At 44.4% G+C, this 144,179-nt stretch overlaps 2 protein-coding genes across 3 annotated transcripts; one reads left to right on the top strand and one right to left on the bottom strand.

Annotated features, from left to right (window-relative positions):
• Positions 1-482: 482 nt before the first annotated feature.
• On the top strand, positions 483-84,876 carry BEST1 (bestrophin 1). 2 transcript variants are annotated; one of them, XM_030201187.1, is made up of 10 exons: positions 483-634; positions 36,143-36,237; positions 46,965-47,198; positions 50,697-50,851; positions 51,702-51,779; positions 52,412-52,564; positions 62,663-62,743; positions 83,100-83,251; positions 83,461-83,668; positions 83,780-84,876. In XM_030201187.1, the coding sequence occupies exons 1-10, from the start codon at positions 483-485 to the stop codon at positions 84,638-84,640; spliced, it is 2,169 nt and encodes a 722-aa protein (XP_030057047.1). In that variant the 3' UTR covers positions 84,641-84,876. The 2 variants fall into 2 exon arrangements, with proteins under 2 accessions (XP_030057047.1, XP_030057046.1); XM_030201186.1 differs by having other exon boundaries at positions 83,461-84,876.
• A 5,540-nt stretch (positions 84,877-90,416) lies between these two features.
• On the bottom strand, positions 90,417-97,269 carry FTH1 (ferritin heavy chain 1). The gene is made up of 4 exons (XM_030201188.1): positions 96,929-97,269; positions 94,235-94,381; positions 91,874-91,999; positions 90,417-90,711 (listed from the first exon to the last, which is right to left on the bottom strand). The coding sequence occupies exons 1-4, from the start codon at positions 97,028-97,030 to the stop codon at positions 90,553-90,555; spliced, it is 534 nt and encodes a 177-aa protein (XP_030057048.1). The 5' UTR covers positions 97,031-97,269; the 3' UTR covers positions 90,417-90,552.
• Between the last annotated feature and the right edge of the window lie 46,910 nt (positions 97,270-144,179).

The following is a 144,179-nucleotide window of genomic DNA, read 5'->3' on the forward strand; positions in this document are numbered from 1 at the left end:
TAACCCCATCAGTAACCAGCACCAAAATTTAAGGAAGATCTATTTTATCCATAATAGAAATTTTGCAAAAATTATTACTACGGAAGAGATTTTTTAGAAGAAAGTTACTTAATTGTAGTAAAGCAGAACTGGATGACTTATTCAACTGGATGAATTCTCTAAACAATAATTTCTATTTTACTATTTATAGTAACCATGAATTTTTTGGACTTCTGTATTGTTAAGTGGAAGTGCTGTCTAATAACCTGCTTCTATAGGAAACCTTCTGAATGAAAAAACTATCTTCAGTTTCACAGTTGCTATTCTTACAGCTTAAAAATGGAGTTGCCTTTGGGTCAGTTATGTGGAACAGACAGATTTGTACTTTGGATGGTGACTTATTTTTCTCATATATTGAAGACAATCTGATCTTTGAAAATCCTAATTTCCTCATTGTACATTTTGAGTGAAAAATGTGGCTTCTCTTTTTTTCAGGTTCTGTGATGACTGTGACATACACCAGCCGGGTGGCTAACGTCCGACTGGGGACCTTCTCCCAGCTGTTGCTGAGATGGAAGGGGAGTATCTATAAACTCCTCTACCTTGAGTTCCTCATCTTTATCATCTTATACTTCAGCATTAGTCTCATCTACAGGTACTCTGAACTTCTTCTTTCTCTGTCGTATGATGACAAATCTCCCTCTCCTCTCTTTCTTTCCATCCTTCTGTGTCTTTCCAGGAAGCTCTCTGATCCTTAATGCACTTATCCTTTCTTTCCATTTGATTTCTTTTTCACTGACTATAAAAGGACACAGAAACAGGTATGACAATCTAACAGAAAGGCAGACAGTCACTAATCCCCCCTAATCTCTCTTTCTGTCTGTGTGCTCCATTTCAGATACACAACATGTTATGAGAATCAAGCTAATATCCAGGCAGGCTATACACATCCTTCCAGTAAGTCTGTTAAGTTGTATGATTGTGGGAAGCAGATTCTCTGAGTCACTGTAAATTCTGTAGGTTTTCACGTGGCTTATGACTTTTAGCTGCCCTCAGGCACTGCCTGTCCTATCATTTCTTCTCTTAGATGTTTTTTTTATATGTTTCATTAGATTTATGTTTTATTTGGAATGGGAGACTTGGATTTGGCTGCCACCTTTTTTTAGTAGTAGCTCAAGGCAAGTTTCATTCAGGTACAGTAGGTATTTTCCTGTCCCAGAAGGCATTGCACTATTAGAGGCCCTTTTACTAAGCCGCAGTAGGCTCTACGCGCATGCAGCATGTGCCAGAATGAGGCTACCCCAGGTCAGCGCACACCCCTGGTGGTAATTTCAGATTTGGTGTGCATCTGGATGCTTTTTTTTATTTATTTCCTCCCACACGCGCCATTTCTGGCGGTAATTGGCAGTTGGCTTGTGCTGACTGGTCACCGCGTGTGTAGCATGTGATCCCTTACCACTAGATCAATGGGTGGCATTAAGGGCTCAGACCAGCTTTGGGCGTATGCCAGTTTCAGTTTTACCGCATCCCTTTTCCCGTCCCATTATTTTAAAAAAGTCCTTTTTTGCAGACGTGGTAAAAACTGGCCCAGCACACACCCAAAACACGTGCCTACACTGCTGCAGGCTTTTTACCGTGGCTTAGTAAAAGGACCCTTAGTTTGAACCTGAGGCAATGGAAAGGTAAGTGACTTGCCCAAGATCACAAGGAGCAGGAGTGAGATTTGAACCTGACTTCTCCAGTTCTCAGCCATTGCTCTAACGATTAGGCTACTCTTCCATTCTTGGTCTAGCATTATTTATAAAAGTTTAATTAACCACTATTCCACAAATACCCTATAGACTACAGCATACAACAGAAGAATGTTCAAAAATACAGTATAATGAAACATAGAAACATAGAAAATGACTTCAAATAAAGATCATAGGTTCTATTCAGTCCACACCAGGGGCATAGCCAGACCTTGCGGTGGGAGGTGGCCAGAGCCTGAGGTGTGGGGGGGAGGCACATTTTGGTCTGCCGCTGCCTCACCACTCTGTCTCTCCCCACCCACTGCCACAGCAAATACCTTGGCTGGCGGGGGTCCCCAACCCATGCCAGCTGAAGCCTTGTCCAGCGCCGGTCTCCGGCTCCACTGCATTGCCTGCCTTACTCTCACTTTCCCTCACCTCCTGCACCCTCCTTGTAGTGACCTTGAGCATGCAAAACCAGGGGCCCAGAGGAAATTTGGGGACCCAGGCCCCTGTGGCCCCACATAGCTAAGCCACTGGTCCACACCAAATACTAAGATCTACAATCCCTTCCTCTCCTTTATAGGTCCTCTGTGCTTGTCCCTTGCCTTCCTGAATTCAGATAGAGTATGAGCAGGAGTCCTCACGTACAGTCCTGCCAGTGAGGAATGCTGTTTCACTATCATTTTTTCCATAGTGACGGATAGGCAAGCTCTGCAGGATTCCAGGGAACCTGCCTATTCCTAGAAATTGAAAACACAATATTGAAGCACCACCCCCCCCCCCCCCCCTACTGGCAACAATGTACTTGGAGGACTCCTGCTCAGCTTAGTGGGAACAGTGTCCACCACCCTTTCCATAAATAAATATTTCTTTAGATTGCTCCTGAGTCTACCTCCCTTCACCCTCAAGCTATGACCCCTTGTTCTAGAACTTTATTTTTAATTCAAAGAGGCCCACTTCTTGTGCATTTATACCATGGAGATATCTGAATGTCTCTATTGTCAATGATCCAAGATGGCAGTGACATGCTAGCCTCTGCAATGTGCTGTTTTGCTTCTTTTCTTTTTCTTTAATGGGGAAACTTTTGCATTGAGTGTCACATGTATGATTATCTCCCAGTTGGTGAAATGTCATATGTGTGTGCCCAATGCAAAGAGCTCCTAGCTCTCAGGGAACATGTCCATTCTCTTGAGGTTAGAGTAGCAGACTTGGTGGAGCTGAGGGAGACAGAGAGGTACATTGAGGAGCCCTACAGGGATGTTGTAGAAAAGTCCCACCTCCAGTCTGGTAGCCATTGTGCTACCTTGGAGGAGGGAGGTCTCCTAGAAGGAGAGCATCACCCTGGTGAAGTAGAAAGTACTCCTGTGGCTAGGACCTGCCCACCAGGGGATGTACTATCCTCTTGCACCGAGGATATGTCTCCAAGTGCTGCCCGGGAGGGAAAGGTTAGGACAGCTGTTGTAGTTGGTGATTCGATCATTAGGCATATAGATAGCTGGGTGGCTGGTGGACATGAGAATCGTCTGGTGACTTGCCTGCCTGGTGCGAAGGTGGCGGACCTCACGCATCACCTAGATAGGATTTTAGATAGTGCTGGGGAGGAGTCGGCTGTCTTGGTACATGTGGGTACCAATGACATAGGAAAATGTGGAAGAGAGGTTCTGGAAGCCAAATTTAGGATCTTAGGTAGGAAGCTCAAATCCAGATCCTCTAGGGTAGCATTTTCTGAAATGCTACCTATTCCACGCGCAGGGCACAAGAGACAGGCAGAGCTCCAGAGTCTCAATGCATGGATGAGACGATGGTGCAGGGAGGAGGGTTTTAGATTTGTTAGGAACTGGGCAACGCTCTGGGGAAGGGGGAGCCTATTCCGAAAGGATGGGCTCCACCTTAACCAGGGTGGGACCAGGCTGCTGTCCTCACTTGGATTCCAGGGCTCTGTCCTTTCCTGGTTCTCTTCCTACCTCTCCCTCCGCACCTTTAGTGTTAGAGTGAACACTCTGGTGGATCCTCTTCTACTTCTATCCCTCTGCCTGTCGGCGTACCTCAGGGTTCTGTTCTTGGTCCCCTCCTCTTTTCTATCTACACTTCTTCCCTTGGTTCATTAATCTCATCCCATGGCTTTTCCTACCATCTCTATGCTGATGACTCCCAAATCTACCTTTCTACTCCTGATATCTCACCTTGCATTCAAACCAAAGTTTCAGCGTGCTTGTCTGACATTGCTGTCTGGATGTCTCAACGCCACCTGAAATTAAATATGACCAAAACCGAGCTTCTCATTTTCCCCCCCAAATCCACCTCCCCGCTCCCCCCGTTTTCTATTTCTGTTGATGGCTCTCTCATTCTCCCTGTCTCCTCAGCTCAAAACCTTGGGGTCATCTTTGACTCTTCTCTCTCCTTTTCTGCTCATATCCAGCAGATTGCCAAGACCTGTCGTTTCTTTCTTTACAACATCCGTAAAATCTGCCCCTTTCTTTCCGAGCACTCTACCAAAACCCTCATCCACACCCTTGTCACCTCTCGTTTAGACTACTGCAATCTGCTTCTTGCTGGCCTCCCACTTAGTCACCTCTCCCCTCTCCAGTCGGTTCAAAACTCTGCTGCCCGTCTCATCTTCCGCCAGGGTCGCTTTACTCATACTACCCCTCTCCTCAAGACCCTTCACTGGCTCCCTATCCGTTTTCACATCCTGTTCAAACTTCTTCTACTAACCTATAAATGTACTCACTCTGCTGCTCCCCAGTATCTCTCCACACTCGTCCTTCCCTACACCCCTTCCCGTGCACTCCGCTCCATGGATAAATCCTTCTTATCTGTTCCCTTCTCCACTACTGCCAACTCCAGACCGCGCCTTCTGTCTCGCTGCACCCTATGCCTGGAATAAACTTCCTGAGCCCCTACGTCTTGCCCCATCCTTGGCCACCTTTAAATCTAGACTGAAAGCCCACCTCTTTAACATTGCTTTTGACTTGTAACCACTTGTAACCACTCGCCTCCACCTACCCTCCTCTCTTCCTTCCCGTTCACACTAATTGATTTGATTTGCTTACTTTATTTATTTTTTGTCTATTAGATTGTAAGCTCTTTGAGCAGGGACTGTCTTTCTTCTATGTTTGTGCAGCGCTGCGTATGCCTTGTAGCGCTATAGAAATCCTAAATAGTAGTAGTAGTAGTAGTGGCATTTAAAAAGGAGATAGAGCAGCTTTTAAACTAGAAATGGGGGGAAGGCTGACAGTCACTCAAAAGCGCATGGTTCGGGCTAAGGTATCTTTCAAAGATATCACCAAAACAGGGAAGATAGGGTATTCTGATAGTGAGGTTGCAAAAGAGACCGTAGTAGATCAGGTGTCCCTAAATAAAAATAAAAATCAGACAAAAGATTGCAAATTAGTACTGTCAAGTACTAAGCATGTCTTTATGCGAATGCCAGGAGCCTAAGAAATAAGATGGGAGAGTTAGAATATATTGCACTTAATGAAAAATTAGATATAATAGGCATTTCTGAGACCTGGTGGAAGGAGGCTAACCAGTGGGACACTGTCATACCGGGGTACAAATTATATCGTAGTGATAGGGTGGATCGAATTGGTGGAGGGGTAGCATTGTATATTAACGAGAGCCTTGAATCAAATAGATTGAAAATTCTGCAGGAAACAAAGCACTTCTTGGAATCACTGTGGATTGAAATTCCATGTGTAAAGGTCCTTGTGACTCTGGGCAAGTCACTTAACCCTCCATTGCCCCATGTAAGCCGCATTGAGCCTGCCATGAGTAGGAAAGCGCGGGGTACAAATGTAAAAAAAAAAAAAGGATAATGATAGGAGTGTACTACTGTCCGCCTAGCCAGGATGAACAGACGGATGCAGAAATGTTAAAGGAAATTAGGGATGCAAACAAACTGGGCAACACAATAATAATGGGTGATTTCAATTACCCTGATATCGACTGGGTAAATGTAACATCGGGACATGCTAGGGAGGTAAAATTCCTTGATGAAATCAAGGACAGCTTTATGGAGCAGCTGGTACAGGAACCGACGAGAGAAGGAAAAATTCTAGACCTAGTCCTTAGTGGAGCACATGATCTGGTGCAGGAGGTAATGGTGCTGGGGCCGCTTGATAACAGTGATCATAATATGATCGGATTTGATATTAGCTTTGAAGTAAGTATACATAAGAAATCAAATACATTAGCGTTTAACTTTAAAAAAGGAGACTATGATAAAATGAGAAGAACGGTGAAAAAAAACTTAGAGGAATGACTGCAAGGGTCAAAAATTTACATCAGGCGTGGATGCTGTTCAAAAACACCATCCTGGAAGTCCAGCCCAAATATATTCCGCGTATTAAAAAAGGAGGACAGAAGACCAAACGACAGCCGGAGTGGTTAAATAGTGAGGTGAAGGAAGCTATTAGAGCTAAAAGAAAATCCTTCAGAAAATGGAAGAAGGAACCGACTGAAAATAATAAGAAACGGCATAAGGAATGTCAAGTCAAATGCAAAACGCTGATAAGGAAAGCTAAGAAGGACTTCGAAAAAAAGATTGCATTGGAGACAAAAACACATAGTAAAAACATTTTTAGGTATATTAAAAGCAGGAAGCCGGCAAAAGAATCAGTTGGACCGCTAGATGACCGAGGAGTAAAAGGGGCGATCAGGGAAGACAAAGCCGTAGCGGAGAGATTAAATGAATTCTTTGCTTCGGTCTTCACCAAGGACGATTTGGGTGGGATACCGGTGCCAGAAATGGTATTTGAAGCTGACGAGTCGGAGGATGTAATGGGGCAGTTCTACAAACTGAAGAGTAGCAAATCTCCTGGACCAGATGGTATTCATCCCAGAGTACTGATAGAACTGAAAAATGAGCTTGCGGAGCTATTGTTAGAAATATATAATTTATTCTTAAAATCGAGCGTGGTACCAGAAGATTGGAGGGTGGCCAATGTAACGCCGATTTTCAAAAAAGGTTCCAGAGGAGATCTGGGAAATTATAGACCGGTGAGTCTGATGTCGGTGCCGGGCAAAATGGTAGAGACTATTATTAAGAACAAAATTACAGAGCATATTCAAAAGCATGGATTAATGAGACAAAGAGGGGCATAATCGAATGCGAACGCCCATCTCCATGGGCATCTATGTCTGCGAACGGGTACGTGAAGGGGAGGGACAGACTGTATTTTCGAAAAAAAATGGGTGCCCTTTTTTATTTTTTGATAATACGGTTTGTGCCCGGCACATGCATCGGATTTGTGCGGATTTGAGCTGGGCGTTTTTTTTTTCAGCGATAATGGAAACCGAAGGCGCCCAGCTCAAAAGCAAACAAATCCAAGGCATTGGGTCATGGGAGGGGCCAGGATTCGGAGTGCACTGGTCCCCCTCACATGCCAGGACACCAACCGGGCAACCTAGGGGGCACTTGTAACAATTAGAAAAAAAAATTAAATACCTCCCAAGTCCATAGCTCCCATCCCTTGGGTGCTGAGCCCCTCAAATCCCCCCCCCCCAAAACCCACTGCCCACACCTTTACACCATTACCATAGCACTTATGGCTGAAGGGGGGCACCTACATGTGGGTACAGTGGGTTATGGGGACAGTTTGGAGGGCTCCCATTTACCACCACAAGTGTAACAGGTAGAGGGGGTGGGCCTGGGTCCACCTGGGTGAAATCCACTGCACCCACTAACAACTGCTCCAGGGACCTGCATACTGCTGTGATGGAGCTGGGTATGGCATTTGAGGCTGGCATACAGGCTAGAAAAAAAAGTTGATAAAGTTATTTTTTATGGTGGGAGGGGGTTAGTGACCACTGGGGGAGTCAGGGGTGGTCATCCCCGAGTCCCTTCGGTGGTCATGTGGTCATTTAGGGCACTTTTTTGGGACTTGTTCATGAAAAAAAAGGGTCCAATAAAAATGACCCAAATTCGCGCTAAAAACACCTTTCTTTTTTCCATTATCGGCCGAAGGCACCCATCTCTCCTCGGCCGATAAACACGCCCCAGTCCCGCCTTCACCACGCCTCCGACACGCCCCTGTCAACTTTGCCCATTTCCGCAACAGATTGCAGTTGAAGACGCCCAAAATCAGCTTTCGATTATACCGATTTGGGCGCCTTTGCGAGATTGACGCCTATCTCCCGATTTGGGTCGAAATCTGGGCACCCATCACTTTCGAAAATAAGGCAGAAAGTCAACATGGATATAGTGAAGGGAAATCTTGCCTCACCAATCTACTGCATTTCTTTGAAAGGGTGAACAAACATGTGGATTAAGGGGAACCGGTTGATATTGTGTATCTGGATTTTCAGAAGGCGTTTGACAAAGTACCTCATGAAAGACTCCAGAGGAAATTAGAGAGTCATGGGATAGGAGGTAGTGTTCTATCGTGGATTAAAAACTGGTTAAAAGAGGGTTAAATGGTCAGTATCCTCAATGGAGAAGAGTAGTTAGTGAGGTTCCCCAGGGCTCTGTGCTGGGACTGCTGCTTTTTAACATATTTATAAATGACCTAGAGATGGGAGTAACTAGTGAGGTAATTAAATTTGCTGATGACACAAAGGTATTCAAAGTCATTAAATCGCGGTAGGATTGTGAAAAATTACAAGCGGACCTTACGAGACTGGGAGACTGGGCGTCTAAATGGCAGATGATGTTCAATATGAGCAAGTGCAAAGTGATGCATGTGGGAAAGAGGAACCCGAATTATAGCTATGTCATGCAAGGTTCCACGTTAGGAGTCACGGACCAAGAAAGGGATCTAGGTATCGTTGTTGATGATACGTTGAAACCTTCTGCTCAGTGTGCTGCTGCGGCTAAGAAAGCAAATAGAATGTTAGGTATTATTAGGAAAGGAATGGAAAACAAAAATGAGGATGTTGTAATGCCTTTGTATTACTCCATGGTGCGACCGCACCTCGAATATTATGTTCAATTCTGGTCGCCGCATCTCAAAAAAGATATAGTGGACTTAGAAAAGGTACAGAGAAGGGCGACGAAAATGATAAAGGGGATGGGACGAATTCCCTATGAGGAAAGGCTAAAGCGGCTAGGGCTCTTCAGCTTGGAGAAAAGGCGGCTGAGGGGAGATATGATAGAGGTCTATAAAATAATGAGTGGAGTTGAACGGGTAGATGTAAAGCGTCTGTTCACGCTTTCCAAAAATACTAGGACTAGGGGGCATGCGATGAAGCTACAATGTAGTAAATTTAAAACAAGTTGGAGAAAATTTTTCTTCACTTAACGTGTAATTGAACTCTGGAATTCATTGCCAGAGAATGTGGTAAAGGTAAAGCTTAGCGGAGTTTAAAAAAGGTTTGGACGGCTTACTAAAGGAAAAGTCCATAGACCGTTATTAAATGGACTTGTGGAAAATCCACTATTTCTGGGATAAGCAGTATAAAATGTTTTGTACATTTTGGGGATCTTGCCTGGTATTTGTGACCTGGATTGGCCACTGTTGGAAACAGGATGCTGGGCTCGATGGACCTTTGGTCTTTCCCAGTATGTATAGATGATGGGCTACCTCCTCCTGGCCTTTTGTGTCTCTAGTGGTTGGCCCTATGGATGCCACTGTGGCGCATGATGGAGTCTGTTTGTTCAATCTGCGGAAACCCCAGCTCAGATGTTGTCTACGGAAGGAACGCAAGACTCATCTTTTGAAGAGGTCACTCATAGTCTAGATCAGAGAATGATTCTCCTCAAACCTCAGACGTGAAGTTCCCTAGTGCTAGTAGCCTTGCACTGCTCCGAGAAGATGCTGCTGCAGTACATGAAAGGAGAGGAACTTCCAGCCACGGTTCTCTCTCAGCTGAGCAGGAGTCGGAGGGGATGCTTAGAGGGAACAGTGCTTCCAGCCTAAACCCGGTGGTGAGTGGAGGGACTTAGAGGAAGTTCCAGCCATGTTGAGCATCTCTGGCAAGGTGGAACAGGAGCAGCAAAATGGAAGGCTGCCAGGTCAACTAGCAGATAAAGCAGAACCCTCAAGTGTACAGTCTCCTGAGGCTACTTCAGGTCTGCCTGCACCTAGCTTTCTTCTGGCTCATCTACCAGTTATTAATTTAGATACAATATGGGAAGCCATCTCTGAATTAACTGAGATGTTATTCCCACATGTTAATGCCAGGTCTCAGAAATTTAAAGCATTGGAAGATACTGTAAATCAATTCTTTCAAGAATCAATTAAAGATCTTCAGGAGACATTAAAAATATTTACGTACTGAGGTTAAAGACTGAGTCTTTGTAAAATTCTGTTAGAAGTTTAAATTTAAGTTTACTTAATTTTCCACATTCACCTATGTGAGCAAAGGATATGTTTTTAAAAAATATATGTCTGGTGTTTTGAAAGTATCCCCAGCTAATTATCCACCCATAATGAAGGTGTATTATTTGCCAGTAAGGTCACAACCACAAGCACAAGGAACTTTAGATGTAGAAATGGACAGTATGGATGTTGCAAAATTGCTGGAAACTTGAGATTCAGAGCAGTGTGTGCCTGCAACACATATGGTGACTTTAATTTGTTTTCTCATTGAGAATGGCTACATAAATGGTTCTTTAAAAATCATGGGCAATTAATTTATGAATCTGAAAATATCAATGCTTCCTGATGTGACGAGAGAGACTCAGCAGTTCTTGTTCTTACATCCGGGGGTGTTACAGTGGGAGCAGAATTTTTTTTAATTTCCTTGTAAATGTATTATAAAATCCAGTCTGTAAAACATATTTGGCAATGAAGAGAATGACTGGTGTCTATAATTAACTTTTATTTCAGGTATACTGCACTATTTCCCATCCCCCAAAACTCTCTTTTTCCTATCTGCCACATGAAGGAATTTCTGACTGGTCACATGCTCTGATGGGGTCTCATGTTGCTAAGGCAATTCAGATACCTGCAGGAGCATTTTCGAAAGAGAAGGGCGCCCATCTTTCGACACAAATCGGGAGATGGGCGTCCTTCTTTCAGGGTCGCCCAAATCGGCATAATCGAAAGCCGATTTTGGGCGTCCTCAACTGCTTTCCGTCATGGGGATGACTAAAGTTCACAGGGGCATGTCGGAGGCGTAGCGAAGGCGTGACTGGGGCATGGTTAACAGATGGGCATCCTCGGCCGATAATGGAAATAAAGAAGGGCATCCCTGACAAGCATTTGGTCGACTTTACTTGGTCCATTTTTTTTCACGACCAAGCCTCAAAAAGGTGCCCAAACTGACCAGATGACCACTGGAGGGAATTGGGGATGACCTCCCCTTATGCCCCCAGTGGTCACCAACCCCCTCCCACCCTAAAAAATAATTTAAAAAATGTTTTGCCAGCCTCTATGCCAGCCTCAAATGTCATACCCAGCTCCATGACAGCAGTATGCAGGTCCCTGGAGTAGTTTTAGAGGGTGCAGTGCACTTCAGGTAGGCGGACCCAAGCCCATCCCCCCTACCTGTTACATGTGCTGGTAAATGTGAGTCCTTCAAAACTCACTGTACCCACCTCTAGATGCCCCCATTCACCCCTTAGGGCTATGGTAATGGTGTACAGTTGTGGGGAGTGGGTTTGGGGGGGATTTGGGGGGGCTCAGCACCGAAGGTAAGGGAGCTATGCACCTGGGAGCAATTTGTGAAGTCCACTGCAGTGCCCCCTAGGGTGCCCGGTTGGTGTCCTGGCATGTGAGGGGGACCAGTGCACTACGAATGCTGGATCCTCCCACGACCAAATGCCTTGGATTTGGTTGTTTTTGAGATGGATGTCATCGGTTTCCATTATCGCTGAAAACCGGGGACAACCATCTCTAAGAACGACCTAAATGTTGAGATTTGGGCGTCCCCGACCGTATTATCGAAATGAAAGATGGACACCCATCTTGTTTCGATAATAGCGGTTTCCCCACCCCTTCGCCGGGGCATCCTTACAGATGGTCATCCCCGTTCGATTATGCCCCTCCTGGTATATCCTGTTCCAAAAGTTATAAGGTATGGCAAGGACCAATTGCAAGCTTCCAGCACATATGAAAGTTCCAATTACAAGTCTACAGCCCATATGCAGCAGCTATGATTGGTCCAGGGTAGAGATGAGGTGGATGCTCACAACAGTCTATAAAACCCTGCTGCAGACAAAGGAACTCTTAAAAACCAGGCATGCTTGGAAAGAGAGTGTTTCAGATCCATCCAATGGCCTATGGTTTTTCCCAAGGGGGTTTTACTTCCCCCCCCCCCCCCCCCCCCCCTTGATAGAGAGGTGTGGTAGCCGTGTTAGTCCACTTTTAAAGGTAATTAATAGAAATAAAACAAAATAAAACATAGAAAAGAAAATAAGATGATACTTTTTTTTATTGGACATAACTTAACACATTTCTTGATTAGCTTTCGAAGGTTGCTCTTCTTCGTCAGATCGGAAATAAGCAAATGTTGGTAGAAACTAATTCTCTATAGCTATGAACCGTTCTTTCATTCATTCTTTCTGTCTCTGCTTTCTCTCTGTTCTGTGACCTTTGTATGAGGAACAAACTTTTCTTCCTTCTTTATCTAATTAGTCTAATTACTTATAATGACTAGAGGTCAAGTGAAGCAGGAGCTTGCTGTTGGGCATAGACACACGATATAGTCTCGGCATAAAACACAGCTAAGTACCAGTTTCTTAACTCTTTATTAAAGGAAATAAGATTCAAACACAGTTAACAATATTGAGGTTTTTCTGACTAATGAGGATACTCGCTAGCGTACATACTGTATGATTGAAATTAAGGTATACGCTAAGCAAGCCGGTCACCTGTCCTAATGAGATTAGAATCAGCTGGTACCGAGTGTCTGAAGACTTTTCCTCAAAAGCAATAATAATTTTCCGGCAGAGAATTTTACTTGCCTAAGGTGGACTTTAAAATACCTTAGGAAACTGGAAAACTGGGCATCCAAATGGCAGATGAAATTTAATGTGGAAAAATGCAAAGGTCCACCTTAGGAGTCAGCAGTCAAGAAAAAGATCTAGGTGTCACTATAGACAATATACTGAAATCTTCTGCCCAGTGTGCAGCGGTGGCCAAAAAAGCAAGCAGGATGGTAGGAATTATTTGGAAAGGGATGTAAAATAAGACCAAGGCTATTATAATGCCTTTGTATAGTTTCATGATGCGACCTCACCTTGAGTATTGCGTTCAGTTCTGGTCACCATTTCTCAAAATAGACATAGCAGAATTAGAAAAGGTTCAAAGAAGAGTGACCAAAATGATAAAGAGGATGGAACTCCTCCCATATGATGAAAGACTAAAGAGGGTAAGGCTCTTCAGCTTGGAAAAGATACGAATGAGGGAGATATAATTGAGGTCTATAAAATCCTAGAATGGGTAGAAGTGAATTTATTTTTTTACTCTTTCAAAAAAAGTACAAAGACCATGGGACACTCAATGAAGTTACTTGGAAATAGTTTTAAAACAGAGGATGTGGTAACAGCGGCTCGCGTATCTGGGTTTTAAAAAGGGTTGGACAAGTTCCTGGAGGAAAGGTCTGTGATTGAGATGGACATGGGGGAAGCCACTGCTTGCCCCAGGATTGGTAGCATGAATTGTTATTACTATTTGAGATTCTACATGGAATGTTGCTACTAATTGGGTTTCTGCCTGGTAGTTGTGACCTGGATTGGCCACTGTTGGAAGCAGGATACTGGGCTAGATGAACCATTGGTCTGACCCAGTATGGCTATTCTTATATTCTTAAGTACAATTGAAAAGTACATAAAACAATAACATAAAAATAAAAAACAATGAGAAAACCCTTCTGCGCCTTTTAATCAATCCACCACCTTATCCAAAACAACCACAGAATCAAAATCCATTATGCATAAAAAGTTTGAAGAGAAAGATATGTCTTAAGCTTTCTCTTAAAGTGGAAAATTCTAGTGTTAGCACATAAGCACCGCCATACTGGGAAAAGACCAAGGGTCCATCAAGCCCAGCATCCTGTCTCTGACAGTGGCCAATCCAGGCCTCAAGAGCCCGGCAAAAACCCAAACAAAACAAATTTTAAATTAATAATGTTCAATGGACTTTTCTTTCAGGAATCTGTCCAAACCTCCTTTAAACTCAGCAATGCCAACTGCTGTCACTACATTTTCTGGCAACGAGTTCCAGAGTCTAACTCCCTTCTCACCCATTACTTTGTCCCTTCCTCCCTTCTCAACCATTACTTCCTTCACCTGTAACTGTCTTGTCTGTCTGTATTATTTAGATTGTAAGCTCTTTTGGGCAGGGACTGTCTCTTTGTATCAGGTGTTTAGTGCTGTGTGCGTCTGGTAGTGCTATACAAATGCTAATAATAATAATAATAACTTTCTCCTATTTGTTTTAAATCTACCACATTCTAGCTTCATCTTATGTCCCCTGGTTCTATTATTGTTAGAAAGTGTAAACAAACGCTTCACATCTGTCCGCTCCATTCCACTCATCTTGTAGACTTCTATCATATCACCCCTGTTGCATCCATTCCGGCATCTGGTTTCTAAAAAAAGGTCCAACAGCAGAAAACACAGCTTCCCTTGTAATAGCGTAAGTTGCATAGGGCCCCTTTTACCAAGCTGCGGCAAAAGGGAGCCTGTGCTGGCGTCAGCGCATGTTTTCCATGTGCGCAAAGGTCCCCTTTTACCACAGCAGGTAAACTGGAAGTCTCTCTTTCCTGCAGGAAATGGCTGTGTGGCAAGTAAAGCACTTGTCGTGCAGCCATATCGGGGGGAACCCTTACCGCCACCCATTGAAGTAGCGGTAAGGTCTTCCACGCTAACCCAGCGGTATCTAGGCAGCGCACGGCACTGCCTGATTACTGCTAGGTACTCTCCGGTGCTACAAAAATAAATAAATATATTTTTGTAGCGCCAGATATGACGCCGTGCTGGGGGTGGGAAGTACTGCCGGGCTGCTGTGGTAACCCGGCAGTAGTTCTGGTTTAGCGAGCGGTAAGCCCACTGCTTAGTAAAAGGGCCTTTAGCTGTCACTATCACTTGTTTCCTGAACAAGTGTCATTGCAGTCTTTTTTATTTCTGGTACGAGTCATTAAGTGGAGTTTTTTTTCTGACCAATGATGGCTTTCTGTGTGCTGTAGCTGCCTGTTAAGGGCAGTGAAGAAATAGCTGAGGTCTTTTTTCTCCACTGCTGTAGCATGTTGCTTTAAGCACCAGAAGGTGTAAAACTGCTTGACCGGTTATTAGAAACTTGTTTTTAAGAGTTTCTTCTAAAGTATGCATATTGAAATTTTTAAGTCAGTATCTAAATGCCTTATGTTGAAGACCATTACCAACCTCCGGACCAGCTCCAAACTATTTATATCCTTTTAAAGGGTGTGGTCTCCAGAATTGCTCAGGGTACTCCAAAAGAAGTTCCAGCACCTCATTTCTCCTGCTGGCCATTCCTCTTCCTATGCACCCAGGGGTCCTTTTACAAAGGCACATAAGGGCCTATGTGTGTCCAGCGTATGCCAAATCAGCATTACTGCCCAGCTACCACATGCCCTGGGCGGTAATTCCAAATTTGTCACGTGCCAAAAACACGCAGTAGAAAATATTTTCTATTTTCTCTCACGGGGTACCTACCCAGTGGTAAACGGCAGTTGGCGCGTGCTGCATGCTTACCACCTGGGTAGCGTGTAAGACCTTACCGCTAGGTCAGTGGGTGGTGCTAAAGGTCTCAGGCTGATGGATGCAAGCTGGTTTCAATTTTTGCACATGTCCATTTTCCAGCCCCTTAATAAAGGCCCTTTTTCCTAGATGTGATAAAAAATGGCCCGGCTTGCTCCCAAAAGACATGCTCGCACTACTGCAGGCCACTTTTTACCATGGCTTAGTAATAGGGCCCCAAGCATTTATTTGGTTTTTGCCATCATGGTATCTACATCTTTTGTCATCTTTTCATCATTGGATACAACCACTCTTCTTTTATCTTTAAACAAATTTTATTGATGACAAAAATAGATTGAAACTATTGGTAACATCAATAGAAACCTTGCCAGAACAACTAACACCTACTCAATACAAAGAGACAAGTACAGTCATCAAACTTTTAACCATTTTAATCTTCCCCACCCACCCCCTCTACAACCACAACCACTCTTCTTTTGTGCATAGAAGAATTTTATCCCCCTGTATATTACAGCTCCTTTGGGTTTTTCCAGCCCAGATGCATAACCCTATATTTTTTTAGTATTAAATCTTAGCTACTACACTCTAGATCAGGCTTGTCTAACCTACAGCCTGTGGGCCAGAACCAGGCCCACCAAGTGATTCTTCCTGGCCCGCAGGAGCTCGGCAATTCTCAGAATTTTCCCACCATGATTCGTCTCTCTGAAAGTTTGAGCCATGTGGTGCCAGAATTTCAGGTTGTAAAATGGCTACAATTTCTATTATCCCATTAATGGCCACACATGAGCCTTTACCGCTACCTATTTACTAGGCAGTAAGTGCTCCCATACTAACCCCACACTAATCAGGCAGTGCTTGGTGATTTACCTGCATTACCTGACTAGCACAGGGCAAGCCTACTCTCTACCTCAAAACATGCCTCTTGCACTAAAAAATAAAACGTATTGTTTAGCACATGAGTAGTACACACCGATTCTAAAACTACCACAGGACGCCTGAGCGCATCTTGCGGTAGTGCCTTTTTAACCTGCAATAAGCACACATTAGTGCTTACCACAGCTTTGTAAAAGGACCCCATAATATCTTAAAAGAAAGAATTTTAAATTCAATATAGGCAGAAATCGGCAACAAATATTACATTTATCATGGAGTGACCCTATCAAATTTGGACTTGTGAAGTATAATCTTAGCTGCTACATTTTGTATCAATTATTATTATTATTGCATTTGTATCCCACATTATCCCACCTTTTTGCAGGCTCAATGTGGCTTACAATTCATCGTGGATATTGGAAATAGAAAAGAGTGTACATTTGGATTTACAGCAAGTTTTGGGTACATGATGGTGAAATACATAATATTGGGAATAGAAAAGAGTATACATTTGTTTTAGCAGAAGTTTTGGTTACATGAGGACATGGTTAATTGAGGACGAGTAACCAAATTTTGGTGATACCTAAATTCAATACATTTCAAAGTCAGTTTGCGAAAAAACGAGGACATAAACTATTTTCTGTAAATCATCTAAGGAAAAATAAGAATGAATTTGATGAATAAACTATAACTTAACAAAAATTACATAAATAATACCATGAATTTGTGTTTCAAAGTTGATGTGGAATCTAGTATCACTCTCAGACTGAGCAGTTGACTGTAAGGGTATGGTCTTACAATCCAATATCTGACCCTCTGCTGGAATACACTCATTTTTCCCTCTAACCCATTGCAATATAGTTTTCTCTATATTTAATTTTAATAAATGGCTAATTATTTAAAAAAAACACACTCATTTACAAAATGAAATGTATCCACTGCTGGAAACTTTATCGGAAAAATAATCTGCACATCATCAGTATATATATATAAAGGTAAGTTCATAGATCAAAGTAATGTCCCCACAGAAGCAAAAAAAATACATTAAAAAGAATAGGAGACAGAGGGGAAATATGTGCAAACTTTGCCAATGACTTAATCAGGCCCTGCTCATGGAATATAAGGTAGTTGAGGAGGACTAGATTTGTGAGTGGAGCAGTGTGTACGGTGGTAGGGCAGTTGTGTGGGAAGGGTAGTTTGAGGGTATCGTTTCAGCCCGAGCTGAGCCCCCCAATGCTGCAGACCCCCTTCCAGGGCAGAGCAGACCGAATCGAAGGGCCGGAGCGTCGGACCAGCAGCAACGGCTGGTGCTCCGCGCCACAGCGGCAGAACGGAGCGCCGGGCCTGCCAAGATGGCCAGCGCTCCGCAGCAAGGGAGCGCTCCTCACCAATGTGAGGAACGTGACAGTGCAGTAGGCAAGTATGGGCCTCATAGAAGGCACCTGTAAACACCTCTTTTTCTAATGGGCAACTACCAACAGCATTAAAAAGGGCAGTGGTTCACCCTTTGCTAAAGCAAAACAACCTTGACCAGGACAAACTTGAAAGTTACCGGCCAGCATCCAACATCCCATTTCTCATTATATATAATTTTTATTAAGTTTTTAATACTTATACAGATATTATCAATACTGCAAAGTATAATACAGCCATTAAACAATAAGCTTTTAAGTCAGGAAATCAAGAAAATATTTTCTTTATATAACATGACTTCCTTAGACCTCAATATGGAAGATAAGGGGGGGTAGGAATATAGTGAAGTTTAAACATAATATATACATAAATCATTATAATTTTAATTATGGTTCCGTTTTCCTTTCTTCTTTATTACTCTACAGATTTCTTGCTGTCTAGGAAGGTCTGAAGTTGGTTAGGCAAATAATAGACATATTTTATCTGATTTAGTCTAATAATACATTTACAAGGGTAAGCCAGGAGAAATGAAGCCCCCAATTCCAAAACTTTTGGTCTCATAGAAAGGAATATTTTTCGTCTTTCTTGAGTAGACTTCGTCACGTCCGGGTAAAGCCAAATTTTTTGACCAGCAAACAAACAGTCAGTAGATTTAAAATATAAACGCATTATTGCATTTAAATCCTGCTGAAATACAAATGAAACAATTAATGTCCCTCTTTCTGTTACATCTTCAATTGATTGTTCCAAAATATCTGTGACGTTTTGCAGGTCTATTGACTTCTCTGAATCTATTTTTTTCATTGTAGATGGTATATAATAAATTTTATTTAACGGTGGAAACACTTCTTGGGGAAATTTCAAATTTTCTTTTAAAAATCTGCAAAACATATCATTCGGGGACACTCCCATCAATCTAGGAAAATTCAGTATTCGAAGATTTAATCTCCTATTATAGTTCTCCACTTGCTCTATCTTCCTTCTTAAATCCATATTATCCTTTATCACTGCAATTTTAAATTCTTCAGTTTGTTTTGATTCTCCCTGCAAGGCCTCAATTTTCAAAGACAAATCTTGTTTCACCAACTCATGGGAGTTCTTCACCTCCTGTATATTAACATTCAATATCTTTACCTCTTCAGAAGATTGTTTCAATATTTTGTCCATTTCTACCAACTTTAGCCAAATCTTCCCCAGGCTCACCTCCATCTCTCCGGCAACTGCAATGTTTTCTCCAGATTCGAGCTCCCCTCTGGGCTCCTCGGGATCGCCCCTTCTGGGTTCCACAGGGAGCCCCGTTCGAATCGCAGCAGCTGCAGGGCAAGGAGGCGTCATAGAGCTTGGCGGGGAGAGAGATGTTTCAATTTCCAGCGGGGGAACCGCTTCACCGGTTTCTCCCGCTATGGACTCCGCGTCACCACGTCGGGAAAGAGCGGGGAAGAAGCGCTCCAGGCCCACAGTTACTGGCGTGGACGTTCCAGAAGGTAGGGGATTCTTCCGAATCGTTCCCTTTCGTTTTGTATGCGGCATATTGTAATGAGGCAACTAGAAAAAACAAGTTTTAGCAACTGTAGAGCGGAGAACACCTCAAACGTTACCGCTCACGGCGCCATCTTGACACGCCCCCCTCCAACATCCCATTTCTAAGGAAACTCATCGAACAAACAGTCTGTTCAACTTAATGATTGGCTAGAAGAGAAAAACTGACTAGATCCATGTCCATCTGGATTCAGACCCGGTTATGAAACAGAAACGGTCCTTGTATCTCTCTACTAGATGATCTTCACAGAAACCGAGACAGGGGATTCACCTCGATGTTAGAACTGCTAGATTTCTCAGCAACTTTTGACACTATGGATCATGATATCATGCTAGCACGACTGACAGAAACAGGTATCAATGGAACAGTACTTGCCTGGTTCAGATCTTATCTATCACACAGGCAACAATCCATAATGTTTGGCAGCAATTCATCACCACCATGGACACTGACCTGCAGGGTATCACAAGGATCAATACTGTCACCTATTCTGTTCAATATCTACCTCAAGCCACTAGCTGTCACGTCTGTGGCCGTGACCCCTCTCAGACTCACCTTATTTCCTGTGGTCAGCTTCTGAGCTGGCTTCTGTCTATTCTTTGTGAGTTAGTTCTGTCTCTGTCTCTATGTGCTGGCTGCATTGAATTGTCTGTGTGCTGTTTCCTGTTCCAGACTTCAGCCCAGTCCAGTCCGGATCTTCTGGTCTGCTTGACTTGCTTGGCTTGTTTGAGCCTGCACAGCATCCGTAGTTGCCTGGTGACTGCTGCAGCTGAATCTCAGCTGCTGCTGGGCTTATTAGCCATTTGGAAACTCTCTGCTTTGCCTTTGCATCGCCTAAGGCCCTGGTTTGTTGGTGCTTGCTGCACTTCTGTCTAGTCCAGTTTATAGTCTGTATTCTTGCCTGATTCTAGTTTAGTCTTGGTGTAGCTTTGTGTTCTGTACTGCTTGTTTGCTGTATTGCTTGTTTCCCAGTCTTGCTCTTGTTTGTATGTCTTTGTCTAGTGCTAGGTTGTCTCTGTTTCTTGTTCAGTGGCTGCCTGGCAGCTTTCAGTTCTGTCTCTTATCTATCTGTGTTTGTTCCTTGTTTCAGTGGCTGCTTGCAGCTTTCAGATCTGTCCCTTGTCTGTCTGAGAGTCCTAGTCTAGTTTTCTGCCTAGCCTCCCTGTGTGCTCTAGTCCCTGTGTGTATCCTGCTGGAATCCAGTTCCAGCCTTGTCCAGTAAGTCCTGCCGGCCACCTGCACTCAGGGGCTCAACTCCTGAGGAATGGTGGCTAAGTGCAGGTGAAGTCTAGCTGGCCCTGTCAGAGTTCTGCCTTATCCCTGTGTGGGGTGGTTTTGCCTGCCACTGCTGCTCCTCGGCAGTGGTCCAAGGGCTCACAAACCTAGTTCCTGCTTTTGTGAAAACGTGACACTAGCTGAGTTGATTCGTTCAATGGACACTCAGGTCTACATCTATGTGGATGATGTGCAGCCACTCATATCCATTGAACCTGACTTACCTACCTTGAATAAACTGATTACCTGTCTAACATCAATTCAAAAATGGGCTAAACACAACAAACTTTGCCTGAACCCAAGTAAAACCGAGCTTCTCTGGGTCCCTAACATAAGTGGATACATACCAGACATCAAAAAACTTTTTGGGAAGTACAAACTCCCCCTCAAAACACAAGTCAGGAACTTTGGAATACAGTTAGATTCAACACTTACTTTGATTCCCCAAATCCTAGCAACCTTCAAGAGCTGCTTCTACTATTTGTGACAGTTATGCTGCCTCTCTCCTTACATTGAGAAGGTAAATCTTATCCCAATTGTGCACGTCATGATAACATCAAGAATGGATTACTGCAATGCACTATACAATGGTCTGACTACAAAGGGCCTGCACCAGCTCCAGTTAATTCAGAATGCAGCAGGAAGACTCATAGAAGGTTGCAAGTGATATGACCACATCACACCATTTTTGCAAAAACTTCATTGGCTACCAGTACAATAACCGCTAGAAATTACCAAGTGCTTTCAAATTCTATTACATCTTCTCCATGGAAACCCGAATATGGAGTGCCTCAGGGATCGCTGCTTTCACCGACTCTCTTCAACTTAATGATGATGCCACTGGCAGAATCATTATCCAATCAAGGACTCAATCCTTACATCTACGCTGATGATGTCACAATATATATCCCGTTCAGAAATGATTTAACAGAAATCACAAAGAAAATCAATCACAGCTTCCAAATAATGAATTCGTGGGCCGATGCATTCCAACTAAAGCTTAAGACTCAATGCCTTATCCTTTCATCTCAATATAACAAGGTCAATTATGCTATTAACACTCCAAACCACGTTCTTCCTGTCTCAGATACCTTGAAACTCCTGGGAGTCACAATTGATTGAAATCTTACCCTAGAAAGCCACGCAAAAAATGTAACAAAGAAAATGTTCCATGCAATGTGGAAACTTAAAAGAGTTAAACCTTTCTTCCCAAGGGAGGTTTTTCGCAACCTGGTGCAGTCAATGGTGTTAAGCCATTTGGACTACTGCAATTCCATTTATGCCGGATGTAAAGCACAAATCATTAAGAGACTTCAGACAGCCCAAAACACTGCAGCCAGACTCATATTTGGAAAGGCAAAATATGAAAGTGCCAAACCCCTCAGAGAAAAATTACACTGGCTACCATTAAAAGATCAAATTACATTCAAAATCTCTACCCTGGTCCACAAAATTATTCATGGTGAGGCCCTGACATATATGTCTGACCTCATCGATTTACCAGCAAGGAATACAAAAAGTTTGTCACGTACTTTCTTGAATCTCCATTATCCCAATTGCAGAGGACTTAAATTTAAATCAATATATGCATCTAGTTTCTCCTACATTTGTATGCAACGTTGGAATGCACTGCTGAATACCATAAAAACAACACACAATTTGGCAGCCTTCCAGAAACTATTAAAGACTAACCTGTTCAGAGAGACTTATCAAAAGGACCCTTCTTAAAAACAGGACATCAGAACTGTACCAGAATTAGTTAACATTGAATTATTCTTATTTTGGTTACTTTATCACATTGTCATTATTGAACGCTTTTCACTAGTCTTGATTTCAGCACCTGAAATGTATTGATTACCGATTTTATTCTAATTTACTGTGTACTCTATATACTCTGATTGGAACATTCTTCTTATTCCGGAAATGGCGATCGCCAGTACGGTATTTGTAAGCCACATTAAGCCTGCAAAGAGGTGGGAAAATGTGGGGTATAAATGCAGAACATAAATAAATAAATAAATATCTAAATACCAGAGTGCTATTTTCCATACTTCATAGCAAGAGTGTACATTCCCTAATTACCTGTCCCAATGCAACTGAAGCTTTTACCTCCTCAGTGCATGTAAATGGTTTCATCCCTGTGTGGATTCTCTGATGCCATGTGAGGCTTTCTTTCCAACCAAAGCTTTTACCACACTCAGGACATGTAAACAGTTTCTGTGTATTCTCTGGTGCATTGTGAGGTTTACCTTCTGACCAAAGCTTTTATCAGACTCTATACATGCAAATAATTTCTCTCTCTCGTGTGGACTTTCTGATGCACTTTGAGATTTACATTACAACCAAACCTTTTACCACATATAGAACATGTGAATGGTTTCACTTTATTTTGGATTTTCTTGTGTATTTTGTATGTTTTGCATTTGGATGTATTTGTTTGAAAATGGACCAAAAAATAAAACATTCAAATCACAAAACATTTTTCCAAGCAGCATTTTCAAAAGGAAAAGAGAGACTTTTTTTGTAGAACATGACCTTTCCTGTTCTGATTTTGGACGTTTTACAAAAAAGTCCAAATTCAAACTTAGATGTCATATCCAAAAATGCCCCTTGTGCATTTGACGTGCCCAAAGTCACAAGGAGCAGCAGTGGGAATTGAACCCACGTTACCAGGATCAAAGCCAGCTGCATTAACCATTAAGCCACTCCTCCTCTGTTTTGGACATTTTGCATTTGGACATTTTTTTGTTCGAAAATGGACCAAAAAAAAAAGGACGTCCAAATCACAAGACGTCCATAGCATTTTCAAACACAAAAGATAGACATCTATCTTTTTTGAAAATGACCTTCTTTTCTGTTCAGAATTTGGACGTTTTTGTAAAAAGTCCAAATTCTGATTTAGACGTTCTATCGAAAATGCCCCTCCACGCCATACTTTCGGGCACATTTTCGAAAAAGAAGGATGTCCAAAAAGTGACTCAAAGGCACATGGACGTCCCTGTAAAAGAAAGTCGTCCAAATCCAATAATCGAAACAGGGCCGTGAAGATGTCCTCAGCGCGAGGACGTCCATCTATGGATGTCCCCATGGGGGGCGTGTTAGAGATGTGTTACTGGCGGCGTTATGAGATGGGCGCCTCCAACATATAACGTATAGCGAAATGGTTTCGCATGGGCAGGAACATGGGCGTCCTTAGTTAGACCTGAAATAAAAGCGACCAGGGTAAGGGGGAAGTCGTCTTTAGACCCATTAGCGATTTTGTGGAGTTGGAGAGTGGCAAGATCGTTGTTGGGAGAGAAAGCTGAGAGTTTGTTGAGTACCTGTTACCTTTATCTGTGTGCCCTAGTCGGAACGTTTTCAGCCTCACCTGCCTCTTTTGTGTTTTACCTTTTCAGCTTTCCCTATCCCCTTCTAGCCCCCAAACCCAGACACTACTACTCCTTCCTCTATCTCCCCCATCCCTCTCCATTCACTGCCCCCAAGTTCACATTTCATTCCCTTACCTCTTTGTTGTCTGTGTTTCTCTCTTTGTTCTGTGTGCTGCTGCTGCTGCTGCTGCTGTTGCTGCTGTTGCTGCTGTGTGTGTGTGTTTGTCAAGACTGTCGTTTGCTGCTTGGAGAGTGAGTGGCTAGAGGGTATGGCAGGAGAGTGTGTAGTGGTTCAGAGAGTGCTTGCAGTGTGGCTGTGCTGTGTGTGACTGCATTGTTTGTCGGTGGTGGGATAGTGAGTTCAGGTTGTGTTTGTTGCTGCTGTGTTTCACCAGGTTGGTAGGGAGAGGTGAACATTGGTGTCACTGCACTGCACCTGTAGTGTGGGGAAATGGAGGCACTAAATGCACAGGTGGCTCACATGTTGGAGGAAGAGGGGAGGCACCACAGGAGGTACTCACGCCCCAGAGTTTTCAGGCCCCGTTGCAGTTTCCTAGACCTCATTGACCTGCAGTGTCTCACTAGGTACCGGTTTGATACGGCTGCCTTTCAGCACCTTTGTGACCAGCTCAAACCCCTCCTGCAGTCCAGGACCCATAGGAACAACCCCATTCCTGTGCACCTAAAGATCACTGCTTCTCTCTCTTTTCTGGCCACTGGGAGTTTCCAGTCTGTCCTATCTGTTAACATAGGTCTCACCCAGGCTTCCATTTCTAACTACCTCACCCAGTTCCTTGATGCCTTCCTTACCCATACCTCTGAGTACACCACCTTCCCCACCACCCCCAGGCCCTGCAGAACAACATGGCTGACTTCTACACCATAGCTCGCTTCCCCTTGGTCATAGGCGCCACTGACTGCACACATGTCACACCCACCCCCACCCTGGGCACAAGAGGCCAACTATAGGAACAGGAAAGCATTCCATTCACTCAATATGCAAGTTGTGTGTGACACCCAGGTGGAGATTCTAAACGTGTGTGCACGATACCCAGGTTCCACCCATGACGCCTATATATTGCAGCACTCAGGAATCTTCCACAGGTTTGACAGAGGAGAGATCACCGGCGAATGGCTCCTAGATAAGTGCAGCATGGATCTGCCCAAACTATGCCTCCTCCACCGGGCAACCCTCAGCATTGTCTCCCTCCAGCTCACTCCACAATCCACTATCCCCCACCCCCCACATCCACAAGGTACCCACTCCAAACAATACACACTCATCTTTCTCATCCTCTTTCTCCACAAAGGTGACAGAGGCTACCCACAGCAGAGTTGGCTCATGACCCCCATAGTGCACCCACAAACAGGACCGGAGCAGAACTACAACAGCACACATCGGACCACACATGGCATCATCAAGTGCACCTTCGGACAACTTAAGAACAGGTTCTGATGTCTGGATCATTCTGGAGGGGAGCTCCTGTAAAGCCCCCAAAAGGTGGCAAAGATATTCCTGGTCTGCTGAATGCTACATAATTTGGCAATGCACAGAGGACAGGCCCTCCCAGAAGAGCCACAGCAACCACAGCAGCAGGCCCCAGATGAAGAGGATGAGGAGCCCCCTCCACCTCCCGCCCACAGAGCAGAGCAGAGTGCACACCAGTTGGAGGTCAGAGCCAGGCAAAGACTCATCACCACAAGTTTTGTGTGAGAGTTAAGTTGACATTTATTGCTATCACATACTACTTACACACCACCACCACCACCACCCCTCCCACCACCATCACCCGCTTTGTGCATATTCCCCTCCCTCCAACCCTCACACTCCTTCCTCCCACCTCCCAGCACCCCCCCCCCCCACCCCCCCAGCATGTCCCATCACTTTCCCCGCCCCTCCCTTGGCCCCGTCCCTGTCCCCTTCTACCCCTCCACCGTGTTCCTGAGCAGCTGGTGGCAGTCCAGCTGTTGGTGCTGCAGGGGAACTGTTCAGAGTCCTCCTCTGATGAGGTCCCACTGTCCTCTGTGTCCACAAAGCAGCCTGCTGCCTCAGCTGCCCTCTGGAAGTCCGGCCACCTTGTGGTCTGTGGTTTGCCCTTCAACCTGGGCACAGGACCCAGAAGGGGAGCTGGTGTGGTGGCTGCTTGACCAGTGGCTGGGGGGGGGGGTGCTGAGGATCTCAAGCTCTTCTTTGCCAGCGGTTGCTGTGCAGTGGTGGAAGTAGACGCCACTTGTTGCTGCATCAGAGCTGTACTGTGTGCTTTCAGGTCACGCCGTAGGCCCTCGATGCTCTGCTCCAGCCGTTGGAGCTGCTGTACCACTTCCCATTGGGCTTGTACCACTTCCCGTTGCAGCTCCAATTTCTGGCGCCGGTAATCTTCCAGGTGCACATTGTGGCCCAGCAATTGTGTTGCAAGGCGCAGTAGCTGCCTCCCCTGGCTGGATAGCCTCTGCTGAGGATGTGCTCCCCCTTCTGCATCTTCTTCCTCTGTGCCACCATCGGCAAAGGCTGTGGGTGGTGGAGGGAGAGCCGGCGCTGCTGCTGCTGCTGCTGCTGCTGTGTCCTGTGGTTCCACTCCATGTGACTGGTCCTGTGTGCCTTCTTGTGCAGGCACACCTCCAGGCCCACTGGTTTGCTGCTCTGTGTGCTGTTCATTGTGCTGGGGCTGGTGGCCACTAGGGCCAGCTTCTGCCTCTGACTGGCTGTCATCACCTGCATAGCAAAAGGGGAGGAAGTGTGTTGGTCAAAATAACCCACTTTTGTTTTTCAGCATTCATATACATAGCCCCACACGCAAAAACCCAGCAAAGAGATGGTGAGGAATGGGATTGGCAGGCAAGCCACAGATGTCATTGTACATGGTACAGAGCTGGAGACGAGGAGCACAGTGTACTTCAGAGACTGATGTGCAAGAGAGCCACACAGTTAGGTGGGTAGACATAGAACTGTGGAAGGAGTTCAGAGGACACAGTGGCTACAGCACAGACTTGTGGGAAGGAGATATGTACAATCTGGTGATGGGAAAAGAGGAGGGAGTGGGGACGGCCCCCAAAGCTGTGAAACAGTGGTAATCTACATACACATAGCTGGAAACCCTCCCCCTCTCCACCTGGCTACTCCCTTTGTCATGGTCTATAATGAATAGTGATTTGTACTGCATGTGGTGTTCTCACCCCTTCCCCTACTTAGAAGCACCACACTGTCCCTCACTTGTGTAAAACAGAGTGTAGTGCAGCACAACAGATACCCCAGCTTCCTAATGGTGAGCCTACCTGAGCCCTCAGGCTGTGCTGATGTGTCCAGAGACCCAATGCCATGGATCCCCTCCTGGGGCAAGAGCCCATGAATGATGTACTCTAGGGGGGTCAAATTAGCAGTGTCATCTGCTGGGGGGTTGGCACCAGCCTTCTTCCTCAAATAATGCATCGACCGGTGCCACTTCCGCTTGCAGTTTTCCACATCCCTGCTACAATGGTTGACCCGGTCCCTCACTGCCTCCCATTCTATCTGCTTTGTTGTAGCAGCCAGCCTCTGGCCCATGGGAGCAAAGAGATGTGTGTGCCTTTTTTGTATTTCTTGCACCAGCAGTTCAATTTCAGGGTCACTGAAATTACCCTTGCGGGTGGGTGCCTGTTTTGGTGCCATTCTAATATTGGGATGCAAAGATTTGAAAATACTGTGGACGCTTAAATACTGTCCTAGGGATGTCCATATAAGAGCGGGATGGGTGTCCCCAAGATGGACGTCCTAATTTCGATTATGGACAAAATCCCTAAACGTCCACAGCTGCTCTGCCGATTTGGGCGCCCTCATTTCGATTATGAGTGGGAATTATAGACGTCCCCAGCTGCTCTGTGTTTTAGACGCCCTAATTTTGATTATGGGTGAAAATGATAAACATCCCCAGCAGCTCTTCCAGTTTGGCAGTTTGCATTCCCTTTATTGGCGCCTCTCTGTGCTTGCACTTTAGAGGTTTTTCTTTAGATTATGGGGTGGTATTTCAAAGCACTTTAGCTTCAGTTATAGTAAACCTTGTTTTTCCCACTGTATGCTTTTGTACACCTGTTTGTTTTGGGGGGATTTTTTTTGTGGGGGGGGGGGGGGACTTTTTTGCCAATTCTTGAAAGATAACTGGTGTGTGGGCTGTGTACCTTTCCTTTCCAAAAATTTCTGACTGGGTGTTAGCTGGCAGCTTAGCTCTGCATTTTCTACATCTGGCCAACTCTCCATTCTCTACCCTCCAGGAGCTGCTTACTGTGTGTGATGCGCTCCCTCACTGTCCCCCATTCTCTCTCTCCTTTGTTGAAGTAGGCAGCCTCTGGTCCCTTGGAGCCAACAGATTCTTGCACCAGAAGTTCAAGGTAAGCTCATGCCTCTCAGCCACCTTTTCCCTTTCTGCTATGTAGGTGCTAAACAAAACACTTCTTGCATCTTGCAGGACAGCTGGTCAAGAGGATTGCAAGAGACAGCAGTGGACTGTAATACACTGGACTCTGAGAGCCATGATTGTTTCTACCCAATTCATTGTACAGATGTCTTCTTCTCTAGTGGACAAACTCAGTTGTGGCTGCCTGTGGGGTGGGGGTGGGGAAGAGGCCCTGAGAATGGATGTGTGCATCCCTCATGGTCAAGGGTTCCCCATTCTCTGTATGTCTTCTGCATTCAAATCTTACCTCTATTTACAGCAGGTTCACGGGTATCCACAGCTGGTAGTTTTTCTTCCGCTTTGCACCACATGTGTCTCCCCGGTAGGTTCCATCCTTCTTTATGTGGTGAACCCCAGTCCCCTTTTATGAAATGTCCACCCATTCTCAAGGGTGCTGGGTGTGGGGAGGGGGGGAAGCATATATGCACTGATTGTCTTTTCCACATTATTGAACACAGTCCTACAATCTTCCATAGGTATGGACCAACAACATTTCTAAATTCTATCCTGCAAACCATTTTCTAGGTAGCCAAAGGTGAGTGCCTACCATGGCCTTGAGCCCTTAAGTCATGGTGAGGGAGAGGGGTTCTGGTTACAGTTCCTACTCTAAATTACCTGCAGGTGGCTACAGCCTGGTGCCTATATAATTCCCCTAGCCTGTGCCCTTCTGTACCTGATGTTTTTTTTTTTTTAATTATTATTTTATTTATGCATTTTATATATTCACAAGTATTTAAGCTTGTTACAAGAAACATTAGGCATGAATGAAACATATAATTTCAATACTTAAAATGAAAAAAAAAAAATACATTATTACTTCACCATGTCTACCTTAGACCACAATAAAGCAGATGAGAGGGAGAGGAGTCTAAACTGATTCAGGGAATCTAGTCAAGATATAATTAACAGGAAAGGCATAGCCTAACTTCCACCATTTCTCTTTAAATTATACTGGATTCATATCTTAACAATCTTTTTCAAATTTATAAACTCTCTCAGTTGAGTTGGTGCAAAAAATACATATTTTATACCTAAGTATTTTACAATACACTTGCAAGGATAGGCAAGTAAAAAAGTTGCCCCCAAGGATCTAGTTTCCACTCTCATTTCCAGAAACTGTTTCCTTCTCTCCTGAGTAATTTTAGTCACATCCGGAAAGATCCAAAGTTTCTGACCGCAGAACTCTAATTGAGTATTCTTGAAGTAAAGTTTTAATACTGCGTCAAAGTCTTGTTCAAATACAAATGATATTAGAAGAGTCGCTCTTGTCATTACTTCAGATAGTGAGTCCTCCAAAATCATTGAAATATCTTTTAACTCCTCAATTTTCTCCAAATTTAAGGGGGTCTCTACCTGATTTTTCTTAGAAGGTAAATAATAAATCTTATTTATCGGTGGAATATTTTGAGATGAGAACTTTAAATTTTTGCACAAGAAATTTTTTAAACATATCATATGGTGAAACTCCTATTGGTTTGGGGAAATTGAGAATTCGCATATTCAGTCTTCTATTATAATTCTCAATTTGTTCAATCTTTTGGCGCATATTTATATTATCTTTTATCACTGCTGAAACATTTTCTTTAAGTTTTCCAGTTTCTTCCTGAGAGCTCTTTTGTTGATCATTTAAATCTTGTTTCATTTTTTCCATAGATTTAGAGAGCTGATCAACAGTAGTTGCAAGGTTTTTAGTCTCTTGTGTGGAGGTAATTATAAGTTTTTGCATTTTCTCCATTGCCAACCACAACGTATCTAGAGTTACCACTCCGGGCAGGTTTCCCCGCGTTAGATTACCTTCAACTGCCGCGTTCATTTCCAAAGGGGGACACTCTCCGCTGACCACATCTTCACCAACTTCCGGGTTGTGTAGTTCAGCTCTCCCCTCTCGAATCGCGGCAGGACAGAGTGGCGTTCCAGTATCTGGAGGAGACAAAGAGATCTCACTCTCCAGCGACGCCGGAATCCCTGCACCAGCGTCTAGCGGAGTTTCTCCTCCTGTTTGTGTTGGTGTGCGCTGAGCCACGAAGTCATCGAGCGTTCCTTGCCTGGGAGAAGATGTGCGAGCCTGGAGGGGTAAGGCTCTCACCATTCCCTTTCTTTTAGTATGGGGCATTGCTTTCAGAAGAAAAAAAAAACGATAAGGCAATACACATCTCCACGAACTTCGGACACTCAGCGTCTTGGCGCCATCTTGACTCCTCCCTGTACCTGATGTTTTATATTGCAATTGTGATGAACTAAACATCCATCTAATGCTTTCCCTTTTCTTCTCAGCACTATATGCCATTGCTGATACATTCAATGTGAAAAAGATGACCCAGCTGTTTGTAGCTCCTTCCTAGCCTTGACCAATGTGGTTTGGTTGTGGGTAAGGGTGTCTGCTGATCAGAGAGCAAACATAGGCTAGGCGCTACCTATGGTTATCTGCAACTTTGTACTTGGCAGATCACTAGTGCTAGACAACATACCCATTATTTACACAACTCTGTGCTGTGGGGCTCTATGGTAAGGGGGGGGGTGGGGGGGAGGCTGGATGGGCATTTCTGTTCCTTAACAGAAATGCCCACCCAGCCTCCCCCCCCTTACCATACAGCCATGCATTTTGGAAGGAACAGGTGGCCTTCTGTATGGCCACACTTATGACACATATTTTCCAAAGTTTCTCTGTCACAGTTCACCTGTCATGTAACCCAGATTGCTGCCTCCTCTCACATCAACCCCAGCATTTGATAATATGTAGTGCACAAAGTACAGACACACACCCTGTTATCTCAAAAATATCAGACTTGTATTTAACCAACAAAAATAGAACTATTTAGAAACATATATTAAATTGTCCTCATTGAGGGCTTTGTCCTCCTTGCTGCTGCTGCATGGCCCTTTGCAGCAAGCTAACGAGCAGCACCAGGAGCTGCCTCTGTGGCCCGAAGTGCTGCTCGTTAGCCTGCTGCATCGCTGCCACCTCCTGCAGCAACTGGTTTTGGGTATGCACCAGTTGCTGCAGGAGGTGCAGTACAGCAGCATTGTGCTCTGCTGCTGCGGCTGTTAGTTCTGGTGGTGGTGATGGTGGTGTGGAGAAGGATGATGGTGTTGGGCCCTTGATTTCACCCTCCTCCTCATCCCCCTCAAGGGAGGCATATCCTGCCAGGGGTCTGGCCCTTTCGCCGCCGCTGCCTCCTCCTCCTCCACCACCACTGGGTTTTACTATGTGTTTTTGACTCCAAAGCAATCTTTTTTTCAAAGTCCCTTTTTGCCTTCCTTATTAGCGCTTTGCATTTGACTTGCCATTCCTTATGCTGTTTCTTATTATTGTCAGTCAAATCCTGCTTCCATTTTCTGAGGATTTTTTTTTTTTTTTTAGCTCTAATAGCTTCCTTCACCTCACTTTTTAACCATGCTGGCTGTTGCTTGGTCTTTCTTCCTCCTTTTTTAATACATGGAATATAACTGCTACTTTCCTCCTGCTCCTTTGGACTTCCAGCTCAGTTGATGCCAGGTCTGGGATCTGGCACTGTAAGCCATCAGTCACAGCTAACCCTCCCCCTCCTTTTAGATTGCACCCTCCCTATATATACCTGCTGTAGTCATTGCAGTAACATTCCTGAGCCAAGGATCATGTATTTGGGCTCCTTCTGGTATGGTATCTTACCATCTTATATGATAGATCTCATTAAGTTATCACCACGAAATAAATGCCACCTCATCATCTAGAGAATATCTCATATTACATTTCCCAAGTTGTAAAACTTAACCTACAAAAATAGGGAAGGGAAAGGAAATGGGACTTGATATACTGCCTTTCTGTGGTTTTTGCAACTACATTCAAAGTGGTTTACATATATTCAGGTACTTATTTTGTACTAGGGGCAATGGAGTGTTAAGTGACTTGCCCAGAGCCACAAGGAGCTGCAGTGGGAATTGAACTCAGTTCTCCAGGATCAAAGTCCACTGCACTAACCACTAGGCTACTCCTCCACTCCATAATATTCATAATGCTAATTTTTCTTACTAAGTACCAAACTCTGGAACTCATTACCCAAGTATATCAGACACTCAATCGATTATATATCATTTAAAAGTTTACTTAAAGCCCACTTCTTTAGATCTGTGTTCAGCAATATGAAAAGAATTTTTTTAATAGTTGTATTCTTGTATTAATATTAATTGTCTTCTAATGCTTCTTCTTAATTTGTTATGTAAGCCGCATTGAACCTGAGCTTTTGTGGGAAAATGTGGGGTAGAAATGTCATAATAAATAAGTCACTAGTACAAGCTCATTTTCAAAGCACTTAGTCTCCCAAAGTTCCATAGAAACCTATGGAACTTAGCCTCCCAAAGTGCTTTGAAAATATGCCTCCTACTAGGTGTCAGCCATAAGCAAAGACTACAACTCTACCTACAGCCAACCCAGGGACAGTGTGAGGGACTGAGCTACCAAACCAATCACCTAAGTATTTCATTCTGGTTGCCCCATTTCAAAAAGATGTACCCAAACTGGAAATAAAATAGAGAAGAGCAACAAAAATGGTAAAGGAGATGGAACAGAGCCTTACGAAGAAAGCTCAACAGATTAGGCTCTTTGGTCTGGAAAAGAGATAACTGAGAAGAGACATAATGGAGGTCTACAGAATCGTAAGTGGGGTGGAATAAGGTAATAAGAAATAGTTGTTTAGTACCAAGACTAGAATACACTCATGAAACTAACTGTAGCAGATTAAAACAAATTTCAAAGACTATTTTTCTTTATTTTCTTTACCTGCAAGCTGTGTATATTCAGGTACAGTAGGTAGTTCTCTGTCCCTGGAGGACTCACAGTCTGTTTGTACCTGAGGACACAAAAAGCCACAGTGGGATCTGAATTGGGGTCCTCTAGTTCTCAGCCTGCTGCTCTAGCTATTAGGGCTACTCCTGCATCAAAGTTTTCTAAGTCAATGAGGAGGCCTCCAGGGCAGGAATGGGCAACCTGTGGCCCGTGGACCAAATGTTGCCCTCCATTGAATTTTTATGTACACCTCAAGACCATATCGTTAGCCAGAATTTTGGTGATTTTAAATACTCTATTTCCCAAATGTTTTCAGAATAGCCATTCTAGCAGTTTGTTTCCATCGTGTTTTACTGAAATTTTTGCTTAATTATGTATTTATTTATTTATTTATCAATCACAGAAGGTCTATGGAGCTCTGTGCATTTCCTGATCTGTCACTATGTAGTGTTGTAGCCCGCTGTGGGTAGTACTGACATTCAAGCAACCTCTGTATATAATGGTTGCCCACTTCTGCTCCAGGGGCTCTACCTGGTAAATAAGTGAGATTGTATAACTCAGAACTTTCCAATATGTCTCTTGCCTCTCTCACAAAGAGTGTGGTTCTGCCCTTTATTTTTTTTTACAAACGTGAGAGCTCCATTAATACTTGGGGCATTACAAGTTAGTGTAGAAGTGGGAGGCAGCCAAGAGGGCTGCACTCTCAGATACCCCATTGGAGGAGCCAAGGGAGTTCCCCAGAACATGAAGAATGAAGCTCTTCCTTCCCCTGGAAGAAAACAAATTGAGAGAAGAAGAAAGGAGACTCCGAGTAGCAGTGTTCCAGGAGGATGAGAATTCCTAGGTCCAAGGGATAAGAGTTTGATCTGGGTACTTGTCTTGTGCAGAGGTAATTGTCTTTGAGAAGAGAGGTGACAGAAATTTTCTATAGTTCCTAGGTTGTGGGAGAAGAAGACACTTATAGGAAACAGTGACAGGCCCAAGGTTTTCAGAAAATGACTGCTCAACTGGATTATGTCTGTGGATGCTACTGCCTCAGAAGAGGAAACTGAACTGTGACCAGGAGTATAGTTGCTATGGATGGGCCTGGGTCCTCCACTTTTGTCTCAGTCCCCCCCCCCGCCAGCAGTCAGGCACACTATGGGTATAACTGACTAACTTGTTAGTCTCACTCACACACACAAGGAATGACTCGGGCTGACCATACTGCAGCAGGATATCCACTCCTCCATGTGCAACTTTCTTCAAATCAGTCACCTTACTTTCTAATTCTTCCTACTTTCTTACCCATCTATATGTTACAACTTTGCATTACCCTTTACTACCAATTATAATGTTCTATTACGTATTGTGTTGTAAAAAGAATTGAAGCGGTGCAAAGAAAAGCTACGAGAATGGTAAGGGATTTGCGTTACAAGACGTATGAGGAGAGACTTAATGACCTGAACATGTATACCCTGGAGGAAAGGAGAAACAGGGGTGATATGATACAGACGTTCAAATATTTGAAAGTTATTAATCCACAAACGAACCTTTTCCGGAGATACGAAGGAGGTAGAACGAGAGGACATGAAATGAGATTGAAGGGGGGCAGACTCAAGAAAAATGTCAGGAAGTATTTTTTCACAGAGAGAGTAGTGGATGCTTGGAATGCCCTCCCACGGGAGGTGGTGGAAATGAAAACAGTAACGGAATTCAAACATGAGTGGGACAAACATAAAGGAATCCTGTTCAGAAGGAATGGATCCTAAGGAGCTTAGCCGAGATTGGGTGGCAGAGCCAGTGGCGAGAGGTAGGGATAGTGCTGGGCAGACTTATACGGTCTGTGCCAGAGCTGGTGGTGGGAGGAGGGGCTGGTGGTTGGGAGGCGGGGATAGTGCTGGGCAGACTTACACGGTCTGTGTCCTGAAAAGGACAGGTACAAATCAAGGTAAGGTATACACAAAAAGTAGCACATATGAGTTTATCTTGTTGGGCAGACTGGATGGACCATGCAGGTCTTTTTCTGCCGTCATCTACTATGTTACTATGTGTTGACATTGCTAGTATACCATGTCATACTTTGTATTGTTTTGGAATATTTTTACTGCTGTAATTGCCTATTGCTCATGTTTGATCTATTCTTACTGAGTGAACTCCTTCAAAAAGGCGGTAAATAAATCCTAATAAATAAGGGATCCCCAAACAAGGCCAGCTGCAGAAATCCAGAGCCAGCTCACAAGATCAGCATCAGCCTGGGCTAGTCCACCAGTCCTCAATGCTCTGGCAATGTCAGCAAAAACTGCTTAAAATGCTGCTACTGTCTGCCAGCTTCTTCACTGCACTGCACAGCTCACTCAAAGGTGGCTCCAAATTTCTTTAACTGCTAAGGCTTGGGGATCCCCACTAACTAATGTATTTTTCATTTTATTTTTTTTGGGTGGGGGGTATAGGGCAAGGGAGAAGAAAGGGAAAGCAAGGGAAGGCAGAGGAAATGGGGTACTTGGTACCTAGGGCTTCCTTCCCCCATGTTAACCATTGGCATCCCCCAAAATTCATTTCTGGCTCTGCCACTGACAGTGACTTTTGAGATTCTTTTCTCCTATACACTATTTTTCACTTTTCTGCCTGTCCAATTTGTTTTTTTCCATTCTCAGTATGTGTTTTCTGATTTTGAACAAAATCTAGACTAGAATGAATTTTTGGAAGTAAAATATAAGAAGAGAAAATGGTCCCTTGAGACCTAAGGCCTCCCAGAATTTGTTCAAAACACTGCAGGTATGGTTATTGCTGAAGGCGGAAAAGGGATTAAATAAACTTGAGATGTGGATGTAATCAAGACCAGTAGTAGAGCTCTGCTTAAAAACAATTTGGACAAGTTTCTGGAGGACAGATCCATGTAACAATTACTGCCACTTCTTAGTGCCAAGAATGAGGAGTGAACAACAGGCAAAGGATCTTTCATGTTTGGCTTTTTATCTTCAATTCTTTCAGGTTGGACACTGTTGGCTATAGTGGACTGAGCCCATTGATCTGAAACAGCATGGCATTTTTGATGGAAAAGAAGGGCATCTCAAGTCTAGTTCTCTCTTTTTTTTTTCCCTTTTGGTTCTTATCTAGCAATTGTAGCCAATCATTTCAAAGATACACTGGCTCCTGTTGATGTTCACTTCTGTTTTCTCTTAAGGTTGCTTCTCAATGAACATCAGCGGTCAAGCTTTGAGAAATTGGCACTTTACTGTAACAACTATGCAGAGCTGATCCCAGTTTCCTTTGTGTTGGGTAAGAACTCAAGAGCATGCCATGCATGTACATATATGGAATGGAGTCAGAAATATTGATTCATGTTGCCATCTTTGATCTGAGCAAACAATTTATTTGGAATAAAAAATTTGGGGAGAAAAACAAACAGAAAATGGGAAACTGAAAAATGCAAAACACAAGGTTATAGTTATGTAGCAAAACCCAACAATACCAAATGATTATTCCTAGATTTTTACAGTGTACTACTTCTCTACAATAAGGTAACTTTCAAAGCCATTTCCATGAGCAAAGCAGTGCTCACAGAAATGGACTTTTACAAATCTTCCACCCAATATGGGGTAAATTCAAGAAACAGCACCAAAATTTAGCTACCAGGATGATGTGCGATAAGGGCTAGATTCTATACATGGCGCCTGAAAAATCCATGTGGAAAAAATACACCTAGGCATATTCTCAAAAGTACACCTAAATTATATAGAATAGGCTTAACATTCCGTGCAGTATATAGAATATACAGAAAGGCTCTCCATTTAGGCCACATTCTGCTTGTTGTAAATCCTGACAGTTACTCAATATCAACCGATTCGCCTTCATCCACATGTTTGTTCACCCCATCAAAGAAATGTAATAGATTGGTGCAGCAAGATTTCCCTTCACTAAATCCATGTTGGCTTTGTCTCATTAATCCATGCTTTTGAATATGTTCTGTAATTTTGTTCTTTATAATAGTCTCTACCATTTTGCCAGGCACCAACGTCAGTGTCAGACTTGTGAGTTCTTGTACCAAGTACAGCGCTGCTGAGCCTGGTACTCAGACCAGGTTCTGCTTGGCGGCTGGACAACCACAGGTTTCAACTGTGCTAACCGCCATTCCCCAGAAGTTGAGCCCCTAGGTGCGGGCAGCCTGCAGGACTTACAGGACGGAGCTGGAAGCGGGGTGATGAATGTATCCGCGAGGCAGGCAGCAGGTCAAGAGAGTAATACAGGTACAGGCGAAAGTCAGTAGGCAGGCGGCAGGCAAGAGAGTAATCCAGGTACAGGCGAAAGTCAGTAGGCAGGCGGCAGGCAAGAGAGTAATCCAGGTACAGGCAAAAGTCAGTAGGCAGGCGCAGTGGCGTAGGAAGGGGGGGCGGTGGGGCGGTCCGCCCCGGGTGCACGCCGCTGGGGGGGTGTCGGCTCCGCTGGTTCCCTGCTCCCTCTGCCCCGGAACAGGTTACTTCCTGTTCCGGGGCAGAGAGAGCAGGGAACCAGCGGAGCCGACGCAGCTCCCAGCGACGTGCACTCGGGGTGGATCAGCGTTCCCGCCCACCCCCTGCTTTTGAATGGCAGTAAGAATGCGCTCCGGGGGGGGGGTGCGCAGCAGCGACCCACCCCAGGTGTCAGCCGCCCTCGCTACGGCACTGGGCAGGCAGCAGGCAAGAGAATAATCCAGGTACAGGTGAAAGTCAGTAGGCAGGCAGCAGGCAAGAGAGTAATCCAGGTACAGATGAAAGTCAGTAGGCAGGCGGCAGGCAAGAGAGTAATCCAGGTACAGGCGAAAGTCAGTAGGCAGGCAGCAGGGTAATCCAGGTACAGGCAAAGTCAGCAACGAGGGACCAGTAGATAAGAAGCAGACTACAGAGTTAGAAACACCTACCAAAGTAGAAGCCGAAGCATGGAGTCCAGGGAGAGCTCAGCTGATAAAGTGCTGGCATCTGACATCAGCATGGAGAAGGGGCACAGCCATAGGACAAGAGCAGGGGAAGGAGGAACCGGAAGACCAATAGGAGAGAAGCAAGGGAAGCCAGACAGAGGAAGAGCAGACCCATGTGGGTGGAAGCAAAGCAATCAAGGAGTCTGGAAGCCAGGCAGAGAGAGAAAGAGAGCTGAAACAGGTGCATAGAAGCAAAGCAATTAAAGAGCCTGCAACCACCATTCTCTGAACAAATTCAGAGAGCATTACACACACATGGCTCAGGCAGTGCCAGTCAAGTGTGCGTGTCAACGGGACCCTGCGCAGCCCAAGGATGCCGCTTGCGTTGAGGTAGGGGACATGACAGTCAGGCTTACCGGTCTATAATTTCCCGGATCTCCAATGGAACCTTTTAAAAAAAATCGGTGTTACATGGTCCACCCTCCAATTTTCTGGTACCACGCTCGATTTTAAAGATAAATTACATATTACTAATAATAGTTCCGCACGTTCATTTTTCAATTCTATCAGTACTCTGGGATGAATACCATCCGGTCCAGGAGATTTGCTACTCTTCAATTTGTCAAATTGCCCCATTACATCCTCCAGGTTTATAGAGATTTCATTCAGTTTGTCTGACTTGTCAGCGTTTGTCAGGCTTTCAAGGCAGAAACTAGGTTCGTGAGCCCTTGGGCCACTGCTGTGGAGCAGCAGTGGCAGGCAAAACCACCCCACACCAGAGACAAGGCAGAACTCTGATAGGAACAGCTAGATTTCACCTGCGCTTGACCACCCTTCCCCAGGAGTTGAGCCCCTGGGTGCAGGTGGCCGGCAGGACTTACCGGACAGGGCAGGCACTGGATACCAACTAGGCTGAACAGGGACTGAGGGTCAGAGGGGAAAGGAATATACATAGGCAGCAAGGCAGGAAACTGGGCTAGGACTCACAGACAATACTACACAAAGCAGGAAATGGACAAGCTAAAGGACAGGAACTGAAAGCTGCCACGCAGCCACTGAAATAGGGTACAAATACTGACAGACAAGAGACAGGACTGAAAACTGCAGAGCAGCCACTAAAACAGGGTACAAATACTGACAGACAAGAGACAGGACTGAAAGCTGCAGAGCAGCCACTAAAACAGGATACAAATGCTGACAGACAAGAAACAAGACTGAAAGCTGCCAGGCAGCCACTAAACAAGAAACACAGACAACCAAGAACTAGACAGAGAAATACAAACAAGAAACAAGACTGGGAAACAGGCAATACAGTACAAGATAAACTACACAAAGACTAGACTAGAATCAAGCAAGAATCTCAGACAATAAACTGGACTAGGCAGAAGTGCACAGCGCACACCAGCATACCAGGGACCTTAGGTGATGCAAAGGCAAACTCAGAAGGTTCCAGGTGGTAATAAACCCATCAGCAGCTGAAACTCAGCTACAGCAATCATGAGGCAGCTACGGGTGAGGTTAGCTGCTAAACTTCAAACCAAGTCTGGAGGGCTGGAATATCTGGACCGGACCAGACCAGAAAGAAAGTCTGGAAAGTCTATGGCAGCCACCGGTTCTGGCCACCAGAGGTCAAGAGGAACACAAACCAAGACACAGGCAGAAAGCATACTGAAGCACAGAGAGGCTGAACACACACAGGTGCAGTATAGTGGAGTAATCAGAGCCATGCTGGAAGCAGCCAGCACACAGAGACAGAGACAGAACTAACTCAGGAAGAACAGACAGAAGCTTCCTCAGAAGCTGACCGCCGGAAATAAGGTGAGTCTGAGAGGGGTCACGACCACAATCGTGACAGCGTTGAATACCATTTCTGGCACCTGTATCTCTCTGAAATCTTCCTCGGTGAAAACCAAAGCAAATAATTCAATTAACCTCTCTGCTATGGTTTTGTCTTCCCTGAGTGCCCCTTTTACCCCTCGGTCATCTAGTGGTACAACCAATTCATTTGCCGGCTTCTTGCTTGTAATACACCTAAAAAAAATTTACTATCTGTTTTTGCCTCCAACACAATCTTTTTTTCAAAGTCCCTCTTTGCCTTCCTTATCAGTGCTTTACATTTGACTTGACATTCCTTGTGCTGTTATTTTCAGTCAATTCCTTCTTCCATTTTCTGAAGGATTTTCTTTTAGCTCTAATAGCTTCCTTCACCCCACTTTTTAACCATGTCAGCTGTCATTTGGTCTTCCTTCCTCCTTTTTTAATACACGGAATATATTTGGCCTGGGCTTCCAGGATGGTATTTTTGAACAGTATCCATGCCTGATGTAAATTTTTGACCCTTGCAGCTGCTCCTCTAAGTTTTTTTTTTCACCATTCTTCTCATTTTATCATAGTCTTCTTTTTGAAAGTTAAACGCTAACATATTGGATTTCCTGTGTATACTTACTCCAAAGCTAATATCAAATCTGATCATATTATGATCACTGTTATCAAGCGGCCCTGGCACCATTACCTCTTGCACCAGATCATTTACAGCTCCTGGATCACTCCCTCCGGTGGCAACACAGAAGTACAACACTGCACTGCAGAGGCTCTCCATCACCATACTGCGCATCTCAGCCAGGTCGTGCCCACATTGCACGTCAGAGGGGGCAGGACCCCGCCAAGATACGCAGCATGGTTAAGGAGAACATCTGCATCACAGCACTATACTTTTGTGCTGCCATCAGAGGGAAGGAGCCAGGAGCCATAAAGGGAAATTTGAGGGGCCGGGGGGTGGGGAGTGATAGAGGAAGGGGACAGAGATGGATATGGCTAGACTGGAAGGTTGGGAGGAGAAAGAGAGGTGGAGATGGCTGGACTGGAAAGGGGAGGGGGCAGAAAGAGAGGTAGAGATGGCTGGACTGGAAAAATTGCCATGGATAGGCCCCACTCCACTTGACCCCACCCTGGCATGCCCCATTATATCTGATCTACCCTGCCCCAACTCTTCCCAGGTGTTCCAGATTTGCAAGCCAAAAATTAGGTAGGGGGAGTGAGAGGGAGGAGATGTATGGGCTAGCAGGTGGTGCAATGGGAGGAAAGGAGAGAATCAGTGCTGAGAAGCCTGATTACCAACGGGGAGGGAAAGGGAGATAGAAAGAGAAAAGAAGCTTTATCTTTTGGTCAGCTACTAGCTGCAAAGCAGTCAAGCATGGGGCCCTATGCGGCTGACCCTGTTGCCCATGCTTAAGGTTAGCCCTGCTCTTATGCAGCACAACGTCTGCCACCACCCCTCCAAAACACTCCTTTTTCACTCACAAGAAAACCTTGTGCTGATGAATCAGCCCTGGGCCTGTATGATCCTAGAGCCTACCTTCTCAACACATTTCAACAGTGAAACCTGACATTTCTAAAAATGCAACAAAACTGAACCAAGCTCAAATTCAGGTCCTCCTGTCCTAGCTGAGTTTGACTTCAAATTATATATTGGAAGAGGCAGTTGCAGTCCTAAACCAGGAGAGGGAACTCTAATCCAGTTTTAGTGTGCAATGGAAACAGCAAGATAGGGAATTTGTGATTCCCAAACCCAGCCAGTCAGGTTTTCAGGATATCCACAATGAATATGCATGAGATTGATTTGCATACACTACCTCCTTGTAGAGTGTAGAAATACATTTTAATAACTACAACAACAAAAAAGAATATAAGATGATACTTTTTATTTTGTTACATTTGTACCCCGCGCTTTCCCACTCATGGCAGGCAATGGAGGGTTAAGTGACTTGCCCATAGTCACAAGGAGCTGCCTGTACCGGGAATCGAACTCAGTTCCTCAGTCCACCACCCTAACCACTAGGCCACTCCTCCACTCTAAGCACATATTTTTTGATAGCTTTTCAGAGCTAAAATCCCTTTCCTTGGTCAAAAGGTAAATATAATTTAGCTCAGAGCTCCTGAATGAAGAACTTCCAAGTTACCCACTTCCAGGAGGGAGAAATGAACCTTTCCTGCATTTCTGACAACCCTTTGCATTATGAAAGCTGCAACACTGATGTTAATGGGCAGAATCAGGGACTACAAATATCACCCTGCTTTGGAATATAAGTTCAAAACCAAGACTAGCCAAAAAGTCTCTCTCCTGGCAGTGGTGTAGCCAGACCTGACATTTTGGGTGGGCCCAGAACTAATATGGGTGGGCACTGTGCATATAGGTATGAATAGTGTTTCTTGGAATACTACAAAATAATGCCTTAGAATGAACTTGATGATGGATTTCTAAGTAGTCTGCCCAACAGCTGCCCTGCATCAATATAAACCACATACATACATAATGGAAAAAACAACCAGTTACATCTAATATAATAAAACGCACCCTCAACGTTCTGAGGACAACGTTCTGAAGCCATGAAGCCATCTGACGTCACTCCCAGGCTGAAGGGTTCGTGGATTCGTGGTGTGAAGCCTTCAAGCCAGCCAGCCGTCTCTGCCCCGCCCTCGCGTCAAACGTCATGACGTCGAGGGCGGAAAAAAAAAAACAAACAAATCCGGCAGCGAAGCGTCAGGGAAGGAGGCGGCGCTCCCGACGTCTAGCCTTCCCTTCGCTGTGTTCCGCCTTCTTCTGACGTCAAGGATGACGTCAAAAGAAGGCGGAACACAGCGAAGGGAAAGCTAGATGTCGGGAGCACCGCCTCCTTCCCTGACGCTTCGCTGCCGGAACCGCCACGGAGGTAAATTTAAAAAGAAGAAAAAAAACAAAAAGGGATGCATGGATGCGACAGCATGGATGCAAAGGGGGGGGGCATGGATGCGAAGGGGGGGGGAGAAGAGGGCGGGCCAGGCTGGGACATGGGAGAGAGAGGAGCATGGATGCGAGGGGGGGTCATGGAAGGGAGAGAGGGGACTTGCTGGAAAAGGATGAATGGAAGCGGCAGGGGACAGAGGAGCATGGATGGGCATGGATTGGGAGGGCAGGGCTCAGGGAGAGAGGGGAATTGCTGGAAAGGGATGAATGGAGGGGGCAGGGGACAGAGGAGCATGGATGGGCATGGATTGGGAGGGCAGGACTCAGGGAGAGAGGGAAATTGCTGGATAGGGATGAATAGAGGGGACAGATGGGCATGGATGGATATGGATTGCAGGGCAGGCCTCAGGGAGAGAGGGGAATTGCTGGATAGGGATGAATGGAGGGGCCAGGTGACAGAGGAGCATGGATGGGCATGGATTGGAAGGGCAGGACTCAGGGAGAGGGGAATTGCTGGATAGGGATGAATGGAGGGGACAGATGGGCATGGATGGATATGGATTGCAGGGCAGGCCTCAGGGAGAGAGGGGAATTGCTGGATAGGGATGAATGGAGGGGCCAGGTGACAGAGGAGCATGGATGGGCATGGATTGGAAGGGCAGGACTCAGGGAGAGGGGAATTGCTGGATAGGGATGAATAGAGGGGACAGATGGGCATGGATGGATATGGATTGCAGGGCTCAGGCAGAGAGGGGAATTGCTGGATAGGGATGAATGGAGGGGGCAGGTGACAGAGTAACATGGATGGCCATGGATTGGGAGGGCAGGGCTCAGGGAGAGAGGGGAATTGCTGGAAAGGGATGAATGGAGGGGGCAGGGGACAGAGGAGCATGGATGGGCATGGATTGGGAGGGCAGGGCTCAGGGAGAGAGGGGAATTGCTGGAAAAGGATGAATGGAGGGGGCAGGGGACAGATGGCCATGGATTGGGAGGGCAGGGCTCACACTCTCTCTCTCATATACAATGTCTTTCTGACTCTCACTCTCACACACTCTGTCTCACACTGTATCACATTCACTCTCTATGTGCCACACAGTCACTCACACACTCGCTTGGTCTCATACACTCACTCTCACAGAGAATCTGTGTCTCACACACACTCTCTCTCTCGCCCACACACACACACTCTCTCTCACACTGTGTCTCACATACACACTTGCACACACTCTCATTCTCACACACACACTCTCTCACAAACACACTCACACCCAGACTCACTCTCTCTCTCACACACTCACACTTTCACTCTGACTCTCAAACAGTCACTCTCACATATACTCTCCCAAACATACACACTCCGAGGAAAACCTTGCTAGCGCCCGTTTCATTTGTGTCAGAAACGGGCCTTTTTTACTAGTTATCCCATATCTTAAACTTGACCAGACTTAAGTCTGCAATAACATAGTAGCATAGTAGATGACGGCAGAAAAAGACCTGCACGGTCCAGTCTGCCCAACAAGATAACTCACATGTGCTACTTTTTGTGTATACCCTACTTTGATTTGTATATGTGCTCTTCAGGGCACAGACCGTATAAGTCTGCCCAGCACTATCCCCGCCTCCCAACCACCAGCCCCGCCTCCCAACCACCGGCTCTGGCACAGACCGTATAAGTCTGCCCAGCACTATCCCCGCCTCCCAACCACCAGCCCCTCCTCCCACCAGCGGCTCTGGCACACATAATAATGGCAAACATCTCCACACATATGACAGGATCCTGCAATATAATTACAGCAATGGCATATATCCTTCAAACTTTGCTTTATAACAAACATTTAAAATATACAGAACCTTTATTATTTTAACTTCGGCATTGAGCCCACCCTCACCCCCATCCCCATCCAGAAACCCAACAACACTGAAATGTATTATTGGTGGGTTTCTGAGTGGAGGTATGCTCTTCACTGCTTAGGGGGGTAAAGGTATATTTGATTAAATATAACTTTTTCCCCTAGGCAGTGAAGAGCCCACCTCCACCCAGAAGCCCATAACCACCATTACACTGTACATTTAAACATATTTATTTTACCTGGGCAGCTGGGCTTCAGCTTCCAAAATTTGTGTGCATGTGGAACACTGCAGACTGTGCTCTGTGTGTGCTAGTTGGGTCCTGTGCCTGTTGGGGCCGCAAGGGAATGCATTTCTCCTCTCTCCCCTCCATCCATGTGTATCTCCTTCCTCTGTCTTCCCTCACCTCCATCCATGTCCAGAATTTCTCCCCTCTCTCCTCCATCCATGTGCATCTCCTCCTCTATCTTCTCTTCCCTCCATCCATGTTCAGCATTTCTCCTGTCTACCTTCACCTCCATCCATGTGCATCTCCTTCCTGTCCTTCCTTCCCTCCATCCATGTCCAGCATTTCTCCTCTCTCCCCTCCTCTCCATCCATGTGCATCTCCTTCCTGTCTTCCCTCCCCTCCATCCATCCATGTCCAGCAACTCTCCTCTCTCCCCTGCCCTCCCCTCCCATCCATGTCGGGCGATTTCTCCTTTACCCTCTATCCTGCTCTCCCATCCATGTCCAGTGACTCGCTCCAGCCCCCACCTGCCCCCCTTTTCAGCCCCTGAGTTCCAGTTCAAACTCCAGCTCCACCTACCCGCCCTCTTCTCGTTCCTGCCACCCTGCGTTTAAATCTTTTATTTTACGTCAAGTTGCAGCGACGGCGACAGTGAAAGCAGCATGCTCGCCTCCAGCTTTCTGTTCCCTCTCAGTGTCCCGCCTTCCTCTGATGTACTTTCCTGTTTCCATGAGGGTAGGACACTTGAGAGAGAAGGGAAGGCTGGAGGCGAGCCTACTGCTTTCACTGCCGCCGCTGTGACGAGGTAAAATAAAAGATTTAAACGCAGGGCGGCAGGAACGAAAGGAGTGCTGTTGGGGAGCTGAGGGCAGGCAGGTGGGGACCGAGAGCGGCCTGCTGCTTGGGCTGTAACTGTAAGCGATGGTAAACATGGCTTGTGGCGCCCTCCAGAGGTCGGTGCCCCCCTGCCGTGCACACTGCGCTTACCAGGTTGTGCCGGCCCTAGCACAAACCCCGTTCTTCCCTGTGTCTTCCCAAAATCCCAGTTAGGAGGACTGGAGAGCTCCTGTTGTTGCTGCCAGCTGCCGTCTGCCGACTGCCTACTAAGCTGAGCGCTGCGCCACAGCAGATTTCCTGAAAGGCTGTGTAGTTTGCACTCCCACTGCAGCCTAACCAAGACCATGCCGAATGGAGCATCAAGAGAAACTGGGTGGGCCTGTACCGTGATTGGGTGGCCAATCCCACCCAGGCCCACTTGTAGCTACGCCCCTGCCTCCTGGAACTGGGTAATTTGGTAGGTCTAAAACGTATGTATATTTTATGAGTATTTGTGGGCATTTGGAAAGGGGGATATGTTTGTATTTGTAAGAGAAGAGAGGGGACTAACTTATTTTTCTGTTGAAAGAAAATACAGTAACTGAAGTTCAATGAATAGAATAACAAATAAATATTGCAGCAAAATAATTAACCATTACATAACAATGTTGTAAATGCTCAGCACCCAAAAAATAAAAAACAAAAATTGACAATAAATAATACTCATAATGAGGTAACAATTGATTACAATTAATAATATAAAAATTCCTCATGTAGACCTGCCAAGTTACCCATTCAAGCTGAGAGACTTCTTGGTCAGTCCTGGTTTTAACAGTCACAAAGAGAAGGCAAAATATTCTACTGGAAAAAGGGCACCAAGTGGAAGGAGTAGAGTAATGAAACTTCTCACAGATAGTGTTCAAATCAGCGTTTATTCAAAAGTCTTCTAAAACATTGGTGATGACCCGACATGATTCGTGTTTCGGCCTAATCGGCCTACATCAGGGGTCTATAAATTCTAGAGATATGTAATTCCATAGGTATTTCCAAAAAATCATCAAAAGGTTAGAAACCAAACTGAGTGGATCTCCAAACACGGATGTAGCAACCAGTGCTGTATCTGTACGAAAAGAGAGGGGTTTCTCTCTGGAACTAACAGTGTGATATTTGTAGTGTCTAATTCAACCCATTGAAATCAGTGCTGCAGGTCCCATAATGCATCATGATGAGGCTGGCAGAAATCCAGGACTGGCCTGAAATCTCCCTGTAGAAATGGATAACTTGGAAGCTCTGTTCATGCTATATTTAGTCAGAGCACCTTGATCTAAAGGGGCCATACCAATCAATCAAGACAGAAATTTACATCTTCCTCTGGAATCAGCAGAATTTATTATTTACTTCTTGTGTATGTGAAAATCTTATATGTATTTGGAAGATTCAATATGTATGAAATTCTCTTGCTATTCGTGAACAATGTTCCCTCTCTTTCTTTCCAGGTTTCTACGTTACCCTGGTGGTGTCTCGCTGGTGGGGGCAGTATGAGAGCGTTCCCTGGCCTGATCGACTCATGTGCCTCATCTCCGGCAATGTCCATGGAACTGATGAGTACGGATGCATTCTGAGGCGCACGCTGATGCGCTATGTCAATCTCTCTGGTGTGCTGATCCTGCGCTCTGTTAGCACAGCTGTCTTCAAGCGCTTCCCTACTATAGAGCATCTGGTAAAGGCAGGTAGGTGCTGCTGCTTCCGCTTCCATCCTTTCTCCACCATGGAGCAGATACTGAATGCAGGTAGGTGCTGCTGCTGTTGCCACCTTCATCCCTTCTCCACCCTTGAGCACATGTTGAGAGCAGGTAGGTGCTGCTGCTGCTGCTGCTGCCACCTCCATCCTTTCTGTACCCCAAAGCCAGTGTTGTATAGCAGGGGCATAGCCACGGGAGGCAGGCCCACCCACTTTTGCCTGAGGTCCACCCTAACTACCTCCAATCTAACATCCCTTGCTGCCTTCCTCCCACAGGTCTGGGTCTGGCCATCCGGGATCGTTGCCTGACTCTTCCTGCTCCTCCCCGCCACTGCCACGGTGCCTGCAGCTTTCTTTCTCAGACCATCACTGGCAGCAATTCACACAGACATTTGCCTCTGCCACATCTGGCCCTCTCTGATGCAACTTCCTATTTATGTGAGGGCTGGATGGACGCAGTAGGGGGAAATGCCTGTATGAATCACTGCCAGCGATGGCCCAAAAAAGAAAGCTGCAGGCACCGCAGCAGTGGCGGGAAGGAGCAGAAAGAGGCAGGCAACACTCCCAGATAGCCGGACCCGAACCCGTGGGAGAAAAGGCAGTGAGGAATGTGGGATTGGGGCAGACTGGATTGGGGGAAGGCAGAAATGCTGGACTTGTGGGGGGAGGCTTGAGGGAAGAGAGAGAGCTGCTGGATGTAGGAGGGAGGAGGGGATTTGGATGGAAGAGAGAGAACTGCTGGACTTGGGAGGGCTGGAGAGAAGGGAGAGAGCTGCTGGACATGGGAGGAAAAGGAGGAGGGGACTGGATGGAAGGGAGAGAGCTCCTGGACATGGGAGGAAGGGGCTGGAGGGAAGGGAGAGAGCTGCTGGACTTGTGGGAGGAAGAGGAGGACGGGAGCTGGAGGGAAGGGAGAAAACTGCTGGAACAGCACAAGGAGGGAGGGAAGGGAAACAGAGATACCAGACCAAGGAGATGAAGGAAAAGGGGCTCAAATACTGAGGAAGGAGGAAGGAAGGGAGGGCAGGTAGGCAGGCAGAGAATCAAGCAAGCAAACCAGATGCTGGAAAGGGGAGGGCATGAGAGGGAGAGAAGCTGGATGGGGTAGGGTCAGAGAAGATAGAGATATATTGGCACTGGGGACAAAGAGAGGGGAGAAGATGGACAAGGAAATAGAGAGACACAGAGAAAGGGAGATACTGAACATGGAGGAAGATAGAAGTACAGAGGTGGAAGAAGATGGATAGTGGAGAGAGTAGAATTATCAATTGGACAGGAGCCCTTGGTGAGTGAGTTAAGAGAAGACAGAAGGATGTAGAAACCAGAGCCAGGGACCAACATGATTTGAAAAATAAAACGACCAGACAACAAAAGGTAGAAACAATAATTTAATTTTTCTGTTTTGTGATTAGAATATGTCAGATTTGAAATGTACATCCTGCCCGAGCTATATGGCTGGGGCTCAAGGCAGAAATTTGGGAGAGGACACCAAAGCTTACTAACAGGCTGCACCTTCTTCAGCTTCTGGTTGGCCTGGGGTTCTCTCTGGCTAGGGGGCCAAACGCAGTTGCCCTAGTTGTACCGCCTTAACACCATCTCTTGCATGTGCTATCATTATATTTTGCACAGTAGAGGAGAAACTGCATCTCTTTGTATTTCTCTGTGCTGTGCTGTGCTACATGCAAGGTCTGACCTCTTGGGATTTTGATTTAATTTGTTTATAGTTTATGGTCACTTATTCCATATTTGGCATTTGTGTTCTGTGTGTGTGACCAAAGTATTCTGTTTTCATGAATTTTCTATGTAGCATTCTGCAGTACTTTGGCTTGTTCAGTTTTCTTGATAGATGTATTGATATTTTAGGGCCCCTCTGTAACATTTAGACCTATAGGATGTAATGGGGCAATTTGACAAATTGAAGAGTAGCAAATCTCCTGGACCGGATGGTATTCATCCCAGAGCACTGATAGAACTGAAAAATGAATTTGCAGAACTGTTGTTAGTAATATGTAATTTATCCTTAAAATCGAGCATGGTACCGGAAGATTGGAGGGTGGCCAATGTAATGCCGATTTTTAAAAAAGGTTGCAGGGGTGATCCGGGAAATTATAGACCGGTGAGTCTTATGTCAGTGCTGGGAAAAATGGTAGAGACTGTTATAAAGAACAAAATTACAGAGCATATTCAAAAGCATGGATTAATGAGACAAAGCCTACATGGATTTAGTGAAGAGAAATCTTGCCTCACTAATCTATTACAAACGTGGGGAAAGGTGAGCCGGTTGATATTGTGTATCTGGATTTTCAGAAAGGCAACGAAAATGATAAAGGGGATGGGACAACTTCCCTATGAGGAAAGGCTAAAGCGGCTGGGGCTCTTCAGCTTGGAGAAAAGATGGCTGAGGGGAGATATGATAGAGGTCTATAAAATAATGAGTGGAGTTGAACAGGTAGACGTGAAGCGTCTGTTTACGCTTTCCAAAAATACTAGGACTAAGAGGCATGCAAGGAACCTACAAAGTAGTAAATTTAAAACAAATCAGAGAAAATTTTTCTTCACTCAACGTGTAATTCAACTTTGGAATTCGTTGCCAGAAAATGTGGTAAAGGCGGTTAGCTTAGCAGAGTTTTTAAAAGGTTTGGACGGCTTCCTAAAGGAAAAGTCCATAGACCATTATTAAATTGGACTTGGGGAAAATATTTCTGGGATAAGCAGCATAAAATGTTTTGTACTTTTTTGGGGATCTTGCCAGGTGTTTGTGACCTGGACTGGCCACTGTTGGAAACAGGATGCTGGGCCTGATGGACCTTTGGTCTGTCCCAGTATGGCAATACTTATGTACTTATGAGTTATATGATACTGTTGCCCCCCCTGCCAGATGACCCATTGCAAGAGAAGGGGGAGTCCTATAGCACTGTGACCAGTGGATAGATTATCTGGACAGTAAGCTGTTGTATTGCATCAACCATTAGAAGAGCCAGAAACTCGGCAGATTGGGGAGTCTGGCCGTAACTGGGGCTTGGGTGGAATTGCAGTCTACCCCTGGCTGATAGCGAGAATTCGGAGCGGCAGCCCAAAGGGAATATGCAGTTACTGGAAGTCTAGCCTGAATGGTATTGAAGTACATCAGGAGTGTGACATCCGCTCTGAGTTCTGACTGAGCTGCAGGACAGCATGAGGGTTAAGCACATGTGTTAGCCCAGATATGTATTATTGTTTATGATCTTCTAGAGAGCAATATGAATTACAATTGACTGTAAGAAGACCAATGCAGTGGAAGCCATCAGTTAAGAGTTAATAAATGTTCCAGTTCTTTTAATCCTCTGAGTGTCATGTGGTTCCTGAGTGAATGAGTTGATGGGTCCAGAGTGAGTAAGTGACAATAACATGCAGTGCCTCTTGAACCCCTTCTAACCCGGGATAGCAGGTCCAGGTTACACTTTCATATCCCTCATTACTGTTCTCCTCTGGTCTCTCCCATTTCTAGGTTTCATGACCCTGGATGAACAGAAGAAGTTTGAGAGTCTCATTTCCCCACATAACAAGTTCTGGATTCCATGCGTCTGGTTTGCGAACCTAGCCATCAAGGCTCGGAATGAGGGCAGGATTTCTGATAACATGATATTACAGCTAATCCTGAATGTGAGTACTAAGGTTTAGATTCAGGGCTGAGAGAATTCAGAAAAAAGGTGCATTCATGCAGGTTTGTGTGAATGCGAACACACTGCGCCTTGTAGGTTCCTCTTTTAATATGTCCTACTCTGACCATCTGTCCCACTGCTCCATCAGCTCCCACTCTCAAATCACTATCTCACTCTGCTCCTGAGGATTATCCTTGACTCTCCATCCTTAATTATACTAAATTTGAAAAGAACAGGTGGTCCAGGTTGTTTTCTTTCTTTCAAAGCCTCTACAAGCACCATGTTGATTACTGGACTGTCTGGTAGGCAGTTGTCAGTATGATCCCTTCTTCCTCTAAAAGCACTGACTAAGTACAGCCTCTCCTGACTTCCCAACAAGATGACCAGCACTTTATGGATGACTTCAGCACCCCGTCCCTTCAGTGACATCACAGGGGGTGCATTCTATGTGCCTGTTTGTGGTACTCCATAAGCACCACATTGGCATACTGGGATCTCCATTTTAGGCTCTCAGCAACATTGACCAGGTATCTCTTCTCCTCGTTCCCCTTGCTTTGTACCCTTCTCTTAACTCAATCCAGTCATTTCAAAAGCCCAAACCACAGCCTCCTACAGAGCCCAGCTAATGTGGCCCTTAAGCCAAGGATAATGTATTGAATGAAATTTTATCTAGGTGAAAGAGACACACTTCTTTTCCCTCTGGTTATGGAAGCTAAATTAGAGATGCCGTCATTGGCGAGATCCTGGAAAGTAGTGGAACTGAAGGGTAAAAGTATGAAAATGTCCATGTTAATGTGGGAGGCAGCTGAGTCACAGACCTCACATTCTCTCTGTACTGCGCTCATTTGCAGGAGCTGAATCTCTTACGTAGTCAATGTGGGAAACTCTATGGATACGACTGGATTAGCGTGCCTCTGGTGTACACGCAGGTGAGAGATTTCTATGAATAAACCATCCCTAAGCCCTCTTCGATTGCACTTGGAAATGTGCAGCATACTAACATATCAAAATACAGGACTGAGAACAGTGAGGTCATTGTGTGAGGATGTACAGTTGTCCTGAGAGTGAGAGTTAAAAAGTCCAAGGCAACCAAATTGGATAACGGTGACTCTAAAAAGTCCAAGGAGTTATGGAAACAGTGAACCTGGCAAGATGGAGTGGACCTAAAAAAAAAATACTCCATGTTGCATCCTAAAATTTTAAGCATAAAAGTCTCAGACTCTCTTCTTGTGGTGGTTTTGGTTTAAGCTATGGTGATGCCATGGATTTCAGTGGTTGGAACTACTTTTCCTGATTATCTCAATATGAATGGGGTAATGCAAGATATTCCTTTTTATGCTGGAGTTCTTGTTAGATGCTGCACAAGGACTGAGGTTCCTTAACTTGCTTGTCATCTAATGTCATAGAAGCACTAGTTTGTGGACACTTTGAACTACAGTTTGAGGTACAGTGTGCTTCCATGTTCCTAGTATCACATTGGAGAACTAAATAGTGCAAGAAAACCCATGAATATGTTAACATCTAACTCCTTTCCACTGTGCCCCTGCCTGCCTTTTTTCAGGTGGTTACCATTGCGGTTTACAGTTTCTTTTTGGCTTGTCTGATTGGCCGACAGTTCCTGGACCCAGTGAAAAAGTACCCAGGCCATGAACTGGACCTCTATGTGCCTGCCTTCACCTTGCTGCAATTCTTCTTCTATGCAGGATGGTTAAAGGTGAGTTAAGAAGCAGCATCCTGGCTCTTGGAAAAATGCTGCCTTCATAACCAGGGTAACATCCAGAACCTAATGCAAGTCTCCCCATCCCCCACAATCCATTGGTCACGCCTTCCTGTCCTGTCCATTCTTCTTCCTTCCTAAATGGGGGCAGTGCTTCTTTTCTTTTCTTTTTCTTCTCTTCCTACTTCCACTCTTCTTCAAAAGAGAGACTCTCTCAGTGAGGAACCAGTAACATAGACATAAGTACTTCTTGCCACTATCTCAGCCAAAGATTATGACTACTACTACTACTTATCATTTCTTTAGCGCTGTACACTAAACATGTAAGAGACAGTCCCTGCTCAACAGAACTTACAATCTAATCAAGACAAACAAACAGGACACATAAGGGATAAGGGAATTACATATAGAAAAGTATTTATGGCAAATGGGAGGAGATATTTGAAAATAAGGTTAACAATAGTCCTATATCATCACATAAAGAACTTCTATTCCACAATAATCTGACCATTTTGTGGATAACATAATTAAAAAGAGAACCAGAACAACCATCCGGGAATTTACAAACCTAAAAGCAATACCTCAAATATAATCATTTCACATATTTTTTTAAATAAAACCATCTTCATTTGTTTATGGAAGGACCACAAATGAGATAGAGAGCAAACAGAAGAAGGAAGAAAATTCCATATTGTTGCAGTTTGATACAGGATTGAAGCTGAAAGTTGTTTAAGATATTTAACTGACTTAATTGTAAGAAATAAAGATATTTGCCCCCTCAAAAGCTGTCTTTTCAATACAGAGAAAAATCCCTCCCAATAAACAGACACATTTCCTGGTAGAGTCTAATAAACCAGTGTACACAACTTAAAATGACATCTTGCTATAATTGGGAGCCAATGTAACTCATAATTTATCCACTCCTACCCTAGCCAAGATAATCTCCAAGCACCTTTCTGACCTCATTTGCAAATCTTTTTAAACTAGTCTCTTATTTTCTTACTCCTGTTACTCTCATCTTATCTATCTATATATTTCATATTTGCTTACACCCTTTGCTGTCTATTAAAATGTTTTTATTGTGTATAGTGTTGACATTGTATTGTTGTTTGAATATTTTTATTGCAGTAATTGTCTATTGGTTATGTTTGACTTATTCTTGCTGTTCAATGCCTTGACTGAATTCCTTCAAAATGATGGTAAATAAATCCTAGTTAATTAATAAATAAATAAATAAATAAAATAAATAATGATGAGTAATAGATGCATCCAATCTTAATATAGCTAAATTCTGCATTGTTTGCAACCTATCCAATAAAGTATTGGAGCATCCTATGTATACCACATTACAATAATCTAATTTCAATAATACTAATGATTATACTATGTCTTAAAGATTGTTGTTCACAATTTTTATGAATTGATCTTAATTTTCTTAATAAGAAGAAAGAATGTTTTACTATCTTATTAATTTGATTAATCATTGTCAATTTACTATCCACTTCAATTCCTAAAATCCTAGAAGAAGATTCAAATTGAAATTGCATGTTATTGATGGAAATTTTGTCTTTATCCTCAATCTCTTTTTGAGAGCCCAGCCAAAGGAATTTTGTCTTCTCCTGATTAAGTTTCAATCAGAATACTTTGCCCAATTTTCAATAATATCAATACATTTTTGATTTTCACTCAAAATATCCATATGTGCTTTGGGAGCTGGTAAAAGTATAGTAATATCATCTGCATATATGTAAAAAAATAATTTCAACTGCTCCAAGTGTCTCCCTAATGGCTGTATCAGGATATTAATCAATATGGGGGAGAGAGGCGAGCCCTGTGGTACCCTGCAAATAGGTATCCAACTATCTGAAAGAACACCTTGTATTTTAACTCTGTAATTCCTATCCATCAGAAATCACTTGAACCATTGTATTATTGCCCCAGATACATCAAAACTATCCAACAATGCTAAAAGAGTAGAATGATCTACTAGGTCAAACGCGCTAGATAAATCAAACTGGATAACTACTGCATTTTGACCTCAATTCAACATGTATCTCCCTGGAGTGACCAATGCACCCAAGATGGTCTCTGTACTATGTCCCTTTCGGAACTCTGATTGTGAATAATGCAACAGGTCAAATTTAGAGAAATAATCTTCTAACTGCATTGCCACCCAACCCTCCATGATCTTTATCATCAACGGAATTGATGCTACTGGTCTATAGTTCACAACATCCTGTAAATTTCCCTTAGAGTTTTTAGGTATGGTTATTAGAACTATACTACCACCTGTAGCCAATCCGCTAAAAGTACATAAAAAGCAACAGAGTTCATTAAACTGAAAGGGCAAATATCCAAACAGCAAAAAGATTTTGCATACCATTTCATCAACCATTTAGTTATACTACAGAAGGACCTAGTTCATACCTTTTTCCCCATCGTTTTAAAACTTGAATTTTTTGCCACACAGTATTAACAGATAGACTACAAGGCACAGAAGGGCCTAGTTCACTGTTAGAAAAAAATATAAATAAAAAAGAGAGAAATATGCATTATTAATTAGTTTCCATAGAGTACAACCCTTTCCCCCATAGCTTTAAACTGAAACAAGCAAGAGTATTAAAAGGATAGTAGCAAGGGTCAAACTGTCATAGTAACATTTTTAAAAAGGTTCCAGAGGAGATCTGGGAAAAAATAGACCGGTGAGTCTGATGTCGGTGCCGGGCAAAATGGGAGATACTATTATTAAGAACAAAATTACAGAGCATATTCAAAAGCATGGATTAATGAGACAAAGTCAACATGGATTTAGTGAAGGGAAATCTTGCCTCACCAATCTACTACATTTCTTTGAAGGGTTGAACAAACATGTGGATAAAGGTGAGCCAGTTGATATTGTGTATCTGGATTTTGACAATGTACCTCATGAAAGGCTCCAGAGGAAATTGGAGAGTCATGGGATAGGAGGTAGTGTTCTATTATGGATTAAAAACTGGTTAAAAGATAGCAAACAGAGATTAGGGTTAAATGGTCTGTATTCTCAATGGAGAAGGGTATAGTTAGTGGGGTTCCCCAAGGTTCTGTGCTGGGACCGCTGCTTTTTAACATATTTAAAAATGACCTAAAGATGGGAGTAACAAGTGAGGTAATTAAATTTGCTGATGACACAAAGTTATTCAAAGTCGTTAAATCGCGGGAAGATTGTGAAAAATTACAAAAGGACCTTACGAAACTGGGCTTGCTCAAAGCCCACCTCTTCAATGTTGCTTTCGGCACCTAACCTTTATACCTTTCAGGAAATCTAGACTGCCCCTATTTGACTGACTGTACATTTGTCCTTTAGATTGTAAGCTCCTTTGAGCAGGGACTGTCCTTCTATGTTAAATTGTACAGCGCTGCGTAACCCTATTAGCGCTTTAGAAATGTCAAGTAGTAGTAGTAGTAGTAGTCTAAATGGCAGATTACGCTTAATGTGAGCAAGTGCAAAGTGATGCATGTGGGAAAGAGGAACCCGAATTATAGCTACGTTATGCAAGGTTCCACGTTAGGAGTCACGGACCAAGAAAGGGATCTAGGTGTCGTCGATGATGATACGTTGAAACCTTCTGCTCAGTGTGCTGCGGCAGCTAAGAAAGCAAATAGAATGTTAGGTATTATTAGGAAAGGAATGGAAAACAAAAATGAGGATGTTATAATGCCTTTGTATCGCTCCATGGTGCGACCGCACCTCGAATATTGCGCTCAATTCTGGTCGCCGCATCTCAAAAAACATATAGTGGAATTAGAAAAGGTGCAGAGAAGGGCGACGAAAATGATAAAGGGGATGGGACGACTTCCCTATGAGGAAAGGCTAAAGCAGCTAGGGCTCTTCAGCTTGGAGAAAAGGCGGCTGAGGGGAGATATGATAGAGGTCTATAAAATAATGAGTGGAGTTGAACGGGTAGATGTGAAGCGTCTGTTTACGCTTTCCAAAAATACTAGGACTAGGGGGCATGTGATGAAGCTACAATGTAGTAAATTTAAAAAGAATCAGAGAAAATGTTTCTTCACTCAACGTGTAATTAAACTCTGGAATTTGTTGCCAGAGAATGTGGTAAAGAAGAATAGCTTAGCGGAGTTTAAAAAAGGTTTGGACAGCTTTCTAAAGGAAAAGTCCATAGACCATTATTAAATTGGACTTGGGAAAATCCACTATTTCTGGGATAAGCAGTATAAAATGTTTTGTACTTTTTGGGGATCTTGCCAGGTATTTGTGACCTGGATTGGCCACTGTTGGAAACAGGATGCTGGGCTTGATGGACCTTAGTAAATGATGGCAGATAAAGACCTATATGGTCCATCCAGTCTGCCCAACAAGAGAAACTCATTTTACATGGTATGCGATACTTTATATGCATACTCGAGTTTGATTTGGCCTTTCCATTCTCAGGGCATAGACCATAGAAGTTTGTCCAGCACTGTTCTTGCACTAAAGCCCCTTAAAATTTACACTCCAGCCCATCAGTTATTTTCTGTTTTTGCCTGCTAGAGAAGTAGCACTTGAATTAGGTGTTAATTAAGGTGTGAGGAAGTACAATATTTGCAAAGGTTACTAAGGGTAATCTGATTACTGAGTTAGCTTCAAAGGATTTGTATTAAACAGTCTCCTTAGAATCCAAACTATATAGAGAGGAAAGGTCCCATTTAAGTTTTTTTCTGAAAAGTTCTGAAGAACAGGACATTTCTCTAGATAAGCAACATTATTTTGCTCTGTTATTGGTAACTTAAAGATTGGGTTTAAAGAGGAATTGTAGGATATTGATAAACACAGAATTTAAAAAAAAAAACCACAACTTTTTTAGCTAGTCTCCATACCCTTTTCGCCATAGTTTTAAAACTTGAATTTTCTGCCACAGCATTAACAGATAGACTCTAGAAGTCACAGAAGGGCCTAGTTCAGTCCTCATTCCCACCCTCCCTATCCAGCTCCCACCCACACCTAGCTCAACTTTTCATTTATATCAATTATTCTAATTAGGACAAGAGTAGAGTTTTTGTTAGAGCTTTAGTTACATTTAATTAGTTTCTGAGAAGTAAACACTAAATAAATAAATTACATATTACACCATATAATCTTAAGGCTCTTTATATTCATTTGATATCCCTAGTACCTTAAGAAGTTTTAATTAAACATCTCTATAATACTAAGATGCAGACAGTAGTCCAGCAGCGAGAGGAGGGGTGCTATCCAGTCTTTTGCACCAAGTATCACATGTATGATTATCTCCCAGTTGGTGAGAGATCATATGTGTGTGCTCGATGCAAAGAGCTCCTAGCTCTCAGACAACGAGTCCGTTCTCTTGAGGGAGACAGAGAGGTAAATAGAGGAGGCCTACAGGGATGTTGTAGAGAAGTCCCACCTCCAGTCTGGCAGCCCCTGTGCTGCCTTGAAGAAGAAAGGTCTTCTAAAAGGAGAGCATCATGCTGGTGCAGCTGGAAGTAATCCTGTAGCCAGGACCAGACCACCAAGGAATGCAATATTCTCTAGCATTGAGGATGTGTCTCCATGAGCTTCTGCCCAGGAGGGAAGGGTTAGGACGGCTGTTGTAGCTGGTGGTTCGATTATTAGGCATGTAGATAGCTGGGTGGCTGGTGGACATGAGGATCGCCTGGTCATTTGCCTGCCTGGTGCGAAGGAGGCAGACCTTACGCATCACCTAGATAGGACTTTAGATAGTGCTGGGGAGGAGCCGGCTGACGTGGTACATGAAGGTACCGATGACTTAGGAAAATGTGGGAGAGAGATTCTGGAAGCCAAATTTAGGCTCTTAGGTAGAAAGCTCGAATCCAGACCCTCTAGGGTAGCATTTTCTGAAGTGCTCCCCAGTCCAAGCACAGGGCCCAAGAGACAAGCAGAGCTCCGGAATCTCAATGCATGGATGAGGCAATGGTGCAGGGAGGAGGGTTTTAGATTTGTAAGGAACTAGGCAACATTCTTGGGAAGGGGGAGCCTATTCTGGAAGGATGGGCTCCACCTTAACCAGGGTGGGACCAGGCTGCTAGCATTGGCATTTAAAAAGGAGATAGAGCAGCTTTTAAACTAGAACCTGGGGAAAGGCCGACAAATGTTGAAAAGTGCATGGTTGAGAACAAGGTATTTTTCAAAGATATCTCCAAAACAGGGAAGATAGGGTATCCCGATTTCGAGGTTGCAATCCCATAGTAGACCAGGAGGCATATTTTCAAAGCACTTAGCCTTCCAAAGTTCCATAGAAACCTATGGAACTTTGGGAGGCTAAGTGCTTTGAAAATGAGCCCGCAGGTGTCTTTAAAGAAAAAGCAGACAAAAGATTGCAAATTAACACTGCTAACTGCTGAGCAAGATGTAAATAAGGAACAACAAATATAGTTTGAAATGTCTATATGCAAATGCCAGAATGTGGTAAAAGCAGCTAGCTTAACAGGGTTTAAAAAATCATTGAATAACTTTCTAAAAGAAAAGTCCATAAGCTATTATCAAGATGAACTTGGGGAAAATCCACTGCTTATTTCTAGGATAAGCAGCATAAAATGTATTGTACTGTTTTGGGATCTTGCCAGGTACTTGTAACCTAGCTTGGCCATTGTGGAGACAGGATGCTGGGCTTTATGGACCTTCAGTCTATCCCAGTATGGCAATATTTATGTACTTATGTACTTATAAAACTAATCCAACATCTACCCACTGCAACTTCACAGCCTATAGCTAGTTCAAGAATATCCAGAACATTAACTTGTTATTTATTTATTTATCACATATATACCCCACATTTTCCCACATGTTTGCAGGCTCAATGTGGCTTACAATAAACCAAAAAGGCTATCGCCACTCCAGTAGTTATACAAATACAATATACTGTGGTAGTCAGAGAGGATAGAAAGAACAGGGGAAAAAGGGAGGAAAGGGGAAAGGTAAGAGAGTCCACAATGGTCAATTTATATGCTGTTTTGAAGGACTTTAGGAGTTATGTTGGATCCTGGGGGTAGGCCTTCCCGAATAGACTGGTCTTGATTAATTTCCTGAAGTTGAGATGGTTTTGAGTACTTTTGACAGCTTTAGGCAATGCATTCCATAATTGGGTGCTGATAAAGGAAAAGGAGGAAGTGTAAGTGGATTTATATTTGAGGCCGTTGCAGGTAGGATAATGGAGATTTAGGAAAGAATGGGATGTGCTTGATGTATTCCTGGCTGGAAGATTGATTAGGATATTCAGGTATCCTGGGGCTTCTCCATAAAGAATTTTGTGGACTAGGGTGCAGATTTTGAAGTTAATTCGTTCCTTTATTGGGAGCCAGTGCAATTTCTCTTGAAGGGGCTTGGAACTTTCAAATTTGGATTTACCAAAGATTAGTCTTGCTGCTGTGTTTTGGGCAGTCTGAAGTTTCTTTATAAGTTGTTCTTTGCATCCTGCTTATATTCCATTACAGTAGTCTAGGTGACTTAATGCCATTGATTGTACTAGGTTTCGAAATACTTCTCTAGGGAAGAAAGGATTTATCCGCATGAGTTTCCACAATGAAAAGAGCATTTTCTTTGTAGTGGAATTAGTTTGGCTAACAAGTGATAGGTTGCGATCGATAATTACACCAAGTATTTTTAGGCTCTCAGAGATAGGTAGGGTAAGGTTTGGAGTGATTAAAGATGAAGGTTTGAACTTATTATGTTCAAATGAAAGGATAAGGCAGTGCATTTTCTCAGTATTCAGCTTAAATTGAAAAGTATTAGCCCACTTGTTCATGATGTACAAGCCAAGATTGATTTCTTTGGAGATTTCGAACAAGTTATTTCTAAAGGGGATGTAGATTGTGACGTCATCAGCATAGATAAATGGGTTGAGGCCAAGACTGGATAAGGATTTGGCCAAAGGGATCAACATTATATTGAAGAGTGTAGGGAACAGAGGGGAGCCTTGAGGAACTCCACAATCAGCTTTCCACAGCGGTGATAGGGTTGAATTAGATTTTACTTGGTAGGTCCTGGAGGTAAGAAAACCCTTTATCCATCTAAATAATAGAATGTCATGGTTTACCATGTCAAAAGCCCTTGACATGTCAAATTGGAGAAAGAGTATGCTATTACCTATAGCTATTTCCTTTTTGAAATTGGACAAGAGGGTAATTAGCACGGTTTCAGTGCTATGAAGGGGGCGGAATCCTTATATACTTATGTACTTATAAAACTAATCCAACATCTACCCACTACAACTTCACAGCGTATAGCTAGTTCAGGAATATCCAGAACATTAACTTGTGTTATTAAAGATAAAACTTTCCCCTTAAAGAAATAAAACTACTGGTTGTTGAGATGTATACGTGGAGGGGCATAATCGAACGCGAACGCCCATCTCCATGGGCATCTATGTCCGCGAACGGGTACGTGAAGGGGCGGGACAGACTGTATTTTTTTTTAAAATGGGTGCCCATCTTTTTTTTTTTTGATAATACGGTTTGTGCCCGGCAAATGCATCGGATTTGTGCGGGTTTGAGCTGTGCGGTTTCGTTTTTCAGCGATAATGGAAACCGAAGGCGCCCAGCTCAAAAATGAACAAATCCAAGGCATTGGGTCATGGGAGGGGCCAGGATTCGTAGTGCACTGGCCCCCTCACATGCCAGGACACCAACCAGGCACCCTAGGGGGCACTTGTAACAATTAGAAAAAAAAAATTAAATACCTCCCAAGTCCATAGCTCCCATCCCTTGGGTGCTGAGCCCCTCAAATCCCCCCCAAAAACCACTGCCCACAACTCTACACCATTACCCTAGCACTTATGGCTGAAGGGGGCTACCTACATGTGGGTACAGTGGGTTTTGGGGGGGTTGGAGGGCTCCCATTTACCACCACAAGTGTAACAGGTAGGGGGGGGGGGTGGGCCTGGGTCCACCTGGGTGAAGTCCACTGCACCCACTAACAACTGCTCCAGGGACCTGCATACTGCTGTGATGGAGCTGGGTATGGCATTTGAGGCTGGCATACAGGCTGGAAAAAAAGTTGTTAAAGTAGTTTTTTTTAATGCTGGGAGGGGGTTAGTGACCACTGGGGGAGTCAGGGGTGATCATCCCCGATTCCCTTCGGTGGTCATGTGGTCATTTAGGGCACTCTTTTGGGACTTGTTCGTGAAAAAAAAGGGTCCAATAAAAATGACCCAAATTCGCGCTAAAAACGCCTTTCTTTTTTCCATTATCGGCTGAAGGCGCCCATCTCTCCTCGGCCGACAACCACACCCCAGTCCCTCCTCCGACACGCCCCCATCAACTTTGCCCGTTTCCGCGACAGATTGCAGTTGAAGACACCCAAAATCTGCTTTCGATTATACCGATTTGGGCGCCTTTGCGAGATGGGCGCCTATCTCCCGATTTGGGTCAAAATCTGGGCACCCATCACTTTCGAAAATAAGGCTGATAGTGCTCTTAGGGCCCTGTTTATAAAGGCATGCTAATGTTTTTAATGCGTGCTAATTGTGTAGATGTCCATAATATTCCCATGGGCGTCTACAGAGTTATCATGCACTAAAAACACTAATGCACCTTTATAAACAGGGCCCTTAGTTTATTAAACTGAAATTATAGAATTATATTGAAATTATAGAATTATATCCTGTTTAATAAGCTGTGCTTGTGGCTGCCGCACAGCAATGCCAACAGAGCCCATTCAAAGTGAATGGGCTGTGTCTTCATTAGCGCGCGGCTTAGTAAACAAGGGAGATAGTGTTAAAAAAAGAAAAGGCAACTTAATACATTCTGAAAAGCCAACTTTTCATTGGGAATTTCAAACCACTAGACCAATGATGATTCAGAACTGAAATTTCAGCTCTTCAGAATATATTAAGCTGCCTTGACTTATAGAGTGACTATTTTGTAATTTTTATGCTTATAGTGATTTTGATTGTTTTTTTTTGGCTTTTTGGTTGTGAGTCCTTCATTGATGTGGACATTTACTGTCATAATGCCCTAGGTCTATCATTTGTCTTCTTTGAACCTTCACAATGTGATTTCAGTGTGGCACTGGAAAAAATGTATACACTGGTTAACAGAACACACTTTGCTTGTGATGTCATGGCCTGCCTGCTTTCCACATAGGTGGCTGAGCAGCTCATCAATCCATTTGGAGAAGATGATGATGATTTTGAAACCAACTGGCTGATTGACAGGAACCTTCAGGTAATGCTGTATGTGTATGATAGCCATTGCTTTTCATTATTTGTTTCTGATTGGTCAGTTTTGCTTTGATGTAGGTTTTAACAATTCCCAAATAACATTGACAGTCCATCTGCCTCAGCTTCCCCATGCATGAGTTGATTTACACATATTCGGACATATCTGTTTTTCAGGGCCAAGTATCAGCATTAGACTTCTAAGAATGCTAAGGTAACCTACATGAAGTGGCCATGGTTAACATGGCTAGGATCAGGCGACCCTCAGGGGGAGGAATGCTGGCTTCGGCCTAACCCCTGGTAAGCCTTTCCTCAGCTGAGAGGTGCCCACCTCTACCACCGGCTGCCTTTCAGGTGCTGTGGAGGACTTGCAGCTCATCTGCATATCCTTACAGCCTTCTCCGGGGTGACACCCAGGTCCACCCCGATCCACTCAGGGCCTCCAATCTAGGCGGGGCATTTTTCTCTTTGTATCTAATCTTTTTCCAGTTGCTAAAGTACCTTAATCGTTTATGGCCCCTATTCACATTCTCTTCCTAGCTCTGTCCCTTCCTAATCTTTTCCCTCATCCCCTACCTCTCTCCGCTACAGGAACTCACTTCCCATCCATTGACTTCATCACCTCACCTTCTCTCCTACCCTCTTCCTCCCTCTTGGCTTTTAATCTCCGTCTCTTTCTTCCCTCCATTTTGCCTTCCCCATTCCACCTAAATACCTCTCGCCTTCGACGCCTTCGTGGCCACACCTCTCCTACTCTCCTCCGCTCTCTTTTACTCCTTCTCTTACTCTCAGCTGGTGACATCAATCCCAATCCTGGCCCTCCTCACCAACTATTATCCAAACTCTACAGATCTCACCGTGACCTCTCTAACCTCATCTCTATTCCTCTACTCCCCTCCTGTTCTCTGCCCTTCTCTTGCGCCCTATGGAATGCCCGCTCTATCTGTAACAAACTCCCCTATATCCAGGACCTCTTTATCTCGCGTCACCTCCATCTGCTCGCCATAACAGAAACCTGGCTCTGCCCTGATGACTCTGCTTCAGTCGCAGCCCTGTGCCATGGCGGTCATCTATTTGCACATACTCCTCGCCCTGCTGGCCGTGGGGGCGGTGTTGGACTACTTCTCTCTCCCTCCTCCAGATTTCAACCCCTTCTTCCACCTCAATCTCACTGTTTTTCCTCCTTTGAAGTCCACTCTATCCGCCTTTTCTCTCCTCTGCCTCTTCGAATAGCGGTCATTTATCGTCCCCCTGATAAGTCCCTTTCATCCTTTCTCAGTGACTTTGACGCCTGGCTTGCCTTCTTCCATGATCCTTCCTCCCCCTCTCTCATCCTTGGTGACTTTAATATTCCTGCTAATGATCCTTCCAACTCTTATATTTCCAAGTTACTCGCTTTAACGTCGTCCTTTAATCTCCAACTATGCTCCACCTCCCCCACTCATCAAAATGGTCACTGTCTTGATCTCATCTTCTCCTCCAACTGTTCACCTTCTAGTTTCCTTGCCTCTGATCATCCCTCCTCTGATCACCATCTTATAACTTTCACACTTAAATCTCCTCCCTCCCAGTCCCGTCCTATCCTATCTAATTTATCTAGGAATCTTCACGATATTGACCCTTCATCTCTATCCTCCCATGTTTCAAACCTCCTCTCTACTGTGGCACCATCCACGTCTGTCAACGAGGCTGTTTCTTCTTACAACAATACTCTATCCTCTGCCTTAGACACTCTTGCACCTTTGATGACCCGCCCTGTAAGGCGTACAAAACCCCAACCTTGGCTGACTTCTAATATCCGCTACTACATTCCTGTACCCGCTCCGCCGAACGCCTCTGGCGGAAATCTCGGGCCCTTGCTGATTTCTTACACTAAGTTCATGCTGACCTCCTTCCAATCTGCTCTTTTACGTGCCAAACAGGATTATTATATCCAACTGACCAACTCTCTTGGCTCTAATCCTCGACTTCTCTTCACCACATTGAACTCTCTCCTCAAGGTGCCCCCTCCCCCAACTCCCCCTTCATTATCTCCTCAGACCCTTGCTGAATTCTTTCACAACAAGGTTCAAAAGATAAACCTTGCTTTCTCTACCTCACCAGCTCTCCCTCCACTAGTCCGTTCCCCTCTCTCTCCTTCCCCTCATTCCCTTTCCTCCTTTCCTGAAGTTACTATTGAGGAAACTACACTTCTCCTTTCTTCCTCAAAATGTACCACCTGTTCCTCTGATCCCATTCCCACCCACCTTCTTAATGCCATCTCTCCTGCTCTTATTCCTTTTATCTGTCACATTCTCAACCTCTCACTTTCCACTGCAACTGTCCCTGCTGCCTTTAAACATGCTGTGGTCACACCTCTCCTTAAGAAGCCTTCACTCGACCCTACTTGTCCCTCTAATTACCGACCCATCTCCCTCCTTCCTTTTCTCTCCAAATTACTTGAGCGTGCTGTTCACCACCGCTGCCTTGATTTTCTCTCCTCACATGCTATTCTTGACCCACTACAATCTGGTTTTCGCCCTCTCCACTCAACCGAAACTGCGCTTACTAAAGTCTCCAATGACCTATTACTGGCTAAATCCAGAGGTCAATATTCCATCCTCATTCTTCTTGATCTTTCCGCTGCTTTTGACACTGTCGATCACAGCATACTTCTCGATACCCTGTCCTCACTTGGATTCCAGGGCTCTGTCCTTTCCTGGTTCTCTTCCTACCTCTCCCTCCGCACCTTTAGTGTTCACTCTGGTGGATCCTCTTCTACTTCTATCCCTCTGCCTGTCGGCGTACCTCAGGGTTCTGTTCTTGGTCCCCTCCTCTTTTCTATCTACACTTCTTCCCTTGGTTCATTAATCTCATCCCATGGCTTTTCCTACCATCTCTATGCTGATGACTCCCAAATCTACCTTTCTACCCCTGATATCTCACCTTGCATCCAAACCAAAGTTTCAGCGTGCTTGTCTGACATTGCTGCCTGGATGTCTCAACGCCACCTGAAATTAAATATGACCAAAACCGAGCTTCTCATTTTCCCCCCCAAACCCACCTCCCCGCTCCCCCCGTTTTCTATTTCTGTTGATGGCTCTCTCATTCTCCCTGTCTCCTCAGCTCAAAACCTTGGGGTCATCTTTGACTCTTCGCTCTCCTTCTCTGCTCATATCCAGCAGACCGCCAAGACCTGTTGTTTCTTTCTTTACAACATCCGTAAAATCCGCCCCTTTCTTTCCGAGCACTCTACCAAAACCCTCATCCACACCCTTGTCACCTCTCGTTTAGACTACTGCAATCTGCTTCTTGCTGGCCTCCCACTTAGTCACCTCTCCCCTCTCCAGTCGGTTCAAAACTCTGCTGCCCGTCTCATCTTCCGCCAGGGTCGCTTTACTCATACTACCCCTCTCCTCAAGACCCTTCACTGGCTCCCTATCCGTTTTCGCATCCTGTTCAAACTTCTTCTACTGACCTATAAATGTATTCACTCTGCTGCTCCCCAGTATCTCTCCACACTCGTCCTTCCCTACACCCCTTCCCGTGCACTCCGCTCCATGGATAAATCCTTCTTATCTGTTCCCTTCTCCACTACTGCCAACTCCAGACTTCGCGCCTTCTGTCTCGCTGCACCCTACGCCTGGAATAAACTTCCTGAGCCCCTACGTCTTGCCCCATCCTTGGCCACCTTTAAATCTAGACTGAAAGCCCACCTCTTTAACATTGCTTTTGACTCGTAACCACTTGTAGCCACTCGCCTCCACCTACCCTCCTCTCTTCCTTCCCGTTCACATTAATTGATTTGATTTGCTTACTTTATTTATTTTTTGTCTATTAGATTGTAAGCTCTTTGAGCAGGGACTGTCTTTCTTCTATGTTTGTGCAGCGCTGCGTATGCCTTGTAGCGCTATAGAAATGCTAAATAGTAGTAGCAGTAGTAGTAGTTAACATGAGTGATTGATAGATAATACGCTACAGTGATTAATTGACATGAATGATTGATTGATTGATTGATAGATAATACACTACAGTGGAAAGAAGAGAGAATTGAGAAGTTAGGTAAAGGGAATGGATAGGAGCTGGTCTTGTCTAAGTATGGGGATTTATATTCTTATCCCCCCACCCAAAGTGGAATAGAGCCATAAAGAATGGCAACTGGGTGGGCCAATGGGTCTTCACCATTTACTATGTTGCTGTAATTTAGTTATTTTATTTACAGTAACTTGACATACTATTATATTGCATGAGGTTTCAGCAAAGTGGTTTACACAATTAGGAGCCCAATAAGGGCAGGGGGAAGGGGAAAAAGTGAGAAATAGTTAAAACTGATAATATATAACAAATATTCGGGTAAATAACCAGGTCTTGAGAAGTTTCTTGAACGATGAGTATGAAGATTCTGTTTTGATATCTAGAGGCAATGTGTTCCAAAGTTTAGGGGTAGCATATGAAAATACAGTTTCATAGGTGATATCCAGACTTAATGAAGTAAGAGCTGTAGAAGTGTACCTTAAGATCAGAGTGGATGATTAAAGTGTAGGGAATGAGAAGTTTAGAAAGATAGGTGCAGAGGGCTTTATTCCTTACATAAGTACATAAGTATTGCCATACTGGGACAGACAGGGCCGTGCCTAGGGTCTCTGGTGCCCCCCTGCAGACTATCAGTTGGCACTCCCCCCCCCCACCCCCGTCTAGCATAAAATACCATAAATAAGTAAATAAATATAAACTTTTAACGTTGAGCACCTGATCATCAAAGTGGACATATTCCAAACAAAATAATGAAAATAAAATGATTTTTTTTCTACCTTTGTTGTCTGGTGACTTGGTTTTTCTGATTATGCTGGCCCAGTACCTGATTCTGCTGCTATCTGCCCTCTTAACTACATTTCCAGGTCTTCCTTTCCATTTATTTCTTTACTTTCCTCCTTTCTTCTTCATTTCTTGCCTTACATCCGTAAGTAAAAGCTGGGTCCTCTGCAGACTTGACTGTCCAGTGGATCCAGCTTCTGCCTATTTTCTCCATCTATGTGCAGATTTTTTAACACCCCCCTCCAAAATCTAGTACTAGGCATGCTGAGAATACAAAACACTCAGGACCTATAGAGCAATTCTATCATACCATAAGCAGTAATTTCTACGAGTTACACAAGGAAAAGGAAAGCATCTTAAACACTACAGTGAGCACTAGAACATCAATTCACCTACTGTAACATTTTCTATCAGCATTACCATATAAAAAAGGTGGCCCTATACCTGGAAGGGCTGGTCTTGAAATTAATGTAGCAGAAAACATAAACTGCTCCAAGGATGATGTTAAAAAGTTTCCAGTGAGAAGGTCTTATTATAATGTCAGTCTGCTGAGCTACAAGCCAGAAAGACATCACTAACCAGTGAATACCTCGAACAGCAAATATCCAGAAATGATAAACTCTGGTGAAAATAATCAAAGCCACAATCCTGGCCCCAAGCATCCCCATCCGCCAGAGGAGCTGGCAGAGCAGGGTGGCTGCAGGCATGTGTAGGTGACCTGGTTTGATGAGACATGTGAAACGACTGTATGACACCAGAGACCAAGACAGAGGCAGCAGTGACAACCCAACACTCACAGCTGGAAAAGCATCTGATTGCTCTGCGGCAAGGTAAATGTATGTCTGCAGCAGCAGGTGGAGCAGTGATTGAAGAAGAGATTTCAGGAGCCACAGCACTGCCAGATCTCCCTGCTGCAAGACCAGATCTCCAGTAGTGGGAGGTCCTCCTCCTCCTCTAGATGCCCACAGTATATCCCAGTGCCGCTTTAGAATCCCCAGATGTAGAAGGTGGACTATAGTCAGAGGCCAGCATTCTCTGTGCCCATCAGTCCGAAACCAAATGAAACTCAGGTCCTGGACCAGGCAGGCGGGCAGAAGAAGGGCAAGGCTCCACTGGCCCCACATGCATTGTCCCAAAAGAAAATAGTGGACTGTTAAGCCAATCTGCGCGCTTCTCTCGGTAAGAGGCAACAGGAGGGAAAATGCTGCGAAGGCGGCAGTCCCATGCGTTGCTGACATCCTCGGAGCCCCCCGCATGCTGCCTCAGTGCACAGTAACAATACAATCCCCTCTTCTCCTCGTCATCGTCGGGCCTCACTGTGTCCCGCCCTCGCGGAAATAGGAAGTAACCTCAGAGGAGGGCGGGACACAGTGAGGCCCAATGATGACAAGGAGAAGAGATTTACTTGTTTTACAAGCAGCCGGGCAGACGCGAGGCGCTTCCTGCAACTCGGCTTCACAAAAAGTTTTTTAAAGGTAGGTGGGAGGCGGAGCAGCGGTATGGTGGGACAGCACTGCAGCAGCGCCCTTGAAGGCAGGCGCCCCCCTGCGGTGCTTACTCCACTTACCGTGTTGGCACGGCCCTGGGGACAGACCAAAGGTCCATCAAGCCCAGCATCCTGTTTCCAACAGTGGCCAATCCAGGTCACAAGTACCTGGCAAGATCCCAAAAATGTACAAAACATTTTATACAAAACATAATATACAAATCCGAGTTCACCATCACAACCACAGCCAAATCCATTCTGCCACAACTTGAAATCACCTCGGTAAGAATTAACCACCCTAACTTGCAGGAACACCTTAACGCAATCCTGCTCTACAGACCACCAGGCAACTGGCAAGACTCCCAAATACACCTCATGGACTTTATCTCGAACACTTGTGTCTCTACCTCAAATCTTATCATAATAGGAGATATCAACCTGCACCTTGAAGATCTCAACAACAAGCACCCAAGAATGCGAAGAGTTCCTACAACTATGGGATCTTCACAGAACAAACACGCAGCCAACTCACATCAAAGGACACACACTAGACATTGTCACACACAAATTTGATCCTAACTCAAACCTTATACTAAAAGACACAAAATGGACACCCACACCGTGGTCCGACCACTATAAAGTAAACATTGCACTCCAATGGCGAACGAAAAAAATCACTGAATAAACAAGAACAAAAAACCTATACCACGAGAGGAAAAATAGACCCAGTAATATTCTGGCAACAGATATACCACAACGAATGGACAATAAAAACAGATACAACCCAATTCCTCTTAGAATGGGACGACAGATGCAGATCCATACTAGACAATATTGCTCCAACCCAAACCAGAACCTCACACAGAAAAAACGCAATACCATGGTTCCTGACTCTCAGCTTGTGTTTGTCCCTTCAGTGAGGGATGTGCATCAGGAGTATGTGTATCCGCAGCCGCCGTTTAACTGCTATGAGCCACTGAGGGATGACAAAAAGGTGAGCACTCAAATGAGCTGGGCTATAATCATGGTTGTAGCCTTGGGTACACAGGTGGTTCATAAAGACTCCTTTTAGAGGGATCTTGGGGTGATAGTATCTGAGGATTTGAAGGTGACGAAACAGTGTGACAAGGCGGTGGCCATAGCTAGAAGGTTGTTAGGCTGTATAGAGAGAGGTTTGACCAGCAGAAGAAAGGGAGTGTTGATGCCCCTGTATAAGTCGTTGGTGAGGCCCCACCTGGAGTATTGTGTTCAGTTTTGGAGGCCGTATCTTGTTAAGGATGTAAAAAGAATTGAAGCGGTGCAAAGAAAAGCTACGAGAATGGTATGGGATTTGCGTTACAAGACGTATGAGGAGAGACTTGCGGACTTGAACATGTATACTCTGGAGGAAAGGAGAAACAGGGGTGATATGATACAGACGTTCAAATATTTGAAAGGTATTAATCTGCAAATGAACCTTTTCCGGAGATGCGAAGACGGTAGAACGAGAGGACATGAAATGAGATTGAAGGGGGGCAGACTCAACAAAAATGTCAGGAAGTATTTTTTCAAGGAGAGAGTAGTGGATGCTTGGAATGCCCTCCCACGGGAGGTGGTGGAAACGAAAACAGTAACGGAATTCAAATATGCGTGGGATAAACATAAAGGAATCCTGTTCAGAAGGAATGGATCCTAAGGAGCTTAGCCAAGATTGGGTGGCAGAGCCGGTGGCGGGAGGCGGGGATGGTGCTGGGCAGACTTATACTGTCTGTGCCAGAGCCGGTGGTGGGAGGCGGGACTGGTGGTTGGGAGGCGGGGATAGTGCTGGGCAGGCTTATACGGTCTGTGCCCTGAAAAGGACAGGTACAAATCAAGGTAAGGTATACACAAAAAGTAGCAAAAGTGAGTTTATCTTGTTGGGCAGACTGGATGGACCGTGCAGGTCTTTTTCTGCCGTCATCTACTATGTTACTATGTTACTATGTAATGAAGAACTGAAAAAACTTAAAACACAAGTCAGAAGGTTAGAACACGCATGGAATAAAAAGAGAGACGACCCCACTCTCAACGCCTGGAAACAACTCCAAAGAAAATACAAATATACCATAAAACAAACTAAAAGAGTGGAGGAGTGGCCTAGTGGTTAGGGTGGAGGACTTTGGTCCTGGGGAACTGAGGAACTGAGTTCAATTCCCGGCACATGCAGCTCCTTGTGACTCTGGGCAAGTCACTTAACCCTCCATTGCCTGCCGCATTGAGCCTGCCATGAGTGGGAAAGCACGGGGTACAAATGTAACAAAAAAACAAACAAAAAAAAACTGAAATTGGACCAAACTACAAAGACACACATAAACTCTTCCAGCTCGTGAATAAACTACTAGATACTACTCCAGTCACCACCAACAGCAAAGATGCACCAGCAGACAACCTCGCGAGATACTTCAACGAGAAAATCGTACAATTGAGACTTAAGATACCTGTCAGTAAAACCGACTACGCTGAATTCCTTGACTGTCTAGAGCCAGACCCTGGCGTATACCCAGCAGACAGAACCTGGACCAACTTTGAGATATTATCAGAAGACAGCATCTCCCAAACGCTCAAAAGATTTGCCAAATCTCATTGCAAATTAGACACATGTCCAAACAACCTGATGACATCTGCTCCTCACCAATTTATAACAGACCTAACGAAACACTTTAATTATATGTTAAAAAACGGACTCTTCCCGAAGGAGAAAGGAAACATTCTACTTACACCCATACCTAAGGACGCAAAGAAAAGTGCCAGTGACCTAACCAACTACAGGCCAGTAGCATCCATTCCCTTAATAACCAAACTAATGGAAGGAATGGTGACCAAACAACTAACCAATTATCTAAATAAATTCTCAATACTTCACGACTCCCAGTCAGGATTTCGATCTAACCACAGTACTGAAACAGTATTAGTGACTCTCATGACCAAATTTAAACAAACGATTGCAACTGGAAGGAACATACTACTACTACCATTTGACATGTCTAGTGCTTTCGACATGGTCAATCATGGAATACTACTTCACATCCTCAAATACTTCGGAATCGGAGGCAATGTTCTCAATTGGTTCAAGGGGTTCCTCACCACACGATCATACCAAGTGATATCCAACTCGACCACATCAGCCACATAGATACCTGAATGTGGAGTCCCACAGGGATCCCCACTCTCGCCGACTCTATTTAACTTAATGATGATACCCTTGGCCAAACTACTATCAAAACAAAACCTCAATCCATACATATATGCAGATCTACATTCCATTCAAACAAGACTGAAAGGAAATTTCCAGTGACATCAACCAAAGTATTCAAATCATGCACCTATGGGCAGATGCATTTCAGCTGAAACTTAATGCAGAAAAAACACAATGCCTAATACTCACCTCTCAACATAACACGTCCAAATTCACCACCATTAACACACCAAATCTGGCCCTTCCAATTTCGGACACCCTAAAAATTCTTGGAGTTACCATCGACCGACGTCTAACACTCGAAAACCACGTGAAAAACATAACCAAGAAGATGTTCAACTCAATGTGGAAATTAAAAAGAGTAAGACCATTCTTCTCAAGGACCGTCTTCCATAACCTGGTACAATCAATGGTGCTCAGTCATCTAGACTACTGCAACGCAATCTACGCTGGCTGTGAAGAGCAAATAATCAAGAAACTTCAAACAGCCCAGAACACTACAGCCAGACTTATATTCAGCAAAACAAAATATGAAAGTGCTAAACCCCTGCGAGAAAAACTACACTGGCTCTCACTCAGAGAATGCATCATGTTCAAAATATGCTCCTTAGTCCACAAAATCATTCACGGAGAAGCCCCAGCCTACATGTCAGACCTGATAGACCTACCACCCAGGAATGCTAAAAGATCATCCCGCACATTCCTTAATCTTCACTTCCCTAACTGTAAAGGTTTGAAATACAAACTAATGCATGCGTCTACCTTTTCATACTTGAGTACACAATTATGGAACGCACTACCGCGCAACCTACAAACGAACTACGAACTTACCAACTTCCGCAAACTACTGAAGACCTATCTCTTTAATAAGGCTTACCAAAAAGATCAACAAATGTAAATACACACAACTCCTCCACATACATTCAGAATTGTCTTATAATATTTGCTTGTTATATAACTATCATGTTTTATCACTATAATGATACCAAGATCCTTCTGTAACACTAAATGACTATTTTCTAATCTATTCCGCTATGCATGATATATTGTAAGCCACATTGAGCCTGCAAAGAGGTGGGAAAATGTGGGATACAAATGCAATAAATAAATAAATAAATAAATAAAATACTGCTTATCCCAGAAATAGTGGATTTTCCCCATTTCAATAATTGTCTATGGACTTTTCCTTTAGGAAGCCAGCCAAACCTTTTTTTTAAACCCCGCTACGCTAACTGCTTTTACTACATTCTCTGGCAACGATTTCCAGAGTTTAATTACACATTGAGTGAAGAAACATTTTCTCCAATTTGTTTTACATTCACTACTTTGTAGCTTCATCATATGCCCCCTAGTCCTAGTATTTTTGGAAAGAGTAAACAATCAATTTACGTCTACCCATTCCACTCCATTCATTATTTTATAGGCCTCTATCATATCTCCCCTCAGCCTTTTCTCCAAGCTGAAGAGCCCTAGCCACTTCAGCCTTTCCTCATAGGGAAGTCATCCAATCCGAGATGGGCCGAGATGGGTAGCCAATGTTCCAATTTAAGAAATGGCGTAATGTGATCAAATCTGTCAGTGCCATGAAGTAGTTGAACTGCTGTACATTATACCAGTTGCAAGCATTTCAGACAGGAAAGAGAAAGACCAGAGAATAGTGAGTTGCAATAATCCAAGTGTGCAATAACTAATGACAATAAAAGCAGATGAATACATGAAGCATTGAAGTATGGTTTGACTGAACAAATCAAACATATAAACGGCGAGTGACCGACTCACTCGCAAATGCGCAGTAGAGACTTCCCTCTCTGTCCCTCCCCCGCGTCAATACATGATGACGAGGGCGGGACATAAAGGGAAACTGCGCCGCCGAGGTTGATACCGCATCCGCCCACCCGAGGTCACCGCTACCGTTACCCCCCCCCACACACACACACACACACACACACCCGGCCCCTCTCTCCGCTACTAAACTTACACATCCATTCGCCGGAACGCAGCATGCACATCAGCTGAGCTACCATCGGCCTTCCTTCCCTGCCTGTGTCCCGCCCTCGCTGACGTTACGTGACAGGAGGGCGGGACACAGGCAGAGAAGGAAGGGCCGACGGCAGCTCAGCTGATGTGCGTGCTGCGTTCCGGCGAATGGATGTGTAAGTTTAGTAGCGGAGAGAGAGAGGGCCCGGGCCGGGTGGAGGGATGGCGGCGACTCCGGGTGGGGGGGGGGAGCGGTGGCGACCTCGCGGGGAGGGAGGGAGGGAGAAGGAAGGAAGGAAAACCCCAATACCAGCCCGTTTTTACGGGCTCAACTGCTAGTGTATTATAAAGCAAAGAAAGAAGATTGTAAGACCTTGTCAATATGAGGTTTGAATGTCAATTTATGATCAAAAAGAACACCTAATACCCTAACTGTATCTGAAAGTTGAAGTGTACGTCCTTGGACTATGGGTAAGTGGGTGTAAGTGGGGTAAGATCAGTCAAATTAGAATCCAAGGTATAAACAATCTGAATATTTTCTGCATAGGAAGGGGGAAGGGAAATGGGACTTATATACTGCCTTTCTGAGGTTTTTGCAGCTACATTCAAAGCAGTTTACATATATTCAGGTATTTATTTTGTACCAGGGGCAATGGAGGGTTAAGTGACTTGCCCAGAGTCACAAGGAGCTGCAGTGGGAATTGAACTCAGTCCCCCACAATCAAAGTCCACTGCACTAACCACTAGGCTACTCCTCCACTGCAACCACAGGATTGAATTTGAGTGATCATAGTAACATAGTAAATGATGGCAGCTAAAGACCTGAATGGTTCATCTAGTCTGCCCAACAAGATAAACTTATTTTACATGGTATGTGGTACTTTATATGTATACCCGAGTTTGATTTGTCCTTGCCATTCTCAGGGCACAGACCGTAGAAGTCTGCCCAGCACTGTTCTTGTACTAAAAGTTCTGAAGCTAACATTGAAGCCCCTTAAAATTTACACTCCATCCCATCCATATCTATTCAGTTATGATCATGGTGTAAACCGTAGAAGTCTGCCCAGTACCGGTTAATTACCCGGCATTGCCACCCAATCTCCACTTCCATGGATCCATTCCTTCTAAACAGGATTCCTTTGTGTTTATTCCACACGTTTGAATTCCATTATCGTTTTCATCTCCACCACCTCCCGTGGGAGGGCATTCTATGTATCTACCACCCTTTCTATGAAAAAATACTTCATGCATTACTCCTGAGTCTGCCCCCCTTCAACTTCAATTCATGTCCTCTAGTTCTACCACCTTCCTGTCTCTGGAAAAGGTTTTCTCCTTTCCTCCAGGTTGGCAAGTCTCTCCTTGGTGAGAGAAACAGATTGAATAATTTAGAAGCAAAGAGGGATCCTTGAGGTACACCGCACTTGCTGGAAAATTTGGTAGAAAAAGTATTGTCAGAGAAAAGTTGAAAACAGTGGTGAGAAAGTTAGGACTTAAATCAAAGGCAGATGATAGATCTCATCAAATGACAATTGAAGATTTTTTTTGCAGAGAATTTTAACAGTTGGTGAGCTAAGTGTGCAAAGAACAATCGCTACGCGTGCCTGCTCTGCGCATGCTATAGACGGCTCTCATATGTGCAGACAAGCTGTGTGTATGCAAGCAGTACATGTAGCCCTTTTTTTATTTTGGATGGAGCAACAGGTAGGCAGCAGTGGGTGGGACAGTGCTGGGACAGTGGGACAGTGACTCGGCGGCCAATGGGCAGACCTGTGTTGGGGCTCCCTGCCTCCCCGCTGCTGGGAAAAAGTGGGAAAAGTGTAGAATATGCTCTCTGCTGCTCTTGGCTGTCATTTTCTGTGAGGAATCATCATCAGGGCTTGGTTCCACCCCCAGTTGTTCCTGCTTCCTTCTATTAGCTGGCTGACATCCTAGAATGTCCTTTCTCCCTGAAGATGGACTCTCAATGGCTGGCTGCTGTCCCAACTCCTCCTCCCTGCAGGGCTTCCCTGATGACATCACTCTAGAGCTGTCAGCTGATTGGATCAGAACTTCCTGGTGTCCTCATCCAGTAGTGAATAGGGGGGACATCCCAGACAGACACTGTCCAATTGGTTTAGCCCATCTCTGTTGTGCTTCTAGTATAGGGGATGCTGTATCCCAGCAGACGCTGTTCGACAGACCCTTGTCTTCATTGCATTTTTGGTAAGTCACCATTACTTTTATACTTTACATTTCGGTACTACCCCACCTCACACACACACACTTCTTGCCAGTAAAATGTCATTTGAAAGAGAAGCATGGCACAGCTTTCATACATGCAAAGAAACTGCATGTAAGCCAGTGTACTTTTTTGTTTTTTTGTGCTCCATCTTCCCTACCTTGTTTCTCCCCTTCTCCTACTTGCGACAATGAAGAACTGACAGCTCCAGACCTCCCGTTAAAATTTCCACAGTAAAGGTAGGGACTGCTTTTGTGCATGGGGTCAGAAACAGCTGTGCATCGTCTTGCATGCACATAATAGTAATTAGCTCATTCTAATAGCTTTGCATTTTGTTTTCGTTAGTTGCTACTGTGACAGGAAAATGGCTCGGAGAACCCTTTTGTGCATGTCTCGTTTTACTACTTACTCGCTAAACCCGCTAGAACTAGTTTAAAAACCATGTTGCTGGCTTGTTAGGTTTAGTGCATCTGGCTCTAAAGTCTGAACAATGCCAATTGGTACCATTTCCTGTCAAAGAAAAGACTGGTACTGGCTACAAATAAACAGAATGGATGCAAAGAGAGTAGAAGAGAGGTTACCTAAAATGTAGGCATGATGTGTGGAAGTGTATTTTTTTTTGTAAAAGTAAACTATGTAAGGCAACTTTACTGTAATACAAGAGAATTATATAGTAGTACTGTACATATAAAAACATACGTATCTATAGTGCATACATGCATTTTCCATATAAGTACAGATATATAAAAAGGAAAGGAACCAATATACAAGAATAATTCCCTTAGTTTCAATGATAAGAACCGAATGAGACTATAATAAAAAAATATTTAGTGAAGTATTAAACATTCAAAAAGAGATTTACTGTAGCAGACTGGAGTTCAGCCTTTGATTACTGAGCATCGGAATAGAGTTAGCTGAGTCAAAGGTAAGAGAAGAGGCAGAAGTAAAGAAGAAAAATGTTTGACTAGTAGTGGTGGCCAGGGATCCAAAAAAGGTAAGTTTAAAGTGTTAAATGTCTTTAATAGATCAGAGAGCATGGGAATGTTAAAAGAATACCTATGACTAGTTAGAGTGAAATTGGTCTCCTCAAGTGGGTATGGAATACGTGAGTTAAAAACAACCATCTGTCTAAGATTAGCTATCTTATTTTGCTATGCCAAAATTAGTAGTGCAGGGGATAGAGTAAAGTCAAATTTTGGAGGATTTGAAATATAAAAGGTAGATATGTTAATAAGAATTTGAAATAATTTTTGGAGCTTATTAGCTGCAAGTTTTATAACTTTGGAATAATAGTTACGTTTTATTTTTTGAATGACTGCGCAATATTCCTTATAGATACTTTTGAATCGTAGATGAGAAGGGGAAGAATGGAGCTGCCATCATTTGTGCTCAGCAGTATGTAATTGAGATTTTAAAGTCCAGAGAACAGAATGATGCCAAGGGGACAAACAGTGACTGAATGGAGAGGGTTTTTTTTTTTGGGGGGGGGGGGGTGCTATGGTGGTAAGAATATCAGCTTCATGAAATGATTTAACCTTTTCAGAGAAAGGTAGAATTGATGGGGGAGGTGTAAAATGTTTCCCAAAGTCTTGCACTGTTCTAAAGAGTTCTAAAGGTAGCTGTGATAATGTGAGCAGGGTTGGGGCAGGAGGCCTTCATAAAATACAGCCAGACAAGGACAAAAAGTGAAACAAAACCTCTTTATTAACCAAATGCTGAACCTTGTTACTTCACAGGTATTGTACTTGTAGAATAAAGTCTATTGAAGTTCAGAGGCAAACTGCATAGGCCTGTAGCTGATAGCCCTCAAACCCACAGTACATAAAGCAGAGCTGCCAAGGGGTCCTGATTTTTGAGGGAGATTTTAGTACAAACCCTCCCAGCCCTGCCCCACTCTGCCATGGCCCCACCCACTCTACTTCAAGGCTCCACTCCCTGACACAACTCAATCCCATGGCCATTGCACAAAATATTTTATTTACACCACTGACAGTAGGGATGGGGTAAGAGGGAGTGTTTCAGTTCACTCTATTATACCCCCTATCCAGCATCTATTCCCCCAGGGGCATAATCGCAAAGGGGCCTCGCCCCGCCCACCCCCACTTTGAGCTTAAGCCCACTCCAAACCTGTGGCACTGGTTGAATCACTGGTGGAGATGCCTAAGCCCAACTAGTTGAAGAGGTACACTGCATGAGCCCCCTACTGTGCTGTTTGAGCAGTGCAGTAGTCGGCTGCATGCTTCAGCTGCTGATGTCGGACCTCCTGCATAGGGTTACCATATGTCTGGTTTTACCCGGACATGTCCTCTTTTTGAGAACACAGCTGGGCAACCTCATCCGGATTTGTGGACGAACAAGCAGGCCAGCTTCCTGTCCTCCCCTCCCATCCTTTACCTTAGTGTGGTGCTCTGGTGGTCTAGTGACCTCTTCGGGGTAGGAAAGAGGTCTTGTGGGGAAGAAGTTAGGAGAAAGAAAGTCTGCAGATGTGCCGGGCAGGAAAGAGGGGGTAGGGAGGGGTAGTGAATGGAGTCATGTGGGTGGAAGGAGGCTGGAAAATTGGGAAAGGGATCTACATGGGGGGAAGAGAGGGAATCAGGCTTTCTTTGTGGGGGGTTTGGAGTGACAGGGGCGGGGCGAAGTGGAGTGTGACAGGGGGCAGGGCAGGGTGTGACGGGGGCGGGGTGGAGTGCGACACGGGGCAGGGCATGTGTCCTCTTTTTTCTTCAGGCAAATATGGTAACCCTACTCCTGCATATGCTCAGTTCAGGCACTTGAAAATGGAACATAAGATACCTTTTTATTGGACTTGCCTAATATCTTTTTCCATTAACTTTCAGAGGCCAAAACCTCCTACCGCAGGAAAGAAGTGTTGGTCTCTGAAGACTAGTCAAAAATTTAAAATTGGTCCAATATAAAGGTATCATCTTATTTTCTATTTTGTGTTTTATTTGTATTTATTAACCTTTAATAACACAGCTACATTACTTTATCCTAAATTAATAATAGCATTATTTTTTCTACCCTTGTAGTCTGGCCATTTACTTTTTCCAATTGTGTTGCTCCTATTTCTGCTTTCCTTCGTCTTCTCTTAACTCTCTTGCTAGGGTTTCCTGTCAGTTTGTCATTTTTCTCCCTCTTGTTTCTTTCAGTTTTCTTCAATTTATTTTTCTGCCTCTCTATCCAGATTTAATTCATTCTTACTATCCAGTCTTTAATTTCCCTCATTTTACTTCATCTACCTATGGTTTTTCATCTTTCCCTCGCCCTTGATCTCCCCTGTGCCTCTTCCTCTTATTCTCCAGTCTTTCACCAACTCTAACCTCTCCTTTTTCCATCCAGCATCTCCCCTCTTCTTTCCCTACCCCTCTATTCAGCATCTTCCTACTTTCTCCACATTCTTCCAGTGTCTTCTCCTCTTTCTCTTTGCATCCTTCCATCCAGTGTCTCCTCTTTCTCAGTGCCCTTACATCCAGCATCTTCCCTCTATCTCCCCACCCTTCCATCTGGCGTCTTCTCTTTCTCTCCATACCCTTCCATCTAGTGTTTCCCCTCTGTCTCCCCATCCTTCCAGTGTCTCCCCCTCTTTCTCTATGCATCTTTTCATCCAGCATCTTCCCTCTTTCTCTCTCCATCATTCCAGTTTCTTCCTTTCTTCCTTCTCCCATTCAACCTCTCTCCTTTCTCTGTCCCCATCCTTCCAGCATCATCCCTCTTTCTCTCTCCCTCCTTCCACCCATCATCTCTTTCTCTCTCTATCCTTCCAGCCAGGGTCTCCCCCTTTCTACCCAGCATCTTCTCCAGCCCTTTTCCATCAGTGTCCCCTCTTTCTCTCCCCATCTTTACACTCATCACCTCTCTCTCTCTACCCCTTTTCCATCCAGGTCCCCACATTTCTATCTTCTTCCTTCCCCCCTCTACATTCAGAATCTCCTGCCTCTTTCTCCACACCCCCTCCCTTCCCCTCTTACACGGCATCTTCTGTCCTGGGCTGGCCACTGCTGTTTCTCCTGATGATGAACAGCAGCGGCCCCAGGAAAATAACAAATAGAAAATGCGGGGCCGCAGCCTTCAGGCATATGGTCGGTTCTGCCAGTCCTCTGCCCCGGAAGTTGTCACTGGGGGTAGGGGACCAGCAGAGCCGACAGCGCATGCCTGAACGCTGTTTGCCACCGCTGCTGCTCATCGGGAGAAGTAGCAGTGGCAGTGTTTTGGTGCAGTGTCTCAGCGCTGAGCGGGAGAATTTCTCGCTTTGGCAGGTGATCCGCCAAGGCGGGAGTCTCCCACTCAATGCGGGAGACTTGGCAGGCCTGCATACAGCTACTTGTAAGGTTGCACAAACACAGGTCTACCTCCAGCCAGACCTCAAGAACAGGATTCTTGAAAAGCTAGAGTTAAAGCTTAGCCTACCTTTGCCAGATTCTGGTAGCTTACACCTAAGCAGGGGAGACCTACATTGCAGGGCGGCTTCTCTCCTCCCAGGGCCTCTTTAACCCATTCTGGCCCTGCCTTTTATAGTTCCTGGTTTGGGCTCCACCCCACCCATCTCACTTCCTCTCTTGGCAGGGCTAAGGGTTTTAAAGGTGGCTTGCAGTACCTGCAGGATTCTTCTTAAGGGGGAGGGGCAGTGTTCTATATACCCCCTCACAGTAGCTAGCGTAGGATGAGGGGAAGTGAAATTAAGTTGAAAAAGGATTTGGAATTTAATCAAAAAGTGGTCTTCGCATATTTAGAGAAATTGAACTGAACAAAACAAAAGGCAAATAATTGCAAAAGACCAGATGTAAAATATTACAATGGAGATGTGTTTTAGCAAGAGAGAATAATTCAGAAAAGCAGTCTGTAGAAAGAAGGTTAAAGTCACCAAGTAGTAAGAGAGGTGAAAATGAAACAGAGAGCTCAGATATAAAAGCGGATAATTCAAAGAGGCCGAAGTAGGGGGAGGAGGAGGATGATAGATGAGTGCAATGTAAAAAGTAAAAGAAGAAGTAGAAAACCGGACTATACCTATGTCAGATTTGATAGAGCAACTAAAGACTTGAAAACTGGAGAACTGAAAAAATGTTACACCCCCACTATGACAAGAAAAGCATGGGAAGTGGGTGAAACCATAGCCAGAGGGGCAGACCTCAATCACCCAAACTAAGCCAGGATTCAGTTATACAGTGTGGAAAGTTTGTAACAGTTAATCAGTAAGAAGCCCTCTATGTCTCAAACAGTAAGCATTTAGAAGACCCGATTGGTAGATTCTAGAGGAGCAGAAGTTGTGGTTAATAAAATTAATTGAAAAGAATGAGAAGTAAACTTTTGCTGGGCATGTCCCCAGCATACTTCAATGTCAGAAGGCATGGTAGAAAGGAAGAGTACTTCTATTAGAATGAGAGATTTGGGGCCCAAGGAGCACGCCCTGCTCCTTGGCCATGCTCCTTCGGCACAAGCGCCTTGCACCATAGTTGAATTTGTGGACAGTGATAGATGGCATCACCATAGTGAATCGGGCAGCAGTAGTCAGAGACAGGGATTGTGCAATATGGAGAGTTAAACCTATGAAGCAGAAAGAGCAGAGAGATAACATCACAGAGAATCGATTACTCAGTGAATCACGTGGAGAGAGGGAAGATCCTACCAAACAAGTGTGACAGAAAGATTTCCCATTGTTTTGGGTGCCACAGGCTTGATCAGAGACTTGATATAATGCCTTTCTGTGGTTTTTGCAACTACATCCAAAGCAGTTTTCTTAGATTATACAGGTACTTATTTGTACCTGGGGCAATGGAAGGTTAAGTGACTTGTCCAGAGTCACAAGGAGCTGAGGGGAATCAAACCCAGTTCCCCAAGCTCAAAGTCTGATGAACTAACCACTAGGCTACTCCTCCACACAAGAACTTCCAAGCACACCTGGATAAGTTCTCTATACGTTACAACTTTTGAACTCCAAAAGAAGCTGTCTTTGGCACAATGCAAGCAAGCGTTAGCAGTAAATTTGAGTTGATGAAATCATACTCCACATGCCTTGGCTTAGGAATGAGATTCATTCCTGTCATGGTGTGCACAAAACTGATGCATTTGAAGAAATTGCAAGCAGCTTGACAGCACTCACTACTGCCTTGCACCGTAGTTGAATTTATGGGTGGAGACATTGCGTATTTTCAAAGCACTTAGCCTTCCAACGTTCCATAGGTTTCTATGGAACGTTGGAAGGCTAAGTGCTTTGAAAATATGCATTACCTTCTTAGCGAATTGGGCAGCAGTCGGCAGAGACAGGGATTGTACAATATGGAAAGTTAAACCTATAAAACAAAAAGAGCAGTGAGATAACATCATCTGAAATGTTATTTATTGTACCCTATTGCTAGTAAATAAATGCTGGACTGTAGACTCCTGTTTGAGGTAGGGGCTATTTCTTACATATGTCAGTTTAGTGCCGAGACCTCTAGCAGCACTGTATAAATGAGTAATAGCGTTAGAAGTAAAACATACCACCTAAGCATACTAGGGTAGGTGAAATAACAGAAGGCACTATTTTTGTCCTCCTGCAAAAAGAAGACACTTATTCATGGCTGATGCCACCTGCAGACTTAAAACAATACAGCTTCCAGAGCTTCCTAACAAGGACAGGATGGAAGTAGGGTGAGGAAAATTAAAAGGTCCATGATTTAGGAATTTTTCTGCCACAGGTGTCCCTTCTTGCAGTGGATGAAATGCATCAGAATCTGCCAACTCTGGAGAAGGATCTGTACTGGAAAGAGTCAAACCCCCAACCACCCTACACTGCTGCCACTGCAGAATACAAGAAGCCCTCCTTCCTCGGCTCAACTTTTGACATCAGGTATGCGGCATCAATCCAGCATACCACAACATGAGAGACTGGTACACGAAAGTAACATAGTAACATATACACAAAAGTAGTTAAAGAACCCAGCCCTGGTTCTGCTAGAGTTAAAAACATTTGTAAGATGTGGTATTCAGATGAAAGAGAAGTTTGAACCAACCTTTACATAGCTTCAGCCGACTTATGCCATTTACTGTCTCTTGCAGCATGCAGAAAGAAGAGATGGACTTCCAACCACTACAGCAAATTAACGAACACGAGGAAGCAAACCACTCAACACCACTCCTAGCCCACTTCAGCCGCCTCCTGGGAGCTCAGTCCCCCAATCTCTCCAGATCCAGCTCCCGAATGAACCTCCTCCTCAGGAGGAATAATGGGACATTATCCCACTTCCCCCATTATCTCTACCAAGATGTGGTTAATGGTGGCTTAGACAAACCCAGGAGCACTGGCACTGCCATTAAGCCATCTTATGTGTCTCAGCAAGGACATGACACACAGGTATGGTCTGGTTTGCTTGACCAGTATAATAATGCAGATGTTGAAATGCGGGAGTTTGATGCCTTCCTCTCAACCCCATACTATGAAAGACCAGGGTTCTACAGCGCCCCCCAGACACCAATTAACTCGACCCCAATGGGCTTTCCCCAGTGGCGCTATGGGCGGAAGAAGACACCCACACTCGCCAGTATTTCAAGAGACAACTCCTTCAGTCAGTCCCCAATTAGGATCAACAATATGGTCAAAAGTCAGAGCTCACTGGCTTCTGGAACAAAAGAAAGTTTTAATTATCCAGTTGAAAGGGGCAAAATACAAGACACATTAGTTACAACAATGGAAGAGAAAAACCACCAAGAGGTACCTCCACAACCTACCATCAGCCCTAGACTGCTCTCCAAATCATTAGAAAGCTCTAGGTCCCCTTCCAGTCTTCAGCTGTCAGTGAGGAGGGGGATCCAGGGCCATCAGCATGGAGCACTGGTCCTGGAGAACCCTGCTCTGACCCCAAACCAGGAAATGTCCAGCTGCATCCACACGCCTGCAATGAAAACACCAAGCAACAGCCCTATCTTTTCATTCTCCTTCACTCCTGTGACATCACCACTGCTAGCGAGGTCAAGAGGTGGGAACACAAGTTCTGGTTCTTTATCAAGCCCAGATGCTGCATTTAGCTATCCCAGCCAAGGTGGAGGAGAAATGCCTGGAACACCAAAATTCACTATCATTGAAAACAATAGCCATAGGGAGCAGAAAGGTGTAGAGGGCCCATCACTTAAAGATTCTGGTACCTCTCTTCTAGATGGAAACTTTCTTGGCCTGATGGAAGTAATCATGGAGGCTGGAGAGAATGTACCTGATGAAGGAAAGCTAGATAAGTACAATTAAGAGCTACCCACACTCCCTATGCTACAAACCAGCATTAAAATGATTGACACTTCTACTCAAAGAGGTCTGATTTTCCAGATGTAATTTATAAATATTCATTGCTGTTGCTTGCATGCATGTGGTACAGGTAAAGTTATATAGTACCTTGTAAGTCTTCACACCCTTGTACATTTTTGACATGCTACCTTCTAAAAAAAATACCCAATTTAAAATGCATTAGTTTTTGTTCATTGATCTCCACAACATACTCTATACTATCAACATGAAAGAATTACAGATATTCATAATTAACTTTTTGAGCATAAGAAAACAAAGTCTCCATTGCACAATTCTTTACACTCCATGACTCAACTCTTGATAGAAGCCCTTTTTGTAACAACAGCCATCAGACACCTAAATATCTACCAGCTTTGCACAGAAAGATGGTGTAAATTTTGTCCACTCTTCTTACAATAACTTAAGCTCTATCAAGTTGACTGGGATTTGTCTGTGGACTGAAGTCATGCTACAGCTTTGGGCTTTGAATACAACAGTGAAAGACATTCATTTTCTTCTTGCTGAACTACTGGATCAGTGCGTTTGCTACAAGCTTTGGATGATTCTCACACTGAAAGACAAATCTTCTCCCCAGGGCTAGATGTTTGGCAGACTGGAGGTTTCCCTTTAGTTTGCACCACTCATATTTCTCTACTGCATCAAAACATTATGCACTTGTAAGAATGCTGTTAGCAGGATTATGTGGTGTTTATACATAAGTATTGCCATACTGGGACAGACCGAAGATCCATCAAGTCCAGCATCCTGTTTCCAGCAGTGGCCAATTCAGATCATAAGTACCTGGCAAGATCCCAAAACAGTACATTTTATGCTGCTTAAGAAATAAGCAGTGGATTTTCCCCATTTTTTAATAATGATCTATGAACTTTTAGGAAGCCATCCAAACTTTTTTAAAACCCCGCTAAGCTAACTGCTTTTACAATATTCTCTGGCAATGAATTCCAGTTTAATTACATGTTGAGTGAAAAAAAGTTTTCTCCGATTCATTTTAAATTTACTACTTTGTAGCTTCATTGCATGCCCCCTAGTCCTAGTATTTTTTGAAAGAGTAAATAAGCAATTCACATCTACCCATTCCACTCCACTAATTATTTTATAGATCTCTATCATATCTCCCCTCAACCGTCTTTTCTCCAAGCTGAAGAGCCTAGCTGCTTTAGCCTTTCCTCATAGGGAAGTCATCCCATCCCCTTTATTATAACTGAACACAACATTCGAGGTGCAGTCACACCATGGAGCAACACAAAGGCATTATAACATCATTTTTGTTTTCCATACCTTTCCTAAGAATACCTAACATTCTATTTGCTTTTTTTAGCCGCCGCACACTGAGCAGAGGATTTCAACATATCATCAACGATGACGCCTAGATCCCTTTCTTTGTTGGTAACTCAATGTGAAACCTTACATTGCATAGCTATAATTTGGGTTCCTCTTTCCCACATGCATCACTTTGCACTTGCTCACATTAAACATCATCTGCCATTTTGATGTCCAGTCTTGTAAGGTCCTCTTTTTCACAATCCTCTTGTAATTTAACACATCACTTACAATTGTGACTAAAGTTCCAGCTTGCTCTCATATCACAAAGAATCCACATATTTGAACACTTAGGTCAATAAAAGAACAGAGGGTGGAGGTTTAGGATCTCTCATCTTAAGTTTGCCTTTTGAATATTTCTTTCTGGACAAACCATCAAAGCAGTTTACAATATTAATCATTTTAAAGGAAAAAGATATGAGGGTAAGGTGACAATGATCAGGGGAGAAGTGAAGGATAAAGAGCAAGAATGCTCTGCGATGTCTCCAGCACACCCTTCACAACTTGGCAGTCCTCTCCTCTGCATTATTTGTTCCCAAAGACTTTACAAAAAAGGTTGTCTTGAGGAATGTTTTAAATGGTTGAAGTAAGAGTATCAAACACAAATGCCACAGAATGGGACCAATAAAACTGGCACTCCCCCCTCCCCCATTTACAAAGCCACATGGCAATGCCAACACAGCCCATGCGAATAAGCTGTCAGCATTACCACACTGGAAGTTGCTAGCACAGGTTTGTAAGTGGGGTCAATGTAGTCTCTCAAAATATCTAGAAAAATCCAAGAAAAAAGAAATTACAAGAAGATTCTTTTGCAAGGAGCAGAGTGAGCATGAATTTGAGAAAAAGGATCAAATAGCAGGAGACTTATAAGAGGCATATTTTCAAAGCACTTTGGGAGGCTAAGTTCCATAGGTTTCTATGGAACTTTGGGAGGCTAAGTGCTTTGAAAATGAGCTTGATAGTGGTTGACTTGAATAATACATTTTGTGAACCAAGGTCAAAATTGTATAAACCATGCATAATTGAACTAGTAGCTAATGTTCTGCTTTCACAAGTGGTGTGACAGTTGAATTTCCAGCTACTGGTAATTCCTTTTACAAATTGAGGACATCCAGGTGGCCAGGTTCCTCCCCTCTCTCAGCTTGCTCTTGGTGTGTCAGTTGAATGTCCAGCTACTGGTGATATATTTTATAAGTTGAAGACATTGAGGTGGCTAGGTCCCTCCCCTCACTCAGTTTGCTCTTAGTGCAGCAGGAGTAGTAGCCTTGAGTGCCAAGTGAGACAGTGGTAACAGACTGGGGGGGTGGGGAGCCAAGTCTTGCCTTAGGGTTGCTCCCTATTTTGTCTGCCTGCCACAGCCCCATACCTGGGAAGGGGGGGGGGGGTCTTGGTCATTTTATTGGTGTGTGCTCTATGTATGCACTGCTGTGCATGAAGGAAGCACAACTTGGACATAAGCCGGGCTAGTTGCTGGAGTGGAGTAGCCTAGTGGTTAGTGCAGTGGACTTTGGGCCTGGGGAACGGAGTTCAATTCCCACTGCAGCTCCGTGACTCTGGGCAAGTCACTTGACCCTCCACTGCCCCCGGTACAAAATAAGTACCAGAATATACGTAAACTGCTTTGAATGTAGTTGCAAAAACCTCAGAAAGGCAGTATATGAAGTCCCATTTCCCTTTACCCCCTTAACATTGTGCCAGTACATGCCAAGCCTGTGCTGGGAGAAGGGGCCCAGCAGACAGAAAAGGCTGCCATAGCTGCAGGCCCAATGGCAGTAGCCTGGCTTTGGTTGGAACTACCATCCTACACAGCTGAGTCAAAGGAGCTACATCAGGAGCAATCATAGCATCTAAGACAAGTGCCGAGACAGGATACCTGTCTATAACCATTTTTAAATTTGCACCTAAAGCAAGCACTAGCTGCCAAAACAATGGGCATATGGACTAATTTATTCTACTTTTATCTAAAGGTTGCTTTTAATCAAAATTGCTCACAAAACAAAGCAGCATGTAAACAAACACCATTTTCTTTGATTAAAAGGAGCAATTATGTTTGTTGCTAGAAAAGCATCCTTCCCTACCCCCACCCCCCCGGACTGAGATTTCAAAAGTATAGGGATGACTATCCAGAGATAGAGTAACATTACATATTATAAATTTATTTTAGGCTTAAAAGAATAAAGGCACTATATTTTATAACCACACTAGGATACAAGTTATATTAGTGATACTGATACCTCTCATAAGTACTGCCACACTGGACCATCAAGCCCAGCATCCTGTTTCCTTCCAACAGTGGCCAATCCAGATCACAAATACCCAGCAAGATCCCAAAAAGTTCAATACATTTTATGCTGCTTATCCCAGAAATAAGTAGTGGATTTTCCCCAACTCATTTTAATAATGGTCTACAGGCTTTTCCTTTAGGAAGCTGTCCAAAATTTTTTAAACCCCACTAAGCTAACCATCTTTACCACATTCTCTGACAAAGAATGCCAGAGTTTAATTACACATTGAGTAAAGAAAAATGTTCAAATTTACTACCTTGTAGCTTCATCACACGCCCCCTAGTCCTAGTATTTTTGGGAAGAGTAAACAATTCAAGTCTACCCATTCCACTCATTTTATAGACTTCTATCATATCTCCCCCTCAGCCGTCTTTTCTCTAAGCTGAAAAGCCCCAACCGCTTCAGCCTTTTCTCATAGGGAAGCTCATATGGAAGTCATCCTATCCCCTTTTATCATTTTCATTGCCCTTCTCTGTACCTTTCTAATTCCACTACACCTTTTTTTTTTTTAGATTGAACACAATAGTCTAGGTGCAGTTGCCTCCTCTACCTTATATGTTGAGGGCCTTGAATCAAATAGACAAATTCTGCAGGACAAAACATCTTGGAATCCCTATTGATTGAAATTCCATGGGGAATAGTGATACAAGTGTACTACCCTCCACCCCACCAGGATGAACAAATATGCAGAAATGTTAGATGTTAAGGGAATCTAAAACTGGGGAACAGAATGGGTGATTTTCAATTACCCCAATATTGACTGGTTAAACATAAGGGCATGATAGGGAGATAAATTTCCTGATGAAATCAAGGACTGCTTTATGAAGCAACACTGGTTCAACTGGAAGTTACCACCTCCTAGGCTCGTACTAATGTAGCAGATTTCATGGTACTTTTAAGCAGAATTGTGAAGTGTGGCCTTTCCTACAGCTTTATACCACTTTTTTTATTTTTATTTTTTGTTACATTTGTACCCCGCGCTTTCCCACTCATGGCAGGCTCAATGCAATGGCAATGGAGGGTTAAGTGACTTGCCTAGAGTCACAAGGAGCTGCCTGTGCCTGAAGTGGGAATCGAACTCAGTTCCTCAGGACCAAAGTCCACCACCCTAACCACTAGGCCACTCCTCCACCTAGAACTCCTTTACAAGGCTAAAAAAAAAAAAAAAAAAACTACATTATCTTTCCATCAACCGTGAGTGCTCCTGCCCTGAATTCTAGGTTTTTTTTTTAACTAGTATTTTTGAAGAATGCTTTAACATGTGAAATGCTACCAGAAATCAAAGTAGTTTGAGTTTCTAGTGAGCTTGAAAGCAGAGGGAAGGTACCATGCAAGATACTGCAGCTTACTTTACATGTTAAATAGAATTTATTTTGTACATGAACTGCTTTGACCTGCTTGACAGAAAGGCAGTATGACAAATTCCTAACAATAAATGGAGTAACAGAACCTACTGTGGCAGGATTGAAATACAAGTGGATGAGTTCCTGAAAAATCAGAAGCCAGCCAGATTTGGGAGTCAGTGTAGTACTAGACATGACTTAGTTAGGGAAATGATCTGAAGTTGCTGTGCTCCTGTTGGAGGACTTCCATTGCACATTCATAGGAATGGCTCCACTGGTGCTGTAGCTGTCTGCCTAAGTTTAAACAGATACATCCCAAAAGTAGTCTGAATTACATGGTTAGCTTAAGTGTGAACTTTGTTTATGGATAACTGTAGAATAAGAATTCCCTTCCTGTAAATGTGAGCTAAAGGCAGGTTGTGCCTGGGGTTGTGACACTAAATGCTTGATTTTGCTTATGGCCACAAAGGATTGTGCACTTGCCTACTGCACACAGGGAAGATGTCATTACTGTTTATCATTTAGGGTACAAAGGTGGTTCCCAAACCTGTTTTAAGTAGCAGCTAGTGTTACTTCCATGATTAAATGTGAATCACCTTAGGCCAAAGCATCTAAGTAGCATGAAACCTTTTGTAGCTTGAAGTCTTATCATACAACTAAGTTATATACCAGCAATGCTTAAGAGACCAAAAGGTTATCTTCATGCCATTTCCCATCCTGTTTGTTGTGCACGGATACCAGCATTTGTTGGAATATATGATCTACACAATGTAACCAGAAATCACTTTTTATTAGATGCAAAAAAAGTGTTACAGCATGAGTAGATAAAGAATTGCTCTATTGGAGTGCCAGAATATTACATGCAATTGAAAGCAGATGCTCACAGGGCAAGGCATCTGTGGCCCATTTAGCTTGTCTCCTCCCCCAGGGTGTGCTTGTCAAACAAGTATTCTGCCATGCCATTCTGTGGTGCTCCCATCCTGCGCAGGTTGGTCACATGGTCACCAAGTTCTTTGATGGCTTTCACTTGCTCATCCAGGTAATGGTTCTCCAGGAAATCGCACAACTAAACAGCAGAGCAAAGGTTATGACCAGTTATATTAAAATTGAAGTCTACCACCCTAGATCTTCAATTTAGTGGACAAGTCGTATCTGCCCTAATCACTGGTACCCAGCCTTAACACCTGATATCAGCTATAACCAACAGCAAGCCCTTACAGAGTCTGCTACAGGAAAGTAGTCAACCCAGAATGTTATATACTGAATGAAGCATTAAGTGAACTGAACAAGCCTCAGGGATTACCCCTAGTTCTGAATTCACTGTTTTCAGAAATATTAGTGACAATTCACTCACTAGCAGCAATAAGGGGATTCATCTGCCAAGGCAGGGAAGTTATTCCTTCTGTAAACTAACTGCTCAAGCCCTGTGCTTTACTTTGGGTGCAGATTCATTGTTACTGTATTGCTCTCGTTTCCTGCTCAATCAGAACCAGGGAAGAGATTAGTTAAGCTTCATGTAGCTATGAATGTCCTCATCTAGGAGAGGATGCTGCAGGTTTCTCTGAACACTCATCCACACCCCCAAGCAGGGATTAAGTGCTGCCTCCTTATCCAACTCTGGTTTGCTTCTGAGCTCAGGGAAGAGAAGCTAATTCCAGCCATGTTGAAAATGTGCATCACTACCACTCACCCAATACACAAACTCATGTTTGAGATTTAAAGATTTGTCAGCTTAAGGCCCACCCCCTATTACCTCAAAAACAGGCACAAGTAGCCCCCCCCCCCACCAAGTGGCTGCCTAACAATGTTAAGCTTTCCTGAAGTAGCATGAAAGCTGCTGAACTACTGCGTAACTATGAACAAGTGTTGCAGGTCAAGAAATCTGCCCACTAACCAGAGCTTGCAGGTTGTACACTGGATTTATAGAGTAGAGCCTATTGCTAGGTCTGTTACTTAACTGGTGCTTTAGAAAAGTATTAACACTGTTAATGGACAGAATACTAAAACAGTCATGTACTCTGAAGTGGCAAGGAATTGGACAACCTAAGAAATAGAATGCTACTTTTGACTGTTGCTCCTTTGGTTATGGATACATGCACATTGATCAAAGCCATAACCTAATTAACAGGCTAGATAATGCAGCTACACATTCCTACACCCATATATGACTAGTTCATTTGAAATCTGACCCAGTATTAGGTCCCACCCTCCAGCTTTTGGAGACTCACATGTGGGTCATTCCTGTCTGTTGACAGCTTGTGCAAATCCAGCAGCGACTGGTTCACACTCTTCTCCAACTGCAGAGCACAATCCATTGCCTCCAAACCACTGCCCCACTCATCTCGCTCTGGTTTCTGGTGTAGGAAGAAAAATAATCAGGGCTTTTATGGCAGCATTTGCTCTGCCCTATCACTGTCAACTGCACTGAAAGGACTGTTGGGGTTGAAATATCACTTCTTGCTGACCCTTTAGCAAGATCTTTGGTTTCCTTAAGAAATTTTCAATACGGTGGCAGATAAACATAGTTATTACTGGCTACTTATGATACAGAGTGCTTAGATTGTGGAAGCATGTGATAAGATTATGATGCTAACATGCTCCTAAGGAGCAACATTTGACATGGCTATGAATAAGCAAGCCCTAGTTTGTGATGCTGAAGTGGTCTACAATAAAACATGAAGTAGAGATGGAGACATATTTTCAAAGCACTTTGGGAGGCTAAGTTCCATAGGTTTCTATGGAACTTTGGGAGGCTAAGTGCTTTGAAAATGAGCCTCAAAGTTGACCAGAACCATCCTGAGGGAAAAAAAAGCAGTCAAAAGAAATCCAAGTGAGAAGTGCACAGATGTTTAAAAAAAATACAGCAATGGTTCAATCAGGTTTTCAGGATACCTGTAATTATTTAAGAGTATAAACTTCTCATGCACATTCTTGGATATCCTGAAAACCTGACTTGTTAGTTGTCCTGAGGATTGGGTTAAAATACCTTCAACTTGACAGAGGTTGGCAGATGGAAGTGAAGTTCAGAACATTTAACAGGTGACCTCAAACAGAAACATTAGACAAAACCTGATACTGGATTACCTGAATTGGCAAGATACTCTGTCCTCATCAGGTAGATCTGTAGAGGACTACTTTACAAGGGGCTTTGATCAACTCAATTGTGGCAACACTCACCACAGAAGCCTTAAAACACTGGATCTAGTATTCATAGAAAAGAAAGTATGCCCACCTGAGCAGCAATGATCAGTGTGGTTTGAAATAAAAGATGAATCCAGTCGTGCTTAAATGCACCTCAAGTCCTGGATTTTGGACATGCTAAATTTCAGTAACATGGTGTGGGACAGATGTTTAATTAAAAAAAAAAAAAAAAAAAAATTTGTAGCCACTTTGGAGATTCATACAGTGAACAGAACAGGGGATAAAGCTAAAACCAGAATGGCAAGAGTACATTAAAACCAGATTAAGCAAGGGAAGACTTTTGGTATATTGCAGAAGAGAAGGCAATATTCAGATGCTGAGGAATCTATAAGAGAACAGGTGTGCCAAATGCTTGAAGACAAAGTTACAACAGAATACCATAATATACACAAGTGTTTTTGAACCTGAAAGTGAAATCCATGAGGCCAGATACATCCTAAAATAAATAGCTCTGGCAGATCCTTGATGGGCTGACAAACAACCACCAAGAACTTATTGCAACCCTTTGCATTTTAGAGATGAGGAAAGTCATAAATGAATCTGATTTGTTTCCACTGGGTGATCACAACACCCAGGAGGCTTTAAATAACTCAGCCTGGGCATATTGACAGTTGTGGTAAATGAATTCCCTTGGAAGAAAAATGGAGTAGTGAAATACCTTGGGAATTGATCCCAAAGATCCTAGGCATATCATTTGCAGATGACATGAATATCTGCAATAGTAGTCACTTCAGGAGTATGCAAGTGATGTACAAAATTAATGGTTTTGGGTGCAGAAATCCAAGTGATATGTATAGTGTGATGAAAGGCTAGTATGCAGATCAAGAGGGACCTTGAGTGCGCAAGGATCAAGGTGGTAAACGGTGTCTAGGTAGTTACTGCTACACCACATAGAGGCATAGTGACGGGGGGAAAAAATAGTGTTCCTGTACATGCTACTGAGGGATTATTCAGAGTACTACATTCAGTCTGTGGTCATCTTACACTTGAAGCAGTTCAGAAAAGGCCACAAAGATGGTATGGGTCTGCCAGAAAATGGGAGGGAGAGGGAAAAGGGATATGCTTAAATATCTTCTAAGATATTAAGGAGCAAAAAGTTCATAAGACAGGGAAGCTATGATTAGCATATTAAGTTGTCTAGGGATCAATCAGCACACTACTGAAATAACTCATACCTGGAGTAGCCTGCACATTCAACATGTTGTAGGAAGAACTCTAGCCACTGTATTGGCAGACTATATGCTCATATCATCATCATCATCAGTGTATTGTATAAGCACACCAACACTCAGAGAAACCCATTGCTATTGGAAATAAGCTTCAAGGACCAATACAAGCTGACATCTAAAATTAAAAAAACAAAAACAGAATACACGTGATTCTCCTACCCTGATGTCCTGCAAGAAGATACGGCCACCCCTCTGGTTCTGAAGTTTCATTAGTTTCTCAGCGTGCTCCCGCTCCTCATGAGACTGGTGCAGGAAATACTTGGCAAAGTTCTTCAGAGCAACATCATCTCTGTCAAAGTAGTAGGACTAAAACAAGAGAAAATGATAAATGGCCCACTTCTCACCAAGGCCACTAAACCAGGCACCATATTAACACAAGTAGTCTTTACTTCAAAGAGAACTCACATTGGCTACAGCTTTTGAAATACCTGGTAAACATTGGAGTTTTACAGATACATAGTATATTAAGGGGCCAATGCTCAGAAGCAAAAGCAAATGCATGTGCTAGAGGCAATCAGCACCAGACCAAATGTCTGCATTTGCAAATGCAATGCTCAGAGGCTGGGAGCACAGGAACCACCATGTGCTGAAGAACAGTACAATAAGTATGCAAATGTAGTTATAAGGATGCAGATTAGGGTATTTCCATTTCCTATTCTCTCCAGTGTACAACAGCGCTAACAAGGACACTTACCTCAGCAAGTCATACACTAGCTCAGAGTTGGTGCTGTGTCGAGCTATGCCCAGAAGCAGCCCAACTAAGATATTCCAAACTGGCATCCCGCCTGCAACCCCTCTCCACAGCCTGAATTTGATTTAAAATCCAAAGGGCAAAAAATGCAGTAGTAACAGGGAAGAATGTGCAGCCAGGACCAAAATGAAATCAAACGGTTAACAGCCAGCTTTCTTCCAGTCCCTGAGCAGCGATCCAGGACAGTACCTGGCCCTGCAGAGATGCCTGAATGCTGCCTGGTCTCACTGCTAACCCCTGCATGAAGCCCCTAATGCAGGCAGTGACAGAGGCAACCAGATCATCCTCCCCCCTCTGACATTTCTGCTCCCTGGACTGGGTATAAGAACAAGAGCTGGAGCTTGCCAAGAGAGTCATACTAAATCACTGGGTAGATAAAAAGCCACCACCAATTGCCCAATGGTACGCTGCTATGAAGCATATGGCAATGTGGGAAGGAGGGAAGGAACTGGAGTTGGAGGGTGAAAGGGAGAGATTGTCTGCAGGGCATAAAATTTGGAAAAGAAGCTACGAGTATATCTCAAAACTAACCAGCACGAGGACACTTGAACATAACACCAGTTGGGTAATTGGTCATTCCATGTAGCAAGTCTCTGGAGGGAAGGGGTGGGGAGAAAATGAAAATTGGTGCAAGAGAATAGGGCAAGTCGTGTTGGCAGCTGAGGTCTCATAGCTAACGTACTATGTTGTATAACCATTTATAGATGGGGGTTTGAGCTGGGAGACCTCTATGTTCGATGTTTGCTGATATATGTTTTTGATGTAGTGTATTTTTATTGATACAGTTTGTTCATGGCTACACTTGTGTATTTCTCTTGCCAATAAAGACTTAACAGAAAAAAAAAAAAACGAACAAGAGCTTGCACACCTCTTGGGTGCATGCCCCAGACACCATCCTTCCCCTTTCCATAAGAAGTTAATATGGAAACTGGGTTAGACCAATCTAGCTTCCAACTACGGCCAATCCAGGTCACAAGTACCTGGCAAAAACTTAATTTGTATTAACATTCCATGCTACCAATCCCAGGCCAAATGCTCAACACTACTAGCATACCTATATTTGCATGTCATTAGCATCAAGCATTGTCTTGAGTTCTGAGCATCAGCGCTTGAAGTTACTTGCCACAAAAAAAACCCAAGTTTAAACACAATATTAAGAGTACTCTTACTATTTCACTGCACAAGTAGATAGATGGGAAAAATTGAAATTAGCTTATTTGAAACATTAGGTTTGGCAAAAAGATGTGTGGCTCTGTTTTACCTTTCAGTTCATTCTAAGGATAGAAAATGTGTAGATGTGTTAATTTTTGAACATAATTCATGAGCCATTTGTGTTCTTAGAGCATTCCTGAATCTTCTGCCAGTCCTGCCTTGTAGATGAAGTGCGTTTTGTTTTATACATTCCATTAAATGCTATCTTTACCCTGTTTATAGCTGTTAGCATCAAACTAAAAATGATGCAATCTTAGTCATGTGGAGTATGGCAAAGAATCAATTACAGCATTTAAACAGTCGTAACAAGGTAAGAAGCAGCCCGAATTTTATTGTACAGCTTGTTTGCCTAGGCCGAGCAGTTAATTTTGAACTACATAATCGTGAAAAGTTAGGCCTACACAACGTGTGTGTGTGAACGAGAGATAGGACACAACCGTGACCTCTGATACGGTAATACCGTACAGGCAGAAGCCTCATCCTCGTCCCGACTCCTGGTAAGGGTGGGTCGGAGCCGAGACGCAGACAGGGCGCGCGGGTTAGTACGAGGTCCTACCGCTCTCTTAAAAGGGTTGGGAACCAACGGAAAAACGGGGCCTACAGGGAATTCTTCCATCCTGCTATAATATTGAAGTCTTCCAGTCCAGGCCCGCCCCCACCTTTTTATTCCTCCGTGTCAACAAGAGCAAATGAAGCCCACACACCAACGGCTCACGTTTCAGTAACTGAACATCCAGTTATAGGAAAACAAAGCCCAAAGCCTAAAATCCACACAACATCGGGCACTGGGAAGGAGAAGAAACAGAACCAGAGAAAAGAACAGCAAGCAGACCACACTCCGGGAATTGGAGGGGGGGCGGGGGTAAGAATTAGCACTTCCACCTACTCACCATGGAGAGATAAACATAGGAGGCGTACAACTCCAGATTGATCTGCCGGTTGATGGCCGCTTCGCAGTCCTGGTGATAGTTCTGTCTCACTTGGGAGCTCATGGCGCCGATTGGGGTTCACAAATGAGGCGACTACAAAAACCTCAAAAAGAAAATAGACACCACAGGACAGCCCTGGTCGCGAAAAAAGAATTGGAACTGGTGGGTTTGTGGTTACTGGTACTCGAGGGATCGAGCGCTGCGTTCCGTTCAAGCACTGTTGAAGCAGGAACGCCTAGGCCGAGTCCCTCCACAGGTCTACTCCGTTTTCCAAGCGTGCGTCGTCTGTTTATGTTGCGCTACTACCGCGGCGCCGCTTATGTAAGCAGCCTCTGACGTCACAGTCACTGCCTACCGTCTCGTGATTTACCGAATTCCGCGCCCACTGAAAAAATGGGATAATATAGCGTGGCCGGGAGAGCTTGATAAAACTGGGGCCCCAAACCTGTCTCAAGGTGAAAGAGACATACTTTGCAAGCAGGCCTTGGGGCCCGGCCCCTCCTCTGAGCTTCAGCCCTGGATCCCGTGCCCTTCGTTCTCACACTAGCTCTGCTCAAAACCGCTTTCTTATTCTAATCAAAGCGTTAGTAGATGAGGCCCGCAGCTCCTTTTCCCCCTCAAAGGCATGGATAAAACCGTATTAATATATCCAGCACCAACGATGTATTTTAAAAACAAAACACGCGGTGGTTGGGAGGCGGCTGGGCAGACTTCTACGGTCTGTGCCCTGAAAATGGCAGAAACAAGTCAAGGTCAGGTATACACAAAAAGTAGCACATATGAGTTTATCTTGTTGGGCAGACTGGATGGACCGTGCAGGTCTTTTTCTGCCGTCATGTACTATGTTACTATGACCTTTCGTGGTGTCACTCGCGGGGCGGCCTAATTTTGAAACAACAGCATTCTGCACGTGCGTGCTTCCCTAGCGGGGACGTCCCCTCCGTCCAGACCATGCACAACAGTTTTTTTTTAACTGCAGCGGGGCAGCAGTTGTTGCTGGCTCTGTTGTTAGCCCGAGGGTCCCCTGTCCACCCCCGCACCCAGGCTAATAATCAGTAGCTGGGCGTGCGCAGCGGATTTCAAAAATCCGGCCTGGTGTGCTGTTTGTGTGATGATGATCATGACAGATTGACAGTCGGGCGACGGGCGGAGAGGCGGCGTCACGTGGTCTGCGCAGGTTGTCAATCTTCAGCCGCTGTTTTGCTAGTTCAGTTTCCCCTGCAGCGAGCGTCTCTGGCATGCGCTGTCATGATAGAGGTTGTATTGGCTTCTTGCATCATCTTGTTTGTGTTAAAAAAAAAAAACAGGTCATTAATAGAACTAAAACAAAAGAAGATGATACCATGTTTGGATTAGCTTTGGGAAGGTGAATAGTGGCGTGCTGCAGCGCTCTGTACTGGCGTCATTGTAGACAATAGCTGAAATCTTCTTCCCAGTGGTGGCAGCAGCCAAAAAAGCTAGAAATACCATAATGCCTATGTATTGCTCCATGGAGCGACCTCACCTTCACTATTATGTTCAGTTCTGGCTGCCCTATCTAAAAAAAGGTATGGTGGAATTAGAAAAAGTTCAAAGAAGAGCGACCACAATGATAAAGGTGATAAAACTCCTCCCATTTGAGGAAAGGCTAAAGAGGTTAGGGCTCTTCAGCTTGGAAAAGAGATGGCTGAGGGGGGGGGGGGGGGGGGCTATGATTGAGGTCTACAAAATTAGTGGTGTAGTGGTTTTTCACTCTTTCAAAAAGTACAAAGATCAGGAAACATGGAACTACTTTTAGAACAAATAGGAAATATTTTTTCACTCAATGAATAGTTCAGCTCTGGAACTTGGTAACAGCAGTTAGCGTTTCTGTTTCTGGGTTTAAAAAAGGTTTGAACAAGTTCCTGGAGGAAAAGTCCATAGTCTGCTATTCAGACAGCTATGAGGAAGCCACTGCTTGCCCTGGGATTGGTAGCATGGAATGTTGCTATTATTTGGGGTTTCTGGCAGGTACTTGTGACCTGGATTGGCCACTATTGGAAACAGGATACCGGGTTAGATGGACCTAGTCTGACCCAGTATGGCTATTCTTATGTTCTTTAAATCAGAAACGAACAAATATTGGTAAATGTCAGAATATATAAGTGAAACATAAAAGCATTCCAATGATAGTCTTACAGGGAAATAGGGATGGAGGTGATTAAGAGAGATGGATGGGTGAAATGTGATAGGAAACCCAGATCTGTGTTAAGTCGTGTCTGGTGTATGTCAAAATGTTTCATCATTTTAACTTCAAGGGTCCTGTTTACTAAGCAGTGTAGAACTAGAGATGTCAGCTTCTGACCTTTACTCTCCATTTTGGAGCTCCTGATGCTGCGTGAGCATGACACCGCAATATAAGCATGACACAGCAATTTTTCTGGCTTTGTATAAGCTGATGCTGTTTCATATTAGAACACTGTTACATAGAGATAAAATAGACTGGTAACATTATGATTTATGGTCAAATGTATGTACCTATTGGTGATGCAAGTCACTCCATAAAAATAAGGATTGCTAAATTAGGTCAAACTGAAAGTCCAACTAGTCCAGTATCCTGTTTCCAGCAGTGACCAACCCAGGTCATAAGTATCTGGCAGGATCCCAAAAAGTGATTATTCCTTAGAGATCTCTTATTGGATATCTGCACATTCTTTAAAATTGAATGCTGAAAAAACTGTTTTGCTGTGGGTGGGAAAGGAGAAGAATCTAAATTCTGAACTTTGTCCAATATTAAATAACAAATCTATTCATATGCTGACATGTGTTTGTAATTTGGGTATGTGGCTGGACTCAGATTTAAGGAGTGAGTACAAGTTTGCCAAGTAACTGCTTCAACGTTTATTAAATTACTAGTAAAAAAGGCCCGTTTCTGACACAAATGAAACGGGCGCTAGCAAGGTTTTCCTTGGAGTGTGTATGTTTGGGAGAGTATGTGAGAGTGACTGTTTGAGAGTCAGAGTGAAAGTGTGAGTGTGTGAGAGAGAGAGTGAGTCTGGGTGTGAGTGTGTTTGTGAGAGAGTGTGTGTGAGAATGAGAGTGTGTGTATGAGAGAGAGTGTGTGTGTCTGGGCAACAGAGAGAGTGTGTGTGTGAGACACAGATTCTCTGTGAGAGTGAGTGTATGACACCAAGCGAGTGTGTGAGTGACTGTGTGGCACATAGAGAGTGAATGTGATACTGTGTGAGACAGTGTGTGAGAGTGAGAGTCAGAAAGACATTGTATATGAGAGAGAGAGTGTGAGCCGTGCCCTTCCAATCCATGGCCATCTGTCCCCTGCCCCCTCCATTCATCCTTTTCCAGCAATTCCCCTCTGTCCCTGAGCCCTGCCCTCCCAATCCATGGCCATCCATGTTTGTCTGTCACCTGCCCCCTCCATTCATCCCTATCCAGCATTTCCCCTCTCTGCCTGAGGCCTGCCCTGCAATCCATATCCATCCATGGCCATCTGTCCCCTCCATTCATCCCTATGCAGCAATTCCCCTCTCCCTGAGTCCTGCCCTTCCAATCCATGGCCAGCCATGCTCCTCTGTCACCTGGCCCCTCCATTTTTCCCTATCCAGCATTTCCCCTCTCTGCCTGAGGCCTGCTCTGCAATCCATATCCATCCATGCCCATCTGTCCCCTCCATTCATCCCTATCCAGCAATTCCCCTCTCCCTGAGTCCTGCCCTTCCAATCCATGCCCATCCATGCTCATCTGTCACCTGGCCCCTCCATTTTTCCCTATCCAGCATTTCCCCTCTCTGCCTGAGGCCTGCTCTGCAATCCATATCCATCCATGCCCATCTGTCCCCTCCATTCATCCCTATCCAGCAATTCCCCTCTCCCTGAGTCCTGCCCTTCCAATCCATGCCCATCCATGCTCCTCTGTCACCTGGCCCATCCATTTTTCCCTATCCAGCATTTGCCTTCTCTGCCTGAGGCCTGCTCTGCAATCCATATCCATCCATGCCCATCTGTCCCCTCCATTCATCCCTATCCAGCAATTCCCCTCTCCCTGAGTCCTGCCCTTCCAATCCATGCCCATCCATGCTCCTCTGTCACCTGGCCCCTCCATTTTTCCCTATCCAGCATTTGCCCTCTCTGCCTGAGGCCTGCTCTGCAATCCATATCCATCCATGCCCATCTGTCCCCTCCATTCATCCCTATCCAGCAATTCCCCTCTCCCTGAGTCCTGCCCTTCCAATCCATGCCCATCCATGCTCATCTGTCACCTGGCCCCTCCATTTTTCCCTATCCAGCAATTTCCCTCTCTCCCTGAGTCCTGCCCTCCCAATCCATGCCCATCCATACTCCTCTGTCCCCTGCCCCCTCCATTCATCCATTTCCAGTAATTCCCCTCTCTCCCTGTGCCCTGCCCTCCTAATCCATACCCATCCATACTCCTCTGTCCCCTGCAGCCTCCATTCATCCTTTTCCAGCAAGTCCCCTCTCGCCCTTCCATGACCCCCCCCCCCCTCGCATCCATGCTACTCTCTCTGCCATGTCCCAGCCTGGGCCGCCCTCTTCTCCCCCCCCCCCCCCCCCCCCCTTCGCATCCATGCATCCCTTTTTTTTATTCTTTTTAACTTTACCTCCGTGGCGGTTCGTGCAGCGAAGCGTCAGGGAAGGAGGCGGCGCTCCCGACGTCTAGCTTTCCCTTCAGCGCCGCCTCCTTCCCTGACGCTTCGCTTCCGGATTTGTTTGTTTAGACGCGAGGGCGGGGCAGAGACGGCTTGCTGGCTTCACAACACGAACGCCACGAACCCACGAACCCTTTCAGAACGTTGTCCTCATTAGAACGTTCACGGTGCGTTTTATTATATTAGACATTTTATTTGTCATATATATTCTTTTATTTCTATTGATGACTTACAAAAAATTGCTCTTTTATCCTTTCAAAATTATTTTGTATATAGGCATCATGAAGAAACAGTTGTGCCATTTACAACATATTATTTATTACAAATCTTATATTCTGCTTAATCCATAGTTCTTAGCAGATCACATGGTTACATTCATAATATAAAAGCAAGTCAAATTTACAACATAGCATAATACTACAGCGCAGTGTTTCCCAAACCTGGTCCTGGAGGCATTCTAGCCAGTCAGATTTGCAGGATATCCACAATGAATATTCATGAGAGATGTTTGCATGCACTACTGCCACTGTATGCAAATATCTCTCATGAATATTCATAGTGGATATCCTGAAAACCTGACTGGCTGGGGTGCCTCCAGGACCAGGTTTGGAAATCACTGCTATATAGCAGATAAAATCAGTCAAACCCTTAAAACAGACACGGAAACCTCATTCATTCCCCCAGCTGTAAGCTTTAATAAACAGCAGTGTTTTGAGCTCTCTTTTAAATACCTTAAAATCTGTAATATTCCTAATTCTTAGAGGCAGCTTATTCCAGTGTACTGGCCCTGCATTATAGAATATCATATTTCTATACTCTTTGGACCATATAATGTGATGAGATGGAATATCAAGCAAATTCTGGGTTCCTGACCTTAACAATCGATTCGGCTGATAAATATGCAGCCTAGCTGCCAATATCTCTGAAACTTGTTTTAAATCTTAAAAACCAGACGAATTCTGAACTAAATCCTGTGCTCACTGGGTAACCAATGTAGACTTTTCAATACAGGAGTAATATGTTCTAATTGACTGGTCCCTGTCAGAACCTTGGCCACTGAGTTCTGTACTATTTGTAGTGCTTTTACCTGGGTTCTCTGGAGTCCTAATAACAATGCATTAGCATCGTCAAAACAGGGAGTAATAACTCTGTACAACAGTTCTAAAATTATGTTGCTTCAATAAATTCTTCAGTCTTCTCACTAATCGTAATTTAAAATAGACATTTCTTTTTTTTTATTATTGATATTTCAAATTACTTTACAAGAAAAAAAATCTGGTTTAAGAAAAGTGTTAAATTACAACACCAACAGTACAAAGTGAAATAAATTTAAAGAAATAAACACTCAAGTCCAAAAATAAGGGGATCCAATAATCAAATGCAGGATTGTCACAAGTCTCTAAATCAAAATATGCGGCATATATGAACAGAGCATAAATTTAAACTCCAGCTATTGGTCTTCTAGCTGATATAAATGTTGTTAATTGTTGAGATTCCAGAAATACATATTTTACTTGACTCAGTCTAACAACACACAGGGAAAATGTAGATGAAATGTTCCTCCTAATTGAAGTATAGCTGGCTTCAGCAAAAGAAACTCCCTACGACGCTTTTGCGTTTCCTTGGCTATGTCTGGAAACAGGTTTACCTTCAAACCGAGAAAAAGCTTCTCTCGGTTTTTAAAAAATAATTTAAAGAGCCAATTTTTATCAGGAGTTAGAACTAAGGTGGCTACCAAAGTAGCAGGCTGTATTTGTTCCAATTCGGAGGTTTCCAGAAATGCTGATAAATCTGTTAAATCTCTCCCAGTTTGTGGGGTATTCTTCTGTGGAATATAGAAAACTTGACTGAATGGTGGATAATTTTCCTCAGGAATATTTACATTTTCTCGCAAAAAATAGACATTTCTAATGATTTTATGGACATGCACTTTCATTGTCAGTCCTCCATCAAGCATTACACCCAAATCCCTCAGATTTCGAACAATGGGTCTTGAATCATTGTCAAACTGAAACACTGTTGGAATATCACCAGATTCATAAGTTGCCACTATAGAATCTGATATTCAATTTCAGGCTGTTTGCAGACATCCAACGCTTAATGGACCACATAATTAATTTTAATCTATTAAATGTATCTTGAACACTTTTCTCAAAAGCAGCAAGGGTTACTCTAGGTAAAACAAGATTTGAAAGGGTATCTAATCCACGTTTACTTTCCTTGCATTGGCTACCAATTTCAGCTTGAATTGAGTTCAAATTTTTATGTTTGTCTTTTAAGATATGGAGATCAGAAAGTAGGAGAAAGTCCAAACCTCACTGACATGTAAACAACAAAAACAGAAGGGCCCTTTTACAAAGGCGCAGTAGGTTCCACGCACGTGCAGCATGTGCCAAAATGAGACTACCTCCAGGCTAGCGTGCCCCCTGGTGGTGATTTTGGATTTAGCATTCGCCCATACTGACTGCTGGGACAAATTATGTTTTTATTTCTTACTGCACATAGCGTTAATCGGCAGTTGGCACGCACTGACTGGTCACTGCACGTGTAGAGTGTGAGCCCTTACCACTATATCAGTAGGTGGCGTTAAGGACTCAGGCCGTAAATAGGTGCACGCTGGTTTCAGTTTTACTGCAGGCCCTTTTCCTGGCCCATTGAAAAAAAACCCTTTTCCCCAGACACAGTAAAAATTGGCCCAACGCTTACTCAAAACAGACGCCCACACTACCGCAGGCCACTTTTTGCCACAGCTTAGTAAAAGAACCCCAGAGTGAGGCAAAAAAAGTGAGAATATCAATATTAAAGGTCCTATACACTGCGTTTTTGTATATTCTCTGCTTTTTGCCTCACTCTGGTTTTGTTGTCTTTTAAGATATTCCATGGAATGAGTCCTTCTTACTTGGCTGCTTTGATTCAATTATGATTAAGTTTTAATCGTAAATGGTCAACACAACTTAAACTTGCGTTGGGGTTTATTAAGCCACTAGCACGGCTGACTGTGTGCTAGTGCAGACACAGCCCATTCACTTTGAATGGGTTGTGTCGACAATGCTGCGCAGAAGCCACTAGCGCGGCTTAGTAAACAAAACCCTTGATATTCCATCTACCTCATCCAATAGGCTAGCATCCTCCTGTAAAAAAAACATGTTTAAATCAGTTACTCAGAGTTTTTGGAATTCTCTTCCAACTTCACAGAGAACTGAATGTAATTACTTGAAGTTTTGTAAATCTTTGAAAACCTGGTTATTTTCTAAACATGTGAATTTGGTAGAGGATGGTTCTACTTTTTAATTTTAAAGTGCAAGCCATCTAGAGCTTTCAGTGTTGACAGAATATAAGAAATTATGTATTGTATTGTATAATCACTCTAGGATAGAGTAGTGTGATCTCCATGTTAGTCCACTTTAAAGATAATAAATAAAAATTTAAAATGGAGAAATAAATGATACCTTTTTATTAGACTAACAAAAAATTAATCCAATAAAAAGATATCACCTTATTCTCCATTTTTTGTTTCATTTTTATTAATAAATCTAGCCCCAAACCCCCTAATTCTATATATGGTGCTCAAATTTTCCGTGTGCAATTTGTTTGAATAACAAACCAATTATTAGTGCTGATAATCAATTATCGGTGCTAACTGGCAACAATTAGAATTTACACACACATCTTGCTAGGTGCTATTCTGTAAAGATGCGTTCATAAATTCTTATGCATGGATCGGAAAAGGCAGCACTGGCCATAGGAGGGGCATAGGTGGGTCATGAGCATTCCAAGATTTGCGCACACTGTTACAGAATACACGCCTAATTTAGGCACAAGGATTTAGGCGCAGGTTTCAGTTGGAGTAAATCCTTGTGTCTAAAAGTTAGACGCAGATCGCGATCTACTCTGAAATCCGAGCATATTCTACAGCAATGTACGATAACTTAATTGGCTTAACAAGTCAGTCAGCACTGTTAACAGCACTTAAGCAATAATGAGCATTGCCAATAATTAGAATTTGCGTGCACAACGCCCTAAGTATATTCTGTAACACACTGAGCCTAAATTTTAATGCGTTCAGGCAAAAAGAGGCGTGGTTATAGGCAGGGAAAAGGGGGTTTCATGGGCATTTCAAAATTTACATGCATTGTTATAGAATATGGCCCTCTGTGCCTACATCTATGTACCAGGATTTACGCCATGTTTTCATTGGTGTAAACGGAGGCGCATAGTTTTAGGTATTAGGATATCAACTAAGCGTATTCTATATACCATGCCTAAATTTAGGCACCGCTTATAGAATAAGCTTAGGCAGAAATGTTTTCTGTGCAGATTTTCTAAGTGCCATATTGTAAATAATTGCATGTTCCCAGTAAATGATCAATTACTCTGACCTCGTATCTTCCCAGACTGTAATCAGAAGGACACCCTCAATTACCTCATTCAGCTTTCATTACAGTGAAATGTCTTATGAGTTTTTAGAGGCCTAGCTCTTAGCTGTAAGCCTGAGCCCTTGGTCTGTATTTCACTGAAAGCAAGTGACAGCATATTTCTAGAATATATAGAATCTGGCCCTAAATACTATTCTGTAAAAGGCACCCAACTTGGCGCGCCGTTTATAGAATAGTGCTTAGTGCTCATCTTTTCGGCTTTGATTTTTCAGCGCCATTTATAGAATAGAGTCCCAACATTGCAAAGCTGGTAAGCATGCCTTCAACATCGCTACCATGGGAGCCCTTTTACTAAAGGGTTGGTGCATCAATAGGCTTGCCGCGTGCCAATCCGCAAGTACCTCTGGGCTACTGCAGCAGCCCAGCGGTAATTCTGCCCCTAGCACGTACCATTTCTGGTACTACAGAAATTTATTTCCGTATTTTTACTGTCAGCGTAGGATCCCGTACTGCCACCTCAATAGGTGGAGGTAAGTGCTGTCCCTGAAATGGCCGCACAACAAGAGCGAACGTAACACATAGCCATTTTTTTCAGCCCTTTTACCCCCTGCGGTAAAAGGGACCTCAGCGTGCGGCAAAAGCACGCGTTGCCATTAGCACAGGACCCCTTTTACTGCAGCTTGGTATAAGGGCCCCATGGTGAATAATCTGCTGTTTGGGGGGGCAATGGGGAAGAGAGAGTAGAGTGCACCAGGTGAGTTGGAAGCACTACAGGAGAGAGAAGGCTGTATGGGGTTGGGATGGTGGGTGTGCACTTGCTAGGGAAAAAAAACTAATCCATTATGTATTCCTGTTCTCCACAGCCCCCCGAAATCTCAAATTATTGTAGGCGGAGGTAGTACATGGTGAATGTATTTCATCCCTTGCAAGTTAAGTCCTGGAGGATTGTTTTGAAACTCCAGTGATGTCATAAATACAGCTAGAAGTAGTCAATTTCTCTCCCAACGTTTGAAATTCTTGACGTCAGTAGCATTGATGCTTTTCTTTATGTTCTGCTAGCTGTGAGATCTGAACTCAGTTAAATAATCAGAGGTGTGGAAGTGCACATTGATAGTTTTATGACTGCAAAACAAAAAAGTAAAGATAGGAGATGGATTTGCATACAATTGAGATAGTGCATGCAAATTTATTTCATGCATATTGTTAGAGGGCGCCCTGGCCTCCAATCCCTCCGGACCCGTAAGCATTAGTCCAGAATTTCAGCCCGCTTCCAGTAAGGCCACCAGCCCCCTCTTTGGGAACATATACCCCATTTCACCTCCTCCCCCTGGAGTGAGAAAAGGACCTCCGGGCTCCCGGACCCGCCCCTCATTGTAATCCACACGTTGAGAAAAAAGAAAACAGACATATGGTCATCCTCTGTGCAAGGTGTTTTTACTTTCATGCACTTCCCCTCCCATTCCGGAAGGTTGTCTGAACAAAGCAGCTAATAACAGCAACAGTTCTCACTTCTTAGCTCCCCAAACAATGAGCCCCGAAAGAAAAAAAAACAAACCCACAGCTCAACCCCCCTCCTCGCTCCTTTCTCCCATAGGACAGCAGTTCAAAAGCACTGTCATATCACCAGTGCCCAAAAATAGTTCAAATGAAATTTAGGGAGTCAAACCTCCCGCTCAAACAGTGCAACGCAAATCATTGCCATTCAAAGCAGTGTAGTTCAAAACCTCCTGCAGTTCACAGCATTTCAGTTCAAAAACCCTTGTAGTTCAAACATTGCAGTTCAAAATACTGTAGTTTCAGCATTGCACTTCAAAACCCCTTGTAGTTCAAATCACTGTAGCTCAAACATTGCAGTTCAAAACATGGCCTCCACCATCTTACTTCTACCTTCTAGCTCTTCTCCATGAGCCAGGGGAAGTAGCAGGGTCCCCTCCCCTTTACCTGTCAGCCATGGCTCCTGACAACCGCCCGCTTCGAGCCTGTGGTAGCCAGCCCTATCTCTTCCTCCCTCACCTCCTTCTTTGGAGCAACCACCTCCTCCCCCTCCGAGCCCAGTCCTCACACCATGCTGGCCCAGTTCCTTTCCCTTGGCCTTAGCCAGCCCAGCGATATCCATGGGATCACCACCTCTTTCTCCTCCCCCCTCCTCCTGTTCCTCTACCCCTTTCCATTCCATGGGCTCCTCACCCCACCCACCTGTACTTCATCCTCCTGATTAGAGTTACTCCCACTCTCCTCCCATTCCCCGAACTTCCGGGCCGGGTATGTCAAACTACGGTCCCTGAACTTCTCCTTAACCTCCTCTGGGGGTTGTTGGGTGTGAGTCCTGGACTCTGTGATAGACCTTCTGCAGTGGCTGCTGGGAATCATAGTCCCGGCTTTTAGTGTGTCTGTCACCAAAGGGCTGCTGGGACTGGTAGTTTCTACCTTTCTCCCTGTTCCCAGGGATAAATGCTTTCTCATCACTTGCCTCCTCACAATATTCATTGTGGATATCCTGAAATAGCTTCATTAACACTCATTTTAATGCGTTGTGTGCCAATGTCCTGTGCGCAAATTCACTCCATTTTCTGCAGGAATCATGCAACCATAAAATTGCATGCAGATGTCACACTAACCCTATGCCAACATCTGCACAAGTTTTCTGCAACAGCCCCTAAGTTGGGAGAGGATATATAATTGGGAAGAGGAGAACCCTATGTAGTTGTGAAGGAAGGATTAGAGCACCAAATACTGCTCCTTATAGAAGGCTCATGAATTGAGAAGCTTGAGGATGGGGTCCAAAGTGGCTAACTGCATCAGAAATTGGTTGACTGACAAGCAACAGAGGGTGGTGGTAAATGAATTCGCTTAGAAGAAAGAAAGGTGAATAGCGGAGTGCCTCAAAGATCCATCCTGGGAGCAAAAAGTATTATATTAGGCAATAACTTTTAATTTTACTTAAGTAATTTTTTAATGTATTTTTCATTGTACTTTTACTTAAGTATTAAAAGTAAAAATAAATGTATATTTTACTTAAGTACTTTGATCTAATACTTTGAACAACACTGCCTCATTCTGAATGGACTGGAAGCTGAAAGGAACTGGAGAAAATTGTTCTACCTTCCTCCTCCTCCCCCCTCCCCCTCCCCCCCCAAAAAAGAACTAGAACAGATTTGAAAAGGATGTTAGATAAGCACATACGATTGTTGAGGAAGCATGGGTAAAGCCAGTATTGCAGCTAGAGGGGCAATGGGTAGATGGAATGGATCTTAGAGTCATTACCTATATTAATATTCTACATTTCTGTGTTTAGAACACATTGAAAATATGGTGAGGTGGGAACTTACGATACACATCAACAGTTGCCACTGTCCAACACATACACGTCAGTTGCAATACGGCACACCATGAGACAGACTTTTTTTCTTATTCACTGTTCTTTGGTTTGTGGTTTATTAGTTTTAATTCTACTGATGCAACATTACTCATGTAATCATGTGTAACTGAGCATATGCATTCATTTAGTCTCAACTCATTTGAACATATACATCCACAGATAATAGTTATGACAGCACTGGCTGTGTGCTCTAGAATTACAGAGCATTCAGGTAAATCCATGACCCATAGTAATGTCTGGATCTATGACTTCACAGGCCCCAGGAGGTAAATGTAGTGCTCAAGATGACTCAGCTCTCTGTAACAGAGCTGTAGCACTTTTAAGCATAGCAAAACCTCTTGTAATATGTCTTCATTGATATCTGTGAGCCAATAAACTATTTTCTTGTGAGTGAACCACTGTTAAGACATATTTGCACATACGAAGAAGAGAAGAACCAATGAAATCCCTCAAAACACCAACCCAAGAGGCAAAAACACTCATTGAATGACAGTACAATACAATTATTGATTTTGTGTTTGATCTTAACTATTCTTTCTTCTTACCTGCAGGGTTTCTCTTGTGATGTTTAAAAAAAATGCACTCCACTACAAGGGACTTTGAGTAGAAATGGGCAAATATGTGATGCCAATTTGGGGCTCATTTTCAAAGCACTTAGATTTACAAAGTTCTATAGGTTCTATGTAGCTTTGTAAGCCTAAGTGCTTTGAAAATACGCCTCCACGTCTCTCTATATAAATTGTACAAAGTGCTGAACTCACATGTCTGAGGAGAAACATGTTGCCATGTTCCAGTAGTTAGACATGGGATTTTCCATTGCAGCATCTGCATTAGCAAGATTCCACGATGATTTTGTACCTATTGAGCTGAACCTCTGCAATCTCCTCTCAGCTGCAGGCTTATTACTAAGTGCAACTATACTAATGTGATCACATAATTTTGTTGCAATAATGACTCTTAGGAATACTTTCTAGCAGAGCTGTAGCGAGGTACAGGGTGCAAGTGAAGCAGTGGTGCCAAAATTACATCCTATCCACAACATAGTGGGTTGGGCAGGAGCACTAGGGGGTGTTTCTCTGGCTCGGAACGTTTCTGCATTCTAGGACTCTGTTTTTTTAAATTCTAAAATTCATGGATACTCCACCATACTTTCCATGACTTTCTGCTATCTCACTTTTCCATATGCCTACCTTTAACTCTAAATAGTAAAATGGAAATATATAATACTCAAATGAGTTCTAATTCATAAACATTTGAAAATGTTATTTATATTTTGTTATGTAATAAAAATTCCTAAATATACAATGCTGTAGAAAAATAAAGAACACTGCGTAAACCAGCGTACCATCAATTCAAGCTTCTGCAGACATAGGCCCTTATTTTAGAAGCCCTGTTTGCAATTTATACATGTAAATACAGGCTTATGAACTTCAACGTGTATACACTGGAAGGTAGGCAGGAGACAGGGAATATGATAGAGACGTTGAAATACCTCAGTAGCATTAATGTACAGGAGGTGAGCCTTTTTCAATTTAAGGAAAACTCTGGAATGAGAGGACATACGATGAAGTTAAGAAGAAATAGGCTTCGGAGGAAATTATGGTGGATGCATGGAATGGCCTCCCAGTGGAGGTCATGGAGACAAGGACTGTATCAGAATTTAAGAAATCGTGGGACAGGCATGTGGGATCCCTTAGGTTTGCCTTTTTGCAGATAACAAATATGAAGATAGCCAATAGAGTGGATACCCTGGAGGGAGTAGAAACAATGAGAAGGGATCTCCAAATTTTAGAAGAATGGTCGAGGGTCTGGCAGTTAAAATTTAATCAAAATTATACTGGGGATCCCTTGTCGATCAGTTTCTCTTATATTTTTTAAAAATATAAAAGGCTAGAAACCTCAATGTGGATTTATCTACTAATATGCTGATTCATATACCAGTGACTTGCCTAAGTAGTGCATCATAATGTACAATAGTGCTCAGAGTAAAGTGCATGAATTAAGCCATATAACAACTTGTAACAACACACTAGTAAACCACCATCATCGCACTATACCACCCTCCCTACCTATCTGCAGAGGCAGCAGTAATATATATTCTCCGAGGACAAGCAGGCTGCTTGTTCTCACGACTGGGTTGACGTCCACGGCAGCCCCCACCAACTGGAATAAAACTTTGCTGGCGGTCCCGCACACAGGGCATGCCCACCGCGCATGCGTGGCCGCCTTCCCGCCCATGCACGACCGTTCCCGCTCAGTCTTTTCTTTTCCGCACTGGAGAGAGCCGCGTTCGTCTCTCTCTCTGTCAGCCCCGGAAACCGGATCGCGTCTTAGCCGCAAGTTTTTTTCTTCTTCGTTGTTTTCTTTTGTTCCCTTTCTTTTTCAAAAAAGAAAACTTTGTTTGTCTCCCCTCGTCGTTTAGTGTGGGGCGCCTCGTTGCGGCTTTGTGGCCATGCGGTCGATTTCTTTTTCGGGTGTGCTTTATACTGCCACCATCGACGACTTTGACTTCGCCGACGCGATTTTTCCGTCGATGTCCTCGTAGGTCCCGAGTGGATTTAAGAAGTGTGGTCGGTGCGGCCGGCATATCTTGCAGACCGACACTCACGCTTGGTGCCTCCAGTGCCTCGGGCCGGAGCATAATACCAAGACGTGCACCTTGTGTCTCGGTCTACGGAAACGGACACAGGTGGCGAGGCAAGTTCTGCGGGACCGTCTTTTTGGAACTTGCGCCGGCCCCTCGACGTCGACTTCGATGGCATCGGTGTCGACGGCCGGATCTTCGGTACCGGTACCAATGTCGACGAAATCGGCACCGACCCCAGGAGCACAGGTTCCGTTGGCCCGCCAGTCTTCCGAAGATGGCAGGGGTGAGCGGCCGCGTGGGCAATCGGCCCCGGTCACTCTCTCTACCCAGGGCCATTGGGACCGAACCCTGTCGGACCCGATCCCTCCAGGCCGGGGGGGATCTACCTCCTCCTCTTCAGTACCGCCGAGCGCCGATGACGGGCACCAGAAGAAAGCTAAAAAGCACCGTCATCGGTCGCCCACGGCGCAGGTGGCTACCAGCTCCGGCTCCAGAGATGACTCGACGCTGAGGAAGCGGCAGCGCCGGGAGGAGCGTTCCCGATCGGTGGTAGAGGTATCGCTACGTCAGGGCACAGGCACTTCGGTGCTGTCTCCTGGACCCAAGCAGATTCTGGCACCGGCACCTTCACCAGCCCCCTCGCCTTTCCCGACAGCGGGCCTCGACGAGTGCCTCCGAGCCATCCTTCCGGGGATCCTGGAAGGGCTGATGCGCCAGACTGCTGGTGCCGGGGGTGCTTGCGCCCCCGGCACCGTTGATGGAGGCGCCGGCGTGCTCTAGCCCGGTGCCGAGGCCTTCGACGCCGACGCCGCTTACAGCGCTGGTCTCGACCGCCACGCAGGTAGAGTCCCCGTCGACGTCGATGGAGGGAGCTTCATCCCCGCCGGCGCGGGAGTCCACCGCTCGACACCACCACCAAGGACTCGGTGCCTCGAAGTCGAGCCGGGCCCGGTTGAGGTCTGAGCTACAGGAGCTCATGTCCGACACCGAGGAAGAGGCCTCGTGGGGGGAGGAGGAGGACCCCAGATATTTCTCCTCAGAGGAGTCTGTGGGCCTTCCCTCCGACCCCACTCCTTCACTGGAGAGGAAGCTCTCGCCACCTGAGAGCCTCTCCTTTGCCTCCTTTGTTAGGGATATGTCTATCTGCATTCCCTTTCCCGTGGTCTCTGTGGATGAGCCGAGGGCCGAGATGCTCGAGGTCCTCGACTATCCATCACCACCTAGAGAGTCCTCCACGGTACCGTTGCACAATGTCCTCAAAGAGACACTGCTTCGGAACTGGTTGAGACCACCATCCCCAAGAAAGCGGAATCCCAATACAGGATCCACTCAGACCCAGAGTTAATGCGGCCTCAATTGCCTCATGACTCGGCGGTCGTGGACTCTGCTCTCAAGAGAGCACGGAGTTCAAGGGATACCTCTTCAGCGCCCCCGGGGCGGGAGTCTCGCACTCTGGACTCGTTTGGGAGGAAGGCCTACCAATCTTCAATGCTCGTGACCTGCATCCAATCCTACCAGCTCTACACGAGCATACACATGCGGAATAATGTGAAGCAACTGGCGGACCTGGTCGATAAGCTCCCCCCGGAGCAGTCCAGGCCTTTTCAGGAGGTGGTCAGGCAGCTGAAGGCGTGCAGAAAGTTCCTGTCCAGGGGTATCTTTGACACCTGTGATGTGGCATCTCGAGCTGCGGCCCAAGGTATAGTGATGCGCAGACTCTCGTGGCTGCGTGCCTCTGACCTGGACAACCGCACCCAGCAGCGGCTGGCTGATGTCCCTTGCCGGGGGGATAATATTTTCGGCGAGAAGGTCGAGCAGTTGGTGGACCAACTACACCAGCGGGAAACCGCTCTCGACAAGCTCTCCCACCGGGCGCCTTCAGCATCCACCTCTGCAGGTGGACGTTTTTCCCGGGCCTGGCAGGCTGCACCCTACGCCTACAGCAAGCGTAGATACACCCAGCCGGCCCGAAGGCCTCATCAGGCACAGGGACAGTCCCAGCACGCTCGTTCCCGTCAACAGCGTGCGCCTAAGCAGCCCCCTGTGCCTCCACAGCAAAAGCCGGGGATGGGCTTTTGACTGGATCCACGGGAACATAGCCGCCATCAAAGTGTCCGTACCGGACGGCCTACCGGTCGGGGGGAGGTTGAAAGTTTTTCACCAAAGGTGGCCTCTGATAACCTCCGACCAGTGGGTTCTTCAAATAGTGCGGTGCGGATACGCCCTGAATTTGGCCTCCACTCCACCAAATTGCCCACCGGGAGCTCAATCCTTCAGCTCCAATCACAAGCAGGTACTTGCAGAGGAACTCTCCGCCCTTCTCAGCGCCAATGCGGTCGAGCCCGTACCACCCGGGCAGGAAGGGCTGGGATTCTATTCCAGGTACTTCCTTGTGAAAAAGAAAACAGGGGGGATGCGCCCCATCCTAGACCTGAGAGGCCTGAACAAATACCTGGTCAAAGAGAAGTTCAGGATGCTTTCCTTGGGCACCCTTCTACCAATGATTCAGAAAGACGATTGGCTATGTTCCCTGGATTTAAAGGACGCATACACTCACATCCCGATACTGCCAGCTCACAGACAGTATCTCAGATTCCGTTTGGGAACATGGCACTTTCAGTACTGTGTGCTGCCCTTTGGGCTCGCCTCTGCGCCACGAGTGTTCACAAAGTGCCTCGTGGTGGTGGCCGCGTACTTGCGCAAGCTGGGAGTGCACGTGTTCCCGTACCTCAACGATTGGCTGGTCAAGAACACCTCAGAGGCAGGAGCCCTTCGGTCCATGCAGTGCACTATCCACCTTCTGGAACTGCTGGGGTTTGTGCTAAATTACCCGAAGTCCCATCTCCAGCCAGTCCAATCTCTGGAATTCATAGGAGAGCTGCTGAATTCTCAGACAGCTCAGGCCTTTCTTCCCAAAGCAAGGGCGTACAACCTTCTGTCCCTTGCTTCCCAGACCAGAGCGTCTCAGCAGGTCACGGCTCGACACATGTTGAGAGTCCTGGGTCACATGGCCTCCACAGTTCATATGACTCCCATGGCTTGCCTTCATATGAGACCTGCTCAATGGACCTTGCTTCCCAGTGGTGTCAAGCCACCGGGAATCTAGAAGATGTCATCCGCCTCTCCATCAGTTGCCGCAATTCTCTGCACTGGTGGACCATTCGGACCAATTTGACCCTGGGACGTCCATTCCAAATTCCGCAGCCCACGAAAGTGCTGATGACAGATGCATCTCGCCTGGGGTGGGGGGCTCATGTTCATGGGCTCCACACTCAGGGATTGTGGTCCCTCCAGGAACAGGATCTTCAGATCAACCTCCTGGAGCTCCGAGCGGTCTGGAACGCACTGAAGACCTTCAGAGATCGGCTGTCCTACCAAATCATCCAAATTCGGACAGACAATCAGGTTGCAATGTATTACATCAACAAGCAGGGGGGCACCGGATCTCGCCCCCTGTGTCAGGAAGCCGTCGGGATGTGGCGTTGGGCTTGCCAGTTCGGCATGCTTCTTCAAGCCACATACCTGGCAGGCGTAAACAACAGTCTGGCCGACAGACTGAGCAGAGTCATGCAACCGCACGAGTGGTCGCTCCATTCCAGAGTGGTACGCAAGATCTTCCAAGAGTGGGGCACTCCCTCGGTGGACCTTTTCGCCTCTCAGACCAACCACAAGCTGCCTCTGTTCTGTTCCAGACTACAGGCACACGGCAGGCTAGCGTCGGATGCCTTTCTCCTCCATTGGGGGACCGGCCTCCTGTATGCTTATCCTCCCATACCTTTGGTGGGGAAGACCTTACTGAAGCTCAAGCAAGACCACGGCACCATGATTCTGATAGCGCCCTTTTGGCCCCATCAGATCTGGTTCCCTCTACTTCTGGAGTTGTCCTCCGAAGAACCGTGGAGAATGGAGTGTTTTCCGACTCTCATTTCGCAGAACGACGGAGCGCTTCTGCACCCCAACCTTCAGTCTCTGGCTCTCATGGCCTGGATGTTGAGGGCGTGGACTTTGCTTCATTGGGTCTGTCTGAGGGTGTCTCCCGCGTCTTGCTTGCCTCTAGAAAGGATTCCACTAAAAAGAGTTACTTTTTCAAGTGGAGGAGGTTTATCGTTTGGTGTGAGAGCAAGGCCCTAGAACCTCGTTCTTGTCCTGCACAGAACCTGCTTGAATACCTTCTGCACTTATCAGAGTCTGGCCTCAAGACCAACTCAGTAAGGAATCACCTTAGTGCGATTAGTGCTTATCATCATCGTGTAGAGGGTAAAGCCATCTCTGGAGAGCCTTTAGTCGTCCGCTTTATGAGAGGCTTGCTTTCGTCAAGGCCCCCTGTCAAGCCTCCTGCAGTGTCATGGGATCTCAATGTTGTCCTCACCCAGCTGATGAAACCTCCTTTTGAGCCACTGAATTCCTGCCATCTGAAGTACTTGACCTGGAAGGTCATTTTCTTGGTGGCAGTTACTTCAGCTCGTGGAGTCAGTGAGCTTCAAGCCCTGGTAGCTCATGCTCCTTATACCAAATTTCATCATAATAGGGTAGTACTCCGCACTCACCCCAAGTTTCTGCCAAAGGTGGTGTCGGAGTTCCATCTTAACCAGTCAATTGTCTTGCCAACATTCTTTCCCAGACCGCATACCCGCCCTGCTGAACGTCAGTTGCACACATTGGACTGCAAGCGAACTTTGGCCTTCTATCTGGAGCGGACACAGCCCCACAGACAGTCCGCCCAATTGTTTATTTCTTTCGACCCCAATAGGAAAGGGGTCGCTGTCGGGAAACGCACCATCTCCAATTGGCTAGCAGATTGCATTTCCTTCACTTACGCCCAGGCTGGGCTGACTCTTGAGGGTCATGTCACGGCTCATAGTGTTAGAGCCATGGCAGCGTCGGTGGCCCACTTGAAGTCAGCCACTATTGAAGAGATTTGCAAAGCTGCAACGTGGTCATCTGTCCACACATTCACATCTCATTACTGCCTACAGCAGGATACCCGACGCGACAGTCGGTTCGGGCAGTCGGTGCTGCAGAATCTGTTTGGGGTTTGAATCCAACTCCACCCTCCAGGACCCGAATTTATTCTGGTCAGGCTGCACTCTCAGTTAGTTGTTCTTCGTAGGTCAATTTCTGTTATACCCTCGCCGTTGCGAGGTTCAATTGACCTGGGTTCTTGTTTTGAGTGAGCCTGAGAGCTAGGCATACCCCAGTCGTGAGAACAAGCAGCCTGCTTGTCCTCGGAGAAAGCGAATGATACATACCTGTAGCAGGTGTTCTCCGAGGACAGCAGGCTGATTGTTCTTACCTACCCTCCCTCCTCCCCTTTGGAGTTGCGTTTTTACTCATTCCTTTGCTTGTCATTCAACTGAGCGGGAACTGTCGTGCACGGGCGGGAAGGCGGCCGCGCATGCGCAGTGGGCGTGCCCTGCGTGCGGGACCACCCGCAAAGTTTTATTCCGGTTGGTGGGTGCTGCCGTGGACGTCAGCCCAGTCGTGAGAACAATCAGCCTGCTGTCCTCGGAGAACACCTGCTACAGGTATGTATCATTCGCTGTATTCAAAAATGCTGGCTATAGTAAGTGCTGTATGTTATATGTATACTATATAAATGATCATAATACTTAGCTCCTCCTTATATGTTGTTTCCTTGTAGAGTGCTAGGTGTACCAGTGGGTAAAATGGCTCCCCTTCTGTTACTTGTTCATTACTTAGTTTATTTTTTCTTTATTCTTTGCTGGTGCAGTACTAAGTGCTAATGTTTAACCCTTGCCTGTGATATCATACTCTCACGTTCGTTCTCAACTTGCTTGCATGTTTCGCCATTAGGCTTCTTCAGGCGAACGAAATCTAAATAAAATAAAATGAAAAATACATGTATTATTCACTACTACTTGATTTGGTACTTTGGGGACTGCTTTTGTACATCCCACTCGTCTCTGGATTGATCTGTGGGACGCTATGGAAAGAAAAATTAGTTATTACCTGATCTTTTCATTAGTCCCAACAGATCAATCCAGAGGCCCACCCTTTTATGTTGTTGGTTTGCATAATTTCCATTATTATCAGGGAGGTGTTTCTCCCTGTTCTGGTCCACTAGGTTCTGTCCTTTTCTAAGGGACCACTGGAAACTGACGGAAAACTACAGAGGATGGAGGACTATCATGATTACAATTCGCCACTTAGGTGGTTTCCCTCCCGCTGTTGCGGTAGAGGAAGAGCCTGCAAGGGTTATCTGGAGGCAGGAGTGGACTTTGATTGGATTGCTTTGCTTCTTCAGTTGCTTTGGTATCAACAATACTGAGAGTAAGCTGGCTGCACATGTCTACATATAGTAAGACTCTAAAGTTCTCTCTATCTCCACGTGCTGGTAGGGGGACATAACCCACTCGTCTCTGGATTGATCTGTTGGGACTAATGGAAAGAAAATTATCAGGTAATAACTAATTTTTCCTTTTGGCAGTGCTCTGCAAGAGGAATTATAAAAGGTTGCCCCCTTTATCCCCACCCCATGCCCCCCCCCCAAGAAAATATACTTATGCCAAATGACTGGAAACCTTCTGCTCAGTGTGCTGCTGCGGCTAGGAAAGCGAATAGAATGTTGGGTGTTATTAAGAAGGGTATGGAGTCCAGGTGTGCGGATGTTATAATGCCGTTGTATCGCTCCATGGTGCGACCGCACCTGGAGTATTGTGTTCAGTACTGGTCTCCGTATCTCAAAAAAGATATAGTAGAATTGGAAAAGGTACAGCGAAGGGCGACGAAAATGATAGTGGGGATGGGACGACTTTCCTATGAAGAGAGGCTGAGAAGGCTAGGGCTTTTCAGCTTGGAGAAGAGACGGCTGAGGGGAGATATGATAGAAGTGTATAAAATAATGAGTGGAATGGATCGGGTGGATGTGAAGCGACTGTTCACGCTATCCAAAAATACTAGGACTAGAGGGCATGAGTTGAAGCTACAGTGTGGTAAATTTAAAACGAATCGGAGAAAATTTTTCTTCACCCAACGTGTAATTAGACTCTGGAATTCATTGCCGGAGAACGTGGTACGGGCGGTTAGCTTGACGGAGTTTAAAAAGGGGTTAGATAGATTCCTAAAGGACAAGTCCATAGACCGCTATTAAATGGACTGGAAAAATTCCTCATTTTTAGGTATAACTTGTCTGGAATGTTTTTACGTTTGGGGAGCGTGCCAGGTGCCCTTGACCTGGATTGGCCACTGTCGGTGACAGGATGCTGGGCTAGATGGACCTTTGGTCTTTCCCAGTATGGCACTACTTATGTACTTATGTACTTATTACAGGCTCTGTCTTCAATCTGGAGCATTGAACTGACCCTTCCTACCCCCTCCCCATGCACAATGAAACCTGTCCAAGTGAGCATGCCCTGTGAGTTCCATCACTGCCACTGTTACAGCTGGAGGGGGCAACACTTTAATCCTTTGCTGTTGCTGCCCTGGGTAGCGGCAAGGTTGAAGGTGAGAAGCAAGGTGGAATAATTGCTGGAGGGGAACATGAAAACAGTAGTGACTGCTGCTGGAAAGGTGAATGCTGGGGTGGAGGGTGAATGCTTGAGGGGAAAGAGGAGAGGGAAGAGGCAGGAATCTAATCTAATGCTGGGATTTATATCTCACCTTATCCCCAACAGGTCCAAGGCAGGTTACACAATGAAAGCCAGAACAACACTGAAAAGTACAATAACAAGAAATAATAACAAAATTATTATTTAAAATATGCAATCAGTTTCCTGAATCACAACTTTGTTAAAGAGAAACCTTTTTAGGTGTCTTTGAAATGAAGAAAAGGAAGATTGTCACTGAATATTCAAAGGTAAACTATTCTATATACCCACTGCCTGATAAGAGAAAGAACCATCTAAGACAGTGTTTTGCAAGTCGGTCCAGGTTTTCAGGATATCCACAATAAATATGCGTGAACTTGATTTTCATACACTACCTTCATTATATGCAAATTTATTCATGCATATTCATTGTGATTATACTGAAAACCTGACTGGCAAAGGGGTACTCCAAGACCAACTTGGAAAACACTGCTCTAAGATTCACTTAAAACATATGACGTATGAGGAGAGACTTGCTGAACTAAACATGTATACTCTGGAGGAAAGGAGAAACGGGTGATATGATACAGGCGTTCAAATATTTGAAAGGTATTAATCCGCAAACGAACCTTTTCCGGAGATGGGAAGGTGGTAGAATGAGAGGACATGAAATGAGATTGAAGGGGGCAGACTCAAGAAAAATGTCAGGAAGTATTTTTTCACGGAGAGAGTAGTGGATGCTTGGAATGCCCTCCCACAGGAGGTGGTGGAAATGAAAACGGTAACGGAATTCAAACATGCGTGGGATAAGCATAAAGGAATCCTTTGCCGAAGGAATGGATCCTCAGGAGCTTAGTCAAGATCGGGAGGCGGGGCTGGTGATTGGGAGGCGGGGATAGGGCTGGGCAAACTTATACAGTCTGTACCAGAGCCGGTGGTGGGAAGCGGGACTGGTGGTTGGGAGGCGGGGATAGTGCTGGACAGACTTGTACGGTCTGTGCCAGAGCCGGTGGTTGGGAGGCAGGGCTGGTGGTGGGGAGGTGAGGATAGTGCTGGGCAGACTTATACGGTCTTTGCCTATGCCAGAGCCAGTGGTTGGGAGGTGGGGCTGGTGGTTGGGAGGCGGGGATAGTGCGGGGCAGACTTATACAGTCTGTGCCCTGAAGAGCACAGGTACAAATCAAAGTAGGGTATACACAAAAAGCAGCAAATATGAGTTATCTTGTTGGGCAGACTGGATGGACCGTGCAGGTCTTTTTCTGCCGTCATCTACTATGTTACTATGTTCTCTTAGCAGAGGGAAACCTCAATAATGCACCCACTTCTAAATCAGCAATGTAAACCTGGACTGATTGAAAGCCTAGAGATCATGTACTTTGTGACTGCTTGATGACTTCCAGATCATATTATTTAGTGGAAAGAACAGCTGACTTTTTTACCCTGAGTTACACAGAGGCATATTTTCAAAGCACTTTGGGAGGCTAAGTTCCATAGGTTTCTATGGAGCTTTGGGAGGCTAAGTGCTTTGAAAATGAGCCTCTTAGTGTAACTGGTTTATGAAATGTAAGCTGCTCTTCCTGCTCATTGCATCACCACTGCATCAGCAGATTACCAAGCAGACTGGAAAGAAATCTTCCAGGAGGAGCACACTTGCTGAGCACACAGAACACGCAAGCAAACAGTGAAAAAGTTAAATAATCCCCAAAGCATAGGGCCCTGTTTACAAAGGTGTGCTAGTGTTTTTAGTGTGTGCAAACTGAGTAGATGCCCATAATATTCCCATGGGCATCTACACAGCGTGTGCTAAAAACTAGTTTTATACTGTATATACTGTACAGTCCACAAGAGAGGAGGTCAAAGACCCAAAAACAACATAGAAAACAATGAATTATGTTTAATATATGTTAGAAACTTTCTCGTCTGTGAACACACTGATCTCACTTGATCCAATAATTACCTGTAATATAACGAAAAGAGGTAATCTGCAAGTCGTGTCACAGAGCTTCCAAGTTACCAAGAGGGAGGTTTGAGGCCAGTCTTGAATTTCTAATAAGTTTCAAGTTTCATAACATTTTCATTAACAATAGTCCAGAAGGGCTGTTGGGAAAGGCTTGCCTCTTTGTGGAAGATACCAAAATCTGCAATAGGGCGGACATTCTGGAAGCTGTGGATAAAACGAGGAGGGAGGGATCTAGTGAAACTTGAAGAATAGTCTTAAATTGGGCAGCTAAGAAGTAAATACTTAAAGCAACAAAACTGGGTAGGAGAGTCTCCTTCACAATGAAATAGGTTTGACTGGCTCTGCCGCTGAAATTCAGTGACATTTCATTCATTCATTCATTTATTTATTGCCTTTTTGAAGGAATTCACTACAGCATTAAAAATATTCAAACAACAATACAAACTATGGCATAGTACACTACTTGAAAACTCAACAATCAAAAAACTGTAGAGCAACACAATAATAATATAGTAGCACTCAATGTTGCTCAAAATAACCAATAGTAACCCAGGGGATTGCAGACAAAGATATGTTGAAGAAAAAGAAACCTCAATAGCCCAGGGTGCCTACATAGATGGACTACCCCTAAGAGGGCACTTATCACTGGTTTCAAACTACTCTCTGAAAACCAACTTCAGCAATAAACAACTGATAGGGAGAAAAACTCGCTGGAGCAAAAAAAATCAGAGATAAAAATAAGCTGCAAAATCTCCACAAGGATTAGTATTGGTGACTACAAAGACCCACTAAAAAAAACTGTCCAAACTAATATCAAAAAGCGTCAAAAAAGGAGATTTATACTGCTTAGCTTCTCTCCCCGGATGGTTATAGCGTTTTCACAATATCCACTAGTAATCTCCAAACCAGGTCCTTTAAGGCAGTATAACTACCCCAACAAGGAGCCCCCTTATTTTGCTTCTGCCGCAAGGAAGACCAGAAATTTTCGTCTGCTTGAAACCAGTGATAAGTGCCCTGTTAGGAGTAGTCCATCTATGTAGGCACCCTGCGCTATTGAGGTTTCTTTTTCTTCAACATATCTTTGTCTGCAATGCCCTGGGTTACTACTGGGTTTTTTTTTAGCAATATTGAGTGCTACTATAGTATACTACTTACAATGTCAAAACAATACATAATAAAACATTTTAATAGACAGCATAGGGTGTAAACAAAGATGGCTAGATAAGATAGAGTAACGAGAGTAAGAAAATAAGGGACTAGTTAAAGAGAGTTGCAAATGAGGTCAGAAAGGTGCTTGAACATTATCTTGGCTAGGGTAGGAGTGGATATACATGTCCTGCTATAATATGTGCAGCCGGTGTCATTTACTTCTGCATATCTTTACAGTCTTCTCCAGGGTGACTCTCAGGTCTACTCCGATCTGCTCAGGGCCTTCGCTCCGGGTGCCTTATGGCTAAGATCAGGTGACCCTCAGGGGGAGGAATGTGGCTTCAGCCTAACCCCTGGTAAGCCTTTTCTTGGCTGGGAGGTGCGTGGTAGAGGTGACAGCGGTGTCACAAGTACTTTGGTGTCTCCTTTGGGGGAGGTTCCAAGGTGCTGTGAAGAACTTGCAGCCCATCTGCATATCCTCACAACCTTCTCCGGGGTGACTCCCAGGTCCACTCCGATCCGCTCACGGCCTTTGCTCCAGGTGCCCAGCGCTCCCACCAGCTGCCTTCCAGGTGCTGTAGAGGACTTGAAGCCCATCTACATATCCTCACAACCTTCTCTGGGGTGTCTCCCAGGTCCACTCTGATCCGCTTAAGGCCTTCACTCCAGGTGCCCAGCGCTCCCACCAGATGCATTCCAGGTGCTGTGGAGGACTTGCAGCCCAGGTCCACTGCGATCCACTCAGGGCCTTTATTCCAGGTACCGCTCACCTCATGCCACGCTAAACATTTTCTCTGTAAACTTTGTACTTTCTCTTTACTATTTCTCATGGCTCCAGTGCAGTTTCACTTCTTGGCACTGGCCCTTCCCAATCTCTTTCTCCATCTGAAACCACTGTATACTGCAGGAACACATTGCCCCTCTTCTGCTTTCATCATCTCACCCTCCCTTTTGTCTTCTTCCTTCTTCTCAGCTCTCAACCTTTAACATGTCCTTCCTTCCTTCCATTCAACCATCTCCATTCTATCTTACATTTCGCCTTTGTCGTTGCCATCATGCCTCTCCTACTCTTCTCCGTATTCTCTTGTTCCTTCTCCTGCTTTCTACTGGGGCTATCAATCCCAATCCTGGTCCTCCGCCTCAGCTCTCATCCTATTCGTTCAGCTCACACCGTGATGTCTCCAATCTAATTTTTGTTCCTCTCCTCCCCCTTTCTTCCCTCCTTTCTCATGTGCTTTGTGGAATGCCTGCTGTGTCTGCAACAAACATTCATACATCTCCAACCTCTTTATCTCTCATACTCTCCATCTGCTTGCCCTAACTGAGACTTGGCTTTGCCCTGAAGATTCTGCTTCAGCCACGGCCCTATGTCAAGGAGGTTACCTTTTCTCCCTCAGTCTCACTGCTTTTATTCCTTCAAAGTCCACTCCATCCATCTATTCACTCTACTTCCTCTGCGAGTAGCAGTCATTTATTGACCCCCCCCCCCCTGTTCTTCCTTTGTCACTGACTTTCACTCCTGACTTTCCTTCTTTCTTGAACCTTCATCTCCTTCCCTCATTCTTGGGGATTTTAACATTCATGCTAATGATCCCTCTGACTCTTATGCTTCTCAGTTTCTTGCTTTAACATCCTCTTTCAATCTTCAACTGTGCTCCACCTCCTCCACTCACCAGAATGGCCACTGTCTTGATCTTATCTTCTTCAACTGCTCAATCTCAAGTTTCTGTGCTTCAGCTCTTCCCCTCTCTGACCATTGTCTGATAACTTTCACACTTAAGCACCCTCCCCCCAGTCCCATCCAATCTCCACCAATACATTTCGGAATCTTCAGGCTGTTGACTCTTCTACTTTGTCCTCCAGTGTTTCAAATCTCTTCGCAACCACTATGTTATCCAAGTCTGTCAATGAGGCTGTCTCTTCCTATAATACTATTCTCTCCTCTGCTCTGCATACTCTCGTTCCTCTCATTCTCCGTTCTGTAAGGCGTACCAAACCCCAGCCTTGGCTGACTTCTAGAATCTGCTACCTATGTTCCTGTGCCCAATCTGCCGAATGCCTTTGGCTGAAATCCCATGCCCATGCTGACTTCATACACTTCAAATTCTTGCTGACCTCCTTCTAGTCTGCTCTTTCACTTGCCAAACAGGACTACTACATCCAGTTGACAAATTCTTTTGGCTCAAACCCTCAACATCTCTTTGCCACACTGAACTCTCTCCTCAAAGTGCCTTCACCTCCAACTTCTCCTTCACTTTCTCCCCAGACTCTGTCTGAGTTCTTTCATAATAAGGTTCACAAGATTAACCTTGAATTCTCAACCAAGTCACCTCCACCTTTCCTTCCCTTAGTCCATTCTCTCGCCCTCCTTCAACCTTTGCCTCCTTTTCTTCCTTTTCTAAAATCACTAAAGAGGAAACTGCACATTTTCTTTCCTCCTCGAAACTGACTACCTGTTCCTTTGATCCTATTCCCACCTATCTACTTAGCACTATCTCTCCTACTGTCATCCCTTTTATCTGTCATATTCTGAATCTTTCACTTTCCACTGCGACTGTTCCTGATGCCTTCAAACATGTCGTAGTTACACCACTCCTCAAAAAACCTTCATTGGACTCTACTTGTCCTTCCAACTATCACCCCATCTTCCTCCTCCCTTTCCTATCCATGATATTTGAACATGCTGTTCACCGCCATTGTCTTGACTTTCTTTCATCTCAAGCTATTCTTGATCCACTTCAATCTGGCTTTCACCCTTTTCATTCATCTAAAACAGCACTTGCTAAAGTCTCCAATGACCTGTTCCTGGTCAAATTCAAAGGTCTATCCTCATCCTTCTCGTTCTATCTGCTGCTTTTGACACTGTTGATCACAGCCTACTCCTTGATATGCTATCCTCACTTGGATTTCAAGGCTCTGTTCTTTCCTGGTTTTCTTCTTATCTCTCCCTCTTCTTTTCTCCATCTATACTTCTTCCCTTGGTGCTCTGATCTCATCCCATGGTTTTCAGTATCACCTTTATGCTGATGACTCCCAGATCACACCAGAAATTTCAGCAGGAATCCAGGTTAAAGTATCAGCCTGCCTGTCTAACATTGCTGCCTGGATGTCTCACCACCATCTGAAACTAAACATGACCAAGACTGAGCTTCTTATATTTCCCCCTAAACCAACCTCTCCTCTTCCCCCATTCTCTATCTCTGTGGATAACACTCATCCTCCCTATCTCATCAGCTCATAACCATGGGATCATCTTAGACTCCTCTAACTCCTTCTTTGCACATATTCAACAGACAGATAAAATCTATCATTTCTTTCTCTATAGTATCACCAAAATTTGTCCTTTCCTTTCTGAGCACACTACACCCTTATCTACACTATTATCACCTCTCACTTAGACTATTGCAACTTGCTTCTCACAGGTCTCCCACTAAGCCATCTTTCGCTCCCCTTTTCAAAATTCTGCTGCTTGACTTATATTCCACCAGTGTCACTATGCTCATATTAGCCCTCTCCTCAAGTCACTTCATTAGCTCCCTATCCATTTCCGCATACAGTTCAAACTCCTCTTATTGACTTACAAGTGCATTCACTCTGCAGCTCCTCAGTACCTCTCCACTCTTATCTCTCCCTACACTTCTTCCCAGGAACTCCATTCATGGGGTAAATCTCTCTTATCTGTACCCTTCTCCTCCACTGCTAACTCCAGACTCCATTACTTTTATCTTGCTGCACCATATGCCTGGAATAGATTTCACGAGCCAGTACATCATGCTCCATCTCTGGTTGTCTTCAAATCTAGGCTAAAAGCCCACCTTTTTTATGCTGCTTTTAACTCCTAATCCCACTTACTTGTTCAGTCCCCATGTTTTATCATTCCTGCCTTAGTAATTCCCTTATCCCTTATTTGTCCTGTTTGTCTGTCCTAATTAGATTGTAAGCTCTGTTGAGCAGGGACTGTCTCTTCATGTTCAAGTGTACAGCGCAGTGTACATTTACTAGCATTATAGAAATGATAAGTAGTTATAGTAGTTATAGTAGTAGTACTTCTTTTGTTAAAGGCCTGGTCGAAGAGCCAAGCTTTCACCTGCTTCCTAAAGTAGAGATAGTCTTGTGTTAAGCAAAGCCTTTTAGGGAGTGCATTCCAGAGCATGGGGGCTACTCCAGAGAAGGCTTGCTTGTGGGTATCACATTGTGTGATGTCCTTTGGAGAGGGTGTGGCTAGGGAAACTCCTTGGGAGGACCTTAGTGACCTTGAAAGTGTGTAGAAGGAGAGGGAGGCCATTTCCTTTAAGGGCCTTGAAGGTCAAACAGAGAGTTTTAAATTTGGCTCTGTATTGTACTGGTAACCAATGATGTTTATGTAAAAATGGTGTGATGTGTCACGTCGCTTACAACCTTCTATTAGTCTTGCAGCAGCATTCTGAATCAATTGGAGCTGGTGCAAACCCTTTGTAGCCAGACCAGTGTAGAGTGCATTACAATAATCCAGTCTTGATGTTATCATTGGCATGCACAACTAAGACAAGACTTGCCTTCTCAATGCAAGGAGACAGGTAGCGTAGTTGTTGCAAGTGATAGAAGCTGCTCTTGAAGGTTGCTTGGATTTGAGGGATCAGAGTAAGTATTGAATCGAGCTGTATTCCAAGGTTCCTGACTTGTGATTTGAAGGGGAGTTCATATTTCCCAAAAGAGATTTTGATGTCAGGTATGTCCCCACGTGTTAGGGACCCATAGAAGCTCAAATTCAGGTAAAGTTTGTTGTTTATAGTCCATTCTTGAATTGATGTTAAACAGGTGGTCAGTTTATTCAGGGCTGTGTGTAAGTCAGGTTCAATGGGTATGAGTAGCTGCACGTCATCTGCATAGATGTAGAACTGAATGTCCATTGACTGAATCAGCTTGGCTAGTGGCTTGAGGTAGATATTGAATAGAATAGGTGACAGTATCGATCAGCAGCGTTCCAAGGGTGGGGCGGTCCTCCCCGGGTGCATGCCGCTGGAGGGGTGCAGAGAGCAGCCGTGCGCCTGTCAGCTCCGCTGGTTCCCTGCTCCCTCTGCCCCGGAACAGGTTACTTCCTGTTCCAGAGCAGAGGGAGCAGGGAGCCAGCGGAGCTGAGAGCCGCGCGGCTGCTCCCAGCAGCTAAGTATGCACCCGGGGGGGGGGGGGGATTTGATGTGCCGGTGGGTGTCATTGCGCCAGAGGGGGGTGTTGTGCTGCACCAGGGGGGATGCACATTGGAAATCCGTCCCGGGTGGCAGCCAACCTAGGATCGTCACTGGTATTGATCCTTGTGGTTCCCCACAGGTCAGTGCCCATAGTGGTGATGAGGTGCTGCCAAACACTATGGACTGTTGCCTGTCTGATAAATATCTGAACCAGGCAAGTACTGTTCCACTCATACCTGTTTCTGCCAGTTGTACTAGCCTAATATCGTGATCCACAGTGTCAAAAACTGCTGAGAAATCTAGCAGTACTAGCACCAAGGCAAATTCCCTGTCTCAGTTTCTGTGAAGATCATGTAGTAGGGATACAAGGACTGTTTCTGTTCCATTTCCAGGTCTGAATCCAGATTGACATGGATACAGCCAGTTTCTCTCTTCTTGTCAATCACTGAGTTGACACCGACTGTTTGTTCTATAAGGTTCCCTAAAAATGGGATGTTGGATACTGACTGGTAATTTTCAAGTTTGTCCTGATCAAGGTTGTTCTTCTTAGATGCACTACTGCTCCTTTTAATGCTATTGGTACTTGCCCATTAGAAAGAGAGGAGTTCACAATTTTTGTGGCAACTCCTGAACTGTCTTTGATGGGCAGGGGTCGAGGGAGCAGGTAGCTAGTCAAAGGTTTCTTAGGATTTTGTCAAGGCCCTCCTCTGTTATTGGGTTAAAAGAGTCCCATATGTCTGTGTCAAGAGGGGGTGAGTATGTGTGCTCTAGGTTAGCTGATTGGAGACTGGGTGGGACTGCCTTAAATCCTAACAGAGACTTTTAATTTTGTTGGCAAAGTATGCAGCAAAATTATTGCAGTTCAATTGTGACTGGGCAGGCTGGTTCTGTTGTGGGGGTTTCAGTAGGCTGTTTACTATGCTGAACAGGTGCTTGGTTGAATTCACAGCCTGTTCGATGCATTGAGAGAAATATTGCTTTTTGGTTGCAGTTAAGGCTTGGCGGTACTTTGTCATGTCATTCCTACAGTTCAGCCTATCCTCATCCTGGCGAGATTTATGCCATCTCCTTTCCAGTTTCCATACTTCACACTTAAGGGTCTGAAGTTCAGAAGAAAACCAAGGCAAGCATTTGTGAGTAAAACATAAGACCTTTTTTATTGATGTCATTTTCTCTAAGGTCTTAGCTAGGTGTGTTTTCCAAATATCAGCCTGTTCTGACACTGTAGCTGTCTTTTCATCAACATGTGGATAGTCCAAGGCTTCTAGGAAATTCTCAGCAGTCAGCTTTTTCTCGTCTCTGCTCTCCTTCCAAACTCCATTTGTTCTAGCTGGTCACTTAGGGAAAATTTAATTAGAAAACGGTCTGTCCATGATAGCGGTGTTATCTCAATACTGCTATCCCAGTATTCTGGGATATCAATCCCTTTGTAGAATACCAAGTCTAGCATGTGACATGATGGGTTGACAAATTGATCACCTGTGTGAATCCTAGTGCTATCATTGTATCCAGGAAGATAGTTGTGGTGGTATCTGGGGTTTCAAACGGTAGATTGAACTCTCCCATGATCCACCATCCTAGGAATATTTTGACACTGTTCCACATAGATGACTAATAAATAAATTGAGTGTCCTTGGTATGGGCCCTAAAGTGACTGACTTGGTTAGGGACTGGTTGAGTGGAAGATGACAGAGGGTAGTGGTAAATGGAGCTCATTCTGAGGACAAGGATGCTACCAGTGATGTGCCTCAAGGTTCTTTTTAACATTTTTGTAAGTGATATTGTTGAAGGGCTGTCTGGTAAGGTTTGCCTCTTTGCAGATGACACCAAAATCTGCAATAGGGTAGACACTCCTGATTGTGTGGATAACATGAGGAAAGACTTAGCGAAGCTAGAGGAATGGTCTGGAATTGGCAGCTAAGATTTAATGCTAAAAAATGCAGGGTCATGCATTTGGGTTGTAAAAACCCGTGGGAACTTTTGTGTACAATTTTGGAGACCACACCTTCAAAAAGATTTTAACAGGATGGAGTTGCTCTAGAAGGCAGCTACTAAAATGGTCAGTGTCTTCATCATAAAGCATAAGACCTTATTATGTATCCTTTTGAAGAAAGGGGGGAGAGGGGAGATATGACAGAGACATTTAAATACCTACGTGTCATAAATACATAGGAAGCAAGTCTCTTTCAATTGAAAGGAAGTTCTGGCGCGAAGGGGCATAGGATGAAAGTGAAAGGGGATAGACTCAGAAACAGCCTGAGGAAATACTTCTTCATGGAAAGAGTGGTGAATTCGTGGAATGTGGTGATGAAAATGGTATCTGAATTCAAGAGAGCTTGGGACAAGTATATAGGATCTCAAGGGAGTGATAGGGAGAGTAGATGGCATGGATGGGCAGACTGGATATGGTGTTTATCTACTTACATCTTTCCATGTTTCTAACTCAAAACTGGCTATTTTGAGAGCATTCCAGGGTGAAGTAAGCACTTGGCCAGTTAAGTGCCAATATTCAGCACTTAACCGGCCAAGATAACCACACAAATAGGACTGCATAAAAGTCATCCTACCTTTATGCGGTTCACCAGAGCAGGTTGATAGTGCTGAATATCGCACTTAACCAGCTATGTTTTCGCCAGATCCATGAACCAGGAAATTCAATGCCAGAGGTCTAGAAAGCTTTTGCCAGATGTAGATCAATGATGTTTCAGGATCAGCTGTCCCACAGATCCTCACTCCCAGTCCTTGAGGGCCATCAATAGACCACACCCAAGCACACCCTGCATCAGTTTTGAGAAAAAAAAAAAGCTACACCGGCATTCATACACATAGCTTCCATCCGTGTACGAAAACCATATAGTAGCGCCGCTGTGAGCATGTGCAGAGCAGCCACGGTTAATGATTGGCTGTTCTCTGCAAGTTCAACTGACCGACTGGCTTCCCTCCTATTGAGCTGCTCACTGCTTTTGCAAGCAGCTCATTTGCATGCAGTTTGCTTTGGGAATCGCCTTGCATTTCCAAACTGGTAATTTTTACCAAGGTAGAAATACCAGGCAGTTCTTTCCAGGGACCTTTGTGCATCTTGCCCTGAATGAGCACATAAACAGCAGAGCACAGTACAAAAACAGAGTGTGTATGTGTCTGCCTGAAAAGTGACAGAGTGCCTTCATGTGCATGTGTGTGTCTGAAGAGTGAGAGTGCATTCATGCATGTATCTGAAGAGCAAGAGTGTGTGTATGTGTTAATGTCTCAAGAATGAGTGTGCATGCATCTGTCTGAAGTTTAGTTTAGTTTATTACAATGTTTAATATACCACCCTTCGCATATGTATCAGGCCTAATGTTAAAACAAACAACAATAAATACAATGAAAAAATACAAATAAGAATAAATTACAAGTAAAATAAAACACTTGTCACGTGTGTCGCTAACCCTATTCAGAGCTCAAAGGCTTGTGTAGAGATAGGCTTTAAACTTAGTCTTGCAGGTGCAGAGTGTAACATGGTGTTCCTTAATAAAACAGACCAATTCATAAAAAGCTGTTCTACAGTATTTTCTCAGCATGAGTCAAAGAACAAACTCTAAGACTGTTATTCTGGGAACACAATGTCTATGTAAGATTATAGGGTAGCAAAGCAGTATATAATGGATATGGCAATCCTAAATGTAAGATCTTTTACACAAAGTCCAAGATTTAAACTTACTCCTGTAAGCCACTGGTAGCCAGTGATTCTCAGGCAGCAGTGGAATTACATGGCCAATTTTTCACAGAATGAATTAGTTTTACTGCCATGTTCTGCACATATTACAGCTGTTTGAGAAATAAAAGACACAACCCATTATATAAAGTGTTGCATAAATCAATTTAACTAGAGCCGCTCAATCTAAAAAAAGGACTAATAGTTCTAATCCAACGCAGAGCATAAAAACAAATCTTGGCCACTGAATAATGCCTAGTATCAAGGGAAGTGAAAAAGGGAACTGAACACAGTGACAACACAAGGGCAGCATCTCAACCAGGAATCTAATATCATTTGACTTCTCTGAATTCAAATTCAGATGGTGAGTATGTTTCAGCAACCATTGCACCACTTCTAAATGACAATAATTGAGCAAACTCAAGTCAGTCCTGAAAAAGATCAGCTGAATGGGTGACTTTAATTATCCAAATATAGACTGGGTAAATGTAACATCGGGACACGCTAGAGAGGTACAATTCCTTGATGAAATCAAGGACAGCTTTATGGAGCAGCTGGTGCAGGAGCCGATGAGAGAAGGAAAAATTCTAGACTTGGTCCTTAGTGGAGCACATGATCTGGTGAGGGACGTTATGGTACTGGGGCCGCTTGATAACAGTGATCATAATATGATCAGTTTTGATATCAACCTTGAAGTAACTATACACAGGAAGTCAAATACGTTAGCGTTTAACTTTAAAAAAGGAGACTATGATAAAATGAGAAGAACGGTGAAAAAAAAACTTAAGGGGGCAACTGAGAGGGTAAAAACTGTACAACAGGCATGGACACTGTTCAAATATACCATCCTGGAGGCCCAGGCCAAACATATTCCGCGAATTAGAAAAGAAAGACGGAAGTCCAAAAGACAGCTGGCGTGGTTGAAAAGTGAGGTGAAGAAAGCTATTAGGGCTAAAAGAAACACCTTCAGAAAATGGAAGAAGGAACCATCTGAAAATAACAAGAAGAAGCATAAGGAGTGTAAAAGCAAATGCAAGGCACAGATAAAGAAGGCCAAGAGGGATTACGAAAAAAAAGATAGCATTAGAGGCAAAAAACATAGTAAAAATTTATTTTGGTATATTAAAAGCAGGAAGCTGGCAAAAGAATCAGTTGGGCCGCTGGATGACAGAGGGGTAAAATGGGCAATCAAGGAAGACAAAGACGTAGCGGAGAGATTGAATGAATTCTTTGCTTCGGTCTTCACCGAGGAAGATTTGGGTGGGATACCGGTGTCAGAAATGGTATTTCAAGCGGACGAGTCGAAGAAACTTACTGACTTCACGGTAAACCTGGAGGATGTAATGGGGCAGTTCAGCAAACTAAAGAGTAGCAAATCTCCTGGACCGGATGGTATTCATCCTAGAGTACTGATAGAACTGAAAAATGACCTTGCGGAGCTACTGTTAGTGATATGCAATTTATCCTTAAAATTGAGCGTGGTACCGGAAGATTGGAGGGTGGCCAATGTAACGCCAATTTTCAAAAAAGGTTCCAGGGGAGATCCGGGCATAGGAGCCAACTTTTCAAAATTATTGGGGGTGCTAAGCCCAGTGGAAATAACCCTTCCTTGGACACATACAAGGACTTTTCTCAATATTGGGGGTGCTCAAGCACCCACAGCACCCACAGAGTCGGCTCCTATGGATCCGGGAAATTATAGACCAGTGAGTCTGACATCGGTGCCGGGGAAAATGGTAGAGGCTATTATTAAAAACAAAATTACAGAGCACATCCAAGGACATGGATTACTGAGACCAAGTCAGCACGGCTTTTGTGTGGGGAAATCTTGCCTGACCAATTTACTTCAATTCTTTGAAGGAGTAAACAAACATGTAGACAAAGGGGAGCCAGTTGATATTGTGTATCTGGATTTTCAAAAGGCGTTTGACAAGGTACTTCATGAAAGGCTACAGAGAAAATTGGAGGGTCATGAGATAGGAGGAAATGTCCTATTGTGGATTAAAAACTGGCTGAAGGATAGGAAACAGAGAGTGGGATTAAATGGGCAGTATTCACAATGGAGAAGGGTAGTTAGTGGGGTTCCTCAGGGGTCTGTGCTAGGACCACTGCATTTTAATATATTTATAAATGATTTAGAGATGGGAATAACTAGCGAGGTAATTAAATTTGCTGATGACACAAAGTTATTCAAAGTCGTTAACTCGCGACAGGATTGTGAAAAATTACAGAAAGACCTTACGAGACTTGGAGACTGGGTGGCTAAATGGCAGATGACGTTTAATGTGAGCAAGTGCAAGGTGAAGCATGTGGGAAAAAAGAACCCAAATTATAGCTACGTCATGCAAGGTTCCACGTTAGGAGTTACGGACCAAGAAAGGGATCTGGGTGTCGTCATCGATAATACACTGAAACCTTCTGCTCAGTGTGCTGCTGCGGCTAGGAAAGCTAATAGAATGTTGGGTATTATTAGGAAAGGTATGGAAAACAGGTGTGAGGATGTATAATGCCATTGTATCGTTCCATGGTGTGACCGCACCTTGCGTATTGTGTTCAATTCTGGTCGCCGCATCTCAAGAAAGATATAGTAGAATTGGAAAAGGTGCAGCGAAAGGCGACTAAAATGATAGCGGGGATGGGACGACTTCCCTATGAAGAAAGACTAAGGAGGCTAGGGCTTTTCAGTTTGGAGAAGAGACGGCTGAGGGGAGACATGATAGAGGCATATAAAATAATGAGTGGAGTGGAACAGGTGGATGTGAAGCGACTGTTCACGCTTTCCAAAATACTAGGACTAGGGGGCATGCAATGAAACTACAGTGTGGTAAATTTAAAACAAATCGGAGAAAATATTTCTTCATCCAACGCATAATTAAACTCTGGAATACGTTGCCGGAGAACGTGGTGAAGGCGGTTAGCTTGGCAGAGTTTAAAAAGGGGTTAGATGGTTTCCTAAAGGACAAGTCCATAAACCACTACTAAATGGACTTGGGAAAAATCCACAATTCCAGGAATAACATGTATAGAATGTTTGTACGTTTGGGAAGCTTGCCAGGTGCCCTTGGCCTGGATTGGCCGCTGTAGTGGACAGGATGCTGGGCTCGATGGACCCTTGGTCTTTTCCCAGTGTGACATTACTTATGTACTTATCTGCAAAGAAAAAAGCAGCAATTCTTCTCAATGTAAGAGGGCTAAGAAAGATATTAAACAAAACAGGGTACCATAAAGAAGCTGTTAAATTTACAATCGCCCTGAAAGATCTCTCAGCTAAGTAAGAGGCAAACTAATTACACAAGGAGGGGCATTTTCGATAGGCTGTTTAAATCAAACTTTGGACTTTTTGCTGAAAACGTCCAAAAATCATGGCCATTTTTCAAACTTGAAAAACGTCTGTCTTTTTGTTTCGAAAATGGCCATTTCCTAGATGTTTTCTAGACATTTTGAGCTAGATTCTATATATCACACCCAAAAAATTGGTGCCCAAAAAATACACCTAGGCGTATTCTATAAACTGCACCTAAATTTAGGAACGATTTATAGAATATTCCTAAATCTAGGTGTACTTTATAAAATAAGCTCAACACCCATTTTCTGTGACTATATTTAGTCGTGGCCATTTGTGCCAATGAAAACCTGGTGTAAATGCCAATGCATAAATTACACTCAGAACAAGCATATTCTATAACAGTGCGCATAAATTCTAGGAATGCCCACAACTCACCCATGGCCATACCCCTTTTTCTGATCCACATCTTAGAATTTACACACATCATGTTATAGAATATGCTTAGACATTTGTGCATGTAAATTCTAATTAATGCCAATTACTGTCAATAACTGCTTGTGTTCAATTATCAGCGCAGATTGGCTTGACATGATAATTAAGTTGTGCGCACAAATCCAGATTATGTCCAGATTTGTGTGTGCAACTCAAGTTGCACTATATAGAATCCAGGGGTTTGGGCTTAGTGCATCTATCTTTATGGACTATTTTCAGAAAAAAAAAGTCCAAGAGATAAACGCACAAAATCAAGCCTTTGGGATGTAGGAGGAGCCAGCATTCTTAGTAGACTGGCCACACAGACTTCCCAGCAGAGCAGTGGGGCATCCAGGTGGCACTGTAGTGGACTTCACATAAATGGTCCTAGGTACACATCTCCAAAACCCACCAAAAACTTACTGTACCCAACTATATAGTATTACAATAGCCCTTATGGATGCAGGTTTCACCTATATGTGGGTACAGTAGGTTTTTGGTGGGTTTTGGGGGCCTGACACTTTCCACCACAAGTTTACCAGTTAGAGTGGATTATGGGCCTGGGCCCCCTTTTCAACAGTGCACTGCTGGGACCTGCTTGCTGTTCTAATAGGATTGGCTATAACATCTGAAGCTGTTATAGAGGCTGGTATGTACTGTTTCATTTATATCTTTTGGGGGTGGGAGGGAGTCAGTGACCACTGGGAGAGTAAGGACGTGTCATTCTTTTATTCCTCAAGTGGTCATCTGGTCATTTAAGGCACTTATTTGTGACTATTAGTCTTTATTAAAACTGGTCTAGACCAAAACGTCCAACTTTTAGCCCTGGAAGTTTTTGTTTTGTTCCATTATGGCAGAAAAATATCCAAGTGTTAGAAATGCCCAAATCCCACTCTTAACATGCCCCCTTGTGATTTGGCTGTACTGCAGATGAACAGCATAGAAAAAACATCTAAAAAATGTTTTTCAAAAATAGCTATTTGGACTTTTTGTGAGAAAAATGTCTATCTTCCGGTTTATGTCAGTTTTTGGACATTTTTTCTGTTTTGAAAATGAGCCCCACAGTGTCCTTAAACCCAAATCTGCCAATCTATTTAAAAGAAATTATGGTCCACTAAATCAACAGCAAAAAAAGTTCAGGGACACAGTGATGACATATTTATCTGCTTGAAAGATTTCCCTAATCCTACTCTGCATTCCAGTAAGTCTTCATAATGTGATGTTCATGAAGCCCAGTTGGTATGGATGCAATACATTTAACTTATGCCTGTGCACGTTTGTGTGTGACTGAAGAGTGAGAGAGTGCATATATGTGCATTTGTGTGTGTGCACGTTTCTGAAGAGTGCATGTGTTTCTGTGTCTCTGGTGGGGATAATCTGATATAAATAAGCGTTTCCCATTGAAAATTTGGGCTGGAGAAGTCCAGTGGTACAAATGTACCTGTGCACCAGTAGAGTAGCAAGAAGATAATGTTTGGGTAGGATAGATGAGCAGACATTTCCTCTCCCCACCCCCTGCATCCCCACCAAATTCAAAAAACTTAACTGGCGAGGATCCCCAAGCCCTACCAACTGAAGACTTCTGCAGTCTGCTGGTGTCAGCAGCTTGGAGCACTATCTAGACTGCAGCAGTTTTCTTACAGGGGTTCAGCACTTCAGTGGACTGCAGATGTCTTCAGGTGGCTTGGGGATCCCCAACAGCTATACTAACAGTGTACCACTGCTGTCCAGGCCTCTGGCTGCCCCTGGAGGGAGGTTTTGATCCAGTGAATTTACCCAGCTAACTATCAAGATACCTGGGCAAATTCCTTTGCAAACAGTCCTCCTTTGCATACTGCCTCCAATATGTCTATATCCTTTCAAAAGCACCATTTCGGACGATTTCCTTATGAGGAAAGGCTAAAGCGGCTAGGGCTCTTCAGCTTGGAGAAAAGGCGGCTGAGGGGAGATATGATAGAGGTCTATAAAATAATGAGTGGAGTTGAACGGGTAGATGTGAAGCGTTTGTTCACACTTTCCAAAAATACTAGGACTAGGGGGCATGCGATGAAGCTACAATGTAGTAAATTTAAAACGAATCGGAGAAAGTTTTTCTTCACTCAACGTGTAATTAAACTCTGGAATTCGTTGCCAGAGAATGTGGTAAAGGTGGTTAGCTTAGCGGAGTTTTAAAAAGGTTTTGACAGCTTCCTAAAGGAAAAGTCCATAGACCGTTATTAAATGAACTTGGGGAAAATTCACCATTTCTGGGATAAGCAGTATAAAATGTTTTGTATATTTTTGGGATCTTGCCGGGTATTTGTGACCTGGATTGGCCACTGTTGTAAACAGGATGCTGGGCTCGATGGACCTTTGGTCTTTCCCAGTATGGCAATACTTATGTACTTACGTACTTTTGTCATACATACAATTTTGTAAATGTACACCTCAGACACACTGCTCATAAATCTCATTCTTTGGGTTTGTCCTCCCTTGGCATCTCTGGTTGCAGTGGAGGAGGAAAATGACTTGCCCAGCTTCTCTAGTTCTCAGTTCACTGCTTAACCAATAGGCCATTCCAGTCAAAGCATGCATTTACACAGCAACCATGCTCACTCACAACCTGCTACTAAGGACAAACCCAGAATTAGGACCTGCAGTTTTCTGTACACAGCTTCTGGAAAGATGAAGTGAAGGTGGACGGCCATGAACAAAGAGTCCTGGTGGGAGGGGATAGTAGTGCAGGGAAAGACTGATGTGATTTGAGGGTGATCAAATATATAAGTGGAGGGCTGTGGTAGGGGCCCACGCAAGTATGTTTTCCTAGGACCCAATATATTGTTAATCTGGCCCTATTTAGTTCACAAACACACAAGCAGTGGATCCAAAAAGAGTCCTCTCACAGTTGGTGTCTTCCTAAACAAGGTCTTTATTCAAATCAATAAAAACAACCCGACACGTAACGTGTTTCGGCCGTGAAGGCCTGCATCAGGGGTCTATTGCTCTTTGATGCAAAATAACTTGTAAAGCAGATGACTCACAGTCAAATATCTGTTAACAGAGATATCGCAGCCAAGTCACAGCAGCTAGATGTATTCAGTCAGGGCACAGACTGGGGCTCCTGTTCTTCTTTCCCTGGGCCTCCTTAACCTCAGCCTGGACCTGTCTTTTAACTCTTTAAAATCATCCAGGTCCTGACTCCCGGCACAGACAGGAGCAGGAGAGGACAGACCATGAGAGCAGGCACGCAGGAAGCGGCTTGCTGGTGCTGGGCCCAGGCCCCTCCTCCCCCCTTGGAAGCAAAGACAGAAAGGTAAGGGGCTGACCTGTCCTGGGTAGGCCACTAGGTGGCGCTGTTCCCATAGAAATGGGAGGAAAGGTCCAGGTCATGTCATTATTGAGGAGTCCACCAGGGGAGCCGGTAGGGGAATGTCCAGGTGGAGGTTGCTAGGACCAAGGAGAGTCCTGGGCTGGAAACAGGTGTAGGTAGTTATGGGCTGGGTCCTGCCTGGAATTAGGGGGAAGAGCCTGAAGGGGTGGAGAAGCTAATTAACCACCTTATACCTGCCTGAGTAGTGAAAGAGAAGGAAGAAGCTGGGACCGGGCAGCTTGAGGAAGAAGATCCCCTTGAAGGTGCTGGCTGAACTCTGTGGACTTTTTGAAACTATCTGCTGAAAAGGTGACAGCTGCACTACCAGCTGAGAAAGTCTTTAAATGAAAAAGTAAATGCTTTGCTTTGGCTGTTTGCACTGTGAAAGTTTGAGGCACTGCTTTAAGTATGGACAGGGTTTAATTAGAAGACTCTGAGTAACTGCCTTTTTGCTAGGTTTAAGTTGAAGAAGAAATGTTTGAGTGAAAGCAGAAATAAGCCATGAAGATGATGTTAAATGGCAACTAATAAAACCTTTGATTATAAGAATCCTGATGTTGGTGAACATTTGTGAAGGAAGCTAAGCAGGGTCAGCCCTAGCCAGGTCCTGGAAGGGTGACCAGTTCACAGCATGCGGTTATAGAATATACCTGCTCTGCGCCTAACTTAGGTGCCAGTAGTTACACTATGTTTTACTTGGTGTAAATGGGCATGCTTAGAGTTAGGCGCAGACATGGCCACTAGGTGTATTATATAAACCAGCTAGGCATATTCTATAAACCATGCTTAAATCTAGGCGCAGTTTACAGAATACACCTAGGAGGGTGGAAATATTTTCAGTGCCAATTTTTCAGGCGCCATATATAGAATCTAGTCCAATGTGACAAGCACATGTACTTTTAACAACACATGGAGGGCAGTTTTCAAAATATGTTTTACATACACAGTATCCAGAAACAATGGGATCTTCAACATTTTTACAAATAACTCAAAAAAACAAATGTACTATTACAAAAAAAATTGTGGACCTGGGGAACCGGGCTCAATTCCTACTGCTGCCTAATGGTCAGCCATGGGTTGAGATCTTGGAACCAGGTTCAATTCCCTCTGCAGTTCCATGTGACCCTGGGCAAGTCACTTAGGGGCCCTTTTACTAAGCGGTGGTAAGGGGAAATGGGACTTGATATACCGCCTGTCTGAGGTTTTTGCAACTACATTCAAAGCGGTTTACATATATTCAAGTACTTATTTTGTACCAGGGGCAATGGAGGGTTAAGTGACTTGCCCAGAGTCACAAGGAGCTGCAGTGGGACTCAAACTCAGTTCCCCAGGATCAAAGTTCACTGCACTAACCACTAGGCTACTCCTCCAACATGGGCTTACCATTCGGCAATCCGGAACTACCGCCAGCCCAATGTGGTTGTCGGCGGTAGTTCCATCCCCAGTGCACAGCATTTCTGGCACTAGCAGAAATATTCAAAAACTATTTCCGCCGGGTTAGCACGGGAGCCCTTACCACAATCTGAATGGGTGGCAGTAAGTGTTCCTCCCTGCATGGTCACACGGTAAGAGCATTTTACCACATGGCCATGTGGCCTTTTTGCCCACTGCAGTAAAAAGAGTCTCAGCATGCAGCAAAAATGGCCCCCACCGCTAGTGCAAGGCCCTTTTTACCACAGCTTAATAAAAGGGCCCCTTAGCCCTCCATTGCCTCAGGTACAATATAATAATATAATACTAGATTGTGAGCCCATTAGGGACAGTACCGGTATCCAAAAAAGAAAATTATACACCGCTTAGGTCTAGGTGGTATATAAATACTGAAAATAAATATAAGGCCACATAAATAAATTGACAGGTATTGCTGCAAGATGCTGTAAAAACTGGATGATCCCTGTTTTCAAAATGATGTCATCAGTGGCGTAGCTAGGGGGGCCCAGGGGGAGCGGTTGCTCCCCTAAACAGATATTTAGAAAAAATGGCGTCTATGCGCCACATGCAATATTTTTCTCCCCCCCCCCCCCCTCGCACGAGTCTTGTATCTGTTCTCCTGTCTGTTCTGCCCGCTCTCTCTCCTGTCCACAGCGCGTGGTTGTTTTTACTTCCCTGAAGCCTTCTCCCTCCTGCACCGGCGATTCACAGTCAGCCTTCTGCCAGTGTCGGGGCCTCTCCTCAGGCGCGTCCCACCTCTGCGGAAAACAGGAAGTTGTATTAGAATAGGCAGGACGCGCCTAAGGAGAGGCCCCAACGCTGGCAGAAGGCGACTGTGAATCGCCGGTGCAGGAGGGAGAAGGCTTCAGGGAAGTAAAATTAACCATGCAGACAGGAGAGAGCAGGCTGAAGAAAGGGAGAAAGATGTAAGACCCGGTTGGTCAGTCAGTCGGTCTGTCGGTGGGTGAAAAGGTGGAGAAGGAGAAGGAAGAAAAAGCTGGCCAAGGAAGTTTAACAGACAGGAGTGGAAGTGAGCCATCTAGTCCACTGTAAGCATGGAAGCCAGTTTGGTTGATTTGTTTCCACTCCCCAGCGCAGCCATCATTGCCATTCACTCAAAACAAAGCAAGCCAAACGTATAAGCAGCTGTATCCATGTTGTCGATCTTTATTGTTGGTCCATCTGTCTGTAACAAGTCTAAAGTTGTTTCAGTTGGATAGGCAGTGCCTTAAAAGCTGGAGGAGAAAAGTAGTAATAATTGAATATCACTAAAACAGCTTCAAAAATTATTGTAGCTGGTAGAAACCGCAATTATAAACTCTATAGTTTGATTTTTCTTCACTGTGCTTCTATACAATACAGATATCCAGATTTCAGTGAGGATATCCTGTTTTCTGATGGGTTCATCTTAACTGTTGTTGTAATCTGCCATGGGAAGATAGAATATATTGAAATTAAATGGAAGTAGAATTAAACTCTCCTTTCATTGGGGCACGTGATATCACATTTTCATCTGTTTTGTAGTTTACCATTTAGGTACACAAATGGATTATTCTGTTTTGGGGCAAGTGGTGTTATAAGTCGAAATAAGAAGAAAGAAGACATGGGGACACAGGGGCACTACTGAAAGGGGGGGGGGATATAGGTGCTCTACTGAAAAGGAGGGGGATAGGGACACAGGGGCACTACCGGAAAGGGGGGGAGGAGGTAGGGGCACCACTGGGAATGGGAATATGGGGACAATTGTGAAAAAGGGGTCAGATGGGGAGAAAGAGGTAATGCTGGAAAAGGGGGAAGATGGTAACACAGAGGTAATGCTGGAAAAGGGGGAAGATGGTAACACAGGGGTAGTGCTGGAAAAAGGGTGAAGATGGGGACACAGGGCAATGTTAGAAAATGGGGGAGATGGGGACACCAGGAGGGCAGATGGTAGAAAATGGGGAGATAAAGAGACCAGGTAGGCTTCTGCTGAAAAAGGGGAGGAAGATGGGGATCCAGAAAGGGCAGATGCTGAACTTGGGGATGGATTAGGACAAGGAACACAGAAGGGAGATGCTGGACAGTACAAATAGTGGTGCAGAGGAAAGAAGGATGGTGCACTTGGAGACAGAAGAAATGTCAGATGGGCAAAAGACCCTTTTAAAGGCAGAAGAAACAGCGAAAAACAGAAAATAGACAGTGGGACCAAAGCAAATGAGAAAATAAATTGTTCAAACAACAGTAGAAAAGGTATTTTATTTTCAATTTGATATTAGAAATATGACAGTATTTGAAAATGCACATCTCCGATACCTTCAAATTAGCAACCCTGCAGGGGTATGAGTGCATTTTCTTAAGTCATTTTGGATGTACTGCAGCAGATTTTGATGGGTAGAATCAGGGACTGCAAATCCCACATGAATTTGGGATGTGAGTTCACACTAGGACTGGTTGAAAAATCTCCCTTCTGTAACTGGATCACTTGGCAGCTCTATACACAGCTATTTGATAGTGGGGACATAAAATGAAAGATCAGTGCCAAACAAATGTAGAGAAGGGAAAGAAAAAGACAAGAGGCGCGAGAAGAAATGGAAATGCCAACCTGGAAAATAATTTGTAAGGTTGACTCATGAAACATGGAAAAAAAAGACTGGGACCAGCCAAATTCCCAGACAACAAAGGTAGCACTGTCTGTTCATAGGTGGGTTAGGGCTGTTATGGTGTGGTAAGTTTTGAGTTCTAGGGCAGTGTTTCCCAAGTTGGTCCTGGAGGTACCCCCTTGCCAGTCAGGTTTTCAGGCTATCCACAATAAATATGCATGACATTGATTTGTATATACTGCCTCCATTACATGCAAATCTTTTTCATGCGGATTCATTGTGGATAGCCTGAAAACCTGAATGGCAAGGGGGTACAAGAAAACAACAGGGTAACTGATCTGCAAACTCCAAGCTGGAAAATAAACAAAGCAGATATGTGAATAAAAAACAGTATTTATTTCTACCTATCTCTCTATATAAAAGGCAAGACCAACGTTCTATGAAGCCTCCAGCCGGAAGTGTGAAGGGGGCGAGATATCCGGTTTCCCTATGAGTGTCTGCCCCGCCCTCTCTGTAACACAGTCAGTGAAGGAAAACAGCAGAGCACGAAATCAAATCATTGGCTCTGTAACAGTGAAGGACTCAGAGGGGGGAGGGGAGAGAGGCCAGAGGGCAGGGACACACACTCTCCCACATGCACACAGAAGAAAACATTGCTAGCCCCCGTTTCATTTGCATCAGAAACGGGGCTTTTTTTTACTAGTTTTCAATAAATACTGTTTTTTTTATTCACGTATCTGCTTGTTTGTTTTCCATCTGGCAAGGGGGTACTCCAGGACCACCTAGGGAAACACTTCTCTAGGTCCCACTGTAATATTTATAGCACTGTCTTTTCGTAGGTGTCACGTTTTCAAAGCTGGAAACTGGGTTTGTGAGCCCTTGGGCCACTGCCGAGGAGCGGCAGTGGCAGGCAAAACCACCCCACGCTAGAGACAGGGCAGATCTTTGACAAACAGCTAGGCTTCACCTGCACCTGGCCACTTTCCACCAAGAGTTTAGCTCAAGGCTTCAGGTGGCCGGCAGGACTTACTGAACAGGGCAGGACTGGCTAACAGCTAGGCAGCACAGGGTCAGCAAGGCAGGGAAAGGATAGGCTAAAGGACAGGACTGAAAGCTGCGAGCAGCCACTGAAACAGGGAACAATCACAGCCAGACACAAGACTGAACTGAAAGCTGCAAGCAGCCACAGAAGCAGGGAACAAACACAGATAAACCCAGAACTAGGCAAGACATACAAACAAGACACAAGACTAGGAAACAAGCAATACTCTAAACTAAACTAAACACAGACTAACTAGAACAGGCAAGACTTCAGGCAAGAACTAGAGCAAGGAAACAAACTCAGGCTGAAGTGCAAAAGCACCACCGTACCAGGGCCTTAGATGCAATGCAAATGCAAAGCAGCAAGGTTTCAGAATGGCTAATAAGCCCAGCAGCACCTGGAGCTCAGCTGCAACCATCACCAGGAAACTACTGGTGCTGTGTAGGTTCAATCCAAGCAAGCAAGTCTGGCAGCCCGGAAGATCCAGACTGGACTAGACTAAAGTCTGGAACGGGCAGGAACAGCAAGACAGTCTATAGCAGTTCATAGCAG

This window comes from Microcaecilia unicolor, chromosome 4 (genome assembly GCF_901765095.1).
Source record: "Microcaecilia unicolor chromosome 4, aMicUni1.1, whole genome shotgun sequence".
Taxonomy (NCBI): domain Eukaryota; kingdom Metazoa; phylum Chordata; class Amphibia; order Gymnophiona; family Siphonopidae; genus Microcaecilia; species Microcaecilia unicolor.

Excerpts from the sequence above, each read along its gene's own strand:
- FTH1 (XM_030201188.1), bottom strand. The coding sequence starts at position 97,030 with ATGAGCTCCCAAGTGAGACAGAACTATCACCAGGACTGCGAAGCGGCC. Across the intron at positions 92,000-94,234 it reads TCTTCTTGCAGGACATCAGG|AAACCAGAGCGAGATGAGTG; the intron begins GTAGGAGAATCA and ends TTCCTACACCAG. Across the intron at positions 90,712-91,873 it reads CAGACAGGAATGACCCACAT|TTGTGCGATTTCCTGGAGAA; the intron begins GTGAGTCTCCAA and ends TCTGCTGTTTAG.
- BEST1 (XM_030201186.1), top strand. The coding sequence starts at position 483 with ATGACTGTGACATACACCAGCCGGGTGGCTAACGTCCGACTGGGGACC. Across the intron at positions 51,780-52,411 it reads TGCCTCTGGTGTACACGCAG|GTGGTTACCATTGCGGTTTA; the intron begins GTGAGAGATTTC and ends GCCTTTTTTCAG. Across the intron at positions 83,252-83,460 it reads GGCTCAACTTTTGACATCAG|CATGCAGAAAGAAGAGATGG; the intron begins GTATGCGGCATC and ends TGTCTCTTGCAG.